At 47.3% G+C, this 144,179-nt stretch overlaps 1 long non-coding RNA gene and 1 pseudogene across 1 annotated transcript; both read left to right on the forward strand.

Moving 5' to 3' along the window:
• The first annotated feature begins 6,064 nt into the window (after nucleotides 1-6,064).
• Nucleotides 6,065-70,468, forward strand: LOC144892805 (uncharacterized). Its single transcript, XR_013623955.1, has 3 exons — nucleotides 6,065-6,141; nucleotides 69,693-69,744; nucleotides 70,270-70,468. It is a non-coding gene; the product is annotated as an uncharacterized LOC144892805 (long non-coding RNA).
• A 6,628-nt stretch (nucleotides 70,469-77,096) lies between these two features.
• LOC137430725 (short transient receptor potential channel 4-associated protein-like) lies at nucleotides 77,097-91,308 on the forward strand (annotated as a pseudogene).
• The last annotated feature ends 52,871 nt before the right edge of the window (nucleotides 91,309-144,179 follow it).

Consider the following 144,179-nt stretch of genomic DNA (forward strand, 5'->3'; position numbering starts at 1 on the left):
TCCAATACCGAGGCCAGGATGTCCCCGCAGAACCACAAGGAGGGATGATCGCCAGCTGCAACGGTTGGTCCGCAATGGCCGTACCAAGTCAGCTAATCGGCTGAGGGCTGAGTGGCAGCAACTGACAAATGTGCCTGTATCCAGAAGGCTAGTCAACCAACGACTGGTGCAAGCAGGCTATCGTGCCAGGCGTCCCCTGGGAAAGCCATGCCTGACCAGACAACACTGCCAGCGCCGATTGCAGTGGGCCAGAGAGCACCGTCAATGGCAGCCAGGACACTGGAATCACGTGACCTTCAGTGACGAGTCTAGATTTCTGGTCTATCGTCAAGATGGCCATGTCCGAGTGCGCAGACAAGTGCAGGAAGCCTACAACAAAGATTGTATAGTGCCAAGAGTCCAAGCTGGAGGTGGTGGGGTGACCGTTTGGGCTGCTTTTCATGCAGGGGGCAAAACTGACCTGGTTGTTCTGAATGGAAACCTGAACCAGTTCAAGTACAGGGCCATTCCGGAAGAAACATTGCCTCCATTTGCTCGTGCAGCCTTTCGAGGAAACTTCATCTTCCAAGATGACAATGCACGGCCTCATCATGCTCGCATGATCCAACACTTTCTTGCTGACCGTGGTGTAGAGCATATGGTGTGGCCTGCCATGTCCCCGGATATGAATCCGATAGAGAACTTGTGGGCAGAATTAACGCGTCAAATCGACAACTTGGACCAGCAGCCGACCTCTGTGCATGAATTGCAGCAGACTATTGTCACTGCATAGCAAACGATTCCTGTCCAAACCTTGGCAAATCTCGTGAACAGCATGCCTCGACGTGTACGTGCTCTCCTGAATGCTCGTGGGGGTTACACGAAGTACTGAACTGTAATTTTACTGTCCGTAATCCCAGTCGTAATTTAACTTTGGTTTTTGTTTAAAAAAACATTTGGCTAATGTGCAAAATAAAGAGATACTTCTGGAAAACGTACAGAAGTTTAACACAGTACTGTCCATGAATTGAGTTCGATATCAGTTTACATCACTTTCAAGGATCAATTTATTTGTTTCGAAATGTCAAATGTGGTTTTTGTTTCTTTTAAAGGTCACATTAACAAAATCTAGAATAGTTTCAACATAATTCCAATGAACTTTTGGTTCTAAGACATCTTGAAAAGTAAGTTCACCCCCACAAAAAAAATATTCCATATTAAATGCCAAGTCTGTATTTTTATATATACTAGGGCATGCCCGTACTATATATATATATCTAAAATTATATCCCCCCCCTCTATTTACATGAAATGGTTTGGTCCAAAGCGAACGGCTTGCGAGTGGTGACAATCCCCCCCCTCTATTTACATGAAATGGTTCGGTCCAAAGCGAACGGCTTCCGGAGTTTGGTAAAGAAATCGCCATCGCGTACACAAACGCGCAGGAAAGCGAATGAATCGCAAATTCGTTTTTATTAGTTTTAAAACATCGTTTAACGCCAACATAGCGCCAACATAGTTTGCAAACGTGAAATAAATGAATACGCTCTCAAATGTGCCATCCGAGGCAGAGTGTGTCCTCCACGTTCGGCACACGCGATCGTTCGCTGCTCTCTGATTGGTTGAATCGTTTTTTGGACATAGCTCGGTAAGTAATTGTCCGATTAATATGAAACCTTGAAAAGGCACATCCTCGGGTCCCCAGCAATATACCTGGCAAGTTTCAAGTATATCGGACCGGTAGTTGTCGAGAAACAGCGGTCACAGACAAACAAACAAACGTACAGACGTACAGACAGACAGACAGAGATTACTGGAATTATAGATAGATATATACACACCCACCCACACTTTGTCCCAGGAAGCAATATTGCATTGCGGTTTCAGAAAATCTCACTTTTGAGCAACTTTTTCGAGAACAACCATCCCTTCCCACAAGTATACAGTCATGCTAATCATGACAGGCGAAGTTCGATGTTTTTGTTGAAAAAAGAATTCTCCTATCCACATAGTAAGGGAAACATATGAAAATCTGTTAACTAAATTGTTACCAAAAAATTTCTTCACCAATATGTTTGTAAAGGTGTGTAATAACATGTGTTAAAATGTTGAAGGTCAACTCCCGTGGGAAACCCAGAAAAAAAGCTGTTGAATTCGGGTACCGAAAAATTATTTTCGAGAATTTTTTTTTTTTTAAATCGGCCCTTAAGTAACTTATGAGGGGTCAAATAAGGGTTTTTCATGATTCTGAGTTGATTGTTAACATTTATATTTCACCACAGACACTCCTTTGTGGAAAAATAATTTCTAAATATATCTCATTTTCTACTTTGCAGGACATGGAGTCTAGCAATATGGATGAAGACGTTACTCCACCCGTGCTCAATTGCTTCATCTGTGCACGCTCGGATGCACCAGCTGAAAGGCTCATACAGGCAATTCCAAAGGGATACTCAACTTTATTGAAACAAGCAGAAACTGTCGAAAATGTTACTGTTGTGGAACGTATGAAGGAGGCTCAAAAGGAAGGAAAACTGAGGTACCACCAGAAGTGTAAAAATGATCTGTACAACAACTTTGTTGCAACCACCAAGAAGTCAGCTCAAGCATCAAAGGCAGAGAAAGAGTCATCAAAGTTGAAGAGAAGACGCACTACTTGTGAGTTCAGTTCATCAACTGGCTGCAGTTCTAGAAGATCACAGTCAGTTGACCTCCTGTATAAGGATGTATGCATTCTTTGCAACCAACCAGCCCAGCTCTACAAAAATAATCCAGCACAAGCTAGAAAGAAATACAGAGTGCCAGATAATTTGACTGCAGATACACTGAAGGCAAGCTTGCTGAAGACAGCACGGAGTCGCGGGGATGACTGGGGCACTGAAGTCACTGGACGCCTGGAAGGGATCAACGACTTGGTAGCAGAAGAAACACTGTACCATTTGCGATGCAAACTTATGTTTGCGAGAGGTGACAGTTTGTCCAAGACTGATGAGGAAGGAAAAAGGAAAAGAGGACAGAGGAGTATTGATGAGGAGCGAGAGGCAGTTTTTATTGAATTCTGCAAATGGTTAGACTCAGAATTAGAGCATGGGGTAATGAACATGGACCAAGTCCATGAAAAGCTGCAGGAGTTTGATCAGTCACCAGAGAAGAGCCTTTCTTATTCAAAGCATTGGCTAAAGATAAAACTTCTAGAGAAATACGAAGACACCTTGTATTTCACAACACAGGAAAGAAGGGCAGATGTACTCTGTCTCAAAGATGGCACCGACAATATTCTGCGAGTGCATCATGCTAATCTTGACCATGGAGATGAGAAGACTCAGATCATAAAGACGGCACTCAAGTTCATATCCAATGATATTGCCTTGATTGATTTAGGTCCAAAGTCATACCCCACCACACACAGTATGACTGACATCGATAGTCAGCTGACACTTGTTCCTGCAAGCCTTCAGATGTTCTTGAGACCGATTGTCAAGACAGACGAAAGAGTTGCCGTTTGGGGGCAGAATTTTATTAAGGCCTGTCGACCTCGGTCTGGAGTATTGCCACACCAAATGGGGCTTGCCATACAACTTGATCATAGATTTGGGTCAAAATGGATGCTCAACAAGTTCCACCGGCTGGGATACACTGAGTCTTACACGGAGACACAAAACTACAAATACTGCTTCCTTAATAGTAGGAGTGGAGATGATGTTCCAGATACTTCTGGCACTCTTGACACCATTGTGGAGGAAACCGATGAACAGATCAATGATGAGGTTGCGGTTGATGCTGCGCTTGAGGATCAATCAGTGATGACAGCCAAAGTGCCAGCCAGTGAAAGTGAATTGTCAAGTAATGATCAGGTGGTCTTTATGGAGGTTGGGGAAACAAACAATGCAGTCACTCAGTTTGTTGGAGACAATATAGATTTAAACATTGTCTCTATTCACGGAAACACTCCCTTTCACTCAATGGGTTGGATCGAAGTCACCTCTCCGGCACCACCTTTGCCAGATCCACAGACAACAGCAGCTTTCCCCCGGGTGAAGTTGAAGGCACTCGACAAAGCTAAGATCCTGAGAGGAACTGAAGTAAAGATTATTCCATTTACGAACAGGAAACAGATAGGAACGAACGCGATCATGTTTCTCCCCCTCGCTGAGCTTTCCTCCTCCCTGGCTCATGATCAGCCACTCCTCACTCCAGGTGACACACTCTGGGCAGCAGGGTGGGTGATCAAAGCCAACGATCCTGAGTTCCCACACTCCAACTGGAATGGCTGGATGAAGAGAATCCATGCTAATGATGCAAAGCAGAGCACACAGATCGAGTTCCTCCCAGTTATTGAAGGAGACCCTAATGACCTCAACACCATCTTCACCACTCTGAAAGAGTGCATACGGCGCGCTGGGGTCGCTATAGTGACCTTTGATCTTCCGATTTGGCTGAAGGCTGTGAATATAATAAAGTAGGCAAATCTACCCGTCATTCCAAGGTTGGGTGGTTTTCACCTGCTGAAGTCTTATCTTGGATCAATGGGTAACATCATGGAAGATTCTGGACTACTAGATGTGATCCAGTTGATCTATCCTAGAAGTACGACAGCCAACCACATCATGGATGGAGGATGTTTTGACAAGGCAATCCGTGTTCACCTCCTCATCGATGCAGCCATCTATCAACACATCATGAAACTTGCCTTCACTGAGGAGGAGCGTGGTGACATGAAGACCTTCATGGAGAAGGTGGCTGATGGGAAGATGGGAGTCAGACACTCAGACCCAGTAGTGCCAGTGTTTGAGCAAAGGTTTGAAGAAACCTTCAAACGACTCGCAAAAGGAGGAAGAACACCTGCACTCTGGGTGGAGTACCACCACATGGTAGATGTGATCAAGGTCTTTATCAGAACCGAGCGACTTGCAGACCACAATGGGTGCTACTTTGTGTGTAAATGTAAAAGTGAAAATATAAATGTTAACAATCAACTCAGAATCATGAAAAACCCTTATTTGACCCCTCATAAGTTACTTAAGGGCCGATTTAAAAAAATACAAATTCTCGAAAATAATTTTTTCGGTACCCGAATTCAACAGCTTTTTTTCTGGGTTTCCCACGGGAGTTGACCTTCAACATTATAACACATGTTATTACACACCTTTACAAACATATTGGTGAAGAAATTTTTTGGTAACAATTTAGTTAACAGATTTGTGAAATATCTCATAAAATGCCCTTACTAACAGCTTAAAATAGAGTAAGTGAAAACGTGAATGGAATGGTAATGCTATTATTCTACGAGCTATCCTCCACACTAACAGCCCCTGATAAAAAAAAACGGTTTGTTTTCATGCAATGCATATACAGTATGCAGTTACGAATACATTAAATCTAATAAGAATAAGATGGGGATGCTAAACCGACCTTTGAATGGCTATTAGGCCGGGTGTTGATTAAATCTAAGGGAAACCATGCAGTTAAGGATGTCGATTAAAATGAGACACTAACTTTTTATGATGTTAAAGGGAACATTGCATGTTCGTTATGCCATTGGCTAGGGCATGTTGAAGTGTGGCCTTGCTGAAGTCATGGGGCGTATGCAGGCAGATATGGAGGTAATCGTCTCGCTAAACTTGTTATGCATAATAAAACATAATTAAGATTTGATCATCAATTTCTAGTTCGTCATTATTATTGCAAAGTGGTGATTGTTAGGAAGAACTTCATGGTGGCTGTGAGTTCTATCAATAGGGATGTGATGATTTCAAAACTCTCGTTGATGAGGTTCAGATGGAGATTGTTCAGAAGCTCTAACTTTTGATCCAAGTTATGGAAGTCTTTGATGGTGTACAGTTCAGTTTATAAAATAAGCAGCCCAGGCTTGCCCGGAGCTGCAAATCTAAATGTAAATTACTGTCCCTTTCTCAAACTGTTTTTTTCCCTCCTCCATCGGAAAGAACCTTTGAGTCACAGCGACAACATGATGTGCCTTGATTCTGACAAGGTGCCACGTTCATTTTCTTTAGCAAATTGCCTTCCATCCAGTTTCCAGATGCCTCTCCAGCCGTGAACCGAACAGCGCTTGCACCATCTGGGAATGTGATCTCAAGGTGCCTGATGCGAATTCGAACAGCTGGGCTGCGGAGGACGACCATGATGGCTGTGTGCTGAAAGGTGACAGCAGGAACATCACCCTTTATTTGTATCTCCAACACACACACACACACACACACACACACACACACACACACACAATATATATATATACATACATATATATATATATTGTTGCGGTTTTGAGTTTGTACAATAAAGGTTAATTTTCCCCCTCATAGCTTAGTCACACTACAACACGTAGCCTCGCGATAGTTCAGTTATTTCTTAGTATGTGTAAGCATAGTCCTTTTCCTGTGTTAGTTTTGCGTTGAGTAGAAAAAATGAGAGTTAGGGCCCTTTCATTGCCTTATGCCGCCTTACGCCGCCTTATGCCGCTTTTGACTTTTGGCGCAAATTAACACGAGGCAGGCCTGACAAGTCGAGGCAAGACCGAAGGAGGGCGGAGGAGAAGCTGACGGTAAGGGCGAGCCGCCAATCAGGGCTCGAAGGGAGTGGCTGCGGCACAGCGTCACAAAGCGTGGTTAGAACATTCGAGAGGGCTAAGGGGGGTTGGCAATATAACCCGTTGCGCGAAGCCCCCACCCCAGTTATGGGAGAGGCGCTTGTGAGAGTCAAAGTGGTTCTGTGAGAGTGCAGTTCTGCGGGGTGATGAGCTTGCAAGTTGTGAGAAGGGCATGCGCTGGGGGTTGAGCTTGAGTAGTTCTGTGGAGGGAGGCGCTTGAACAAGTCTAGGTTCTGTGAGTGTTGAGCAAGTTACGAGTTCTGAGAGAAGACGCGCATGAACCAAGCTATAAGCGCTCTTACCAAATTGGACGCTCGGTTGAGCTTGAGGCAGAGCCTCCATTGGGTTACGCGAGTGATAGCGCGCTGGTAATTAACGCGCTGTGGAAAACCGCCAAGCCTGGCGAGAGACGCATACATTTCCCTCCCACCTGCCTACTGTGCCCTTTGTTCGAGAGACGCGCTGCAAGGATCCCTCCCACCGCCTGCTTGCCTTCATCGTGGGACGTGCTGTGACTGGGGAGAGCCATGCTGGGTGGGGCCATTCCTGGATGACCAAGTTCGGCCTGAACATCATCCTACCTTCATTTCCCCCTGTGAGTGTGATCGGGCCCGTGTCTGGGATTTTCATAAGACTGATTAAGACTGCTCTGTGTCCCTTTGACTTGTACATAATAGTGTGAATAATAATTAAGTCGTGTTCTTCCTTTATTCGACCGTTTCGTCCCTTCCATCATTGACTAAGCGTAGTACGAATAGAACCGCTCTAATCGGGTTCCAATACCAGAAAACTGCACGGACCACATGGTATGCAATCCGCTCGGTGTACTCAAATTACACGTGGCTCGTGCGAGGCTTGATTCCCCGCTTCCGCGGCGGCACAGGTATTTAGGTACGTGCGAGAATTGTCCCGAAACCCTACCTTGCGTTTGCCCGGGAGGGGCGCTTCAAGTCTCTCGGTTGCGCCGGCCCAAAAAGAACAAGGGGCTTAATCTCCCCTTGGTAAGAGTAGGAAGGGCGGCGAGAACCATAACAATATATATATATGTATATATATATAGATATATATAGATATATATATATATATATATATATATATATATATACATACATACATATATATATATATATACATATATATATATATATATATATATATATATATATATCTATATATATCTATATATATATATCTATATATATATATATATATATATATATATATATATATATATATATATATATATATATATATAACTGTGACAAATATCAGAAACTCCACACAATATGAGTAGGGTGCCTCATTTGCATAAAATATAGAATCGGAATAAATTAAACAAGTTATACGGATGTAGCTTCAGGACGATCTTTTATTTTCGACAAGCTTTCGGCCAAATAGGGCTTCTTCTCAGTCTCAGTCTTCCTCAAGTTCAACTGGAATTTTCGTTAAACTTGAGGAAGACTGAGAAGAAGGCCTATTTGGCTGAAAGCTTGTCGAAAATAAAAGATCATCCTGAAGTTATGCGTCCGTAATTTATTTAATTTCTTCCGAATATATATCTATATATATATACAGTGGAACCTTGACTTACGAGTTTAATTCGTTCTGTGACCGAGCTCGTAACTCAAATTGCTCGTATCTCAAATCAAATTTCCCCATTAAAATGCATTGAAATGCTATTAATCCGTTCCAGCCCGCCAAAAACCACACCAATTTTTTTTTAAATATACAGTATATATAAAAATATCTCGCGCTTTATATTTCACCTGTATGCAGCATACAAGTTGGCAGGATGGCCTGGACTGGAGGTACGCACACTTGACTCTAAAGTCTAAACTGTCCAGCCTGGGTTTGAATCCCGACCCAGCTATAACCTGTCATGGGTGAATCACAGGCAGGGTGATTCATCAATGTGTGTACCGCTAAACTGGGCGCCCCGTTTGCGTCCCATTAGTTGTTGGATGTTAAGGATCTCACCGTGTTTTCCACAAAGAGAAGGCGAGCTATCGCCGGCACTCTGAACAAGTTGTGGCCTGGCATGGCATGAACATGAAAACATGAACATGAACATGAAATGTTCGACATGAACATGAAATTTTCCGAAATAACCAAAATACGAAAACTAAAATGCATCGCTATACGACAGAGATACTGTACGTGCACGGCAAGATAACCACGTGACCAGAACCTACCTGGCGGCGTAAACTCGAAATAACCAAAATGCGAAAACTAAAATAGATCGCTATACGACAGAGATACGTACTGTACTTGAACGGCAAGGTAACCACGTGACCAGAACCCACCTGGCGGCGTGAACTCGAAATAACCAAAATGCGAAAAAAAAAATGCAGCGCTATACGACAGAGATACGTACTTGAACGGCAAGATAACCACGTGACCGGGTGGCGAAAGCTCGTAACTCGGATCTCGGCTCGCATCTCAAAGCAATAAACTGCCGGAGCGACGGCTCGTATCTCGAAAAACTCGTAAGTTGGGGCACTCGTAAGTCAAGGTTCCACTGTATATATAATATATTGTTGCGGATATGAGACTGTATATTTTTTTGATTGTGTAAATTATTATTATTGTTTATTCTGCGCCCCCTGCCTCCGGAGCTGTGTAAAGGTGAAAGGGCATCCCATAATTAGTCCACAAGCATACACGTCAGCCAATAATAGAATACCCCTGTTTGATAGTTATATCTTATTCTGTGTTTTAGAGTAAGGCTGTGTCTCCCATTAATTGAAGTACTCCATTGCACCAGTGAAAGAGAATAGATCCCCTTTCATTCCCATCCCCAAAATCTCCATTTCCTTTCACATCCCCTTTCGTCATTGCCGAGCCTCGATTGCCAATTACCTCCCCTCCAAAACCACCATTGAACAAGTGCTCGGGTCAGGGAAGAGGGGCGTGCCCGCCCGTCGTCATCAAGGGCGGAGCCAGAGGGTCGCATGACCAACCAGGGCCGAGGTGAGCACACCGATGGGCGTGTCCTGAAGGCCGGCGGCTTGATCGCTGGAGGCGCTATAAAGGCGCGCGCGCAAGAAGCGTGTGGGGGTCAGCAAGTGGCGTCGGTGGTCAGTTGGTTGCGTTGGTTGCGGTGAGGAGCCGGTGGTGGTGGTCAGTTGGTTGCGTTGGTTGCGGTGAGGAGTCGGTGGTGGTGGTCAGTGGTTGCGTTGGTTGCGGTGAGGAGTCGGTGGTGAGGAGTGAGTGGACCAAGAAAGAGTTGAGGGTTTGGACCAGACGAGCCTGTTGTAAGCCTGGAAGAGCAGCGGCGGCCACAGCAGCAACAACCCCCAACAGCCGCTTGGGGCCTGGACGGCGGTTTTGAGCAAGGCCGTGAAGGAACGGCGGCTGCTAAACGCGCCGATCGTGCTGCAGGACCCCCTTGGACCTTCCTCTCCCTCCAGCCATCCACCTCCTGCCTTTCCACCCTTCTTGTGTACGTGAGTTTGTTTTGTTTGTTCTGTCCCTGGGTTAATTAAGTCTGTATAAGCTAGTATTTGCACTGTGTCACCTGCGTCTTATGTGTTGTAAATAAACTTGATTGCTCCTTTTTGCTTGTGTGTGTACAATAAATCCAATTACTCTTCTGTCCGTCTTCTCGTTTTATTCCTTTTCCTCTTTGCATTTCGTCGTTTTAGTCTTTTCCCAGATTGGGCAGCTGCGGTGCGATACGGCCAAAGTTCTGGGTGAATCGGGTGAGTCGGGGAACAACTGTTCGGTCGTGGAGCCTTCGCTCGGCAAAGTAACATCTAAACCGCGATCAGTAACAATTGGTGTCGGGAAGTGGGATTGGACCCGAAGCGCGCTTCACGCGCTCGAAATTATTAACGGTGAAATTTGCTTTTGTTTTACAAAACCTGAATTTTGAAATCGCGCCATGGCTGGTCAAGGCGACGGGATGCCGGTGGGAGAGATAGACGGGGTAGAATCGACCCAGGACCTCGGGGAAATGTATGTGGATGAAAGAGAGGAGGAGAACATTGGCAATGTGGTTGAGGGGGTATCAGGCGCACAAAATGGCGTCCTTGCGCACGTGGGTGTAGCGGCACCAAATTTTGCCGCGCCCGCGACCGTAGCAGCGCCACTGGTGGATTGGAATCTTTTTATGATCCAAATGAAGGCCCTTATGGATGCTCAGAGTGAGCGATTGGAGGGCCAAATGGGGGTAATGAGGGACGAAGCGAGGGGTACCGGTGAGGGATTAGACAAGAAATTTGGGAAGTTAGACGATAAATTTGAGGGGTTAGACAACGGGATAAAAGAGGTGAAACATGGGTTAACGGGGGTGGAAAATAGAATGGCTGCCCAGGAGAATCAGTTAGAGGGGGTGAAAAATGGGTTTATGGGGTTAGAAAATAGGATGGAGGACAAATTGCGGGAAATAGGGGAACAATCTGCCCGGGAAATCAAACGAATGGGGAACCAGATAGAGGAGGTGCAAATCGGGTTAGAAAGTAAACTGGATGCTCAGAGGGATGAATTGGGACAGATGAGGGTGGCATCTACAAAAGAGATGGAGGAGATGAAAGAGGGGATACGACGAGGTGTAGGTGAGGAGGTTTCGGGGCTACGCGAGGAGGTAAAGCGAGGTGAGAAGCGTATGGAGAAAGAGGTGAGAAATGGGGCGGCAAAGTTACAGGGGGGAATAGAAGATCTGACTGAGGAGGTGGAACAGCTGACAGAGGGACAGACGGAGTTAGTGGAGCAGGTTCAAAGGAACACTGCGGTACTAGGAGGGTTAAAGGCGACACAAAAAGAAATTAAAAATGACTTAATAGCGACACAAAGGGAATGTCAGATGGTACGTGAGGGACTGACAATGAGGGTGGACGAGGTGACAGAGAAAATGGAGACAAAGGACCGGCAGGTGAGGATGCACATAGAGACGGTCACGGTAGCCTTAGAGGACAAACTTGAGGAGACGCACCGGGAAATAAAAGAGGTGAAGCAAAAATTAGAGGAAGTGGAAGAAGAGGTGAGTGAAATTAAGAAGAGACGGACAGAAACTAAGAGAGAAATAAAGGAGGAGGTAATGGAATTGGTACAAGGTCGGTGCTCAACTTATGATGTGCTGCTCACTAACCAAATAAAGAGTTTGCAGGTGGCAGAGGAGGTGCGACGACGAGGTACGGAGGTGAGTGGCAATGTATATGATGTGAGGAAAGCTTCAGTTGGCTTGGGGGTTGCTATGGATCCGGGTGTTCGTGAGAGGCCGTTGGTGAAGTGTGTGACAGGTCAGGTGTGCGAAAAAAGAGGTGTGCGAGAATGTCCGACCATGGGGTGTGTGAGGAAAAAGTGCGCGCCGACGAGTGAGTGTGCTGTCGAGAGTGAGTCGGTAGTAGTGCGTGTGCGAGGGAGCACATGGAAGCGCGGTGTGGTAAGTGTTACGGAGGAAGTAATGAAAGAGTGTGCGCAAGAGGATGCGCGAGAAAGGTGTGTAACGGACAGGTGCATGGGGAAAGAGTGCGCTGTCAAGAGTGAAGGAGAATGCACGCCTGTGGTGAGTGTTACAGAGGATGTAACGGGAGAGTGTGCGCAAGAGTGTGCGCGAGAAAGGTGTGTAACGGACAGGTGCATGAGGAAAGAGTGCGCTGTCGAGAGTAAGGGTGAGTGCGCTGTCAAGAATGGAGGTGAAAGTAGTGAGAGTGACACGGAGCGTGAGTTGGTTGTGACAGGTGAGCGAGGATGTACACCTGGAATGGAAGGATGCACACCTGGAATGGTAGAGCGTGTGTGGGAATGCACACTTGAGTTGGTCGTGAGGCACGTGGTTGGGTGTGCGAGTGAAAGCACACCTGTGATGGTCACAGAGGAGGTGACCGAGGAAGGGGCGCGAAGAGGTGTGTTGGTGAGGTGTGCGAGCGACGAATGTGTGCCAAGGTGTTCGGTGGTCAGGTGTGTGACCAAGTCGGTGAGCGGAATGAGTGTACCGAGGTGTGTAAGGAAAGGTACGAGGAGCATGGGAACAGCTGGTGGTATGAGCAAGAAAGGGGTAGCGTATGCATGTAAGCATGCAGGTGAGGCATCGACGGTAACCGGGTTAGCGGTTAGAGCGACTTTTAGCCGAGTCGGGCCCTCGGTGCGTGCCGGGCTTCGCGTGCCGCGAGAACCAGTGGGGATCCGAGCCACGGCGGGTTCGAAAGGACCGCCGTACGCGATCCACGCTGGGCCTCGCTTGGAACGGCCGTGTCCGTGCTCCACTAGGCGGAGCGGGCAGCTCGATAGGAAGGGTCGTCATGGCGACCACTTTTTGTTGAGACGTGCCGGCAGGTCGAGATCGGGACATTGGATGGCTCCACGCCGAGGTGGTGCGTGGGATCTCGGCCCGGGTAAGCCCCCGTCCCTGCCCCGAATGCGGGACGTATCCAGCCGCTGGCACAAAACAACCCGCATTCATTGCTCGGCTGTACGAAGCCGAGCTTTAGAAGGGAATTGGCGCACCGAGAGGATCTAATAAGTAGACGGGTGATGAGGATAGTGTTTTGGCCCCGAAATTAGAAAAAGGCAAAATTTGATGATTGGTACGGTAGAATTGGCAGTAAATGGAAAATTTTTGAATTGGTTGGAATTTGGACGAGCAAAATTGATAGTGGGACCTCCCCGATGTGGTGGGATGGCAAATCCACCATCCCTCACAGTGGGGGCAAATGCGCTATAGTTTATGGGGTGTATGGCAGTGGAAACTAGCCCGGGTGGGTTAGGATATGGTGTGTAGGGATCTAGCGAAGATGACATTAGGTAACGTTAAGGTTAGTTAGTGACTGATACCTGTAGTGGGGACGCAGGTAGTTTAGTGTGGATGATAATGACGTGGGAGCGCAATAGTTTAAAGGGACGACTGGGAAGCGCAAGTTTCAGAGGGGAGTAGTTAGCTGAGATGATGCCGTGTGTTTGAAGATTGAACAGGTGTGATTGAACAGGTGTGATTGCACAGGTGTGCAACTGAACAGGTGTGTGGAGCAGTGTATGAGTGAGTGATGGTGATGTGTGTTGTGTTGACCAACTGGTCCAGGAAGAGGAGGAGGGTGCAGGTGGCACCAGGTATGATTGCACAGGTGTGCAACGACAGGTGAATGGAGGACAGGTGTATGGAATAAATGGTATGGAGTATTGGAATGGATGGTCGTGGAGTGAGTATGGTGGAAACTATGGAGTGGAGTGGATGGTGCGATGGTGTGAATGGGGGAAGGATGGACCCCCATCACGAATACCCGGGGCGGGTAGTGTAAGCGTTAGGTAGAGGGTATAGGTAAATTGTGGTTGGATATTGGCATCTGTGGTGCGAGTGGAAGAATGATGTTTGGATGGGTGCATTAGTGTTGTGGAAATGGCTGGGCATGTAGCCTGTTAGTGTGTGTAGTTGGTTTGGGCACTCCACCACTGTGAGGATGTCGGCCAGGTGAGGCCGCAGGTGGGCTCTGGGAGCCGGTAGTAGTTGTGGATGGGGCCCGAGGATCCGGAGGACGGACCCGGGTAGCCCAGTGCCAGAGGGCACCGAGTGGGGTGACAGAGCCAGGAGGGGTCTTCCCCAGTTAGTTAGGTTAGGGTGAGGAGCTAGGTAAGCTCGGGTGGCAACTGCAGTGGTGGAGGTGTGCAGGTGGGTAGACCTGCTGGGAGAGCTACACGTCGCAGCCCAGAAATTGTGCGAGGGCACCGGGAGATGAATCGGGGGAGTGAGACCCCAAATTGAGAAGCACCACAGTTTGGTCAATGGGAATTGGTTGTTAGAACCCATAGTGTAAGTGGCCAATGGATTGGCGGGGAAAGACCCCGGGTAGTGTAAAGTGTGTTAATGTCATTTAGAAAGTAGTTAGGATGAAGTCTCCTCGCACCATCTGCATCCACTCACCTGAGGTGACAGGTACTCCACACCATGCCATGTTTAATTATTTTTACTATGCAAATGTTTTGGATTGTGAGACGCATCATGACGTGGGTGTGACATTGTGCTTGGTGTTCCATCTCTTCCTCCTTATGAGGATTGATGATGAATTTGGTGATGGCAAATTTTGAAGTAGAGGGATTGTGGAGACGAATTTGGTATAGGAGAAATATGGGGAAGACGTGACAGTAGTGACGAATTTGTAAATGGGTAGATTTTGTAAATATGGGGTAAGGGCAAGGGTAGTGTAGGTGACAGGGGGGTGACGTACGGTAGGGACGAGCTTTCTCACTTCGCCCTCCGTACGCATTTCGCCTTGCATTGCCTTATTGATGTGTACCCTTGTGACCTTACCCCTCGCTCAATTGTCTCTTTTGTCTCCCACATGACCTGTGCGCCATTGGGTGCCGAGGGGAGCGTGCGTGAGTCCTCCATTGTGCGCCCGGAATTCCCAGAACCAGCTGTCTGCATCGATGCACCACATTATGGACCACAGGTCTGTGGCCAAGCACCACTTATGGACCCCATGGGTTGGGGCATGGCCCCTCTGCTGGAACCGGCCATGAGGGCCCGACATCTTGCTGGCGGACCTTGGCCACAGGGCACCGATGCCCCACAGGTGAACCACACGTAGTCGGCCCTGTGGGCCATAAATAAAATAAATAAAAATGGACACATTGGGTGCAAGTTTTAATACAAATAGGCCGCCAGTAAGCAAAACAAAAGAATGACAACATCTGGAAGACCAAATAATAATAACCAGCAGAGGGAGCCGAAGAGCAAGAGATCACCTGCAGGGTTAGGGGTTGTTGATTTTATTTTTATTGAACATGCATTGAACACTGATGAACTATGGTGACTGCACCGATTGGTGCTTGAGGGTGCTTGTATTGGTGCGTTTTTGGGTGCTTTAATGGTGCGTCGATGCAGAGCAGACTGTCTCCCCCCCAGAAAGAACAATCACAGGTCCTGGGTTAGTTTTGTAAATAAAAATAGCATCATTGTAAATAATGCTTCCCACCGTCAGTGTGTAGTTTGAAGACCATTCCGCAATTCGGTTAACTGTGGGCGTAAGTCTGTTAGGCAGGGTGCAATGGAGCAGCGGGACACATTTATTTATGTTTTAAAACTGTCGCACTCAGGGTCAGGTTAAAAGTAGAGGGAACTACACCTACGTGTCACACTAAATAAAAGTTGTAGGCCCGGGCCGTGCCTAAGAGGAGGAGGGTGCAGTGTTGCGGATATGAGACTGTATATTTTTTTGATTGTGTAAATTACTATTATTGTTTATTCTGCGCCCCCTGCCTCCGGAGCTGTGTAAAGGTGAAAGGGCATCCCATAATTAGTCCACAAGCATACACGTCAGCCAATAATAGAATACCCCTGTTTGATAGTTATATCTTATTCTGTGTTTTAGAGTAAGGCTGTGTCTCCCATTAATTGAAGTACTCCATTGCACCAGTGAAAGAGAATAGATCCCCTTTCATTCCCATCCCCAAAATCTCCATTTCCTTTCACATCCCCTTTCGTCATTGCCGAGCCTCGATTGCCAATTACCTCCCCTCCAAAACCACCATTGAACAAGTGCTCGGGTCAGGGAAGAGGGGCGTGCCCGCCCGTCGTCATCAAGGGCGGAGCCAGAGGGTCGCATGACCAACCAGGGCCGAGGTGAGCACACCGATGGGCGTGTCCTGAAGGCCGGCGGCTTGATCGCTGGAGGCGCTATAAAGGCGCGCGCGCAAGAAGCGTGTGGGGGTCAGCAAGTGGCGTCGGTGGTCAGTTGGTTGCGTTGGTTGCGGTGAGGAGTCGGTGGTGGTGGTCAGTTGGTTGCATTGGTTGCAGTGAGGAGTCGGTGGTGGTGGTCAGTGGTTGCATTGGTTGCGGTGAGGAGTCGGTGGTGAGGAGTGAGTGGACCAAGAAAGAGTTGAGGGTTTGGACCAGACGAGCCTGTTGTAAGCCTGGAAGAGCAGTGGCGGCCACAGCAGCAACAACCCCCAACAGCCGCTTGGGGCCTGGACGGCGGTTTTGAGCAAGGCCGTGAAGGAACGGTGGCTGCTAAACGCGCCGATCGTGCTGCAGGACCCCCTTGGACCTTCCTCTCCCTCCAGCCATCCACCTCCTGCCTTTCCACCCTTCTTGTGTACGTGAGTTTGTTTTGTTTGTTCTGTCCCTGGGTTAATTAAGTCTGTATAAGCTAGTATTTGCACTGTGTCACCTGCGTCTTATGTGTTGTAAATAAACTTGATTGCTCCTTTTTGCTTGTGTGTGTACAATAAATCCAATTACTCTTCTGTCCGTCTTCTCGTTTTATTCCTTTTCCTCTTTGCATTTCGTCGTTTTAGTCTTTTCCCAGATTGGGCAGCTGCGGTGCGATACGGCCAAAGTTCTGGGTGAATCGGGTGAGTCGGGGAACAACTGTTCGGTCGCGGAGCCTTCGCTCGGCAAAGTAACATCTAAACCGCGATCAGTAACAATATATATATATATATATATATATATATATATATATATATATATATATATATATATATATATACACAAAGAATTAAGTTAAGCACCCCTACACAACGAATTAAGGTAAGCACCCCCTAATATATATTCTTTGTGTATATGTATACATTGGCATATATTCTAAGGTATGTGAGATCAAATAATGATTGGTATGACATTAGCAATTATCCATTGATGAAATTGAGTGATCAAAGTGAAAAAAAGTGATTGGTTGAGTCAGTGATCCGATCACGTGGGTCCTACACACGTTATTGACGCAAAGATCGCTAGAGGTCTTCTCAGAACAATGACTGTACGTTAGAAAACATAAACGTCATCCACACTGTCCGTGATGGACCTATAGCTCCATACTTAAATTGAGGTGAAAATATGCCTAAAATTCCCAAAAAATTTCACCTTAAATTATTCTGAATAAAATATTGAAAACGGCATGATTGTTATGTTATTATGTGACCATAATATCACTTCTCCAGAAAATATAGCAATATCATGGGTATATTACACTGTTTTGACGACAACAAACTTGTAATGTGCGAGGTTGTAAAAAAACGGGGGGGGTGCTTAACTTAATTCTTTGTGTATATATATATATATACATATATATATATATATATATAAAGAGCTGTTTCAGCTCTTTCACGAGCCTCGACTCAGTATACAAAAATATATATATATATATATATATATATATATATATATATACACGAGTATATATATATAATTATATATATATATATATATATATATATATATATATATATATATATATATATATATATATATATATATATATACATATATATATATATATATATATATATATATATATATATATATATATATATATATATATATATATATATATATATATATACAGACTTGGCATTTAATATGGAATATTTTTTTTTCCTTGACTTGGGTTTACTTTCTTAACTCAGTATGTCAATCTGGTGAGTTTCTTTTACACTTTGGTGATTTATTTGTTAAAAGAACCATGTCACTGATTGTCTGTCGCAGCAAGAAGTCAACAACAGGATTATATCACAGGTGGCGTGGCAAAATGTACGGACAGGTGCATTTGACGATTGGCTTCACAGTCGGGTATACAAGGGTTGTTGCGTTCTGTATTATTGGAAAACAACTGCTGCACGTCTCCAAAAGTTATTGCCGCTTCCTCTGGAGATGGTCCATCAACTCAACAATGCTATTTGTCATGGAGTGGCGGCTTTACGAAATTACGGCATGAAAGAGTGTGCTTTTGCTCGGCAGTATGGCATCACTCAAGGTCAGGTGTCAAAGATCCTGAAACGAATTGCTCAGAGGGGTGTCCCTACTCCAATACCGAGGCCAGGATGTCCAGGCAGAACCACAAGAAGGGATGATCGCCAGCTGCACCGGTTAGTCCGCAATGGCCATACCAAGTCAGCTAATCGGCTTAGGGCTGAGTGGCAGCAACTGACAAATGTGCCTGTATCCAGAAGGCGAGTCAACCAACGACTGGTTCAAGCAGGCTATCGTGCCAGGTGTCCCCTGAGAAAGCCACGCCTGGCCAGACAACACCGCCAGCGCCGATTGCAGTGGGCCAGAAAGCACCGTCAATGGCAGCCAGGACACTGGAATCACGTGATCTTCAGTGACGAGTCGAGATTTCTGGTTTATCGTCAAGATGGCCGCGTCCGAGTGCGCAGACAAGTGCATGAAGCCTACAACAAAGATTGTATAGTGCCAAGAGTCCAAGCTGGAGGTGGTGGGGTGACTGTTTGGGCTGCTTTTCATACAGGGGGCAAAACTGACCTGGTTGTTCTGAATGGAAACCTGAACCAGTTCAAGTACAGGGCCATTCTGGAAGAAACATTGCTTCCATTTGCTCATGCAGCCTTTCGAGGAAACTTTGTCTTCCAATATGACAATGCACGGCCTCATAGTGCTCGCATGATCCAACACTTTCTTGCTGACCGTGGTGTAGAGCATATGGAGTGGCCTGCCATGTCCCCGGATATGAATCCGATAGAGAACCTGTGGGCAGAATTAACGCGTCAAATCGACCACTTGGACCAGCAGCCGACCTCTGTGCGTGAATTGCTGCAGGCTATTGTCACTGCATGGCAAGCGATTCCTGTCCAAACCTTGGCAAATCTCGTGAACAGCATGCCTCAACATGTACGTGCTGTCCTGAATGCTCGTGGGGGTTACAGGAAGTACTGAACTGTAATTTTACTGTCCGTAATCCCAGTCGTAATTTGGCTTTTGTTTTTGTTCAAAAAAAATTGGGCTAATATGCAAAAGAAAGAGATACTTCTGGAAAACGTACAGAAGTTTAACACAGTACTGTCCATGAATTGAGTTCGATATCAGTTTGCATCACTCTCAAGGATCAATTTATTTGTTTCGAAATGTCAAATGTGGATGTTGTTTCTTTTAAAGGTCACATTGTGGCGGACACAAAAGCCCACTGGCGTGGTGACATCATTCCACGCACCAAGTGGGCGGTGGCCACGCCCGAGGGGTAGGCGTGGCCTCATGATATACACCGGGCGACCAGCCCGGAGGAGTTCAGTGTTACAGTGTAGTCTTACAATAAAGACGTTTATATGTTACCGCTTGTCCGCTTCCTCCTTGCTCACAAGCAGCGCGCGTAACGCCGCGCTTTACTGGTGACCCTCGACGTTGGATCTGCCGTAGCGATCCTTCCGAACACGACGCCATTGCAATGGCCAACGACAAGGCAATGGCGATTAAACTTCCCGAATTTTGGGAGGCCCAGGCCGAAGTCTGGTTCGTTCAAGCCGAAGCCCAATTTCAGCTTCGGCGCCTCACCAACGACGACCTGCGCTACTGCCATGTCGTCGCCTCCCTCGGGCCCGGCACGGCCGCTCGAGTTGTGTCCGTCCTTCGCCACCCACCGGACGGCCACAAGTACGAGGCACTCAAGCGGCTACTCCGAGCCACGTTCGGCCTCACGGACGACGCACGGGCCGATCGCCTCCTGGATCTCCCCGAGCTCGGTGAGACGCGCCCGTCGGTCCGAATGGACCATATGCTGTCACTGTTGGGCGACGAAGCCCCCGGTTCGCTATTCCGGGCGCTTTTCCGTCGCCAACTTCCAGCGCAGGTTCGCCTCGCGTTGGCCGGGACCGGGCTAACGGAACCCCGAGCATTGGCGGCCGAGACGGACAAGTACTTCGCCGCTTCGGACACGCGGGCGAGCGTTGGCGTGGCCGTCACGGCCTTCGACGCTGATGTTCCACAGCATCATCTTCTACAGCACGCTGATGTTCCACAGCATCATCTTCTACAGCACGCTGATGTTCCACAGCATCATCTTCTACAGCACGCTGATGTTCCACAGCATCATCTTCTACAGCACGCTGTGGTTCAGCAGCATGCTGATACGCACCTCGTGAACGCCGCCACGCCCCGCCCACCGCCGCGGCGAAAACCGCCACCGCGGGGAAACCCGTCGACTCCACCGGCCTGGCGGAGCCAGCCGCGCTCCTCCAGCTCCACCACCTGGTGCTGGTTCCACGCCAAGTTCGGCCACGAAGCTCGGCGGTGTCATCCGCCGTGCTCCTTCAACGGGTCGGGAAACGCCCGGGCCGGCGCTCAATTGTGGCGATGAGCGCCGGCCGTTCGAGCAGCCTGCTGTTCATAACGGACACCTTCTCCGGGCGCCGTTACCTGTGCGACACGGGAGCACAGGTGAGTGTCATTCCCGCCGGCACGTCAGACAAGCACGCCGCGGGTGGGGGCCCCGCGCTGCTTGCCGCGAACGGGACGCCCATCCGTACGTATGGAAAACGCTGCCTCTCTCTGCGGTTTGGAGGGCAGGTTTTCCGATGGACGTTCGTCACCGCCGACGTGCCCATGGCACTGCTTGGCGCGGACTTCCTGTGCGCTAATGGGCTCCTGGTCGACGTCAAGCGCAGACGGCTTGTCCAGGCCGAGACGTTCAGCTCGCTCGCATGTGCGTTGCCCAGCTCAACGAGCGGCTTGCCAAGCGGCTTGCCGAACGATTCGGTTCCGGCCACGTTGGTCTGTACGCTTCCGGCAGCGGACGCATTCACCCGCCTCCTCGCCGGCTTCCCGGCCCTCACGCGGCCCACCTTCTCGGCGGGGGCCGTCAAGCACGGGGTGGCCCATCACATCCCCACCGTCGGGCCACCGGTCTACGCCCGGGCACGCCGCCTCGAGCCGACGAAGCTGGCGGTGGCAAAAGTGGTGTTCGCTACCCTGGAGCGACTCGGCATCGTTCGGCGCTCAGAGAGCGCTTGGGCATCGCCGCTGCACATCGTGCCGAAGCCCGGCGGGGGATGGCGACCGTGCGGGGACTATCGCCGTCTCAATGATGCCACGACTCCCGACCGCTACCCCATCCCCCACATTCAGGACTTTTCCGCCCGTTTGGCGGGCAGGTCCTTCTTCTCGAAGGTGGACCTCATACGCGGCTACCATCAGGTCCCCGTCAGGCCGGAGGACGTCCCGAAGACGGCGGTCATCACGCCATTCGGACTCTTCGAGTTCCAGCGCATGCCCTTCGGTCTGAAGAATGCGGCTCAGGCGTTCCAGCGACTGATGGACAGCGTCCTGCGCGACTTGGATTTTGTCTACGTCTACCTGGACGATATCCTCGTCGCCAGCGCGTCCCGCGAAGAGCACCTACGCCACCTCCGCACGCTCTTCGAACGCCTGGGCCAGCATGGCCTGATTGTGAACCCCGCAAAGTGCCGGTTCGGCGCCGCCACAATCGATTTTCTGGGGCACCGTGTCACCAGGCACGGAGCCGTCCCCCTGCCGGCCAAGGTGGAGGCGGTGAAGGGGTTTCCGCGCCCCCGCACGATCAGAGGGCTGCAGGAGTTCCTGGGCATGGTGAACTTTTACCATCGGTTCCTGCCCCGTATCGCCCAGCTCCTGCGCCCCCTGCACGAAGCTCTCCGAGGTAAGCCGGGCAAAGGCGACGTTACCTGGACCGAGCAGATGGACACGGCGTTCACGGGCGCGAAGCTCGCCTTGGCTAATGCCACCATGCTCGCGCACCCGGCGCCCGATGCACCGATCGCCCTCACCACCGATGCCTCGGACTACGCGGTGGGCGCGGTGCACGAGCAATGGGTGCGTGGAGCTTGGCAACCGCTGGCGTTCTTTAGCCGGCAGCTTCGCCCGCCCGAACGCCGTTACAGTACCTTCGACCGCGAGTTGCTCGGACTTCACTTGGCGGTCAGGCACTTCCGCCATCTGCTCGAGGGCCGGGCGTTCACTGCCTTCGTCGACCACAAGCCGCTGATCTTCGCGATGGGCAAGGTCACCGAGCCGTGGTCGGCCCGGCAGCAGCGTCACCTCTCGGCCGTGTCCGAGTACACGACGGACATCCAGCACGTCGCGGGGAAGGACAACCCGGTTGCGGATTGCCTTTCCCGGGCCGTCGCCCACGCAGTCCACCTCGGCATCGACTATGCCCGGATGGCAGCGGACCAGGCCGCTGACCCCGACGTCCAGGCCTTGCGGACCGCCGTCACGGGCCTCCGCGTCACCGAGGTGCCGTTCGACGGCGTGGGCGCGGCCCTCTTGTGCGACGTCTCCCTCGGGCGTCCTCGCCCCATTGTGCCCGCGGGCTGGCAGCGCCAGGTGTTTGACGCCATCCATGGCCTGTCCCACCCGGGCGCGAGGGCCTCCCAAAGGCTGATCGCCGACAAGTTCGTCTGGCATGGCCTCCGGAAGGCCGTCCGCGGCTGGGCCAGGACATGCCTCGCGTGCCAGCGCGCCAAGGTGCACCGGCACACCCAGGCCCCGTTGGCCCCGTTCACGGTGCCGGAACGCCGGTTTGACCACGTCCACGTGGACCTGGTGGGACCTCTGCCCCCCTCGCGGGGTTTCACCCACGTCCTCACCATGGTGGACCGCACCACCCGGTGTCCGGAGGCCGTGCCCTTGGCGTCGACAACGGCGGCCGATGTCGCGCAGGCTTTCATCGCCACCTGGGTCGCCCGGTTCGGCGCCCCCTCAGACATCTCATCCGACCGCGGCCCCCAGTTCACCTCGGAGCTCTGGGGGGCGGTTGCGCAGGGGCTCGGGGTCCGGCTGCACCGAACCACGGCCTACCACCCCCAGGCTAACGGCCTGTGTGAGCGATTTCACCGCTCATTGAAGGCCGCGCTCCGGGCCACCCTCCGCGACGGCGGCTGGGTCGACAGGCTCCCCTGGGTCCTGCTGGGCCTCCGGACGGCGCCCAAGGAGGACCTGCGCGCATCCGCGGCGGAGTTGGTCTTCGGGCAACCGCTGCGGGTGCCGGGCGAGTTCCTCCCCGACTCCACGGCACCATGGTCCGCGGCACAGCAGCGCTCCGCTCTGCAAGAGACCGCCCAGAGGTTCGCCCCGGTGCCAACGGCATGCCACGGGCACCCACCGACGCACGTCGCCCCGGAGCTTCGCACGGCGGAGTACGTCTTCGTCCGCCACGATGCCCATCGGACACCACTGCGGCCCCCGTACGACGGGCCTTTCCGCGTGCTGGAGACCGGGGCGAAGCACTTCACCCTGGACATCGGCGGTACTCCTGACCGCGTTTCGGTAGACCGCCTCAAGCCGGCCCACCTCGATGTGGACCATCCACCGCCAGTGGCCCGACCCCCACGTCGGGGCCGCCCTCCTGCGGGCAGACCCCCGGCACCGCCCAGCCCCGCCGCCACGGCGCCCCCCGGTCCTGCACCCATCCCAGGGGCAGCCAGGGGCATCCCACCTGGTATCCCTGCACCCCGGACGCCGCCGATCGCCAGGGGGCGCTTCGGCCTGGTCATTCGACTGCCCCACAAACTGGCCCTCCAGGTGCGCGGGAATTCTGGGGGGGCGCGTGTGGCGGACACAAAAGCCCACTGGCGTGGTGACATCATTCCACGCACCAAGTGGGCGGTGGCCACGCCCGAGGGGTAGGCGTGGCCTCATGATATACACCGGGCGACCAGCCCGGAGGAGTTCAGTGTTACAGTGTAGTCTTACAATAAAGACGTTTATATGTTACCGCTTGTCCGCTTCCTCCTTGCTCACAAGCAGCGCGCGTAACGCCGCGCTTTAACATTAACAAAATCTAGAATAATTTCAACATAATTCCAATGAACTTTTGGTTCTAAGACATCTTGAAAAGTAAGTTCACCCCCACAAAAAAAATATTCCATATTAAATGCCAAGTCTGTATATATATATATATATATATATATATATATATGTGTGATGATGTTGGTTTAGAAGCTAACAGTATTGCCATCACTTAACAATCCCTACATCACTGCCTCATTTACACTTAATCAGTTATTCCTTCAAGCTTCTACAAACATTTCACTGGTTACAACAGTACTTCATTACTCTTGTAGTGTAGCCACATAATGAGACTGTACAAATTAGCAGTCCGAGTACAATGTTATAATATCAGTACATGATCATCAACTTCTTACAAACTACACGGACATGTCTAATAACAGCATTCTAGAATTAATCTGCATTCGTGATTGTTTACTCTCAGTTAATTTAAAAAAGAAAAGTAGGAAAGACAACTGAAATTGCAAGAAGTCCCTGAAATTATACAGGAGCTCCTTATGCTTATGCAGAAATGAAATTTAGGAGCTTCTAATACTTTTAGCTCGGCCTAGCCCTAGACAATAGTCTGGAGGCAGTGATGTAGGGATTAGTTATGTGATGGCAATACTGTTAGCTACTCTCTAAACCAACATCATCCCTATCTTGTTGGTTCACGAGTTATCAAACAGAGTGACCACTACATTCGTCATGGGTGTGTGTCTGTCTGTGTGTCTGTCTGTGTGTCTGTCTGTCCGCAGCATAACTACCCGATGATATCATCCGATCTTGTTGAAACTTGGGTGGAAGGTTGATATCATGATCTAGTTGTGTCCTGCCTAGAGTGGGCGTATTGCGCCCATTGTGGGTGGAGCCACGCCCGAAAAAGATGTCTTTTTAGGGGGTAATCGAGTTCAAGCTACATCTTCTCTGAGGGAGTTGGTGGAATCTGACAGGGGTTTCGGTATTTGGTTAGGCCAATGTCATGTGTCTAGCCCCACGGAGCTCGATTTTTCATTTTCGTCCCATTGTTAAGGTCACAAGGTCACAAACTTTAGAAAAGTCGATTTTTGACGGTTTTATTACATTGTTCGCTTCCTGATAGGGTGAAATGTCATACATGATCTTATATTATTACATACATCATGAAATACAAGTTTTCCAACAAATTTCAGAATCTTTGACCTTTGGCCTTTGAAGGTCACAAAGGTCAAAGTTTAAAAGTTGTCGGAATCTAACCGAATTTTCGGTATTGTGTAGCTAACTAACCTCATAACTGATTATACATTATTTTATATCTCATTTTAAGGTCAGCAACCTTCGTTTTGACATTTCCGGGCCTGGCCTGCCCGGGCCTGTTTCGGTTATAGTCCGTCCTTTGTCATTGAATACCGCTCGCTCGTGAACCATCGTCGTCTCCTGACTTGTTTAGGACCTTTTTTAGACTGTAGTTTGTCATCCCTACATTGCCTTTTTAATTTAGCATAAATGTTTTTATTCACTTGTTTCTGGATTTTTTTACAATGTGGAATAACACAATGGGATTTGGTACTCAGAGGATACCCAAACCTGGAGCAAAAGTGCCAAGATATCTTAGTTAGCAAAGTCAAACACTGCACATGTGTTCCTATATTGTCTTACGTAACCCTGACTGTATCTTGCAGCTCTGTCTTATTGCTCGTTTCTCAAAGAGTAATGTCTTCATCCAGCCTCAGGCCACACAAGGACCTGCACTTAGAAATGCCCAAAATAACTGGTGTGCTTTTCCCTCTAACCAATAGGGAGAGTGGGGACAGAGGGAAGGGGCGGAGCCTCTCATGAGGAATTTATACATTGCCAGGCACGTGAAAGCCACTCTCGTGGTTTTTACTGTTTTGCTTACTTGAAGTGTCAATAAACCATATGATACACTCAAACTGCAAGTGTCCTCGATAAAGTACCATGAGAGTACGAAAAGATACCCTAACTTTTGTTTTGCATCAGTGGGTGGGGCCGACATTTTTTAAAATCCGCATCATCCCTACGTTAGTACGTAGAGTCGACAGTGCCAGCACACTCTCTGATAATAGTTTTGTAAAATTAACTTCAATGAAGAACTTTTTCAAGACAAGATATGAGTATTTATCTGAAGTATCCAAATCCTGATTCTGAGAAATCAGAAGACCTTGGTAATACTTGAGTAGATTTTCCCCAGACAAAAATACAGTCACTATAAATCATCAGAAAGACGTTAGTCAAGCACACTGCACACGTGACATGCTTTCTTATCTGCACATGCGCATAGCAAGGTTCAGGGTTGATCGAGTAGGTGTGGGGAAGGGCGTGGCTTTGCCAAACTACGATGGCCTCGGTTGAGCACGAGAGAACACGCTCTCAGAGAGTATCTGTAAATATTTAACTGTAGAATGAACAGGAGAAACAAATTATAGCAAAGGATTCTGCACCAAGTAAAATTCTAATCATTGCCTTTGGAGAGGCCCAGCTCAGAAATACACACCGTCTGAATAATTATTATAATATTTGAGTAGATGATGTTCTACTACTGATTTCCAAATGTTGTAGTACAAACGTTCGACACATGCTCACCAGTGGCGACTGAGGGTGTCTGGCATTAAAAAAAAATTTAATAACAATTTTCCCTCTCCCCCTCCCCTTTCCTCTCCCTCCCCCTTCCCCTCCCGCCCCCATCACCTGCTTCCACGTTCCTCTCCCAAATTCCCAACCCCAGTAGCTGTAGGTAATAGGGCATAGACAAAAGGAAACTAGGATCTTTATATTTAAATATTAATTAATTGACCATTGATAATCCCTGGTGTTGGGCTAGTGGCTAGGGTGCCGGCTTTAGGATCCTAGGATCCTGGATTCGTAATCCTGGTCTGATTGCTGAATTAACGCCAGGGGGGTTGACTCAGCCTGTCATCCTTCCGAGGTCGGCTAATTGAGTACCAGTTCACTGGTAATTCCCTGTTTGTCGTTAAAGGCGGCAAAAAGGGTTGGCGTCAGGAAGGGCATCCGGCCGTAAAACATTGCTTCAAAAAGGGGACCGAAAAACAACAACAACCACGGTTCCCGAAAAAGGCCAACCCCCGCTTTGCGGGGAAAAATGGCCTCTAAAGGTGGTTTTTATTATTTTTTTTATTGACCACTCCAGTCGATGCAGTATGCCAAAACAAAGATGAAAGGAACACTAAATATCAGTTCAAATATTTATTTAACTAGGGGGCCCATTGGTCCATTGGACCAAATTTTAATTGGAAACTTTTGGATCTTCAGGGACTTTTGAGTCATCAGGGTCATCTAGGTCTTCTTGGTCCTCAGGGACTTTTGGGTCATCTGGGTTTTTGGGGTACTTGGGGACTTTTGGTTCATCGGGACTTTTTGGTCATCTGGGTCTTTTGGGGTCTTTTGGATCTTCAGGAACTTTTGGGTCTTCGGGAACTTTTGGGTCATCAGGGTATTTTGTGTCATCAAGGAATTTTGGGTCCTTGTGGACTTTTGGGTGATCTGGGTCTTTTGAGTCATCAAGGACTTTTGGGTCATCTGGGTGTTTTGGGTCCTCAAGTGTATTTTGGGTCATGGGGACATTTGTGTCATGTGGGTCTTTTGGGTCATCAAGGACTTTTGGGTCCTCGTGGACTTTTGGGTCATCAAGGACTTTTTGGGTCCTTGGGGACTTTTGGGTCATCAAGGACTTTTTGGGTCCTTGGGGACTTTTGGGTCCTCGTGGACTTTTGGGTGATCTGGGTCTTTTCGGTCATCAAGGACCTTTGGGTCATCTGGGTATTTTGGGTCATCAAGGACTTTTGGGTCGTTTGGGACTTTTGAGTGATTTGGGTCCTTCAGGACTTTTGGGTCATCAAGGACTTTTGGAGACGTTTGTGTCTTTTGGGCCCTCTTGGACTTTTGGGTGATTTGGGTCTTTTGGGTAATCGACTTTTGGGTCATCTGGGTGTTTTGGGTCCTCGGGGGTCTTTTGGGTTCAAGTGTCAAAGGGTCTTCCAAGGTCCAAGGGGTCTCAGCAGTCTAAAGGGTCAAAAGTTACATTTGAATAGTACGTCATGAATTAATAGACGTGGAAAAGTATCACTCACACACACACACACACACACACACACACACACACACACACACACACACACACACACACACACACACACACACCTCATCCATTTATAGTAGTGTGGCGGTTACCTTATGTGCAGGTAACCGCATGTGGCGGTTACCTTATGTAATTACCTTATTTGGGCATAATACACGTGCACGGGCCTGTTGGACTTGTGGTTGTGCGGACGTGACGCACGCGCAGTTGCCGGAGCCACGCCCTCCGAAGAGGGCTTTTGGCTTTATATAAGCATGCTGACTTCCGTTCGAGTTTAGTGTGCTGGATCTTGCTGTTACAATAAACCATCTTCGAACCCTACGAATGGCCTCGTTCTCTCGCCCTAGCCAGGGAAGCCACCTAAGCTGGTGACGCCGGCTTCTCCCACACGGCTTCGGGCGCAGTTTCGAACGCGGTTTTGAAATGCCGGAGTTTCGGTAACGACGACGGCCATGACTATGAGGTTCGCGCATCGCGCTCAACTCCTCCTCTACGACCGGAGGGGCGAACCTATTCCAAGACCCTCCGAAGGCACGGCTGCTTCGTCACCTTCGTGCGCACTGACGTTGGCGGAACGGCTGTTTCGTCACGTTCGCGCGTGCTGACGTTAGCGGCACGGCCGCTTCGTCACCCTCGCGCAACTACAACTACAACCGCAACTACTTCTCCGACCCTGCATCCTCGGGAGGCCGCGAGGAACCTCGGCAGCCTCCCCCGAGGCCTTGACCAGCCCCTCGGTTGGCTCACCCGCTTTTCGTGTGCACCGCTCGAGCCTTCTTGGCACTGCACCCGCGACCTGCAACCTCGGGAGGCCCGCGAGGAACCTCGGCAGCCTCCCCCGAGGACTTGCCCAGCCCCTCGGTCGCCTCGGCCTATGCATAGGCCCGTGGAGTGCATTCTGGGGGGACGTATGTGGCGGTTACCTTATGTGCAGGTAACCGCATGTGGTGGTTACCTTATGTGATTACCTTATTTGGGCATAATACACGTGCACGGGCCTGTTGGACTTGTGGTTGTGCGGACGTGACGCACGCGCGGTTGCCGGAGCCACGCCCTCCGAAGAGGGCTTTTGGCGTTATATAAGCATGCTGACTTCCGTTCGAGTTTAGTGTGCTGGATCTTGCTGTTACAATAAACCATCTTCGAACCCTACGAATGGCCTCGTTCTCTCGCCTTCCGCGACTCCTAAAGTAGATCCCATTTGAGTGGATTCCTTGTTCAGGCTGTCGAAACGATGGCATCAGTGATGCGCCGCCGTAGCGAATTTGCCACCGAGAAACCGTGACTCTAAATGGTTATTGATCACGTGGTTTGTTTTTGCCTTGACCCGTGACTGGAGGGTTCGTGATCACGTGTCCCGTGTGGGATGTGTAGCACTGGTACCTCGCTATTATATTATTTCCACAAATGTAACTGAAAAACAAGGCATTTCCCGAGACATAATATTTCTGCTGATATTATTTGATTCCACATTCACATTATCACGCATAACGCCGACACTGAGGCAAATGTGTCTAGCGGCCCCGCCCCCATCAAGCTGATTGACAGTCATAGCCATGCCTACCCCAGCCCTATTTTTTCACAAAGGAATGTAGTTTTGCGTACTTTTCGTGGAATCCTTTCAAGTTATTACAATTATAATTCCAAAGGATGTTGGAGGAAGTATGGATGGTAACAGAATCATTGCCATTGATAGAGGCAGCTCGGAAATATGCCGTCTGAAGAAGATTATTATTATTATGAACGACAAGCTGAATTCCCAGGTTTGACTGATCTCGTTTTTTCGTTTTATTTTGCTTTTGCCTTGGTCTGGAGAACTGAAAAGTGATCCCTACCTCGACAATCAACTGAACAGACCAGGTAGGCCTAAGACCAACTGAACAGACCAGTTCTCAGATGTAGCCGAAGCGACTTTTCAAAGAAGATAATCCAACTTTAGTTTTGGATGTAGCAGATGGGACCGACATTTTTTTCTACGCCATCCCCACATAGAGAGTACTAGATTACTCCCTGATATACAGACTTGGCATTTAATATGGAATATTTTTTTTTTCTTGACTTGGGTTTCCTTTCTGAACTCAGAATATCAATCTGGTGAGTTTCTTTTACGCTTCGGTGATTTCTTTGTTAAAAGAACCATGTCACTGATTGTCTGTTGCAGCAAGAAGTCAATAACAGGATTATATCACAGGTGGCCTGACAAAATGTACGGACAGGTACATTTGCCGATTGGCTTCACAATCGGGTATATAAGGGTTGTTGCGTTCTGTATTAGTGGAAAACAACTGCTGCACGTCTACAAAAGTTATTGCCGCTTCCTCTGGAGATGGTCCGACAACTCAACAATGCTGTTTGTCATGGAGTGGTGGCTTTACGAAATTCCGGCATGAAACAGTGTGCTATTGCTCGGCAGTATGGCATCACTCAAGGTCAGGTGTCAAAGATCCCGAAACGAAATGCTCAGAGGGGTGTCCCTCCTCCAATATCGAGGCCAGGACGTCCCCGCAGAACCACAAGGAGGGATGATCGCCAGCTGCACCGGTTAGTCCGCAATGGCCATACCAAGTCAGCTAATCGGCTTAGGGCTGAGTGGCAGCAACTGACAAATTTGCCTGTATCCAGAAGGCTAGTCAACAAACGACTGGTTCAAGCAGGCTATCGTGCCAGGCATCCCCTGACAAAGCCACGCCTGACAAGACAACACCGCCAGCGCCGATTGCAGTGGGCCAGAGAGCACCGTCAATGGCAGCCAGGACACTGGAATCACGTGATCTTCAGTGACAAGTCTTGATTTCTGGTCTGTCGTCAAGATGGCCATGTCCGAGTGCGCAGACAAGTGCATGAAGCCTACAACGAAGATTGTATAATGCCAAGAGTCCAAGCTGGAGGTGGTGGGGTGACCGTTTGGGCTGCTTTTCATGCAGGGGGCAAAACTGACCGGGTTGTTCTGAATGGAAACCTGAACCAGTTCAAGTACAGGGCCATTCTGGAAGAAACATTGCTTCCATTTGCTCGTGTAGCCTTTCGAGGAAACTTTGTCTTCCAAGATGACAATGCATGGCCTCATCGTGCTCGCATGATCCAACACTTTCTTGCTGACCGTGGTGTAGAGCATATGGAGTGGCCTGCCATGTCCCCGGATATGAATCCGATAGAGAACTTGTGGGCAGAATGAACGCGTCAAATCAACCACTTGGACCAGCAGCCGACCTCTGCGCATGAATTGCAGCAGGCTATTGTCACTGCATGGCAAGCGATTCCTGTCCAAACCTTGGCAAATCTCGTGAACAGCATGCCTCAACGTGTACGTGCTCTCCTGAATGCTCGTGGGGGTTACACGACGTACTGAACTGTAATTTTACTATCCGTAATTCCAGTTGTAATTTAACTTTTGTTTTTGTTAAAAAAATTTTTTGCTAATGTGCAAAATAAAGAAATACTTCTGGAAAACGTACAGAAGTTTAACACAGTACTGTCCGTGAATTGAGTTCAATATCAGTTTGCATCACTTTCAAGGATCAATTTATTTGCTTTGAAATGTCAAATGTGGTTTTTGTTTCTTTTAAAGGTCACATTAACAAAATCTAGAATAATTTCAACATAATTCCAATGAACTTTTGGTTCTAAGTCAACTTGAAAAGTAAGTTCACCCCCACAAAAAATATATTCCTTTTTAAATGCCAAGTCTGTATGTATATATAGATATACAGTCACGTGAAAAAGTAAGGACACCCCATGTAAAGTTTTGACTTTTCAACATATTTCAACATACAGCTATTTGATCTTCATTTCAACAATATTGATAGATAAAGGTGATATAATATAACAAATATCATGAAACATTTACATTTTGTAGTCCATTGTATAATTTAAATAAACATAAATGCAAATTTCGCATGTGGAAAAAGTAAGTACACCCCTACATTTATCACGACTTCAAATACCTAAAATTAGAATCAGGCGCACCAGCTCAGGTGCAAATGATTAGAACATCATTAGAGAGGATCTTGGAGGAACCTGTCTTATTTAAACCTCAGAAATTTAGTTTGGTTTGCTCTTTGTTGTTGAAGTGTGCAGCGTCACCATGCCTAGATCAAAAGAGCTCTCTGAGGCCTTCAGAAAGAAGGTCATAGATGCCTACGAGTCTGGGAAGGGATTTAAAAAGATCTCCAAACAATTTGAAATCAATCATTCGACTGACCAGAAGATCATCTACAAGTGGAGAACATTCCAAACAACTGCCAACTTGTTCAGGCCAGGTCGCCGCAGCAAGTTCAGCCCGAGAGCAGACCGCAAGATGCTGAAAGAAGTCTCTAAGAACCCCAGAATGTCATCACGGGACCTACAGGTAGCTCTTGCCTCTGTTGATGTCAAAGTGCACGAGTCTACCATTAGAAAGAGGCTTCACAAATTTGATCTGCATGGGAGGTGTGCCAGGAGGAAACCTTTGCTGTCTAGAAAGAACATCACAGCAAGACTAAAGTTTGCCAATGAACACCTCGGCAAAGACCAGCACTTCTGGAACAATGTGCTCTGGACAGATGAGTCAAAGGTAGAGTTATTTGGCCACAGTACCAGAAGACATGTTTGGCAAAAACCAAAGACAGGATTTGACCACAAGAACCTGATACCAACTGTAAAGCAAGGTGGTGGAAATATTATGGTTTGGGGCAGCTTTGCTGCATCAGGGCCTGGGCAGTTCACCATCATATAATCCACTATGAATTCTTCATTGTACCAGAGGGTGCTTGAGGATAATGTGAGTCCATCTCTTGGAAAGTTGAAGCTCAACCAAAGGTGGACCTTGCAACATGACAATGACCCTAAACATGCCAGTAAATCCACCAAGGAATGGCTAAAAAGAAAGAAATGGGAGGTTTCTGGAATGGCCAAGTCAAAGCCCGGATCTAAATCCCATCGAGATGTTGTGGGGGATTTGAAACGAGCTGTGCATGCAAGAAACCCCTCAAACATCGCACAGCTGAAAGAATTCTGCATGGAGGAGTGGGCAAAAAATTCTCCAGTCGATGTCAGAGACTGGTAGACAGTTATAAGAAACGCCTACTTGAGGTTGTTTCTGCCAAAGGGGGCAATACCACCTATTAGAACCAAGGGTGTACTTACTTTTTCCACATGCGAAATTTGCATTTATGTTTATTTAAATTATACAATGGACTACAAAATGTAAATGTTTCATGATATCTGTTATATTATATCACCTTTATCTTTCAATATTGTTGAAATGAAGATCAAATGGCTGTATGTTGAAATATGTTAAAAAAGTCAAAACTTTACATGGGGTGTACTTACTTTTTCACGTGACTGTATATGTATATATATATATATATATATTTATATATATATATATATATATATTAGGGTGGTGCTCAAAATATATTTTTAAAAATATTTACTGGGACATGGCTTTATGTTGTTCCTTTTGTTCCAAAATGAAAAGACACCAAATATGAAAGCAATCTGATTTTATTTAGGGGTGCCACATCAGCCTTCAAACTAAAGGTGTCTACAAAACTTTTCTATATATGGATCGAAAGCAAAACCAGAAGTTTGTTTTATGAAAATCAACCCTCCACTCACTTTCTTTGTATTCTAGCAAACACAAGTTACAATAGCTGCACAAATAGCACTATATTGCTATGAAAACTCAAATTCAATGATAACAATCCAAATGTTCAGTTCATAAAATGAAGAGACACCATATCACATAATATTAAAAAACCCAAATATAATGAGAAATGTAACTCCTATTTCTGGGCCTGTTTCACCACTGTTGCCTTCTTGGCATCGGGGTACATCTTCCTGTGAGCAGCAACAACTTGGAGCAGAGCTTGCTTTTGCTCTTCATCCTTTGTAAGGAGCTTATTGTAGTCTTGTATCAATGCGACACCCCTTTCTGCCCTGTCGTTCACCACGACTAAGCCACTGGCGGCTTTCTTTGCTTCCTGAAAGCTGGTTTCTTGCTCCCATGAACCAGGATCCTTATCCATCCAATCAGTTGGGGTCCCTAGGATGCTGAAGAAATGCTTGGTGTGTTTTGTTATGAGGCCAGCGATTGACAGGGCGGTTCCTCGTTTGATAGCTGGTCTCTTTGGAGAGGGGTTTTCACCGTCATTTTTCAATGCTTCAATCATATTGATCTTGCTTTCTTTGTCAATTCTGGTGTCAAAGAATGCAAATGCCACTAGTACTGGGCTCATGTACCACGTGTGGCGGCCAAGTGCCTTCAAGGCTGCCTGAGCCATCTTCTGATTGATTTGTTCAAACTTTTCCAACTTCTTGAAGAGGTTAATGTCATTCAGGGGAGCCTCAATAGCTTGTGGAGCCCGAAACCAAGCCTGTACATACACAAGGCAGACAAAAATGTTGAAGGCTCGGAGTTCTCTCGCCTCTCGAAGTGTCAAGTGGAACTCTGACCGAAACATGAACACCTGTAGTGAATATAGTGCTTTTGCCATCCATCTGGCTCTGTGCATTGCTCCTGGAGCCATGATCCGGATTCCACGAGGTGGGATTCCTCCCATGTAGATGACAGTCAGTTCTAGGAGTTCACGATAATCATCTCGTGGCTGCTGATCTTTCAAACACACAAGAGCAAATTCCAGAGCTTCATCCATCATGTCATTGTTCTGTGCAAACTCAGCTGCCGTATCAGGATCTGTGAATCCATTTTTTGGTTGGTGATGGGCAATGGACGGCCACTCCGCCTGAAACCGCTTAAAAAGCTGGATGTCAGGGCCTGATGAAGGACCAAAAAGAGTGGTGAAAACATCTCCCAGAATGATTTCGTGCGCATGATGGCGGCAAGCCAAATGAATTAGTTCAGTCTGTAGCTTCTTTTCAATGAGGACAGCAGCCCCTCCACGAACACCTGAATTGCTGGCCGTTGTGTCAAAAGACAAAGCCTTCACCTTGCCCACAAGGTTCCAGCTCTTCAGTGTGTCCACTACAGCGGTTGCCATAGCTTCTCCTCCCCCGTCAGGTAACTTGGGAACATTCAACAGCTGCTCCATTCCATGGTACTGGTTGGACACAAGGATTGGAAGACGATCCACCTTCACATGCACAAAATCTCCAGTGACATCGGGAAGAAGCTTTCCATCCCAATGGACCACTAAAGGACCCTGCACATTATGATGAAATGCTTCTTTTATTTCGTCCATGGTTTTGCATCGATGCATCATGCGATTCCGCCGCACTGTCCATCGGTTCAGTGCCAGCTCTGCAGGATCCCATCCTACTGCTCTACAAATGGATGCCAAGTTGTGGACAGCCATTCGGTCACTTGTTTTCGTACGATCCAAAGAAGCTGCGACTTCAGGAGTGACAATGTTGATAGGCCTTCTTTTCTTGGGACGAGATATCCCACCATCAGATGATGAAGAACCAGCCTGTGCCGTGGTCTCAGAGTCAGAGTCTGAGTCTGTAACTTCCATAGCAGTAGCACCCTTCATGACCATTTCCTGTCTCTTATTTTCCTTCTCTGCCTTAGTCTTCTCCTTTTCTTCCCTTTCTTTCTTTCGCTTCGTTTTTGCTTCCAACACAGTGTCTACAGATCCCATTGAAGCCTTCCTCTCTGAGAATTGATCGTGAAGAAACTTCCTGTCCTCGGGGTTGGTGATTATGGCCTCCGAATCTGCATGCCTAAGATCAAACGTCTTCTCCAAGGAGGCCTTGAAGGATGCTTCCTTTTTCTCTTGGGTCGCACCACCCCGCTTTGCACCTTTTTGGAGGCTCCTCCATTCTTCATATAGCCTCTCCAAACGATGGATGCAGTGCTGCTTCGTCGTTGTAGGTAGGTGAGCTTTTTCCCAGAACTTCACAACCTCTTCAATGGTGAGGGTTGCACTCTCCCGGGCAGTGCGATTCTCCTTCTTCAGGTGATGGAAAAACAGGACAAGAGATTGATGCACATTCGGGAGCTTGGCACCTTTGATGGCATCTCCAGAAGTGGACCCAATGAGATACACATTATCCTGAGCCCGAGTTTTCAATGAAACACTGGTACTAGCACATGCCATATCTGCAAAATACGCAAGAATGTGGGTAAAATCCTGTTAATTCTTACTCCACAGGGTCACTCTCTACAAAAGAGCCACAGTCAATAAGTTAGGCCTACATATTACACACTAAAAAAGCGTACCCCTGACCCCGGGAACCTGTACAAAACATGCATGAAAATTGCCCAGATAGTGATCATAGGAAGTCTCAAAACTGTATGTATAATATATTGTATATAACTATATATATAATGTATAATGTGTATTTATGTATATTTATTATTTAATGTATATTTTATGTATAAATTTAATGTATATTTAATTATAATGTATATATATTGTATAACTATATATTTATTTATTATATTTAAATTTTAATATATTATATTTATTTTTAATATATTATTTAATGTATTATATTTGTCTATATTTGTATAATTGTCTATCGTATAATTGCATATATAATGTACTAGCAGAGGTACCCGGCTTTGCACGGGAGTGGGAGGAGGAGGGGAGGGGGAAGAGGAGGGGAGGGGAACAGGGGGGAGGGGGGGAGGGGGAAGCGGGGGAGGAGGAGGGGAGGGGGAAGAGGAGGGGAGGGGAATGGGGGGGAGGGGGAAGGGGGGGGAGGGGGGAGGGGAAGGGGGGGAGGGAAGGGTGCGGGGGTGCCCAGGGGAAGAAGGGCCCCTCCCCTCCCCCTCCCCCCCCTTTCCCCTCCCCCCCTCCCCTCCCCCTTCCCCCTCCCCCTCCCCCTTCCCCCTCCCCCTCCCCCCTCCCATCCCCTTCCCCCTCGTTCCCCTCCCCTTCTCTTCCCCCTCCCCTCCTCCTCCCCCTTCACACCAGGGGGGTTGACTCAGCCTGTCATCCCACCGAGGTCGGAAGTCGGAACTCATTGTCGTCAAATAAATGTAGCCTGTATGTTTCACTCTTTGTCACATGCCGTTGGTCCCATGTCAATCGGATGAAGTTGAAAAAGTAACGTTACGAAGGTTCTCTGGGACGTACTGATTCCGAATAATGAAGTTGAAAAATTAACGTTCCGAAATACGCTAATTACGCTAACAGAAGCGCTGGAGGGAGCACTGCGCTCCCTCCCTTAGATTCCCTCCCTCTTCTGCTAGCGCTAATTACGCGTAACACACTAATTTTAAAACCCGAAGTTTTTTTAATTTTAAGGTGTGCTGTAGTCAGAAGCGCTAGAAGCGCTGCGCTCCCTCCCTTCGAATCCCTCTCTCTTCTGCTAGTGCTAATAATACGCTAATTTTAAAACCCGAAATTTTTTAAATGTTTATGTCTCCGTGACATTCCTGGGACCATCCCGAGTCGAACAGTACTTTCCGCTCGCAAATCCGTCCACGGGTTCTCGAGATCTTAGAGATCGTAGATAGATCAGGATACAGACACAGAGGCCAACTCTACTTTATATATATAGATAATATAATATATATTATTATTATTTAATGTATATTTACTATATATTTATTTTTAATATTATATTTAATGTATATATATAATTATGTATTTATTTTGTGTATATACATCCCTGGTGTTGGGCTAGTGGCTAGGGTGCCGGCTTAGGATCCTAGGATCCTGGGTTCGAATCTCGGTCGATCGCCGAATTAATGCCAGGGGGGTTGACTCAGCCTGTCATACCTTCTTAGGTCGGCTAATTGAGTACCAGTTCACTGGTAATTCCCTGTTTGTCGTTGAAGGCGGCAAAAAGGGTTGGCGTCAGGAAGGGCATCCGGCCGTAAAACATTGCTTCAAAAAAGGGGACCAAAAAAACAACAACTACCACGGTCCCCGAAAAGGCCAACCCCCGCTTTGCGGGGAAAAATGGCCTCTAAACGGTGGGTTTTTTTTTTATATACAGCCCAAAAAATGGGAATTCCTATTTTTGCATGGGGGAAAATTCATCACTGATCTGGCACCCCTAAATATTATTGGATTCCATTCAAATTTGGTGTGATTTCCTTTGACACCAAAAGGAACAAAAATAGACCATGTCCCGGCGAAAATCTGCATTTTGATTTTTTGAAGCCCACCCTAAATTATATATACTAGGGCATGCCCGTACTATATATATATCTAAAAGTATATCCCCCCCCCCCCCCTCTATTTACATGCAATGGTTTGGTCCAAAGCGAACGGCTTGCGAGTACGGTGACAATCCCCCCCCTCTATTTACATGAAATGGTTTGGTCTAAAGCGAACGGCTTGCGAGTACGGTGACAACCCCCCCCCCCCCCCCCCCTCTATTTACATGAAATGGTTTGGTCCAAAGCGAACGGCTTGCGAGTACGGTGACAATCCCCCCCCCCCCCCCCTCTATTTACATGAAATGGTTTGGTCCAAAGCTAACGGCTTGCGGACGCGGAGTTTGGTAAAGAAATCGCCATCGCGTGCACAAATGCGCAGGAAAGCGAATGAATCGCAAATTAGTTTAAAAACATAGTTTAACGCCCGAGCGAGTTTAACGCAATCGCAAATCGCATCGCAAAGCGAAAGAATCGCAAATTAGTTGTAATTAGTTTTAAAACATAGTTTAATGCCAACATAGCGCCAACATAGTTTGCCGACGGGAAATAAATGAATACGCTCTCAAATGTGCCATCCGAGGCAGAGTGTGTTCGCCACGTTCGGCACACGCGATAGCTCGCTGCTCTCTGATTGGTTGAATCGTTTTTTGGACATAGCTCGGTAAGTAATTGTCCGATTAATATGAAACCTTGAAAAGGCACATCCTCGGGTCCCCAGCAATATACCTGGCAAGTTTCAAGTATATCGGACCGGTAGTTGTCGAGAAACAGCGGTCGCATACACACACACACACACACACACACACACACACACACACACACACACACAGACAGAGATTAGTGGAATTATAGATAGATATATATATATATATATATATATATATATATATTTATATATATATATATATATATATATATTTATATATATATATATATATATATATATATATATATTTATATATATATATATATATATATATATATTTATATATATATATATATATATATATATATGGATTTTTTTTTCTCATCGGTTGTCAGTTATATATAATTTTTAATAAACAGGAATTAATTATGTGAAACCAAGTATACTGTGTAAACAACATTTACGATATATACAGTATAAATATGGTGTAAATGGCATATATACAGCATACTGTAGCGGCTGCCGCTGAGTTTTCACAATCGCCTTGCACCTATCAAGGACGTGGAGCGATCACCATGCCGGGCTCGTCCAGGACGCCCGGGCAGGCTCGCCCTCAACTTGCCAGGCCGCAGCCAGGACGCTGGGCCACGCCCCCTGGCGCCGGGCCTGGGCAAACCCCCTGGCGGAATAGATATATATTGCTGAGAGATAAACGGTTTTTCAGAGTGCCTGAGTGTTCGATTTCAATAAAGCAACTCAGATGAATTCCAGCTTTTTGTCGCGTCCATTCTTCTGATCGACGTGGGAGCCCCAGCTCCTTCATTGGTGACCTATCGACATGGACACGGCAGTCGCCCTTAAACTGCCTACCTTCTGGGAGGCTCACGCGGCGGTTTGGTTCGCACAGGCGGAGTCCCTGTTCGCCCTGCGAAGCATCACGGCCGACGACACCCGCTTCCACCATGTGGTAGCTGCGCTCGGGTCGGTTACCGCGGCCCGCGCCCTGAGCCTCCTCGAAAGCCCGCCAGCCGCTGACAAATACGGCGCGATTAAGAAGCTGCTCCTCGATGCTTTCGCCCTCCCATCGGCGGAACGCGCACGGCGCCTGCTCGATCTGCCTGAGCTCGGCGACACGCGCCCTTCCGAGCGCATGGACTACATGCTTTCACTGCTCGGCGAGCACTCTCCGGCATTCCTGTTCCGGGAGCTGTTCTTCCGTCAGCTGCCTAACCCGGTACGCCTCGCCCTGGCAAGCACGACGATCACCGAACTGCCGACGCCATTGGCGGCCGCTCTACCGAGCCGACCACCTCCGGCACGACGACCGAGGCCTCCACCTGACCAAGCGTGGTGTTACTATCATGCCAGGTTCGGACAGAAGGCCCGGACATGCCGACCCCCGTGCACCTTCGGCAGGCCGGGAAACGGCCGGGCCGGCGTTCATTACCAGCCATGAGCGCCGGCCACACGGGCAACTTACTGTTCATCACGGATACAGCGTCCGGACGGCGCTTCCTGTGCGACACCGGCGCCCAACTGAGCGTCATACCCGCCTCTGACCAGGACAGGCAATCCGCGGTTTGCGGCCCCTCCTTAGTTGCGGCCAACGGATCGACTATCCGCACCTTCGGCCCGCGCAACGTCACCCTCTGCTTCGGCGGCCAACGCTTTGCTTGGACGTTTGTAACCGCCAACGTGCCCGTGGCTCTGCTAGGCGCCGACTTCCTCTGCGCACACGGACTGCTGGTGGACGTCCAACGGCGTCGTTTAATCAACGCTGAAACCTTCAGCTCCCTGGTATGCACATTGAGCAGCTCCGCGCCGACCGAGCTGGCATGCACCGTCCCGGCGGCGAACGAGTTTGCTCGCCTGCTCACGGAGTTCCCGGCCCTCACGCGGCCGACGTTTTCGGCCGTCGCAGTACGGCATGGGATCGAGCACCACATACCAACCACGGGCCCGCCGGTCTACGCCAGGGCCCGCCGCCTCGACCCAGCCAAGCTCGCCGTAGCGAAGGCCGAATTCGACGCGTTGGAGCACCTCGGCATCGTGCGGCGCTCCGATAGCGCGTGGGCCTCGCCACTGCACATCGTGCCAAAGCCGGGGGGTAGATGGCGCCCGTGTGGCGACTACCGCCGTCTGAATGACGCTACCACCCCCAACAGGTACCCGATCCCGCATATCCAAGACTTCTCCGCCCGTCTGGCGGGACGGGTAATTTTTTCAAAAATTGACCTCATACGGGGATATCACCAGGTACCTGTCAGGGCGGCCGACGTCCCTAAAACGGCAGTCATCACGCCGTTCGGCTTATTCGAATTCTTGCGGATGCCGTTTGGTCTCAAGAACGCGGCTCAGGCGTTCCAGCGCTTGATGGACGGCGTGCTGCGTGACCTGCCGTTCCTTTTCGTTTACCTGGACGACATCCTCGTCGCCAGCACGTCCCGGGCCGAGCACCTCCTCCACCTCCGAACACTGTTCGAGCGCCTCAGCGAGCACGGCCTCATCGTCAACCCGGCCAAATGCCACTTCGGCACGACGGCCGTTGATTTTTTGGGCCATCACATCACCAGGAACGGGGCCGTGCCGCTGCCAACCAAGGTCGAGGCCATCACCACGTTCCCGCGTCCCCGCACCATAAAGGCCCTGCAGGAATTCCTGGGAATGGTGAATTTTTATCACCGCTTCGTGCCCCGCGCTGCTCAGCTCATGCGGCCCCTCTACGAAGCCCTCCGGGGCAAGCCGGCCAAGCACGACATCGCCTGGTCCGCAGCAATGGACGCGGCCTTCCAAGGCTCAAAGCGGGCCCTCGCCGTCGCAACACTGCTCGCTCACCCGGTGCTCAACGCTCCCATCGCCCTCACCACGGATGCCTCCGACTACGCGGTGGGCGCCGTACATGAGCAATGGGTGAACGGGGTTTGGCAGCCACTCGCTTTTTTCAGCCGGCAGCTCCGGCCGAACGAGCTCAAATACAGCACGTTTGACCGGGAGCTCCTCGGTCTACACCTGGCCGTCCGCCATTTCCGCCACCTCCTGGAGGGCCGTCCTTTCACGGCATTCGTCGACCACAAGCCGTTGGTTTACGCCATGGCCAAGGTCACGGAGCCATGGTCGGCCCGCCAACAGCGCCACCTCTCCGCCGTGTCGGAGTTTACCACGGACATCCGGCACGTCCCGGCAAAAACAACGCCATGGCCGACTGTCTTTCCCGGGCCAGCGCGAACGCGGTCCACCTGGGCGTGGATTTTGCGCTTATGGCGGCGGACCAAACCACCGACACCACGGTGCAAGCCCTCCGGGCGGCGGACACGGGCCTCCGCCTGGCCGACATCCCCTGCGCGGACACTGTCCTGCTCTGCGACGTCTCCCAAGGCCAGCCTCGCCCCATCGTGCCCGTCGCCTGGCAACGCCGCATCTTCGCCTCCCTCCACGGCCTTTCCCACCCGGGCCGGAAAGCTTCCCAGAAGCTGGTGTCGGCGCGTTTCGTCTGGCACGGCCTTCGTCGGGACGTCCGCGATTGGACCAGCGCCTGCACGGCCTGCCAACGGGCCAAGGTCCACCGACACACCCAGGCCCCGCTGGCACCTTTCACCGTGCCCGAACGACGTTTCGACCACGTCAACGTGGATCTGGTGGGCCCCCTCCCCCCGTCACGGGGGTTCACACACCTGCTCACCATGGTGGACAGGACCACCAGGTGGCCGGAGGCCGTGCCCCTCGTCTCCACCACCACCGCCGACGTGGCGCAGGCTTTCATCGCCACCTGGGTCGCCCGCTTCGGCGCACCGGCGGACATCTCGTCAGACCGCGGTCCACAGTTCACCTCCGAGCTGTGGGGCGCGGTCGCCCGCAACCTGGGGGTCAAGCTCCACCGTACTACGGCCTACCACCCCCAAGCAAACGGGTTGTGCGAGCGATTCCACCGCTCCATGAAGGCCGCGCTCATGGCCGGCCTTCAAGACGTCGGTGGGCCGACCGGCTGCCGTGGGTCCTTTTGGGCCTTCGCACGGCCCCCAAGGAAGACCTCCAGGCATCCACCGCCGAGCTTGTCTATGGCCAGGTGCTACGCGTCCCGGGCGAATTTGTGCCCGACGCTACCAGTCCCTGGTCCGCAGCTCACCAGCGCTCGGACCTCCAGGAGGCCGCCCGACGGTTTGCCCCCGTGCCAACATCCCACCACGGTGACCCCCAGTCCTACGTCCCCCCAGCACTCCGCACAGCGGAGTATGTTTTTGTGCGTCACGACGCACATCGGTGGCCACTCCAGCCGCCGTACGACGGGCCCTTCCGGGTGCTGCGACGGGACGACAAGTCGTTCGTCATCGACATCGGCGGCAGGTCGGACCGGATTGCTGTGGACCGCCTCAAGCCGGCACACGTGGACGTCGACCACCCACCACGGGTGGCCCTTCCGCCGCGGCGAGGGCCGCCCCCCGTCCACGGTGCCCCCCCACTCGACCGCCCACCACCTCACCGGACCCCCTCCCACGACCCGCCAGGGGTCGCTTCGGCCGGGTCGTCAGGACCCCCCTCAAATTGACCCTGCCGGTGCAGGTCGATTCTGGGGGGACGTGTGTAGCGGCTGCCGCTGAGTTTTCACAATCGCCTTGCACCTATCAAGGACGCGGAGCGATCACCATGCCGGGCTCGTCCAGGACGCCCGGGCAGGCTCGCCCTCAACTTGCCAGGCCGCAGCCAGGACGCTGGGCCACGCCCCCTGGCGCCGGGCCTGGGCAAACCCCCTGGCGGAATAGATATATATTGCTGAGAGATAAACGGTTTTTCAGAGTGCCTGAGTGTTCGATTTCAATAAAGCAACTCAGATGAATTCCAGCTTTTTGTCGCGTCCATTCTTCTGATCGACGTGGGAGCCCCAGCTCCTTCAATACACACTTTATAAACATAGATACAGTGGGTACCATACAAGCCTCATATTTACCTCCGCCGCCAAAGGTGGATGGAGTTTATGTTTTCACCCGTGTCTGTCTGTTTGTTACTTGCCGGAAAAAATTCCGGCAAGTATGTTGGTTGGTTGGTCTGTCTGTCTGTTTGTGCGCAGTACTACATCTACATCGTTGCACATAGCATCGCCATACTTGACACACATATTTGCCTTGCCCTGAAATAGACTTTGCCCAATTTTTAACTCTCGGCCCAAGGTCAAGCTCAAGATCACCCAAAACGTGAAAATCGTGACCGCAGCGTAAAGCCAGGGCGAGGCGAAGTGATACAGCGGAAGGATTCGATGGTTTAAATGAAGCCGCGATGAGGCGGATTTTCATTGGGACCTTCATCCTGATTTCGTTACCTCCGCCACCGAAGGTGGATGGAGGTTATGTTTTCACCACTGTCTGTTTGACCGTTTGTTACTTGCCGGAATAGATTCCGGCAAGTATGTTGGTTGCTTGGTTACTTGCCGGCTTAGATTCCGGCAAGTATGTTGGTTGGTTGGTTAATTGCCGGAATAGATTCCAGAAAGTATGTTGATTTTCTTTTTTTTTTCTTTTTTTTTTTCTATACTGAATCGAGGCTCGTGAAAGAGCTAACATTTATTTCACAAACAAATCAACCAGACAAACAAAATATACAAAAAGAGGGAGCGGAAGACAAGATGGGGAGAGAAGGGGAAGCACACAGCCACAACATTTGAGAGCAGGGAGAAGTGTGGGAGGGAGAGGGCTTGGGGGCAGGAGGCGTGGGAAGGGGGGGGGGGGGTGGGAGAAGTATAAAACACAAGGGGACCGAAATTAGCGGGGGTAGAAAATATCAAGGTTTTGGATGGGGGAGGATAAGAGATGGTGGTGAACAGCTGTTTTAAAGACCTGGAGGGTGGAGTGGGATTGAAGAGAGTGAGGGAGTTTGTTCCAGAGGCGGGAGAAAAGAGGCATGAAGGAGTGAAGGTGAGCAGAAAGTCTTGATTTTGGCAGTTTAACCATAAGAGGGTTGCAGGCAGATCTTGTGCGACCTGTAGGAATATTTGGGGGACAGAGCCCAGAGAGGGCTGGGGGGGCAAGGCCAGAGAGGAGTCGGTAGAAGACGGTTGGTTTGTTACTTGCCGGAATAGATTTTGGGTGGTGAAGGGGCTTGAAGCCAGATTTTAATCTTACAGCCACCCTGTTGGTGCTCGCCGTCACTGCGATGCGAAGCGAAAGACGCCTCAGAGCTGTCACATTCACAATCGTTATGTTGTATGAACTCCCGATATGTGTTTCCTTCATTGTAAAAACTACCAAGCCAACAGTTAAAAGGATTTTGAGCCGATAGGTGTTACGGCCTTGGCAAGATCGATGGAGACAGCGATCTGTTAGCATATACACCGCTCAAATAGCTATGTAGAATTCTCTCATGCAGAGATTAAACCCACATCGTTTGAACTTTGGCCGAGGTCATTATTTACTTTTAATGATGTTTATATAAGAATCAAAAAGAAGATAATTGGTTTTGGGTCGTCCTTTCTGCATATCTCGTGGGATTGTGAGTTGGAGAGACGACCGTGATGGCGGGGAGTGGTTGGCAAATCAAAAAAAAAAGGTACATTCCTGCAAGTCCTCGGTCTCTGATTTGTTTGTTTGTCTGACCATTTGTGGACAAAATATCTCAAAGTTGTGGACGGATTCGGACGAAATTTGGCAGAGATGTAGCGTATGTGACAAGGACGAAATTATTAGATTTTGGTGAAGATCCTGATCCGGATTCGGCTATTATAATTTTTAAAGTGATTTTTAACCATTTGGAGATTGGGCCAAAAACGATGCATAGCAGGATATCTCAAAAAGTTATGGATGGATTTGGACGAAACATGTTGGACAGGTTGTGTGTGTGACAAGGAAGAATCGATTCAATTTTGGTGAAGATCCGGATCCAGCTCGTATAATTTTTAAAGTGATTTTTCACCATTGAGTGATATGGCCAACCAGGTGGAGGTATGCTCTCTACTGAGTGCCGTTCTAGTTACAGTACGTTTTCACGATCATAGAAATCTCCTGCGATGAAGCTGAGTCTCTAGGCCTATCACATTGCCATCGCAGAAAGGTCGGTGGTCTACCTTCTTCTGCCTTCTTTCTTCTATATTTCATTAAATTTTGTATTATATCAACGGTGTATATTTAAAATGCTTCTCTCATACATATGGTTTTGTTGTTTTGGGCTATTATTTGCTCTCACAACATTTGTATTACAAGGACCAACATGGTGCTTAAAATAAAATCCCAAGTCGTCAGTTCAAAGTTTTGGAGACATGTCAAATGAAAATAAGACCAGGAGCGAGGCCGCAAGTGCTGAGTGCTGACCATCCATCCGCCCCTCGACTCTTAACAATTGGAAATTACCAAGACTGTCGAAGACAGTGTCCCTCTTGAAATGGTCCTCAATTATTGTGGATGTCAGAACTCATACAGTTGTTGATGGTTTTGACAGATTTGATTTTTAAGGTTCTACGAATGGTGTGGAGACGCATAGGACTGAAGCTGTTGTGGATGCGACGTAGTACACTCTAATCAGTGGTCTCTTGGAAAAAGTTCAAATAAGCAATCTCGAAGCAAATCCCTTTGTTGTTATTTGGTGAATAATGATCCATCACAGTTCTCTAGTCATCCAGATGGGAAACCTGCTCTTGCTGGTTATTTTTCGTGAACATTCCACAGACGCACAGAAGCAACATGTGTTCGATCACACGGGGTAGAGGAAATGTCAGAGATACATCTCGTCTTGGAAGAAGCAGATGCACGCCTGCTGCATCGTCCATATGTGGAGCCTTTGGTTACGCAGGGAAGCCTTGTGACAACATTTCCAGATACAGACACATAGGTGTTGACGGTGTTTGTTCATTATTTGCCAAATCGAAGATTTTTCAAGTATACTGGTTGGTCTTGTATGTTATTCTGTCTGTCTGTTTGTCTGCCAATCGCCTACAGGTAACAATTTTAAACTGATCCTGACCAAACTTCACCAGATGGTAGAGTTGGTCATAAGGAAGACGTCTATTCATTTTGAGATCAAAGGTCATCTTGAGGTCAAACTTCTAGAATTGTCAATTTTCATCCGATTGACTTTAAATTTAAACAGCAATTGCATATTGAGTCACTGAATTGGGAAACCAACTACTTTTAAGGTCAAAAGGTCAAAGGTCAACTCAAGGTCAAACTTCTAATACCATCAATTTTCATGTAAAAATCATCAATTTTAATCTGATCCTGACCAAACTTCACCAGATGGTATAGTTGGCCAAAGGAAGAAGCCTATTCATTTTGAGGTCAAAGGTCATCCTGAGGTCAAACTTCTAAAATTGTCAATTTTCATCCGATTGACTTAAAAATTAAAGAGCAATTGCACATTGTGTCACTGAATTGGGAAACCAACTCTTTTTAAGGTCAAATGGTCAAAGGTCAACTCACGGTCAAACTTCTAATACCATCAATTTTCATGTAAAAATCATCAATTTTAATCCGATTGACCCGAGCTTTGATTAAGATCGTCAATTTTAATCTTAATGAAATGGACAATTTGATGTATCAAGTTTTTATTTTGTGGAGGGGTGGATTTTGAAAGTTTCATGCTCTGTATGACGTCTTCGTTTATTTATTTATTTATACAACAGCTTGGCTCATGGAAGAGCAAGTACAGGGAGTAAAAAAGACAGTGTATACCAACAAATGGGCCATAGTTGGACATGGACACATCAAGCAAAAAATGAATGAACTGGAGAAGAGGAGAGAGAATATGAGGAGGGAGGAAGCATTATTCAAGAAAAATTACCATTTATGGTTAGGTTAATGGGGTAGAAAATATCACAATTAAAGATTGGGGTGACGTGATATGTTGGTGCCTCTGAAGGGAACCCTGCATTGTAACAGGAACAGGAAGTTGGTTCCACAAATGAGAAAATGAGGAACAAAAGAATGGAAGTGGTCAAGGAGCCTGGATTTTGGGAGTTAACCAGGAAGGAGGTTACTGGAATAGTGCATGCATCTTGGAGGATCCCCTCTCTTTCTCCTGTTCTTTTTGTTCTGTTGCGTACTGATGCATTGAGTGTTCAAGCTCCTCCACGAGCCTTGACTTCGTATACAAATTTTTTTTAAACTATGGAGTGAACGAAAGGGTAAGAGGAAGCCGGTTGCACATTTTCCAGGAATGACCTAGAATTACGGACAATTCCCAGCTTGTGGCTGGCTTTGCAGGCAAGCTTTGCGATATAGTCAGCCTGGGAGAGGACGTGCCGAATGACAAGGGAAATAAGTTCAAGAGGTTGAATCTCTCCAAGTGGCTGACAATGTAAATTATTGATTATCTGGGTTTGTTTGATTATCATGCCGGAGAAACTGGGCGAGATTCATTACTTTCCACAGGTGCTCAAATGCTGCAGCTGCCGTGGAAATTAAGAATCCTCATGTGGAATCCTCACGGATTCATACCTGCTCGTGATTATGGTCAGTCTTCCTGACTCTCAATTACTCAACTCTCAATTACTTCCTGTTGCACATTTATTGGTAGGCTTTGACTCCATATCTCCCTTCGTAGGGGAGGAAGTGCATCATAAACGTGACGAAAGACATGCTTTGAATGCTTCGAGGACGTGGTATGACCTGGGATACTGATAGGATGAGGATACCGGACGAAGAACTGCTTGGAAGTTAGCAGCAGTCCTTCGAAGAGAAAAAGAGCTCATGTCAAACTGAATAGAGATTGCAGTCTGAAAGTATTTATGAGAACAAAAAAGTCAACCAGCTTTAAACACCTTGCAGAGAGAGAGGCGGAGGAAAGGAAAGAGAGATGAGGGAGGGAGAGAGGAGGGGAGAGAGGGGAGGTTGAGAGAGGATGACGAGGAGAGAGAGAGGGGGGGGGGGGAGAGAGAGGGAGGTTGAGAGAGGGATAGAGGGTGGGAGAGAGAGAGGAGGGGAGAGAGGAAGAGAGAAACAGATAGAGAAACAGAGGGGGAGAGAGAGGGTGGGGAGGAAGAGTGAAGGAGAGGAGGAGAGAGAGAGTAGGATGAAGAGAGAGGGAGGGGGAGGGAGAGAGAAAGAGAGGGGGGAGTGGGAAGGAGAAAGAGAGGAGGTTGAGAGGGGATGAGGGAGGGAGAGGAGGAGGAGAGAGAAGAAGGTAGAGAGAGGGTGGGAGAGAGAGAGAGGATGGGAGGGAGAGAGAGAGAGGGGGATGGGTGGGAGAGAGAGAGAGAGAGGATGAGAGGAAGAGAGAGCGAGAGAGGGGATGGGCAGGAGAGAGAGAGAGGATGGGAGGGAGAGAGAGAGATGGGGGGGAGGGAGACAGAGAGTGAGGGAGTGAGGGAGGGATAGAGAGAGAGAGAGGATGGGAGAGAGAGAGAGGATGGGAGGGAGAGAGAGGGAGAGGATAGGAGGGAGAGAGAGAGAGAGAGCGAGGGGGGGGGGGGGAGGGTGACAGACAGAGAGACAGAGAGTGATGGAGGGAGAGAGAGAGAGGGAGGGATGAGCGGGAGAGAGAGAGAGAGAGGATAGGAGGGAGATAGAGATAGAGATAGAGATATAGAGAGAGAGAGAGAGAGAGAGAGAGAGAGAGAGAGAGAGGGAGGGAGAGAGAGAGAGAGAGAGAGAGACAAACAGAGAGACAGAGTGAGGGGGGGAGAGAGAGAGGAGGGGAGGAAGAGAGGGAGGAAGAGAGGGGTTGAGAGAGGGTGAGGGAGGGAGAGGGGAGAGGAAGAGAGATAGAGAGATATAGAGGAAGGGAGATAGAGAGTGTCTGCCTAAACTGTATCAAAACTAAGGTCTGATACTAAGGTCTCACATTAGCGGGCCTAATCTTTGATCACTGTTGGATCGTCCGTGGCAAACAGATCAATCTGTACTCTCTCCTGTTAGACTATAGGGCATGTAGTCAAAATCCCTTCAGAAAGTGCTTTTTGTGGTCTCCACATTGGAACTACATATATTATGTCCTAAAATATAGGTATTGCATGTCTTATCAATATCCCCTTTGTTCCCACGCTCAAAAGTGGAGCATTAATTAGTAATTTCCGCCTAAAAATAATGCGTCAAACAAGTAATGCCTTTTAAAAGGGAACAAGTGAGAGCAACAGATATGCTGTTTAAAATGGTTTCTTTACACATTATGATCCTCATTATGGCCCGACATTTACAGGAATTGTTCAAAATTTATTATTTTAATTATTGTCCCCAAAAATAACGTTCACTAGATTTTTTTTTTTTTTAATACCACACGGTTGATGAATACGTGGAAAATAACAAAACTGAACTGATATTTTTTTCCTTCTAACAACCGTGTGTTTTCATGTTTATCATGAGATCTTTTCATTTAAGCACAAAAAAATTCCCAAATCTAATAGCAACCTTTAGATTGAATTAAAATACACCCATTGCTTTGCTGAATTGAGTACCAGTTTGAGTTGAGTACAATTAATTTAATTAATATAATTAATTAATTTAATTAATTTAAATTAATATAAATATTAATTTAAATTAATTTAAATTAATTAATTTAAATAATTAATATAAATACAATTAATTGAGTACCAGTTCACTGGTAATTCCCTGTTTGTCGTTAAAGGCGGCAAAAAGGGTTGGTGTCAGGAAGGGCATCCGGCCGTAAAACATTGCTTCAAAAAGGGGACCAAAAAACAACAACAACCACGGTTCCCGAAAAAGGCCAACCCCCGCTTTGCGGGGAAAAATGGCCTCTAAACGGTGGGTTTTTTTTATTTCATTGCTTTGCTGAATAAACATATTTAAAAGTCAAGTTTACTTAAAAACCATGCCACGTGCTTGTCTTTCATGCAGCCAACTTTTACTTGACATCTAATTGATATACAATGTATGAGTGCACATTCTGAAAACAAGGCAAGGCATAACTCTGGAATACCCTTTTTGCACCATGTACAAATTGCCCTTTATTCTATTATCAGTGAATAGGTGCGAAAGGTATTCCAGAGTTATAATCCCAAGTAGGTTTTCCTTACAATTAAAAAGATTCTTCCTCTTCAAAGTTTTCTTCATCGAAGCAGATATCTCCAACTTCATCCATTTCTTCTTCACTTTCTTCAGCATCGTCATCGCGTACATGCATGTTGTCACAGTTCTTGCACTCGCACAGTTCGGTACAACGTAGCCCCAAAGACACACGACACTGGTCATCTGCATCTGATGCTTTGCACTTGGACTTCTTGCAGGTGCAGCGTGAGAGTTCAAGAATGCTCTGTTGAGCAGGTTGCATTTCCATCCAGTTTGTTGAGAGGCTGCCATCGATCAATTTCCAACCATGTCCAGCTGGTGATGGGATATCTGGGTGATTGTCAAAGCTGCGCTTGCAAACAGCTGCCTGGAAGTTGGCTCGTTGTACGTGTTCGATGAGGGCATCTCGGTTTGGTGGCATGACACTTTCGTTTCTTGTAGCCATCGAAAACATAGAATACCGTGCATCGTTGACATGACTGTACTCCTGCTGGCTGTAAAGCTTGCAAACGCAGTCCTCCAGTAAAGAAACAAGTTGGTCTGTTACGGAGAAAGAGTCGCCAAGCATTTGACACGCATGGGAAAAGGATTTATTTTGGGTGAGAAGTTTGATTGCTTTTGTTTTCCCTTTGCCGTAAAAGGAACTTACAGAATCGCATCCTGTGAAACAGTGGAGACCTAAGGATGGCTTTTGCGATGTCGTCTCCAAGCTCCTGCTGTATGGCCTGTAAGTCAATGGTACGTACATTGTCGTCTTTGCCAGTGTGGAAATACAACTGGGAACCCACAAGGTGCGATACAAGTGCCACACCAATAACAAACACGTCAGTGTCTGGGCTTTTGATGATGATGCTTCTGATGCCTTGGGTGCTGATGTAATGTGCATGTAGGAGCATCCTGGTGTCGGCCTCCTCTTGGGTGGAATGGAGCTGCGGTATTTCATCAATGCTGATGGTACCATTTCTTGGTGTGATGGAATGACACATCTTGCCATGTGCAACATACAGTGTGATGCCCTTAAAGTTGTCCTCTCCACAAGTACTCCAATGGTTGAACAAGAAGTGAACTAACTGTTCCTTATTGAAGCTGTTTGCCAGATATTTCTTCCATTGTTTAGGTACAGGTTGGTCTGCCTTGGATATTTTAATCCTCTGGGAACCACTCGCTGCCCGTCGTTTCCTCTCAGCACCCTTAATACTGATCGATGGATACGTGTCTGTTACAAAGTGTACAGAGTTGGAGCTACTACTTAGTGCCAGGTACACTAACTGTCTCAGAATTTTTTCCGCCAGTTGACCCATGCTTGCGGGCATTCCTTTTGAACTCATTCGCTGAAGCATGGCCATGCCATCAACTACCCATACGCCTCCCTTTGGTGGGTCCACGACAGGGGAACTCTCAGGTACACTTTCTAGGTAGTGTAGCAGCCTCGCCTTGTTAGTTTTAACTAAGCATCCCTCATAAGTCGCAAGGGCTGGTGGATACGGGCACAACGAGTATGTCATCATGCTTTTGAGATTCACTTTTCGTACTTTGCCAATGATGACCAGCCTTGCCAACAACTCACGATCACTTTTCAAAGTAACATCTTTCCCTTTAACCTTGATGGTTTGCTTGCCTGCATCTGAAAATGTTTTCAGTTTCATCTTCTTCAGCGTTTTGTTCAGGTCTACATCATTACCTTGCAAGCGGCTTTTAGAAAAATTGACGAAAGCTTCATCGCCCTTTACTTTTGCGGTCATGAGGTCAGAATACACATCATCTGGTGCAATGACTCCAGATGACAAGTGAACCAGATCATTAGCATCCATTTCCGGGTCATTTTCGAAAGGATTCGTCATGCTCGTGATGGTACTCATTATGTTGTTTACGTCGTCTTCATCCCTAGTCATTCGACTGTTGGTAAGGTCTGCCCTTTTTGAAGATTTCTGCCCTTTGCCAGCCATCTCTTCACATTGTCTGGTTATCGCTGCTCGTTGATGGTGCGCTCGTATCCAACGATTGGTAGCTCCTTGGTTGGTTGAGAACCCTTTGATCCCACCTCTTGTTTTGGAGTCTCTATTCGCCGTTTGCTCGATCGTCATATCACAAGCTACCTGTGCAAACCCGTGAGTATCTTGTCGCTGAACGGCAAAGTGTCCACTGACCAATTCTTTGTAGATGTACTGATGTGAAGTAGGTAGCTGGCTCATCTCAAACCAATAGACTGGGAGGTAACGTGAGTAGTTGGTTCGGTCATAGGCAAATATCCACGGTAGGAGTGCCCTAACTGCAGCAAGATGAAGGTGCCAGTTTCCTTCCCGTGTAGTCCTGATGAAAAGGAGGATGTCCTCTATCATTTCCAGGTAGGAGTTCCAAAAAGCAAAGGTAGCATTCTTGTTCCCCTCTGTGATGAAACTGTCATATTCATTCATCATGGCCTGAAAGGATGCGCCTTCCACATGCTGCACATACTGGCCTGGGAGTGATGATTGTAATGATGAAATCGCATCTCGATACTGCTCTTGCATTTCCAAAGGAACACTCTCCATAAAGCTTTGCCAGCAAAGCCGATGTAATGCCTCTGCCATAAGTTTGTGGCAGCGGATGCTTCTGTTGTAGTTGTGGCCATTCATCACACCGCTCACAGAACCTGGTGCCACTGCACTGGATTCAATAAGGACATCTTGCAATCCCGCATCCTGAAATCTTTTTCCCACACACGCCAAAGCTGTCATGGTTGTATGGAATGCCCCAAGTCTTATCACAATTCTGTCCATGAAAATAGGTGTTTGCCATCTGATTGTCTGGGCCTTGGCATAAATAGCCTGATCCATCACTACTACAACTGACGGGAGCTCCAGTTGGTCTGCTATTTCAATGCTTCGATGGAGGATGGTATTCACAGTATTCAGATCAGTTGGACTAGCATTTACAACAGGAAGGTATGCAATGGTTGCTCTTGGTGGGATGCTGGATGTCAGTAACTGATTGAATCCAGTCCAAGCAGGAAGAAGACGTTTCTGTGGCCATTTTGTAATGTAGAAGGCGGCATCTTTCTTCTTGTGAGGATATAAAGTTGGCTCATAGTGTGTCATTTCCAGCTTCATATTGCCAGCAAATGCCTTCGGGGACGACTTCTTCTCACCACTGAATGTAACCACCTCTGTATGTGGTGCTGGTAGTGAGCGCTTTCTTGTCTTTCTCATTCCTTGTACTGGTGGAAGTGTAGAATGTGCATCTGCATCCTGATGAATCTCTGCATGCTGCACAGCTATGCCGTTGGTATTATGGGTTGTGTCTTTTCCCGAAAGTGTCTGCTCCCCAAAATCATTGTTGTCCCAGATGAGAGTTGTGAAGACAGACTTCTGCAAGCACGATGGAAGAGCTCTAGAACCTCGTTGGACTTCTTGCTGTGCCAAGGCAGTATCATGCTCGAGAACACTGGTGTGCGAAATGCTATAGCCAAAACCATTAAGTAAGCCTATTAGCTGTGCCGATCCACTAAGATGCCGTATCGCCATTGCTAGAGATGACTGCTTCAGTAACATTGTCTTGCCTTTAGTAGCTAGGTAGATGATGTCCTGGGCAATGGTTAATATTCGATGGTCTTGCACATCACCAACCTTTACACGGTTTACACCCTCTGGATCATCAGATGCTCCAACAACCCATGCAAGAAAGTTGTATAGCATGGTTGGAACTATCTGGCGGGCAGCATCCATGGTTAAGTCACCTGAGGTTGGAGGCCAGGGAAGAGTTGTAGAGTTTGTTGTATCCATCACAGCATTCTTCAGATCTAGGGCTGTTGAATAACGCTCTCTTAATGATGATATTTGAGGTACGACCTGTCTTCTGTTGCACTGTTTTGGCCGTTTCACTGGAGGTGGAGACTCCTCAGCATCAGCTGTATCTGCGTCGGTTGTATTTGTGTCTGTTTCTGAGGTGACCGTATCCCTTACAAGCTCTTCAGCTGATAGGGTGTCAATGTATACCAGTTCACTCTGGTATTTTTTTTTGGGCTGCATGAAGCAAAGCTGGGGATATCTCCTTCTGATTCTTTGTTTCAGGCTATGGGTTTTGTAGTTGGACGAGTCCTTCCCTTCAATGTCTTTTACTGCCTTATCAAAGATACGTTTCAATGACGTAAGCCGGTAGATCTCTTTGTTCTTCAGAATTTTCTGGTCAATTGTATAGTTACAAAAACTGTCAAATGCTTGAGAATATATCTGTTCTGTAGCTGCATGAACATGTTGAGGGTTAGATCTTCTCAAATAGTCTGTGTATCCCTTGTAGCAGCTCCGGTGATATCTGACTTCTATAGCTACACAGTCACGATCTCTGATATGAACAAGAATATTTTTGTCATCTTTTTCCTCTGCAGCTAGTCGAAGCTTGCCTCCATCAATCTGTTCACAAAGCGTCAATGGGTCTTTCTGCTTTCTGCCTCTTGAATCCTGAAATGTCTTACCACTCCTGCATACGATACAAACTGTTGGCAAGATGTGAGAAGATTTAGTCGGCTGTTTTGCAATGTTAGAAGTGGAACGCAAGTGTCTTGCATCAGATGTAGCAGATGTATGTTTGTCTATGTCTCCGCTTGAAGAACATGCAGAGGGATCCAGTTCTGTATACAACAAACACAAAATATTAAACTCATAAGTGTATACATCGATCTACTACATGTAAAAGCAAAAGTCCCACATTTTACGATTCATGTAGACTACACAAATCACAACATTTGGGACTGACCTGACCCAATCTCATAGGCCTCCCTACGTGATTGTACATGCAATTTTCTCATTCGTGATGTATTTGTAGGCTACTTTTAAACTTACCGGATGATCGGGTGACATTCCGATGCTTCTGTTTAGCAGTTTGGGCACGTTTTTGCTTGGTAGAATCGGTGAAATACCGGTAACACACTGCGTGGCAACCCCCAGTTTCAGGGACCGGCAATGCACTTCCACATGCGCTGCGGTGTAGACCATGATCGCGGACGAAAGACCTCGCTAAGTCGGCCTGGTTTCCCACCAAATCGCTCCAAATATCTACAGCACTCAAGAATGTTCTCCACCTTTTTTCGGTAAATGGCACAATATCACCACCGGCACCTGGAACATGTGCATAACACCTATTTTTTACACCAAATTTGACACCAACTGATGCCATTTTCACCGATACTTTTCACCAAACAACATCTGTTTACACACGTGACCCGCTATTCGCCTTACCGCAGCACTCTCGTACGATGCTGCTGATTGGCTCCTTTTGCTATATGAGGCCCGTGTTGATATTTTCCGGACCAATCGCATAAATGAAAAATCGCAGCAACGTTGATAAATGAAACGTACAATTTGATTGGATAAATATCGAGATCGTGATAATTATTTTACCGACGAAATATTAGTTATTCTAACCTAAAATTCGACAAAATGCTCCAACCGATGACGCGGGAATATGAACGATAATTCATAAAAAATATTTAACTTAATTATAAAATAAGTTTTATTTAGTCGGGAGATGGAGACCACAAGACAAGCCCTTAGGACCACATGCCCTATCGTCTATTAGGCTTTGGAAGCCTCCACGTTATAAGGACAAGTTGTGCTCCGACATGGCAAGGATAAGTGTGTGATCGATGCCATGGAATAAACTATCCTTAATCATTACTGTGCTACCAGTGAGGGCCAATGGCGATTTGTCAAAGTAAAAGGATTGGAAATTCTCCTACGTGTTTTTAAAATGCCGGATAACCTTTATGTTAAGTGCTGTAATAAGTCAATTACTTGGAGACAGGGCTGTGTGTGTGTGTGTGTGTATTGTTGGTTGTTATCTCCATAATTTGGGTTTTAGAAGGTGGAGTGGAGTCTTCCCAGGACTTGAAGTCCCCCCCCCCCCCCCACCTTCCTTTTCACTCCCCCTCCTTCCACCCCCCCCCCCCCACCCTCGTTTTGGTGAAGGATTGCGATTCATGGGCTAAGTTGTGAAGTTTTATTGTTCTTGAAGTTTTGTTCCAAGGGCTCTTTTCAGGATCGTCACTGAGCCCTGTACTACCTCAAACTGTAGTTCGGTTGTTGCAATGTTCTCAGGGAAGGTTTTTCAGATCTCTGTGGGGTTTTTTTTTTAATCGTTCCTGTTGGTCGAATTATCACTGGTACAATGTTAGCGCTCTTCAGCTTCCAGGATCTTTTCACTTCTTTCTTGAGGTCTTGGTATTTGGACATTTTCTTGATTTCTCCTTTATTTACGCCTAAATCTCTGGGTAATGATATCTCAATCAGCAATGCTGTCTTTTCCTTTTTGTACATAAGCACTACATCCTGTCACAATGCTTTGTTTTCTATGTTCACACTCGATGGGATCATCAGGTCATATGTGAGCATTATTTCCTTGTTTTTAATGATATATGTGTGTTTGTATATGTGAGTGTGTATGTATGTATGTATGTATTGTTACGTGGTCCTCCCGGTAACTACCTGGTCTTGGTGACCCCCGGACCGTGGGAGGGACCCCGCCAGAAAGATATATGGTTTATACGCTTTCGTAACGCAATCAAGATGAATTCCGGTCAAGAAGAAACCCCACACCAAGGATCCGGAATAATCAATAATATATTCTCTGAGCAATCAACAATGCACAATCAATATTACAAAGATGTAAACTCATCTATACAAACTCTAAGATGGCCATCTTATATATTCCTCACGTGAGCCCCACTCCTGACTCCCTCCGTGGTCAATGTCTCCCACAATGTCTCTCGTCTCCGCACACGGGCGGTTGAACGAACCCCGGGCGGACGTGCTCCAAACGTGCCGTCTCGTACCGGGGACAGCTGTTGCAGCGCACCTCCTTGCCAAGCAACGGGGCAAAACCCAGCGCGGCTTCCAACGCGCGCGAGGCCCCGAAGTGCGACCCGTACGCGTCCTTGTGGACGGGGCAAAACCCAAACGCGGTTTTTCACCGCGTGCGAGGTTCGACGTGCGACCCGTACGCGGCCTTGTAGACGGGGCAGAACCCGGCACGGTTTGCAACGCGCGCGCAGCCCAACGTGCGACCGCTTGGTTCCGTGCACGAACTCACGGGGACTTCACGTGTCAACAGGTAGTTACGCGTCCAGGTAACTCCTCTCTCGCCAAACGGGTTTCGGAACGCCGCTGTTTTCCGCGCAGCGCAAGGTCGATTCCACCTTCTGTCGTCGCGGGGCGAGGAAGAAGCATCCCCGTCCTTTTTCTCTCCTCGTGTCTTTTCTTCTTCCGTTTCCGGCCACTTCCGTTTCCGGCCACTGGTTCCGAAGGGCTCCTGACCCTCCCATCACAACAACCCTTAATATAATACACACGGATAAGCAACCTGAATGGTAATTCACATACATTCACATAAATATGTAACACTCCCCCCCTTCAAGAAAGAAAGTTTGAACCCAGCGAAAACTTTCTTTGCCGGCCAATTTGGAGAAACAAACCAGATAACTCAACCCCCCCCACATTATCAGTTCCCCCCGGGCCCAGTTATCACTTAAAAATAAAGCAACCAAATTTTCACCACAACCCCTCCAGATTACTCCCTCTGGACTAAGTACCAACAACGACATTGTCCCTGCCAAATCAAACTCCATCTCATGACCCTCTGACTTTGACCGTCCGTATCTTGGGAATGAAGGTTAAGGGTTGATCAAAGATCCAAAGTTAAGTAACTCGATAGCACTTTTTCCGGGAGGCCAAGCCGAGTATTCACTACATGGATGCCTTTAGGAACGCGGAGTTCACGGTTAGTCCGTGCAGGAAAGTTCTCTACATGGGCGCCTTGAGGAACGTGGAGTTCACGGTTAGTCCGTGCATGAAAGTTCACTACCTGGACGCCTTTAGGAACGGCGTTCACGGTTAATTCGTGTAGGAATCTTGGCTCGGCGGCTCCGCCGCCTTCAGTGCTTCCACTTCTCAGAACTTCCCTAATAATTAGGGTGGGACCACTGGTCCCTGTAGTCCCATGAATAGCGGTCTCCTTCTCGGCCACCACCAAAACTACCGCCCAGTTGTCTTCTCCTGTAGACCTCTCGACGCCTACGAAATGCCTTCCCTACTGTTATGGTCCGACCCTCCAAATCCTTGCCATTCCAATCCTTCTCTGCCTCTCTGGCGTCTTTTGTGCTGGCAAACGTGACAAAGCCGAACCCTCTTGACTGTTGCGTTTCCCAGTCTCTTACCAACCGCACTTCCACCAGCGGCCCATATCTGTTGAAGACAGAGGTCAGAACCTCTTCCTCTGTTTTGAAGTTCAGTCCCCCTACAAATAGCTTGGCACTTTTGTCGCCATCCCGAGCTGGTGTGGCGTTATTTTCCCTGCTGGGCTCTTTACCAACCCTCAGGTTACCATAAACTTGACCCCCGGCCAAATCATTCCCGATAACCACAGATACACCCTCTACAGGAAGCGTGGCTTGTAAACCGACGGTGACCGGTCCTGACACCAAATCGGACTCCAAATGGATGACATGAAGGGGAGCACTAACACCGCCCCCGATCCCCTGTAAACGAACACTATCCCCCGTTGCCGTCTCCTCGGACCATGGCAAAATGCCTTCAAGCATTAAAGATTGATGTGCCCCTGTGTCCCTCAATATCCTAACCGGTTTCTGGTTAGTCGAGGCTCCATCCCGTGACACAAACCCCTCTGAAATAAATGGTTGGTAACCCTTTTGATGGCGATTTCTCACAATGGCCATTGCGTTTGGAGTCGTAGTAGTCGGACTCCGCTCTGGGTCTTCGCTTTTCATGCGGTAACAACTGGACATCAAGTGTCCAGGTTTCTTGCAAAAAGCGCAAGTAGGCCCGGAGGAAAAACTCGTGGTCTGCCTCGGGCCCCCCGAACTATAAGTTTGTCTTGGGCCCTCATCCCTCCGATTTCGAACCGGTGGGGTATCATAGTTGTCCCCATAATCCTCTCGAGGCCGCCGCCATGTATGGTCGTTCTCCGCACCTGCTGTTCCCCACCTCCCCTGCGGAGATCTAGGCGAGGAGTTAGGTTCGTGGACCCCTATTCGGTGGGTTAAGGCATAATCATCTGCCATGGTGGCTGCGTCCCACAACTTTGGTACCTTCTTTTCCTGCAGGTACACTTTGATGTCCTCGTGGACACACTGCTGGAATTCCTCCACCAGGATCAAGTCCCGCAATTTCTTGAAGTCTTTCCCGACTCCTTTTGACTCACACCACCGATCAAACATGTTTTCTTTCACTCTGGCAAACTCCACATGGGTCTCACTCTCCCTCTTCCTGGCATTCCTGAATTTTTGCCTGTAAGCTTCCGGAACCAACTCATAGGCCTTGAGGATGTGCTTCTTCAGTACCTCATAATCTGCACATTGGTCCATTGGTAGTGCCGAATAAATTTCCTGAGCTTTCCCCACCAGCACACTTTGCACGAGTATGGTCCAAGCCTCCTCCGGCCAGTTTAATTGTCGAGCCACTTTCTCAAAGTGTGGAAAAAATTTCGCGACTTCTTTTTCACTGAACGGTGGAACCAGCCTCACATGTCTGCCCACATCCCAGGTTTTCTGGTTAGGTGTCGACCCCGTCAGCAAGGGTGGTGCCTCTCCCCGTTCTCTCATTAACTCCAGCTCCTTGAATTTGATTTCTTGCTGAAGCTCCATGTCACGTTCCTTTAATTCCCTTTCCGCTTTTCTCTCCTCTGCTTTTCTCCCTTCTAACCTTTCCTGGAGTTCTCGTTCCACTCTCCTTTCCTCTGCTTGTTTCTCTTCTCTCCTCGCTTCTGCTTTCCTTTCTTCTTCTGCTAACCTTTCCTGGAGTTCTCGTTCCACTCTCCTTTCCTCTGCTTGTTTCTCTTCTCTCCTCGCTTCTGCTTTCCTTTCTTCTTCTGCTCTTTCCTTTTCTGCTTTCCTTTCTTCTTCTTTTAACCTTTCCTGGAGTTCTCGTTCCACTCTCCTTTCCTCTGCTTGCTTCTCTTCTCTCCTCTCTTCTGCTTTCCTTTCTTCTTCTGCTCTTTCCTTTTCTGCTTTCCTTTCTTCTTCTGCTCTTTCCTTTTCTGCTTTCCTTTCTTCTTCTGCTCTTTCCTTTTCTGCTTTCCTTTCTTCTTCTGCTCTTTCCTTTTCTGCTTTCCTTTCTTCTTCTGCTCTTTCCTTTTCTGCTTTCCTTTCTTCTTCTTTAATCCGTTCCTGGCTCCGTAACTGCAACTCCAGTTTCCGGAGCTCAACGTCTTCTGGTTCTTCGGGTAGCCACTCCCAGGCTAACTCGTCCCATTTTCCTAATCCCACCATAGATTGTATCACCGTGGCCTGCAACTCTGCCTTCCTCAAATTAGTTCGGACCTCCAAGTTAAAATGTTTGGCCAATTTCAAGAGGTCCGACTTTAGCAACGCTCGGAACTGTGCCTCACTCGGTGTTACCCCAAAGTTCTGTGCCACAAACGCCATGGTGCCTATCGTTAACACCTGTTAACCTTCACCCAAGACTTTACCCCAATTTCTCAAAATTTTTTTTTACCAATTAATAATTAATTAATAAATTTTAATTAATAAAAAATATTATTATTTTATTATTTTATACAATTTTAAATCCCGGACGTAGACCCAATTGCGAAACCGCAAATCGTAATTTGGACGAGCCCCCAATTCTGTTACGTGGTCCTCCCGGTAACTACCTGGTCTTGGTGACCCCCGGACCGTGGGAGGGACCCCGCCAGAAAGATATATGGTTTATACGCTTTCGTAACGCAATCAAGATGAATTCCGGTCAAGAAGAAACCCCACACCAAGGATCCGGAATAATCAATAATATATTCTCTGAGCAATCAACAATGCACAATCAATATTACAAAGATGTAAACTCATCTATACAAACTCTAAGATGGCCATCTTATATATTCCTCACGTGAGCCCCACTCCTGACTCCCTCCGTGGTCAATGTCTCCCACAATGTCTCTCGTCTCCGCACACGGGCGGTTGAACGAACCCCGGGCGGACGTGCTCCAAACGTGCCGTCTCGTACCGGGGACAGCTGTTGCAGCGCACCTCCTTGCCAAGCAACGGGGCAAAACCCAGCGCGGCTTCCAACGCGCGCGAGGCCCCGAAGTGCGACCCGTACGCGTCCTTGTGGACGGGGCAAAACCCAAACGCGGTTTTTCACCGCGTGCGAGGTTCGACGTGCGACCCGTACGCGGCCTTGTAGACGGGGCAGAACCCGGCGCGGTTTGCAACGCGCGCGCGGCCCAACGTGCGACCGCTTGGTTCCGTGCACGAACTCACGGGGACTTCACGTGTCAACAGGTAGTTACGCGTCCAGGTAACTCCTCTCTCGCCAAACGGGTTTCGGAACGCCGCTGTTTTCCGCGCAGCGCAAGGTCGATTCCACCTTCTGTCGTCGCGGGGCGAGGAAGAAGCATCCCCGTCCTTTTTCTCTCCTCGTGTCTTTTCTTCTTCCGTTTCCGGCCACTTCCGTTTCCGGCCACTGGTTCCGAAGGGCTCCTGACCCTCCCATCACAACAACCCTTAATATAATACACACGGATAAGCAACCTGAATGGTAATTCACATACATTCACATAAATATGTAACAGTATGTATGAATGTATCTGCGTGAGTGTGTGTATATGTATATGTATATGTATATATATATATATATATATATATATATATATATATATATATATATATACATATATACACAGACGCCATTTAATATGGAATTTTTTTTTGTGGGGGTGAACTTACTTTTCAAGATGTCTTCGAACCAAAAGTTCATTGGAATTATGTTGAAATATTCTAGATTTTGTTAATGTGACCTTTAAAAGAAACAAAAACCACATTTGACATTTCGAAACAAATAAATTGATCCTTGAAAGTGATGTAAACTGATATCGAACTCAATTCATGGACAGTACTGTGTTAAACTTCTCTACGTTTTCCAGAAGTATCTCTTTATTTTGCACATTAGCCAAATTTTTTTTTAACAAAAACAAAAGTTAAATTACGACTGGGATTACGGACAGTAAAATTACACTTCAGTACTTCGTGTAACCCCCATGAGCATTCAGGAGAGCACGTACACGTTGAGGCATGCTGTTCACGAGATTTGCCAAGGTTTGGACAGGAATCGCTTGCCATGCAATGAAAATAGCCTGCTGCAATTCACGCACAGAGGTCGGCTGCTGGTCCAAGTGGTCGATTTGACGCGCTAATTCTGCCCACAAGTTCTCTATCGGATTCATATCCGGGGACATGGCAGGCCACTCCATATGCTCTACACCACGGTCAGCAAGAAAGTGTTGGATCATGCGAGCACGATGAGGCCGTGCATTGTCATCTTGGAAGACAAAGTTTCCTCGAAAGGTTGCACGAGCAAATGGAAGCAATGTTTCTTCGAGAATGGCCCTGTACTTGAACTGGTTCAGGTTTCCATTCAGAACAACCAGGTCAGTTTTGCCCCCTGCATGAAAAGCAGCCCAAACGGTCACCCCACCACCTCCAGCTTGGACTCCTGGCACTATACAATCTTTGTTGTAGGCTTCATGCACTTGTCTGCGCACTCGGACGCAGCCATCTTGACGATAGACCAGAAATCTAGACTCGTCACTGAAGATCACGTGATTCCAGTGTCCTGGCTGCCATTGACGGTGCTCTCTGGCCGACTGCAATCGGCGCTGGCAGTGTTGTCTGGTCAGGCGTGGCTTTCTCAGGGGACGCCTGGCACGATAGCCTGCTTGAACCAGTCGTTGGTTGACTAGCCTTCTGGATACAGGCACATTTGTCAGTTGCTGCCACTCAGCCCTAAGCCGATTAGCTGACTTGGTACGGCCATTGCGGACTAACCGGTGCAGCTGGCGATCATCCCTCCTTGTGGTTCTGCGGGGACGTCCTGGCCTCGGTATTGGAGTAGGGACACCCCTCTGAGCATTTCGTTTCAGGATCTTTGACACCTGACCTTGAGTGATGCCATACTGCCGAGCAATAGCACGCTGTTTCATGCCGTAATTTCGTAAAGCCACCACTCCATGACAAACAGCATTGTCGAGTTGACGGACCATCTCCAGAGGAAGCGGCAATAACTTTTGGAGATGTGCAGCAGTTGTTTTCCACTAATACAGAACGCAACAACCCTTGTATACCTGACTGTGAAGCCAATCATCAAATGCACCTGTCCGTACATTTTGCCACGCCACCTGTGATATAATCCTGTTGTTGACTTCTTGCTGCGACAGACAATCAGTGACATGGTTCTTTTAACAAATAAATCACCAAAGTGTAAAAGAAACTCACCAGATTGATATACTGAGTTAAGAAAGTAAACCCAAGTCAAGAAAAAAAAAATTTCCATATTAAATGCCAAGTCTGTATATATATATATATATATATATATATATATATATATATATATATATATTGTTACAGACGTGGCTTGGATGTTATTTACCGAGCGGTTTTATGGTATGACCACGTCTGCACAAGTTACCCGATTGTGCCCGAACGTTGACTAGTCGCGCTATGCTGGCTCAATAAGAAAAAGAAGACACCCGGCTGGATTACAATAACACAATACGACACCAGGGGTTCAGTTCTCAAGACCTCCGGAGGAGGTTATATTAAGGCGGAAGGTTAGATTACAACTACAAGAGGGACAGCATAGAAAGACAAGCACTTAGACACAATCTTATATTATTCCCAACAGACGACAGATAAACGGGACAAGGCTGACTCACACGGGGTTTGATGGCAAAGACAGGCGGGTAGCGATCGCTCCAGGTGCACCTGGGCTCAGGGCAGGATCACGTACGGTCCAGTTTAAGAGATGCGGTGGAGGTATTGCAGCGCTCGAGGGGTGGCGACTTCTCTCTCCAGGCTGGGGGCGCATCTCACGTCACATCCGGCGCGGGGCCGCGTATATCCGGCGGGGAGTGACACGCCCTCGGCTCGTTAGCTCCGCCTCGTGGAATCGGCACGTTGCTTCTCATTGGGTGCGTGCGGGGGGGGGTTACTGGCTCCGCCCCTGACGAGGAGCTGACAGCCAGCCCCTTCGGGGTAACGCCGTGGAGCGTATGGTCATGGCGGGTAACCGAGCCGGTGTGAGGACGCACACTCCCCGCCCCTCTGTTGTTGTAGTCGTAGTTGTAGTTGTAATTGTTGTTGTAGTTGTTGTTATTGTTGTTGTTTGGGGAAGAAGATGGGAGGAGGTATGGGAAAGGTCCTAAACTCACTACTGATGCCATATAATCACATTCTGGTGCAACGAAGAGTCATAATTAATGGAAACGAGGCCTTAACTGACATAGATTAAGAATAACTAGGAAGATGTCCGAAAGTTGTCTACGTGTGGTGCGGTGGACCTGGGCACGACATTTAATGGGGGAATAAGGGGAAGGTCGGCTCTACTGATTGTTATTTACATGCAATGGGACTAGGGAATGGGGGATCGGGGAAAGTTGGGGAGTATTGGAGAAAATAGGGGAATATTTACAAGCGGATATGGAGGCCAAATTCCATATTCGCAACAATATATATATATATATGTATATATATATATATATATATATATATATATATATATTGTTACGGATCCGGGGGACGGCACTCCCATTAGCATGGGGGGGGGGGGGTTAATCCCCATGTCCTGTTAAGCTGGCCGTCCGACCGGTCCTGGGGGTATGACGTCACTTCCGGTCGATGGTAAGTAGGGTTGTAAGCCCAATTTGTCTTCATACCTGAGTACTACCACCGGCCGTAAGCGAGGAAATACTCCCACCCAGGCCGCAGCGTGATTGGATTGCGCCGAGCGAAGCGAGCTGCGACTCGGGCCGTTACCAAGAGACTAAACCCGATTATAAAGCGTTGGCCAAATCGTGCCACAGGTATTCAATTGAAAGAAAAGACTAAAGCGATCCGACGAGAAAGAAGAAACCAAAGGTAAGAAATAACAGACATTTATTAATTATGTACAACAAACCAAAGGAAGAGAAACGAAAGTAATATACAGGACGAAGAAGAAGAAGATACACAGGGCAAGCCTTAAAACAGTCTTATTTATCAACGCCCAGACAGAACAAACACAGACTTACACGAAAGGGAATCGCAGGCAGGAGTCACTGGACGAAGGAGAAGGGTCTGTGCAGGTGAGAGGGTAAGCCGGTCCGGGCCGGTGCGCAGCGTCGAAGGTGGCTCCAGTCCACGCTACGGGCTCGAGGCGAACAGCCAGCCGCCGCTCCACGTATTCATTTCACACGCACTGCCAGGCCAATGTCAGTTGACGATTGTATTGTGGTCGCCGTCACGGACCCACTCGCCGGATCACCTCTCTCTCTCTCGTGCCTTCTCACCGACTCGTACCTTTTCCGTCCAACTCCTTCGGAACCCTCTCACTCAACTCTCTTCACTCAACTAGCCAACCAGTCCCTTGCAGCCCTTTTATTGCTCGTCTTCGAATCAAGCCGCCGGCTCTGATGACCCACCTACCGGTTGGCTCACCGCGGTGCTGGTTGGCCGGTAAGGGCTTGCTGACTCCACCTCCGATGACGCGTCGACGTGCCACGCCCGTGATCTGGCGGCTCCTCCCCCTTCTTCTCGGCCCGACCGCATGGCCAATGGCGGCTGGTGGGGAGTTGGAACACCACTCGCACCGCTTTTGAAGGGAAGTTTGAAGAGCGGAGATGATTGGGGAAATTGAAAGGGCCTATCTTATTTGATTAATGCAATGCAGATTCAACTACTGGGAACAGGTCCTTAACTGAAACACATAATAATGAGATAACTACGAAGAGGTCCTCTGGTTCGCTACGTGTGGTTCATGGACTAACGAGGGTGCGATCTTTAACCAGCCAATTGATGGGGATATCTACAGGGGGACATTTATAAAGGGATACATTTACTAAAATGTACTAGTGAAGGTTCTAAAAACCGTAACTATATACGTATATATATATATGTATATATATATATACATATATATATACATATATATATATATATATATATACAGTGGAACCTCTAAATCCGAATTTAATTCGTTCCAGCGGCAGTTCGGATTGGGAAAAGTTCGGAATTAGAAACTATTTTCCTCATAAGAAATAATGGAAAGTGAATTAATCCGTTCCTGGACCCCAAAAACCCATTATCAAGACACTGTTAACTGCAAATACACATGATTCAAGGTAAAATAAGATGAGTAAATGCCCTAAATATCAACTAATAATAATAATAAAAACAAGAAGTAAATGTACTAACATGAAAATAACTGCATTTACCTTCGTGGAGAGTTCTGATGGTGCATGTGGAGGCTGGAGAGGAGGAAGGAGGGAGAGGGTTTTATTGCTTGGAAGGTGAGGCACCTTCCAAGCTAACATCAGATGACTTGACTTACGGTGTTTGCTCTCTTTGTCTCTTAACACCACTTGTAGAGGGTTGGGGCTCACTAGGCTTGCTTTCTTTAGAGAACCACCTCTCCAAAGTTGCCTGGTGTTGGCGACTTTTCTTAATTTTTCTGAAGTGGTCAATCACATCGTCACTGAACAAGTTAATGCTCCTGTTAACCACTGCTTTATTAGGGTGCCACTTTTCAACAATGGCCTGTGTTTTAGACCAATGGAAGCACAGTTCTCTAATTTCAGCACTGGAAATATGAACGACGCTCGCGGCGGGAAATATGAACGACGCTAACGCTATGTTGGCGGTTCGGTTATAGAAATACATTCGGAATTAGGGACAAAATTTTCTCGAATTTACGGTTCGGAATTAGAGTAGTTCGAGATGAGGGGCGTTCGGAATTAGGGGTCACTACTGTATATATATATATATATATATATATATATATATATTGTTACGTTTGTAGGGGTAAATAATGAAATACCTTGGCCGAGATAGAATCATATAAATTCGCATGCTCCGAGTGTCGCGAAGAAGAAGAACCCATCTGGATGTAACTAAGTAGGGACTCTGTCTAGAATAAGATCATATATGTGTTTCCATACAAGGGGTGGAGCTATGCTAATTAGGTAGGGCTTAAGGATAACCCCCAGTTTATAATTACGCCCTTGATCTTCCCTCCATCTTTATTAAAATTAAAAATCCCGCCAAACAACAACTATAACAAATGGACTCATTCGCTCACCACGCCGCCAGGTCCGACAAACCGGGCACATTTGCCGGTCGGTACGTAAATCCCACCTCCCGCCCGCCGACGTCATCTAAACAACGATTAGACTCCGCCCCCGATGATTCCTAATGAGGAGGCCACGCCCGGTCTTCATGATTGGTGGAGGCGCAATGGGATGATTGAGTGGAGCTCGGTGATTGGACAGACTGTGACGTCATCATGGAACATTCGAGAGTGAAGGGCGAAAAAAAAGACACGATTGTGCCATCTTGATCTTCTGGTCCTGGCTTTGATAGTGGACAGTCACATTTTATATCGCTCTCCCTGTGCCTTCGGCAGAGGTGGCTGCGCTTTGAGCGGTACACGCTAGTGAGGAGAGTGGTAGGAGCCCGGTGGATCGCGACGATATCGGAGGAGGAGGGATTTTGGCCGCCATTCCGTGGGTCGGTGGCTGCTAGGGGCGCGACTGCGCCTAATCTTGTGTGCTTCCCACGCGGTGACTCCCGTTCGATGACTACCAGGCTTTCAAGGGCCGTTTGGGGACGCCAGGCTGAGTACCAGCCAACGCACCACACAAACATTTTCTTTTATTTGACTTCCCTTGTCGTGTCTGTGTGGACTGTGGAGGGTCCCTCAGTTAGAATTTAGTTTCACCTCACCATTTATTTAGTTTTTATTAATCTTGCATTTATCTTCATTAAACGCATTATCTATTGCATTTCTGTGTCATGCCTGCATATTCGTTTCTGTGTCTGTGGGGATCGGATAACCCCTGTGTGTGTTTCTGACCAGATAAGGTCTCAAATCTTCCTGCACGCACGAAAAGATAATACCGCCAAGTTGGGTATACGCATCGAAGTTAAGCTCGTTTCCGTCATTCATCCATCTGGGGTCACGACAGTGTGTGTGTGTGTGTGTTTGTGTGTGTGTGTGTGTTTGTGTGTGTGTGTGTGTGTGTGTGTTTGTGTGTGTGTGTGTGTGTGTGTGTGTGTGTGTGTGTGTATATATATACACATTTTTTTAATTTTTTTTATTAAGTTGATATATGTGGGAAAATTACTTGCCCAGACCAGCAATCGAACCCACGTCCTCTGGAAAACCGTACCAGTGCTCTGCCATGAGCTATCTGGGCGACCCTGACTGAGCATGCAATTTTCCCACACATATGATTGCCACTCTCTTTCCATCAATGCTTCCGGGGCACTTGCTGCCAACCACAGGAGTACCAACGACTTGATCACGACAGGGTCTTCTTCCAATGGGGGGGGGGGGGGGGGGGGGACAAATCCTGATTCCTTGTCTGGGCATGTAATTTTCGGAAATATATCAATGTAATTATTTAATCCTATTCATTAATTTAAATGTGTGTATATATATATATATATATATAAGTTCAAAACACACCTGGTCACAAGTGTGCCGCAATGATCGGGTCCTCAGTCGAGGTCCTCAGCATCGTCCCGTTTCGGCCCTTCAACCTCGATACGGTCAGCTAGGGTGGTCAGCTAAGCTATGTATATTATATATATATATATATATATATATATATATATATATATACATATATTTAAATTAAGTTGATATATGTGGGAAAATTCGATGGGATGATATATTGTATACGGTATATATATATGTTTTGTTTTTTTTGTAAATTATTTTTCCCTGAACAATAAACGATGTTTGATGTTAAGAAAAAGTAAATATTTCATATTTTATACTCCCTTCATGAGCAGTAATTAGTGCTTTAACTCGATTATCCACCCTGGAGTTAAGACATTTTGCATTTGTACATCGAGTACTAATTTGTGAAATTTTGCTCCTTTTCACAGTCGTTTCTTGTCTCGGATGAGTCCGAGTATCAACGGTGGATGCAGCAAACAGGTACGGGGCAATCACGGTGAATCACTTTGATCCGATTGCTTTCAGAGAGAATGTTAAACAAGCTGTGTATCGTGTGTATAGTGTGTATAGTGCTGTGTATATTGTGTCGTCATCGAAGCGTGCGTTAAATTCACAAGGTTATACATATATGTTGTTGAGAGCAATCTCCTACGTCGTTTTATATAACCACTTACTAAACCTTGAAAATAGCAATTGGCTGCAAGTAATAAAATGACGATCACCCTTTTCCACGGGGGACCCAGAGCCTGGAAATGAACACATGCGAGCACAATACAGAAACGCCCGATCATAAAATGTGATTAACACAACAACCTCCCAGGAATGTGCATGAACGCTTATCTCAGAAAGCCACCTCAAAGCTTCCAAAGCAATATTCGTCTTTGTATTGTTTGAATAATAATATGTTATTGTGTGTGAGGACACTGCTTGCTATTTGTATAATGATAATAATAATTATTATCTTACTATAATTCACCAAATGTCTGTCTGTCTGTCTGTTCCCAGGTACCGCAAAAACGGCTGAACTGATCGCAACGAAATTTTGGGTGGATAATCCTGCGACCACCTGGAGCTGGTTGCTGGTTATTGCTGGTTATTAATATTACCGTTGCTGGTTATTATAATTCGGGTATTGTAAAATGTGTAATGCAATTCCACCCATCCCAACTATCTATCCTCCTTTCCCCCTTTCTTCCCATTCTGCAATCCAAGAGTTCATTCTCACGTCATCGATAACTCGTCCAACTGATGTGTCCCCCGGATATTACTTGTCTCCATCACCGCCGGGTGTGAACAGATAGTCTAAACAACGTCAAATTCACAAATAGGCTATATTGTTTTTCCTAATTTTTCCCAATTTTTCCAATTCACAATTTTTCAAATTTTCAAATTTTCCAGTTTTTCCAAACACAATGGAATAATATTTACCGATATGAACAGTGATGTGGCTTTTATTGAAATTCAACAAATACTGTTTAGATTTTGATGATTTGCATGTGACATGATTTAATGGATGTTTATATAAATCGTTTAAAATAAAAATAAAAAAAGCCTTCAATTTCTGATATTTTGCCTTTTCATTTGGGCCTCCCAATTTAAGCCCCGCCCGTAGGGCGGGTACCGTTGCTGGTTATTATAATTCAGGTATTGTAAAATGTGTAATGCAATTCCACCCATCCCAACTATCTATCCTCCTTTCCCCCTTTCTTCCCATTCTGCAATCCAAGAGTTCATTCTCACGTCATCGATAACTCGTCCAACTGATGATTGTCCCTCGGATATTAATTGTCTCCATCATCGCCGGGTGTGAACAGATAGTCTAAACAACGTAAAATTCACAATCTCGTGAGATATCTTACTGGATATAGATACGTAAAGTGATGCTTCTTTGCCCCCTGTGGAATATGCGGAAATTCGCAGAAATTCTATAGAATTTCCACTCTCAACTGATTGTGAGTGGCCTAAATGTGCTAATAAACAATCCTATATTAATCATCTTTTTGATGAATATATTGTCGCGTGGACGGATCTATTAAAACGGAGCACACCAGGAATGACCAATTGAGCGTTACTTCAAGGCGTTATTCAATAGCAGATTTCACTATATATATATACACGGGGGAAGAGAGAAGGAGAAGAAGCTGGACGCTTTTACCTGACACAATCTCCGAGCAGTCTTCAATCCTGTGGAAATTAAACTCACACGAACCAGATTTTATGTACAAAAATAAACAAGGCTTTATTGCCACGGATGCCGATAATACAAAATAAAACGCGACGCTCAAATAAATAGTCTAAATTGGGAAGCCCCACACCAGAGTTACACACGGACGAAGGGATAATTAAATGAAAACAACCGTTGTGTCTAGTGTGTGTGGGCTTAGCTCAAATGGCTGAAGTATCCTGTCAGGAACTGTCGGCCCCAAACTCGCCGTCCGCACGCGGCTCTGCGCTTGGCGGGAAGAAGGCCGCCCGGTCGTTGGCGCGAACCTCTCGTTCCACGCTGCTCGGCCTCACCGGACATCTCGCTCGCCCCTGCGTCTTCACGCTGCAGCGGCAAGCCGCGTTGGTACGCCTGTCGCTCGCACGGAGAACCCAACTCTTCATGCTCGCTCAACCGTATCTCCACCAAAGTCTGAAGGCAAGAGAATATAGAGGAAGGCAAGGGAATTCCAGGGCAAGCAGAAGGTCCAGCACAAGAGAGGGTCCAACGCAAGAGGGAAAATGACGGTCTCTCTCCACTTTTTATCAACCCCTCGTGACATCTCTCTCTCTCTCTCTCTCTCTCTCTCTCGCTCTCTCTCTCTCTCTGCCAATCTCTGCCGGCCAACATCACAGGTTCAATTCTCCACCAATGGCCACGTCACTTCTCTCTCATGCCATCGGTCGGTGGCCAATCAGTTCATCGCTTCTTCCTACCAAACATTTGGTCGCTCTTTGCCCTGCCCCTGGCCAATCACAAGTCCTTCCTTACTCTGCCCTCGCGTTGGTCGACACCTGGCCAAATGGTGTGATCCCCATATCAAACCCCCTCGAGCAAGCCGTCCCGAGGTGGGCATGGCCTCATCCTGTCTGAGCAATGTTTTATCGCCATGCTGGCGCAATGCGTGGGCGCTTCCTGCCTGCACTTCTGGTGAGTTTTATTGTGGGGGGGAATTTAATTAGTGTATGTGTGCTATTGGGCCTTTCCTGCCCTACGTGTCTAGTGCGTTGCCATACGGGACGAAGGATGAATCACAGGTCTCACAAACAGGGGAATTAGCATAATCTCTACTCTAGTTATCACAAGGCCATCCTCGTATGACCACAAATATACAAACTTAATCCGACTTCCGGGCTAGACAGGTCCTCTACTTTTGTATATTGAGATGGTTCTTCTTCTTCAGGACAGTCGGAGCATGATACCTACATAGAGCTACCTAATCTATATATCACTCTATCGCAAAATTAATAATACAGACCCCCACCCCTGGAACCATAGTCCCTGCAAGGTTCACTGCAGGCGCTACCATTCCAGTCTCAACACTTACTGTCTCACACTTAATTAACCTGTGAAATAAATCAGGAGGGCTGTGAGGGTGGGGAGTGAGCCGAAGCTATCTACCTATTCTCCTTAACATGCTGCCTGCCCCCTTAAACAACCATGAATTTTGAAATATTTACAATCATTAGAAGTTCATGCTCCTGGGGAGGAAGGAAACAAACAACACTCAAAAACCTATCTTAACCACAAAACCTTACCATCAAAAACTCAAAAATTCCAATAAACATTTATACAACCCCAGTCTACATACCACGTCCCCCGGTGGATGCCACAAGACTCAACATTACCTGCGGGGCCATCCCAATGCACCCCAAATTTCCGTGGGCCCTGTCCTGGTTTTACAGGTGAGTGACATGGCTCGGTGGATTTCGCCCACATTCATTCAACACAAACCCATAACCACTCATACACATTTCAAAAATCATCACAACACAAAAATCACAACAAAGCAGTTATTTCACCCCTCTGCAGGACCATGGCATAGGTGTCATACACATGTTTGTGTTTTCCTACTATGCAGCGGGGAGGTACCGTCCAAGCAAGATGGTGGGGCGCTTCAGGCTATGGTGCCTGCAGTCCCAAAAACAAGTCAGCGACTTACAACTTCGTCGCCCCCCACCTCCCTTTACCTCTTGGCCCTGTGACAGCCAAACACCTCCGTACGCTGTCACCCCGTCGGTGGGGGTCTCCACACACCAGGCTCCGTTGCCTCCAGCTTCCTTGCAGCCTCACGGGTCACCGGGAGTCTCTCACCCCAGGGCGCCCAAAGAGACCCACCACCGACAGGCTCCAATTTCCAGACACCACAGGCTGCCAGGGGTAATCATTGCAGAGGGGAGCCGCAGTCATCGCTCCTCCAGAGCTTGATCCATACCTGTGGACACACACACCTTCCCCAACCACAGAATCCACAAAAACATTTCCTTCCCCACTGCCATTCAATTCTCCAACACATTTCCAATCAAAATATGTCACCAAAAAGGGTTTTTGCCATGGCCTGCTTCCACGTGAAATCTCCAATGTCATTTAAATCACATTTCACAAACACCTTTCACAATAATCACCACTCATATTCAATTTCCATTCGCCACAACCACATGAAAACACAGCACCTCTACACAAAAACAAACGCCACCCACAAGACACTGTGTGGCACACATTCCATCCCCTCACCGACCATGCCATCACTCTCACCCGCCCCCTACTCCAAATCACATGTCCTAATTTAAATAAGCAAGTCCTGAACCCTGGGACAGTACACATCAAAGTCTTACCTCTACCTTGATGTGCAGGTATTTTCCAGTTGGTCAGGTCCAAAGTGCCATCCACCCTACTGAATCCCAAAATTTCTCCCATTGGACCTGTCAAAGTTCACCAAATTTCCTTTTGTCCCTACTGTACTGGCAGATATGTGGATCCGCCTCCAACGGTGATCTGTACTAAACTACTACATTTGGCTACGACAGCTCCGCACCTCTACCGTGCAAGGGCCATCGGGACAAGCTGAGCAGCCGAAACGTCAACATGGCCCATGAGTGTCCATAGGGTGCGACCCACCATCCATCCTTCGGCCCCCCTGCGAGGAACATGGCCGCACTAGCCCCAGCTGGACAATGCAGTGAGCACCTGCTGCCAACACTACCACACCCGCAAACATCAGCCCTGGGGGCAGCGGTCACAGTGCGTGGCATGCACATCACGTCACCTGCACCACCCACATCCCCCAGTCCACACAACTGCAGCCCCCAGTGCCCACCCACACTTGACCATGCCAAGGTCCAGTCGACAGCCATGCTCCACCAGGAGATTCCTCAAGAAGACATGGTCCACACACCTCGGACACTCCTACCACCACGTTGACCCCCAGACTACCCAACTACATCACCACAATCCCGCGTCCCAAATATTGGTGCAGTCACCCGCGTAACCAGTTGAAGGCTGTGTCCTGCTAACCTATCAATTTTTATCCCAGCCTCTAAAACTGTGGTCTAACACACCTGGATCAATAATGGTGCCACTGTGCAGTGTCCACCATGGTCTCACAAAATTCACCCTTAAATTTGCATCTAACCCACAGATTACCAGTGCCAAATATTTTTCACATTTAACTAATCTCACCAAAGAAGGGTGCTTTTCCATACACATGCCAGCCGAGGATGGCCCATATGCTCGGCTCGTTACACATTCCCATTCAACAATCCCATGGCTCTTTTCCCAAGCCGAGAGTCCACAAATCACAACAGATCATCTGTGGAAGATCATTCTCACACCATCACGTTCCACAGATGCTCTAATGGTTGTCCAGTGGGCTACAATCCATCCCTGTCCATGCGGTTCGACCCGCGTCCATAGACTAGCACAGCATGGCAGGTCACCACATGCTGGCTGTCTCAGAGTCTCAGGGAGAGGCTGTCAGGCCGCATGCCTGGGCGGTCACAACATCAGGCCCATGTTGGCTGTCCGTGATGCCGCCACCAATGCGCGACCTACAACACTTCCCCCTTGTGGTCCTCATAATACGCCATCCCAGGCCTGTGAGAAACCACCTCGGACCCCTCCTCCCCACTCCCTCCCCTCCCCGGAGGTCTTAACCCCCACCAGGGTCCGGTGACCCTTCTGGCCCGAGACACTCGCTCGGGCAGCGCCCCGATGGACAAGGGACGCCACACTCCACCAGGCCCCATGTGGGGCCCAGGTCGTACCATGACACACATGGTCAGACCCCACATCCAAATCTCGCCAGCACAGCCCCCCAGCTGGCTGGCATAACCCAATTTCGAAAGGGGCAAGTTTTCCCCGAGGCCATCCTCAATGACCTCTCCTGGTCCGCATTCTGCAGTCCGGGGACCAACTCCCTCCATGGCTGCTCCAAATCAATTCCCCATTTAAACATAAATTTATTTTTCCTTTAAAAAATTTTCATCTCCTGTGCCAAACCGCAGCTGCAGGTAACAACCCCTCCCTCGGGTTCTTCTGCCCCTCCCCGCAGCTGTTCCAAATTCCCTACGGGGACCAGTTCCTCCAAGGCTCTATTTCCCGACTCTTCCATATCCAAGTCCAGCTCGGAGCCAAAACACTCCCCCGGCTGGGTTTCCAATTTCGGAGCCTCTTGAACCCAATTTTTGTTCATGGTGAGGGTCCCCTTGGTCACCTTAACCTCCTCAACCGACTGACTCACCTCAACCTCCAGGTTCCCTTGAGCCTGATCAACCTCCCCCTCAATGGTACTGTCACAGGTATTCAGCCACTCCTGTCCAAATTCATTCACATAATCATCACCCCCAATCAGTTCTGGCCCCCACAGGTCTTTATCAATAAATACCCAGTCCGGCTCCATCACACAGACTTCCAAGCTTGTTAGCCCCTGTTGGTGTGTTGCGGCATCCACACCAACTCCCGCGCATGGGTTGTTGCGGCATCCACACCAACCCGATAACCTTCCAGGCCTTCATGAAACAAACATTCCCCATTTAAATTTGCACACTCCCCATTTACCTCTAGACACTCCCCATTCACCGACAAATTTCCTTCCCAAACTTCCCCATTTACTTCCAGACATGCAGTCTCCTCCCGTTTTAATTCATATTTTGTTGCAATTCCATGCTCCTGTGCCCCACGCACATCAGCTTTGGCTGCACCCTCTTCCATTCAATTCCCACTTCTCGACAACATTTGTTGAGGTATCAAACAGTTTGTATCCCACTTCTGACTACCATTTGTTGCGTGGATGGCTCTATTAAAATGGAGCACACCACGAATGACCAATTGAGCGTTACTTTGAGGCGTTATTCAATTGCGGATTTCACTATACATGCGCCGGAGGAAGCGAGAAGGAGAAGAAGCTGGACGTTTTTACCTGACGCGATCTCTGAGCAGTCTTCAATCCTGTGGAAATTAACCTCACATGAACCGGATTTTATGTACAAAAATATACAAGGCTTTATTGCCACGGATGTCGATAATATAAAATAAAACCCGACGCTCAAATAAATGTTCTAAATTGGGACGTCCCCACACCAGAGTTCCATACGGATGAAGGAATAATTAAATGAAAAGAACCGTTGTGTGTGGTGTGTGTGGGCTTAGCTCAAATGGCTGAAGTATCCTATCAGGAACTGTCAGCCCCAAACTCGCCATCCGGACGCGGCTCCATGCTTGGCGGGAAGAAGGCCGCCCGGTCATTGGCGCGAACCTCTCGTTCCGCGCTGCTTGGCCTCACCGGACGTCTTGCTCGCCCCTGCCTCTCCACGCTGCAGCGGAAAGCCGCGCTGGTACGCCCGTCACTCGCATGGAGAACCCAACTCTTCGTGCTCGCTCAACCGTCTCTCCACCAAAGTCTGAAGGCAAGATAATATAGAGGAACGCAAGGGAAGTCCAGGGCAAGCAGAAGGTCCACCGCAAGAGAGGGTCTAATGCAAGAGAGCAGGTCCAACACAAGTGGGAAAATGTCTGTTTCTCTCCACTTTTATCAACCCCTCATGACGTCATCTCTCTCTCTCTCTCTCTCTCTCTCTCTCTCTCTCTCTATCTCTATCTCTCTCTCTCTCTCTCTCTCTCTCTCTCTCTATCTCTCTCTATCTCTCTGCCAATCCCTGCTGGCCAACATCACAGGCTCAATTCTCCACCAATGGCCGCGTCACTTCTCTCATGCCATCGGTCGGTGGCCAATCAGTTCATCGCTTCTTCCTACCAATCAGCGGGTCACTCTTTGCTCTGCCCCATGCCAATCACAAGTCCTTCCTTACTCTGCCTTCTCGTTGGTAGACACCTGGCCCAATGGTGTGATCTCCCCATCAAACCCCTTTGACCAATCTGTCCCGAGGTGGGCATGGCATCAGCCTGTCTGAGCAATGTTTTATCGCCATGCTGGTGCAATGCGTGGGCGCTTCCTGCCTGCACTTCCAGTGAGTTTTATTGTGGGAGGGAATTTAATTAGTGTGTGTGTGCTATTGGACCTTTCCTGCCCTACGTGTCTAGTGCATTGCCATGAATCACAGGACGAAGGATGAATCACAGTTCTCACGAACAGGGGAATTAGCATAATCCCTACTCTAGTTATCACAAGGCCATCCTCATATGACCACAAATATACAAACTTAATCCGACATCCGAGCTAGACAGGTCCTCTACTTATGTACAACGATGATGGTTCTTCTTCTTCACGACAGTCGGAGGATGATACCTACACAGATCTACCTGATCGATATATCACTCTACCCCAAAATGCATAACAATATAATATACAACGTTAAAATAAAATGACAAAACAAAGTTTATTTCGCAATTTTACAGGATTCCATCATCTCGTGATAAGTGTGTTATTAAATATAAGATTATTATTGGGGTACCAAGCCTTACCAGGCTTGTAACCATTTGCTTTTCTTCTGTTATTAGCCCGTGCCCTGTACAGCAGGAGACGGGGATTTGTAATCACTTCTGTGTGTCTATCTGTCTGTCTGTCTGTCTGTGTGTGTGGTGTGTCTGTTCGGGCCGTAACTTTTTTTTTTTTACCATTGGACCTTTTGTCATCAAATCTTCACCAAAGCTTTATGATGATAATACAGAGAAGGCAAATTAATAATTTTGTCAAAAGGTCAAAGGTCAGCATCACATAAAATCATAAATTTTCATCCAATTAACCTGAATTTAAATTACAATTTGAGTTTTGTCATGAAATTTTCACCAAAGCTTTATCATAAAAATATGGAGAAGGCAAATTAATAAATTTGGCAAAACGTCAAAACGTCAAAGGTCAAGCATCACATAAAATTGTCACTTTTCATCCGATTGACCTCAAATTTTAAGAATTTGCATATTGGGTCACTGATTTGGTTCACCAATCAAAAGCTAGAAGATGATTGTTTTTAGATCAAAAGGTCAAAGGTCAAGGTGGCATAACACCATCAATTTTCACCTGATTGATGTGAAATTTATAGAATTTGCATATCGGGTTACTGAATTGGTTCACTAATCAAAAGGTAGGAGTCCATTGTTTTTTTATATCAAAAGGTCAATGTTCCATAAAATCATCAATTTTCATCCAATTTACATGAAATTTTAAGAATTTGCATATTGGGTCACATAATTGGTTTACCAATCAAAAGCTAGAAGCTGATTTTTTTTTTGATGTAAAGCTCAAAGGTCAATGCTGCATAAAATAATCAATTTTAATTTTGTACTTTTTCTTGAACTGTTTTTATTTTTAGCATATGGAAGAAGAAGAAGATGTCTGAATACAGACAGACGCGGACGGGCTTTGTATTTTCAGATGTTTTCTAATTTTTATTTTTATTTTTTATATTATTATTCATAGGTGTAGCAGACATAGTCCAGTTTCTGTCCCATTAGACTGTTCATTACCGTCGCCAAAGGTGAGGGTATTGCATTTGAGTCCGTTTGTCCGCACATCATTTGCCAACGTAGACTACAATTTTTGCACGTTCTCTTTTTTTCAACCGAGTACCTCTATAAAGTATGTACAATTAGAATGTGAGTACGTCTATAAAATACGTACTATAGAACCACACAGAACCAGTCCGGGTGAGGGTACGCAAGCGTTGATTGCTCGTTCTAGGTTTATATTGTGCATGAACGACACCATGATATCAGGTGCATCTCAAGTGAGAGCGGTGAATTTTTAATGCAAGCACAAAACCATCGCCAAATATCATCTCCCATTTCTTCGACACCATCATGCGTCTTTAGATGAGGAATTTTGAAAGCACAGTTACTGCGCCAAACAGATTATCCGTTATATCACCGGGACTGCCAAGTTGTCTTTTTGATTCGCGCACCTGCCACAGGCTCTTTGTTTGATTATCTCTACACTCTCAGATTATCATTTTGATTACGACAATTGCCTGCTTATCTACTTGATTGCTACAACTGCCATCCAAAAGTCCTATCTGGCGCCTCATGGTGCTGTGGAGCGCAAGGATGTCTTAGCCATCTCTCACCAGGACTTTAAAAGGCACAGGCCCTGAGGCCTGCCTGCCTGAGACAATATGGTGGCAAATAGGTAGGTATCTTTGCAACTTTCCACCTGCCTCTTTATACTCTGTTATGTCAGATTGTGGTACTGGATCAAGTTCTATTTTTACTTTGGCCGGTTTGGCATTCCCATCTGAGTAGTTCACATCATAATGAGCATCATAATGCTTTTCGATCCCAGGTTCAATTCCCATTTACTATTTTGATTTGTTAATTGCCTCCTAACGTCTATATAATTCAAGCAAATAGTGCACTAATGATAATGTCCTTGTCCTGTATGCACAGTCGTGGCCAAAAATATTGGCACCTTTGCACTTTTTTCAAATAACACAACTTTCTCTAAAAATAAGTTGAAATTGACAAAAGTATTTTGTCTCCACAATTCTTTATTTCACCGATAATATTTCAGAACCTTTGTTTTTGATTCAGAACTTAACATATCCTTTTAAATCAGAAAATATAAAGAAATGGCATTGACAAAATTATTGACACCCTAGACTTAATATTTGGTAGCACAGCCTTTGGACAAAATAACTGCAGTCCAACACTTCCTATAGCCATGAATGAGCTTCCTACACCTCTCTACTGGCAGTTTGGCCCACTCTTCTTGTGCAAACTGCTCCAGTTCTCCCAGATTTGAAGAGTTCCTTCTCCCAACTGCTTGCTGCTTTCAGATCTCCCCACAGGTTTTCAATGGGATTTAGATCTGGACTCATTTCTGGCCACTTCAGAACAGTCCAGCATTTTGTCTTGAACCATTCTTGGGTGCTTTTTGAAGTGTGTTTGGGGCCATTGTCCTGCTGCAAGATCCATGACCCTCGACAGAGACCCAGCTTTCTGACACTGGGTTCAACATTGCGCTCCAAAATTCCTTGGTAATCACCTGAGTTCATGATGCCATGCACACATTCAAGTCACCCAGTGCCAGAGGCAGCACAGCAAACCCAAAACAACACTGAACCTCCTCCATGTTTGACTGTAGGGAAGGTGTTCTTTTCTTTGAAGGATTCATTTTGTTTTCTGTAAACATAGAGATGATGTGCTTTACCGAAAAGCTCTAATTTGGTCTCATCTGTCTCGAGGACATTCTCCCAGAAGGATTTTGGCTTGTTCAGGTGTGTTTTGGCAAACTCCAGTTGGTCTTTCTCAGCAGTGGGGTCCTCCTGGGTCTCCTACCATAGAACCCCCTTTCATTGAGTTGGCGACAGATGGTGCGAGTTGAAACTGTCGTACCCTGTGTCTGAAGATCAGCTAGAGTCTGTTTGGGAGTTGATTGAGGTGCTTTCTCCACCATTCAAACAATACTTTGCTGCAATCTTCGATCAAGTTTTCTCTTGCGGCCACATCCAAGGAGGTTGGCTACAGTGCCGTGGGCCTTAAACTTCCTGATAACATTGCGTACGGTGGAAACAGGAACATCAAGGTCTCTGGAGATGTACTTGCAGCCTTGAGATTGTCCATGCTTGGCTGCAATCTTGTGTTTGACTCCCTCAGGCAATTCTCTGGTTTTCTTTCTTTTCTCCATGCTCATTGCAGTACACACAATGACAAAACAGCAGAATGACTCCTTTTCTCCATTCAAACTGGATGAATGAGTGATTTTTATATTGCAGGCACCTGCAACTCGCCATAGGTGAGTTCAATTCCAAAGTAAAGGAGTATCACCTGCTTGAAATCTAATTATTTCTCACAACTTCTAAAAGGTGCCAATAATATTGGCCGGGCCATTTTCGGATTTCCGTGTGGAATAAGCTAAGATTTAGTAATTTTTTAGTAAGTAATTTTTAGTACTAAGATTTAGTAAGTAATTTTTGGCCACGACTGTATATATATGTTGGAACCCATCTGTGGATCGGTCCCATCGGCCGATGGGTCTGACCCGTTTGCGGATCCGCAGATGGGCGACCCATCTGTGGATCCGCAAACGGGTCAGACCCATCGCTGAGGGCCTCATAGAATCACATAGGGCCTCATAGAATCACACTGAGGGCCTCATATAATCACATAATGCGTTATTGTGTTTATATAATTGACAATGCCCCGATTACGAAGCCACACCTTCATCTTTAGCTTTGGGGTGATTAAGGCATGCCAGGAATTGCTATATAAACAATGGAGAGCTGAGTCTGCCAGTGCCACCAGCGAAGTAGACCAGCGTTTTTAAATGGAGCGACATTATCTTATTTTTATCTTATCGACAAACGGTTATCACAAACCACATGTCACGGACTGCTTTATAAACATTTATGACATCAATTGCTTATTTTTAGGTTCAAATAAACATACTCATCCACCATTGATGCATACACATTCCTTCAAGGTGAACAACACATCCGCAGATGGCGCAGACCCATCGGCCGATGGGTCTGCATTGTCATTTCCCGTGCATCCACAGATGGGTCGCCCATCTGCGGATCCACAAACGGGTCAGACCCATCGGCCGATGGGACCGATCCACAGATGGGTTCCAACATATATACAGACTTGGCATTTAATATGGAATTTTTTTTTTTCTTGACTTGGGTTTACTTTCTGAACTCAGTATATCAATCTGGTGAGTTTCTTTTACCCTTCGGTGATGTCTTTGTTGAAAGAACCATGTCACTGATTGTCTTTCACAGCAAGAAGTCAATAATAGGATTATATCACAGGTGGCGTAACAAAATGTAAGGACAGGTACATTTGACGATTGGCTTCACAATCGGGTATATTAGGGTTGTTGCGTTCTGTATTAGTGGAAAACAACTGCTGCACGTCTACAAAAGTTATTGCCGCTTCCTCTGGAGGTGGTCCGTAAACTTGACAATGCTGTTTGTCATGGAGTGGTGGCTTTCCGAAATTCTGGCATGAAACAGCGTGCTATTGCTCGGCAGTATGGCATCACTCAAGGTCAGGTGTCAAAGATCCTGAAACGGATTGCTCAGAGGGGTGTCCCTACTCCAATACCGAGGCCAGGACGTCCACGAAGAACCACAAGGAGAGATGATCGCCAGCTGCACCGGTTAGTCTGCAATGGCCGTACCAAGTCAGCTAATCGGCTTAGGGCTGAGTGGCAGCAACTGACAAATGTGCCTGTATCCAGAAGGCTAGTCAACCAACGACTGGTTCAAGCAGGCTATCGTGCCAGGCGTCCCCTGAGAAAGCCACGCCTGACCAGACAACACAGCCATCGCCGATTGCAATGGGCTAGAGAGCACCGTCAATGGCAGCCAGGACACTGGAATCACGTGACCTTCAGTGACGAGTCTGGATTTCTGGTCTATCGTCAAGATGGCTGCGTCCGAGTGCGCAGACAAGTGCATGAAGCCCACAATGAAGATTGTATAGTGCCAAGAGTCCAAGCTGGAGGTGGTGGGGTGACCGTTTGGGCTGCTTTTCATGCAGGGGGCAAAACTTACCTGGTTGTTCTGAATGGAAACCTGAACCAGTTCAAGTACAGGGTCATTCTGGAAGAAACATTGCTTCCATTTGCTCGTGCAGCCTTTCGATGAGACTTTGTCTTCCAAGATGACAATGCACGGCCTCATCGTGCTCGCATGATCCAACACTTTCTTGCTGACTGTGGTGTAGAGCATATGGAGTGGCCTGCCATGTCCCCGGATATGAATCTGATAGAGAACTTGTGGGCAGAATTAACGCGTCAAATCGACAACTTGGACCAGCAGCCTACCTATGTGCGTGAATGGCAGCAGACTATTGTCACTGCATGGCAAGCGATTCCTGTCCAAACCTTGGCAAATCTCGTGAGCAGCATGCCTCGACATGTACGTGCTCTCCTGAATGCTCTTGGGGATTACACGAAGTACTGAACTGCAATTTTACTGTCCATAATCCCAGTCATAATTTAGCTTTTGTTTTTGTTGAAAATATTTTTGGCTAATGTGCAAAATAAAGAGATACTTCTGGAAAACGTACAGAAGTTTAACAGTACTGTCCATGAATTGAGTTCGATGTCAGTTTACATCACTTTCAAGGATCAATTTATTTGCTTCGAAATGTCAAATGTGGTTTTTGTTTCTTTTAAAGGTCACATTAACAAAATCTAGAATAATTTCAACATAATTCCAATGACCTTTTGGTTCTAAGTCATTTTGAAAAGTAAGTTCACCCCCACAAAAAAATATTCCAAATTAAATGCCAAGTCTGTATATATATATATATATATATATATATATATATATATATATATATATATATATATATATATATATATATATATATATATATATATATATATATATATATACCTATATACATATATATATATATATATATACATATATATATATATATATATATACATATATATATACATATATATATATATATATATATATATATATATATATATATATATATATATATATATATATATATATTGTATATATATATACACAGCACAATATTAAAAAAAGTTGTGCACGGATTATAACAAAACTTGGTGGTTGAGTTGGGTTAGGTGACAAGAAGAAGCCGATTTGATTTTGGTTGTGGTCCGAATTGAGATTTTGCATATCAGGGTGAAACAAAACCTAAACTGTTCAGTCTGGCAGAGATAGAGGTATGCGCTCCACCAAGTGCACTTCTAGTTAATGATGATAACACCACATTCTAACCATCCTATTCCTTAATTTGTATTATTTGTATAACAATTTAGACTGAATAATTTGTTCAAGATCTCTCACGATGTTGTTGCTCTTCATTGTTTCGCAAACAGATGTTGTACCGCAGGCTTTCACTTTATTGCACTTTATTATTTTCACTTTATTGGAATCTCCCGCGATGAAGCATCAGTCGTGCGAAGTCCTTCCTTGGCACACCTGAGCTCCTCACCACATACAAGGCTTTCATCCGCAGCTCAATGGAATACTGTTCCCCCCTCTGGGCTGGTGCTCCTGCCTCACACGTAGCTCGGCTTCATGCTGTTGAAACCAAAGCTATCAGAATCATTGGAATCTCCCGCGATGAAGCTAACTCCGAGGTCCTTTCATTCACTCACCGCAGGCAGGTTGGTGGTCTTTCTGTCTTCTACCGACTACTCTCTGGCCTTGCTCCCCCAGCTCTCTCTGGGCTCTGTCCCCCAAATATTCCTGCAGGTCGCACAAGAGCTGCCTGCAACCCTCTTATGGTTAAACTTCCAAAATGAAGACTCTCTGCTCACCTGCACTCTTTCATTCCTCTTTTCTCCTACCTCTGGAACAAACTCCCTCACTCTCTTCAATCCCACTCCTCCCTCCAGGTCTTTAAAACAGCTGTTCATCACCATCTCTTATCTTCCCCCATCCAAAATCTTGATCTTTTCTACCCCTGTTAATTTCACCCCAGATCCACTTTTTTGAAATACCAACTTCTTTTCTTGAAGTCCTGGCAGTGTCCATGTGTTTTTTTTACCTCAACCCTTCCCATGCCCCCTCTCCCCAAGCCCTCTCCCTCCCACAGATCTGCCGATGTCCCTGTTCTCTGCTGTTGTACTTGTGTGCTTCCCTCTCTCCCCCCATCTTGTCTCCCACTCCCTTTATTATGTTTTTTATGTCCTTTTTTTGTGATTAATGTTAGCTCTCACACGAGCATCGATCTTGTATACAAAAATAATAATAATAATAATTTCCTGTTATCTCCCAGGACTCACTAAAATAGCAGTACGATTTTACTGTCCTCAAGTCTTGTACCAATTTATACTGTTAGTAGCTATTCACATAAAAGCTGCAGTAATCTGTTCTTGTGAAAGGACATGATGTTGATTCCACGTCTTCTGAATGGTAATAATCCTACTTGCCCAGAATTCAGTTTCTTGTGTATAAAACCCCGATCTGATCGTTCCTTTGGATCGACCTTAACTCTGGCATCTTGTTTGATGTCAGTTGGTGGACGTCTGGCCAGCCAGATTATGGAAGACTTGGTCCAAAAACGTTCCTCAACTGGGCTGGCAGTGTGGCTTAGCCATCTAGCCTGGGATTGATAATATTGGCCCAGCTATGGACTGTCGTCCTGGTGTCTCACAGACAGGCAAAGCAACAACGTGCGTGCCATCCCAGGGATGGATGTTAAACTGGGTGTCGCGCTTGCCAGAATTAGTTGGTGAATGTAGTGACTCGGTAATTTTTCTTTACATTCACTAATAGCAGAAATCGAGTCGTGATAATGGCGAGGAGGATTTTTTGGACAATCGCCACGTCGTATGGAAAGGTCCTGGAGTATGTTGGGGACAACTTTTAACTTTTTGAGGAGCAGCTGAGCTGCTTTTATTTCATCGCTAACGACATCGTCGAGGCGGGGAAGCAGAAAGCGATTCTTCTATCGTCCCTCTCGGCGGAGGTTTTCCGTTTGCTGTGTGACTTGATTTCACCGGCGAGGACGTCGGATGTTGCTGTTACCTACAAGTCCATAGTGAAGACGTTGCACGACCACATTAAACCAGGCAAGTCACCACAGTTATCGCGGTACGAGTTCGACAACCTGGTTTGGTTTCCCGATGAGAGGCTAGCTGATTCCCGAACCCGAACATCCCTGAATCCAAGGCTCTCCAAGACATTGACGTGCTTATTGTTTGTCGGGGGGAGAAAGGACTCCTTAAAAAACTGATTGAGGTGATGAAGAACGAGTCGCCGAGTTATACTTTCAGGTTTTGGTTGGCTAGAGTTGTGGAGAGTTTCCTCAGGGGGGCAACCTCCTTTGTGGACCAGAAGTTTTTGCTGAATTTGGGATTGCTGGAGCACATCGTCTGGTGTATCATCGACAACGAATCCCACACAAGGGACATCCTGCAGAGCAGCTTCGACCTGCTAGGTGAGATCATGAGGTTCAACGTGAAAGCCTTCCGGAGGTTCTACAAGTGCGTAGCTACGGAAGAGAGGGTTGGCGTGTTCATGCAACAGGTGAACAGTTCCTTGGAGGATTCCAACAAGTTCATCCGCTGCGTAGCACTCTCTCTCTCTCTCTCACGCTTCCTGGGCAAGTTGGACAATTTTGAAGTGTTCGACGTTATGTCGACTGCTATGTCGTTATGTCGACGTTATAAGACGACCTCCTGTCGACTGCTCACGTTCATGACAACCAACTGTCCTTCCACGTCAGGCTCATTGGAATTGTCCGAGTGGAGACCCTCACACAGGAGAACGCGAGTTGTCTCACCACCAACCTCGTATTCTTCATGCTGGCATTGCATAAATGTGAGCTTCCGGTATACCTGAAGGCCCTGCGAGAGGAGGAATATGCGCAGAACAACCCTGGATACATACTTGGGAACGTCCACAGCTCTGGCGGATCCAGGGGGGGGGGGGGGCGCGGCCGGGGGGGCGCACCACCCCCCATCCCCCTTCGGATTATCGATCATAAATTATAAGGTATGAATATCCTGGAACGGCCCTCTAGTCCAGATTATTTTGAACAAGAAACGTTCCCGTCAGCTTACCAACGCTCAGAGGTTTTAAATCACGTTTGCTTTATTATAAAACACTCCACGTGCAACGGTAAAAAACCATCCAAAGGGCAATCATCGGAAGTAGCCGCTCCGGCGGATATGACGTGGAGGTGACGCAACACATGAGCGGAGCATGAAATGCCTGAGGTAAATACGGGTGAAGCATAAATATACAGCATTACATTAAAACCCGTTTACAGCTGAGGACAATGATAATGGTTGCAGTACAGTGGTAGATAAAGAAGTTTGCGCAGAATTCAAATTTATCTTCATGTTGTGTCAATTATTCATGTGTGTACAGGATACTCGTGTGTATATGTAGACGAGTTCATTAACACGCTCGACGTGGGATACTTTCACTATAGTGCAATACAATTGTCAACACCCCTCGTCGAGCGCGTTAATGGACTCGTCCATCCAATAATGCTGAGCGCCGAGGAAATTGGTCAATGCGGTCTACAGAGGTATCATATCGACAAACATCGCATCACTTACGCTGCCTTAAGACAAAACGAGTGACTGTCATGGAAGATCCAAAAAAGAGGAGGATTACGGACTTCTTTTCATCCATCACTGTGACAGACCATACAATAACAACAGATGAGACAAAATACCCACAGGGTAGGCCTGCAGCAGCACCAGCAACTCAGGCCCAAACAAAGGTAAGAGTACGACGTAATGAAGCAACCACGTCTTCCGATCCCCTGGAGAATACAAACACTCCTAAAGTAAGTGCTTTTTTTAATTGATTTATTTTGTATACAAGATCGAGGCTCGTGAAAGAGCCAACATTAATCACACAAAAAGTCAAACCGACACATAAAACACAAAATAAGGGGAGCGGTAGACAAGATGGGGAGAGAGGGGAAGGACACAAACACAACATTTGAGAGCAGGGACATCGAGAGAACTGTGGGAGGGAGAGGGCCTGGGAGGAGGTGGGGGAGGTATAAAACATGGACACTGCAAGGACTTCCAGGAAAGAAGTTGGAATTTCAAAAAAGTGGATCTGGGGTGAATTAGCGTATGTAGAAAAGATCAAGGTTTTGGATGGGGGAACATAAGAGATGGTGGTGAACAGCTGTTTTAAAGACCTGGAGGGCGGAGTGGGATTGAAGGGAGTGGGGGAGTTTGTTCCAGAGGCGGGAGAAAAGGGGAATGAAAGAGTGAAGGTGAACAGAGAGTCTTGGTTTTGGCAGTTTAACCATAAGAGGGTTGCTGGCAGATCTTGTGTGACCTGTAGGAATATTTGGGGGACAGAGCACAGAGAGAGCTGGGGGAGCAAGGCCGGAGAAGAGTCGGTAGACGATAGAAAGACCACCAACCTGCCTGCGGTGAGTGAGTGAGAGGCCCTCGGAGTTAGCTTCATCGCAGGAGATTCCAATGATTCTGAATGTGATGCAACAAACGACAAATCAGTGCCTGTGTTGGAAGGCATACAGCCCACGCCAGCTTATGATGTCGGTGATATTGTGGCCGACAATGTTCGTATCGAGTTGCTTCCGGGTGAAGACAAAATCAAGTACTTAAATGAGCATCACTGCCCACAAAATTTTGATCCCTGTGTGTTCAATGGATCAACCGTAAGGGACAAAATCGTTCATATGTGCTGAATTTTGGCAAAGAGTGGCTCGATCATTTCAAATGGTTGGCTTACAGTTCTGTACTTGGAGTTGGGATGTGTAAGTTCTGTGCTATGTTCCCTCCAAAAAATGATCAAATTAAGTCAGGGGTGCTAGTCCGATCGCCCTTAACCAACATACGGAAAGCAACTGGTACAGATGGTGCATTAGCGACACACGATTCACTGAACTACTATAAACAAGCCATGCTTGCTGCTAATGATTTGATGGAAAGTGTCCGAAATCCGACCCACAGAATACCATATCTGATTTCCGAGCAGAACAAATGTAATTATGAAAAAAAAATAAACACATCCTATGACAAATTGTCAATGTGGTGCTGCTCGCTCCAAGCGCCAAAAATCCAAGCGTACCAGAGTCCACGATCGTCGAAACCCAAAGCCAGGGATATAAAATGCCGACTCCAATGTCCCTCGCGCAAGAGGAGTAAATGTCCACGTCTGCTCGTCAAAGCCAGGACCCAAGAGAGGTAATGAACCCGACTGTTCTTTTTCAATGTCCCTTGCGCAAGAGCGAATGAATGCCAATGAATGCCATTGAATGCCACTGCTCGTGATGAAATCCCCACACAAGAGGACAAAATGTCGGGACTCAAGTCTTTTATTCTCAGTGCTCTTACGCCATCCGACGATACCCGTGTGTGCTCCACTCACTGAGTGTCATCTCACTCGTTCTATGGTACCGGACCAATCGCCCTTCGGAGCGTGGTCACTTGCCGGCCTTTGTGATGGATCGGCTGGCAGAACCCGCGGTAGTTTTCAATGTCCTGCTTCCAGTTGTTTTATTCCGTTTTTATTTTAGGGGTGGAGTGCATGGGGGGTGTGGTGTGTGTCATGAGGAACAAAGGAAAAATTACAGAGGTGATTTACATACAGGGGATTAATTACCCTTAATCCCTAACTAATTAACATAACCCAACCCCTCTCATGGGGACAAAGATACACTCTTACACGACATCCCGTCTAAACGGATTCCCTACTTATGGTACGTGGGGGTTCTTCTTCATTGCGACATACAGAGCATGGTAATGTATACACTTCTACCGGACTAAGGTATTTAATTGCCTACACCCCACACATGTAACAATATACTGTACATATATTCCATCACGAGTGCTTTGCTGCCTTTGTTAAAAAAAAATACAGTGCAATTGATTCTTCAATGTTGATTGAGCCAGATTTTTGGTTCACGAGTTATCAAGTAACCACTATATTTATCATGGGTGTGTGTGTCTGTCTGTCTGTCGTCTGTCTGTCCGCAGCATAACTACCCGATGATATCATCCGATCTTGATGAAACTTGGGTGGGAGGTTGATATCATGATCTAGTTGTATCCTGCCTAGAGAGGGCGTAATGCGCCCATTGTGGGCGGAGCCACGCCCGAAAAAGATGTCTTTTAAGGGGGTAATCGAGTTCAAGCTACATCTTCTCCGAGGGGTTTGGTGGAATCTGACAGGAGTTTCGATATTTGGTTAGGCCAATGTCATGTGTCTAGCGTCACGGAGCTCGATTTTTCATTTTCGCCCCAAGGTCAAGGTCACAAGGTCACGAAATTTAGAAAAGTCAATTTTTGATGGTTTTATTACATTGTTCGCTTCCTGATCGGGTGAAATATCGTACATGATCTTATATCATCACATACATCATGAAATACAAGTTTTACAACAAATTTCAGAATCTTTGACCTTTGACCTTTGAAGGTCACAAAGTTCAAATTTTCAAAGTTGTCGGAATCGAACCGCATTGTCGGTATTGTGTAGCTAACTAACCTCATAACTGATTATACATTATTTTCTATGTCATTTCAAGGTCAGTAACCTTCGTTTTGACATTTCCGGGCCTGGCCTGTCCAGGCCTGTTTCGGTTAAAGTCCGTACTTTGTCATTGAATACTGCTCGCTCGTGAACCATTGTCGTCTCCTGACTTGTACATCTTGCAGTTGACTGCCTTATTTTTCATGTTGTATGAAGGAATGTATTTTAAATATTAATAATAATAATAATAATAAACAAAATGGAGGTCTGCGTTTGCACACACATTGGCAGGTGGCAGGAGCTGCCAGCAGCCAGTTATAATCGAGTAGATTAATAGTGCCCATTAAAATGCCAGCCTGTCTCTCCGGCCCCCACATTAAATCCTCAAATTGTTCCTTCGAGACGTGCAGTTATCACCTTCAGACCCGGAGACTCGTAAACGACACCACCCATATTGGAGACTTATTGGAGAGGGAATTCACTTGCTGTTGTACCTGTGTAAAAGGTGACTGCAGCTGCAAGGTTTTTGGGTACACGATTCCGATTGCTTTTCTGTTATCATTCGAGAAGGCTTCCACTGCCTCAGGAAAGCACTCACTCTTTGTGGTGATTGTTCTCATGTGGCAATGCCATGATCCGGAGGCCTTACTCAACAAATCTATCCTTCTGCAGCATCACATGGATATAACGTAGCATTGCCCCCTCTGGCTGTTCGGTACATCCGGAACCTGCCTGACATCTGCCCGTTAAGTGTGTGAAGAGCTTTGGCATTGATAGATTCCACAATTCTTACCTTAATATCTTTTGTAATGATTTTTGGCAACCATTGGGGCTTGAGGTTTAAATCAAGGCCTACATTTTAACCAATAGGCATGAAGGCCCATTGCAATTAGATTCAGCAATCGGTATGTAGTCCAGTCAGAGATCGGTATGTAGTCCAGTCAGAGATCGGTATGTAGTCCAGTCAGAGATCGGTATGTAGTCCAGTCAGAGATCAGTATGTAGTCCAGTCAGAGATCAGTATGTAGTCCAGTCAGAGATCGATATGTAGTCCAGTCAGAGATCAGTATGTAGTCCAGTCAGTGATGATAGGTTTGTAGTCCAGCCAGCCATCGGCATGTAGTCCAGCCAGCAATTGGTATGTAGTCCAACCAGCGATCGGTATGTAGTCCAACCAGCAATCGGTATGTCATCCAGCCAGCAATTGGTATGTCGTCCAGCTAGTGATTGGTATGTCGTCCAGCCAGCGATTGGTATGTAGTCCAGCCAGCGATTGGTATGTAGTCCAGCCAGTGATCGATATGTTGTCCAGCCAACAAGCGGTATGTAATCCAGCCAGCGATCGGTATGTAGTCCAGCCAGCGATCGGTATGTAGTCCAGCCCAGGATTGGTATGTCATCCAGCCAGCGATCGATGTTGTCCAGCCAACAATCAGTATGTAATCCAGCCAGCGATCGGTATGTAGTTGTAACGAACTCAAGCAGACTCCATCGTGCCGGAAGCGGAAAAACGCGTTTATTGACGTTTGACGCGGTGATGATTCACTCGTGTCTGACGAATAAGCGCGTCCGATAAACCACAACAACAATGCAAATACAAGTCAGAATAATACGTTACATCCTCCTTTCTTTCAAGGAAGCCACTTTAAAGGAAACCAGCAAAGCAAATAACTCTATAAAGTAAAACTTACACTGAATTAATTAACAAACAGCATCACATTCAGATCACGTGAATCAATTGATTTAAATTTAAAGATCCAGACGTCTGGGAGGGTTAACCGCTCTGCCGCTCCTTGTGATGAACTTGGTATTTCTGGGAGATGCAGTGGCTCGAGGCGATGACACTGTTGGGAGACTTTGGGATTCAGATGCTTGCTCACTTGGACTTGGGGACTTGCAGCAGTTCCCCACTGGGGTGTCCTGTTGAGTGGTGGGATCAGGGAAGTCCCTCATGTCCTGGGAAGAGTAAAAGCGAGAGAGTGGCTGACTTCCCACCGGGCCAACATTGGCTGAATGAGGCACTCTGCGGAGATGGAGCCTGTTACGCCGGTACACATTGTTTGGGGTCCTCAGCAAATATGACCGGGGGCTGTTGTGGCGCGCCTCAACTACAGCCGGAATCCAATGCCTGGCCTCCGGGTTTGGCAACATCCTAACACTGTCTCCCGGCTGGAGCGGTGGCAAATCTGACATAGATGGCTTGTCATGATAGTATTTTTGTTTCTCCTTCTGTGTGTCAAGGCGTGATCTCACAAGGTGATGGTCATACCGCGCAGGCATGAGAAGAGTGCGGTTGCAAGGCAGTGTGTTTCTGGGGCGTCTTCCCATTAGGAGCTGAGCTGGGGACAAGTTTATTCCTTCAAGTGGAGTGGTGCGGTAGTCTAGCAGGGCTAAGTACTTATCTGCTGACTTCTTCCAGAGCCTTTTCACTGTCTGGATCGCTCTTTCTGCCTCTCCATTGGCACGTTGGTGCTTGGGGGACACAATGTCGTGAGTTATGCCATATTCTTTACAAAACTGAGAAAATTCCTCTGACATGTACTGACTTCCGGAATCGCTTCGCAGCTTCTCTGGAATACCATGTCGACAAAACTGCTGCTTGAGAGCTTCGATTACAGAGCGAGCTGTAATGTCCTTGAGGCAATCCACCTCCACAAACTTGGAGTAATAATCGACCGTGAGCAAATACTGCTTTGATTCGAAGTCAAAAACGTCGCTTCCAACTTCGATGAATGGAAGATCAGGCGTGTAAGTCGGCAAGAGAGGCTCCCGTTGCTGAGCGCTTTGATACTCTGCACACTTGCAACAATTCCGTACAGTTTCTTCGATGTCAGAGTTCATTGAGGGCCAATACATGACCTCGCGAGCACGCTGCTTACACTTGTTCACTCCGAGGTGCGATTCATGAATCAAGCTCAGCATTCTGGGTCTGAGGCTTGGCGGGATGACAAGGCGCATGCCTTTGTAGACAACACTGTCCGAGACTGCCAATTGCGTTCTGGAGTCAAAGTACGGACGGACCTGTGCTGGGACTTCCTTTCGGGAGTCAGGCCATCCACTTGCAATGACACCGCAGAGAAGGCTCATTTGACTCAGAGTAGCTTCCTGGATTTCGAGGTATTTCCCACTCGTGATCGCAAGGAACTGGTACATGTTCACAGGCTCAAGGTCTTTCCCAGCTTCTGAGTCGGTGTCCGGTAGAGGTGCACGGGACAATGTGTCGGGGAGCACCATCTCAGAACCACGGCAGTAGTTAACCTCCAAGTCATACCGTTGAAGCTTGAGCAACATACGCTGTAAACGCATGGGAGAAGATAGGAGAGGCTTCTTGAAGATTTCCTCAAGGGGTTTATGGTCATTATATACCACTACTGATTTTCCAAAGATATAGTAGTGAAATGCTTCTGTTGCATGGACGATTGAGAGCATTTCCTTCTCAATCATAGCGTAGCGACACTCAGTATCGGTCATACTGCGTGATGTGAACGCTATAGGGTTGCCATTCTGGAGCAAACAGGCTCCTACAGCGTTTTGGCTGGCATCGGCTTGTATTTCAACTGGCTGACTTACATCATAGTACTGAAGGACCGGGGCCGAAATACATGCTTGCTTCAGCTTCTTGAAGGACAGCTCCTGAGCTGACTGCCAGGAGAACTCCACGTCCGCCTTGCAGAGATCACGGAGAGGCTTGCTTGTGTCACTTAGGTTGGGGATAAACTTCCCTAAATACTGAACGAATCCAAGGAAACGCTTGACGCCTTGTTTGTCTGTTGGACGTGGCATTTTCTCAACTGCCTTCGTCTTGAATGGATCTGGTAGCACTCCTTCTGCAGTAAGCAGGTGGCCTACATAAGGGACTGAGGTTCGCCGGATGAGGCATTTTCGGAAGTTTAGTTGCAGGTTATAACTTGTAGCTCGTTGCATAACTCGCTTCAGTACACAGTCGTGGTGGGTGATGTCACGACCAGCAACTAAAATGTCATCCATTACCGCTGTTGCCCATTCTATCCCTTCTAGCATCTGGTCCATGATTCGCTGGAATATCTCCGGCGAGCACCTCAATCCATAAGGGAGACGCAGCCAGCGGTATCTCCCTACAGGTGTATTGAACGTGGTCAAGAATGAAGAAGGCTCGTCAAGGCGAATTTGCATGAACCCACTGCGGGCGTCAAGCACAGAAAATACTTTGGCTCCAGGGATTTGAGCTAAAACTTCCTGAACAGTTCTCATTGGGTAGTGCTCACGTTTTGTGCACTTGTTTAAGTCTTTGGGGTCCATACAGATGCGGACTTTGCCGTTGCGAAGAGCTACTACCATGGAACTCACCCACTCAGTCGGTCGTTCTACCTTCGCGATGTGACCTTCGGTGACCATCTCTTGTAGCTTGTCAACTATTTGCTCTCTCAATGCTGCAGGCTGTCTGCGAGGAGCGTGAACTACTCCCTGTGACCCTTCTACAAGCTTGATCCGATAAGTTCCGGGAAGAGTTCCAGTTGTCTTGGCAACTTCTGGAAACTCAGAGATTACTGCTTCCTGAGACACATTGACTAGAGGCTGAACAAGAGACAACTTATCGAGCTTGACAATGAGGCCTAGGGCTTCCGAGGTAGCGCCTGACATTACATTCTCCTGATCGAGGTCAATGACCTCAAAACTGGCTCTAACGGTCTTGTTTTTGTGAGAGAGAGGGAGTGTCACGGTACCGACAGGATGGATAGTATGGTTCGAGTATGTTTTAAGAACTTTATGCGACGATTGTAGATCGCCTGCGAGGTGCTGGACTAACTGGTAGTCGTTGAGTGTTAGTGTGTTGCACCTTGCACCCGTGTCAATCCGGAACCGAGTCGGCTGACCCAGCAACGTGACGGTCTGTGCCCACTTGTCATGAGTAGCCGTATTGATGCTTGGTTGTAGAGCGGAGATCCTTAAAATTTCAGATTCCTTGACGAGTTCTTGAGGAAGATCTACATGATCTAGACTGGTCTCCTCATCAAGGGACTTTAGGTCGCGCAGTCTCTTCCGACACGCCGCAAACCAGTGACCAGGCTTCTTGCAGTAGGAGCAGCTAGAATTAATTGCTGGACACTTGGCTTGCCTGTGCACTGACTGGCCACATTTGCTGCAGGGACCGTCATTCCGAAACCGATTCTCAGCTTTGAACAGCTCGGTGGCTTGTGTATGCCTATCAGGCTTGCTCTTACAACGTTGAGTCTGGTGCTGAGTTCGTTCGTTTTCAGATCTGAGGGCTGAGATGAGAGCATCTTCATCTCGGACTATTCTCATATGTTTCTGCGAGAGCTCTAGCTGTTGGCCAATTTCTATAGCTTTAGCTAGTGAGAGCTCCTCACCCCTATCGAGTAATTTCTCTTGGACCCTCTTATCATGGCTGCCATCAATGATGCAATCGACGATTATGTCGTCTGGGTCTTGGTAATCGCAATCCATGAGAATTATCCTCAGATCTTTTATGAAATGATCAAAAGACTCACCACTCCGCTGGCGCCTTTGTTTCAGTCGGTGTCTGGCAACTCTTTTGTTCTTTCTGGGCTGCACATAGTTCTGGAATTTGTTCAGCACTTCCTGCGGGTCGTCTTTCTCTCCTTCCTCCCAAGATAGAGTTTGGTAGATTTGACGACCTTGTTCGCCGATCCACGTTCCGAGCCATCCTGCTTGACGAGGCTTCGTTATGTCTGCGAGCGGCCCTGACAAGACAAAACTGACGTGATTTCTGAACCGGCAAAACTCCTGGTAGAGATCCAGACTCTCCCAGTCGATCGAGGGATGATCAAAGTTCGGAGATGCCATATTTATGGAGACGAATGGCGGCTTATGGCGTGAATATCAACGAACTTCTGACACCATGTAACGAACTCAAGCAGACTCCATCGTGCCGGAAGCGGAAAAACGCGTTTATTGACGTTTGACGCGGTGATGATTCACTCGTGTCTGACGAATAAGCGCGTCCGATAAACCACAACAACAATGCAAATACAAGTCAGAATAATACGTTACAGTAGTCCAGCCAGCGATCGGTATGTAGTCCAGCCCAGGATTGGTATGTAGTCCAGCCAGCGATTGGTATGTAGTCCAGCCAGCGATTGGTATGTAATCCAGCCAGTGATCGATATGTAGTCCAGCCAGGGATTGGTATGTAGTCCAGCCAGCGATTGGTATGTAGTCCAGCCAGCGATTGGTATGTAATCCAGCCAGTGATCGATATGTAGTCCAGCCAGGGATTGGTATGTAGTCCAGTCAGCGATCGGTAGGGGAGAGTGGGGTAAGATGAGCCATTTTTCAGTAATGCCCTTCTGGGCATCAAATATAAAGTACTGTGCATCAGAGCCATAGTGATTATGATGGTGTAAATACTTGCTTCTCCCCTCATACACATGTTACCATTTCATTTTCATGTAATTAATTAGCAGAGGCCTTCAAAAAAAAGTTGTCTAATGGCTCATTTTGCCCCAATGATGGGGCAAGTTGATCATGGGTTCGGGGTAACTTGAGCCAGTGGGTAAGTTGAGCCACAAGAAAAAAACCATGAAACATTTTGTGTCCCATCAAATTCACCGCCTCAATACAGGACAGAACAGCAATAAAACAAGTTTGAGACAAAAAGTTTAAGTCCAGATCCACTGGAAAAGCTTATTATTGATAAAACACTGAGAAAACCCATTGAAACTGGGAATGCATGAAGTATTAATGAATACACATTTTTTAAACAATCACGCAAAAGCTGTTGCTTATAGCTTTAACAATGCAAAACAAGACAAAGTAGTTTCCTGTAAATGTTCACGTTTTTCAGATCAGATTTTTCAGTTCAATAATTGAAACTTGATAAATGCTCCTTTCCCTTGTGTGAAATTTACGCACATGTAAGAAGCACCTCGTGTCTATTACAAAGTAACATGATGTAATTGATGTAATGAAATTTAACAGTTTGAACTGAAATAATTATACATGTATTGTGTTCTGATTATTAGTAAGACACATGAATTATCAGTAAACTTTGGCTGAATGTTCATACATATGTAATCGTCAAGATTTATCAGTCAGATATGCTGATGAACTGGTTTGTATTTCAAATAATTATGAAGAACAACCACGCGCTGTCTTCCTTTTATAGTCCCAAGGCATTTTTCCATTTACCTGTGATTAATGCAAAAATATTTACATAAATCATTCATAGGAATAGGATTTAGATCTATACACAAGTATCAGTGTTACAAGAACTACAGTTTTCAACTCCAACTTGCGTATAAAGCAGTAACTTTATCTTGCACACATGTTCATGGGGTAAGATGAGCCATGGCTCAACTTGACCCGACCCAATTGATCATCTTACCCCACGGGCGCCACTTTGAATATAAACATGCTCATTTCACGTATTGATTCAATTTACAATTCATACTCTCAGGTAAATAATCTACACCATTCATGTTCACATTACTACATAAACAATTCATTAAGCTTCCATTAATTCTATTGTTATCACCCTCAAAACACCATAACTCAAAGTTTGGGAAATTCTGAAAAAAATACAAATTTCATTAGATCTTACTTACCCCTGCTTCATATTCCTCTGCATGTGTACTCAGGAAGAAAGACTGTTGCTATGAAAGTATAGATGGCGCTCTCACACCTTCAAATATTTCACTTTCTAAGAAACATGGGGTGGCTCAACTTACCCTTAGGCTCAACTTACCCCACTCTCCCCTATGTAGTCCAGCCAGCAACCGGTATGTAGTCCAGCCAGCGATTGGTAGCCCAGTCAGCGACCGGTATGTAGTCCAGCCAGCGATCGGTATCCCAGTCAGCGATCGATATGTAGTCCAGCCAACAATCGGTATGTAGTCCAGCCAGCGATCGGTATGTAGTCCAGCCCAGGATTGGTATGTAGTCCAGCCAGCGATTGCTATGTAGTCCAGCCAGCGATTGGTATGTAATCCAGCCAGTGATCGATATGTAGTCCAGCCAGGGATTGGTATGTAGTCCAGTCAGCGATCGGTATGTAGTCCAGCCAGCGACCGGTATGTAGTCCAGCCAGCGATTGGTAGCCCAGTCAGCGACCGGTATGTAGTCCAGCCAGCGATCGGTATCCCAGTCAGCGATCGGTATGTAGTCCAGCCAGCAATTGGTATGTAGTCCAGCCAGCAATTGGTAAGTAGTCCAGCCAGCGATTGGTATGTAGTCCATCCAGCGATTGGTATGTAGTCCATCCAGCGATTGGTATGTAGTCCAGCCAGTGATCCATATGTTGCCCAGCCAACAATCGGTATGTAATCCAGCCAGCGATCGGTATGTAGTCCAGCCAGTGACCGGTATGTAGTCCAGCCAGTGATCGGTATGTAGTCCAGCCAGCGAGTGGTATGTAATCCAGCCAGTGATCCGTATCTAGTCCAGCCAGTGACCGGTATGTAGTCCAGTCAGCGATCGGTATGTAGTCCAGCCAGAGACCGGTATGTAGTCCAGCCAGCGATTGGTAGCCCAGTCAGCGACCGGTATGTAGTCCAGCCAGCGATCGGTATCCCAGTCAGCGATTGGTATGTCGTCCAGCCAGCAATCGGTATGTCATCCAGCCAGTGATTGGTATGTAGTCCAGCCAGTGATTGGTATGTAATCCAGCCAGCGATTGGTATGTAGTCCAGCCATCAGCGATACTATACGTACTGAAAGCAATCACATGATATTTAGGCAATAATTTCCCGCAAGGACTTTCACATGTGTTGTCAAGTTCAAACGGGTTTTCCTCGAGGGTCATCATTGTTGATGCATTTTGACAATAGATAGATTTCTATGGATATATTTTCCATTGTTTACTTAGTTTACAGAGCTCGTTAGCCTGAGGTCGATGGTAACTTGGATGCCAGTACACAATAAGGTGCCAAGGAAGGACTTCGCACGACGGAGGATGCCCAGTCGGCGACTGGCTTTGGAGGCCAGCTTGGAAATGTGGTTTTCCCAGGAAAGATCATGGCAGATAGTGAGACCCAAAAGCTTGAGTGACAGAACTTCTTTGAGAGGATTGTTGAGAAAGTAGATGGGAGGGTTTTCCAGATGGTCTTTTCGGAGAGACAAAGTGAGAGTGTGAGATTTGTCAGGATTGAAAGACATGTTTGACTAGTTTGTAATTTTCTTCAGATCTGCAGAGATTGAGGAGGCTGCTGCTTGCCGATCTGAGGGATGAGATTTTGAGCGCCAGAGGATGGAGTCATCAGCAATAATATAGAGAGGATTTTCCAGAGAGTCGGAGAGATCATTAATGAAGACCAGAAAAAAGCACAGGGACCAGAAAAAGCACAGGGCCCAGAACACTACCTTGAGGAACTCCAGTCTGGACAGGAAATGTAGATGAGAGAATTCCATTTAGAGGCACACGTTGACGACAGGAGAGGAAGTCCGCGAGCCATGTGTGGCGATTTCCATGGATACCATAAGAGGAGAGTTTGGTGAGCAGGGCGGGATGCCAGGTTTGCTTTTGCTCACCTTTGCTGCAGCACCTTTTTTTGTTGTTCCTGTATACCACCAAAGGTGGCACTATTCAAACAAATTGTAACATGGAAGAAGTACACCCCATTATTTTTCTCAAGGGTTTGCATTTTAAGGCGGAAGGAGCCATTAAAACCTGGCCGGTACAACCTTCCACCTCTGTGACAAATTGGCTCCAAATCCGTCCACAGGTGTAGGAGTGTAGTATAGGTAAAAGGGAGACAGACAGATCTGACATTTACAGTATGGACGTACATACGTTGGAACGTTTCTTTGCTTTTCCTAAATAATACCCTGCGACTTAATAGCTTTTGAAGGTTCACAGCTGTTTGTTTTACCAAAATGACGGTTTTATTATCCAAATGTTTCCTCTCTGCATTTCAATCTGCATATTCGGTTCGATTTATCAAGAGCAAGTGCAGATGGAATCTTAAAAAAAGACCGAGACGACCCTTCTTGATCCTGGACTGTCACGTCTATCCGCGACGCTCACACCTTCGGATATCTTTGGACAGGTGTGATTGCACCAATGCTAGCTTCAGATCTCATGCACATAATGAAGTGTTGCTTTTTCACCTCGAGTTTTCAGCCCCTTTGTAATGAGCTTTCAAAGCGGGTTCCATGCATGTGTTTCCCGAAAGGAAAAAACAATCAGTGCACTGCAATCCAAACAACAGAAAGGTGAAAATACCAAAAAAAAGAAGAAAAAAAAAAAAAACACAAGGAGAAAACCTAGGCATCATTTCTAAACTAGGCATAATTAATTTTATATGTACAAATTTACATTCGCATTTGCAAACATGAGGAGAGACAGAAGAAAGAAAGAGTAGGTCAAGACAAGGGGGAGAAAAAGGCCGGCAAGGAGAAGCATGGAACAGTGTATGAGAACAACCAAAATATATTATAAAGAAATTATTAATTTGTTATCTTGGACTTTACAAATCCCTTCAACACACCAGGTCGCAATAAAATTTGCAAGGTCGTTTGCAGTTTGGGCATAGTTGAATTCAAGTTTGAGCCTTGCTGACACCAAAGAACGAAAAAAAAACATAATACTACATTCTTGCATGGGTCTACCGCCCAGTTTCGCCTTCCGTGACAGGTATACGGCAACTTTAGCGGTAGCGGTTAGGAAACCGAATACAATAGATTTAGTTTCCTTTTTGGGAGGAAACCCAAAGATGTAAGCCTTCAAAGAAAAGGTAATCCGCAATCTATGGGAAATAAAATTTAACCAATTAACCAAAATTTAACCAAAAATTTAACCAATAAAATTTAACCAATTTAACCAAAGGAGAAAGTCTTTCACAATTAATGAAGGCATGAAACAAGTCTTCCCTCTCCGGACAAAAGGGGAAACAGCCGGAAATGGGGGGGAAAAAAACGAATGACAGCATTGGAAGGGACAATCCAGTGGGCCAAACGCCACTAAAGGTCACCTGTTCTTTTAGATATAAGTCCAGTATACATTGTATCCCATAAAGGCTCAGAGGGGGGACCAGGAGGCAAGAGTCCTTTCCACCGGGTAACCCCAGCTAGAGGTGGGTCCCCAAGAAGTAGTTTCACACAAGACCTATAAATGGTCTTGCTGCTCATTGCCTGGAAGGGCTGTGACCCTGTACTCATGGGGGGCAGATCATTTGGGGTAAAAGACACAATTAATTTTGGAACTGTGGGCTCAACCTCTGCGTCCTGGGTCCAATGTAGGCCTAGCTGATGGCCTCTTCGGATCACCGCTCTTGGTATGTTCCCGATTAACCTCCTGGACCGAACACCTATTCGGTGTTCGCCAGCTCGTTCGCAGGTTTCATCCATGTCCAGAGTCATGCCGGAGATGACACACTTTTAAAATGTTGGCCACGATAAAATGTTAGCAGAAATCGCGACTCTCGGGATATCGGGGAAAAGTGGATTGAAAAATAAAGGCTCGTGCGCAAACATGTTAATGCCATACGAGTCTGTTTGACGACTTATCGAAATGCCCTGCCAGGCATTCAAGAGGCTCTGATAAAAGACTGGAAGCAGAGATGCATCAACGTGTTGAAGGTTGGTCAAAAACAGTTCCTGACCGTAACCGAGCCTCCCAGCTCGTTGAAGAATAGAGCAGGCCAAGGGCTTGACTGGAGAGTGTTCTGCATAAAGCAAGCGTTGGATGGAGCGGAGCCGGAAGGCCAACAGGCGGCATTTCACGTCAACAAGACCATGACCACCCTCGGCCGAGGGACAACATATGGCGCTGGGTCGAAGCCAGTGGTAGCCTCCTCCAAAAAAATCCACCAGTTTTCTCTGAATAGCTTGAAGCAAAACCTCCGGTGGTTGCAGGCAGATGAAACGGTGCCACAAAAGGCTATTGACTATGTTGTTGACAACCAGCACACGACCTTTATAGGAAAGGTGGGGTAGAGCTCTTTTCCATCGGCTCAAACGCTTATTATGTAGGTAGTTGTATGGTAATAAGTTGACCTAACGCTTTTTAGTCATTTTCTCGTAGAAAACCCATTTGGAAATATATGACCTCCTAAACATGGCCATTCTGAACATTTTAAGCACCTCAGAAAATCTGTAGCTCCAACGGTATAGAAGATAGAGCTATGTCGGAAATAGCACTTCCTATGAAAAAGGGCGTGGTCATTTTTAAAAGGGCGTGGTCATTTTCGGGCTTTTCGCCCCGGATAGAGATTTTGGCACACATCCCAGGTTGTTCCTGGGGGTGATATTAGCCTATAACAGGTGAGTTATCCTCTCCTAAATTATTTGCATACATATGTTAGTCAGGTCCTGGACTACTGGGGCCTGTAGTGCCATAAACCTATGCCACAGCATCGATGCCGCAAGGTTATTGATGACCAGAGTACGACCCCGATAGGAAAGCTGTCTCAATAGTCCCCTCCATTTTTTCAGCCGCTGTTCAGTCTTGGTAATCAGCGATTCCCAGTTTTTAGAAATGAAATCCTGAGTGCCGAGAAAGACCCCGAGGTAGCGTATCCCATCATGCACCCACTCAAGCTGCATTGGCAGGGTTGGAGGGGGAAACCATTCTGTGGACCTAAGTAAAGAGCTTTGGTCTTCTGCCAGTTGACCTTTACGGAGCTAGCCAAGGTAAACTCATTGGTGGACTCGACCAGGGCACAGATATCTTCATCGGAATTAACAAACGCACATAGGTCATCCGCATAAGCGATGGTCTTTACCGGGTTGGCCGAGGGCAGAGGACAAAAACCACGAAGCCGTGTGCGCAACCGATTCAGAAGAGGCTCAACAGAGAGGGAATAAAGAAGGCCGGACAAAGGGCACCCTTGGCGAATACCCCGAGTCACAGAAAAAGGCTGACTTAAAATATTATTCACCTTAAGCAGGCTAAAAAATATTATTATACAATAATTTGACGTGACCGATGAAAGTTTCCCCAAAACAAAACCCCCGTAAAACAGCAAAGAGGTAAAAATGATCGATGGCATTGAAAGCCTTTTCTTGATCTAAAAACACTAGAACAACATTTCTTTGTTCCGCGGTACAAATGTCGATCGCGTCATGCACAATAAAAATACAATCATGTATTGTTCTTTTCGGGATACAATGTGATTGATCGGGGTGTACACTATCCCCAATGACTGGCTTGAGGCGGTTTGCGAGAGTTTTTGAAATAATTTTATAGTCCGTGCAAAGGAGAGAAATTGGACGCCAATTCCGAAGTTGTTGTAGGTCTCCCTTCTTGGGTATAGGGGCAAGTACAGCCCTACGGCAACTGAGTGATAATAAGCCTAAATGCAGGCCCTCAATTAAGAGGCCGAGCAGTTCGGGTCCCAGAAGGCCTTATAGACCTCCGCAGGGATTCCATCCAGCCCCGAAGCCTTGCCCGTGGGCAAAGTTTGCAAAGCGACAAAGAGTTCCCCTAGGGCAACTTCTTCGTCCAGTTGCTGCCGTGCAGACTCAGACAGGGTTGGCAGAGAAGCAGTCATTGAAAGAATCACATTCTTCTTTGTGTTCCAAGCACAATACAAATCTGAAAAATATTCTTTGGCCAAAGTTCTGATCTCGTTTTGGTCCTGAGTCGTTCGACCTCCTTGCGTGCACAGCGAAGTTATTTGCTGGTTTATCTTCGCTCGTAGTTCCAAACCGAAGAAGAATTTCGAAGAGGTATCAATGAAACGCAGGTTCTCCATTCGTAATCGTATTAGAGCCCCTCGAGCCCGCTTTGCGCAGAGCTCAGCAAGGAGGGCTTTCTTCTTCACAATTAAAGAACAAGTCCTTTCAGCGCTCTGGGCCGGAAGGTTTGATTGCAGACACAAGATCTCTTTGGCGATGAGAGTTTGCATCGCTGTTTCATTCTTCATACAAAAGGAGTTATATTGTTGGCAAAATGACCTAATCTGGGCCTTTGCGTTATCCCACCATTGCCCGAGGCAAGAGAAGGAAGGCTTTCGCAACTTTATAACTTCCCAAAAGGCGACTGGGCGTTGTTCTTTAGCATGATGTAGCAATGCCGTCGGAATGACATTATGTGACAAACCTTAGAATCGGATCGCAAACGAAGAGGAATCATGGAGACTCGTGACACCACGGTCCCAAACTGTTTTAAAGTGGAGACAGTATCTCCGCTTTTCACATACGGCGGAATATTTGACAAAATCACTTTCACAGCCGGCGTGTCCATCGGACTCACATTAACAAAAATGTCCGGCGGTACCGACAAACCGGTTTCGACCGACTGGGCTACGTAGCGCTCCTCTGAAAGAAAAACCACAACTCGTTGGTTCATCTTCGAAGCTGCTAAAACGTTCTCGATCCCAATGAGCTCTCCCAAGCCCAACACAATGTCCTCGACCCGAACTCCGTCGGGCGGACTCACGATGACTCCATTGCTTCGAGTCAGCGACTCGTAAATACTATTCTGCAAACGACCGCTTGCCATAGCGATAAATGAACCAAAACTAAGGAAATATTTGAAAAAACAAAACAAAATAGAACCTATTGGAAGCAAGGCCTGCAGGCGAAGGTAAAATGAAAAGAAATAGAAAAATGGAGCCGATAAACGACGATGATGAAGAACACGGCAAGCAGAGCACAGGCCCGAATAACACAAGGTTCTTTAGGCCTCGCACACAAACTCACCGTGCGCGCTCTCTTTCTCTCTCTCGTCTCAACAAAGAAAGGAAACACGGAGAAAACTTCACAAACACGTACAAGGACACAGAGGGAGTGAAATGGGGGATGGGAAAGGCAACAACACAACACAGTACTCACAGCTCCTCACACACAGCAGCCATGATTGCCACACCCACGCACGACTCACCAACGACCAGCAGGGGGCGAGAGAGAGAGAGAGAAAGAGAGAGACTGACTGTTTCTTCCTTTTATTACAAAACTGAAAAGAATCAGTTATGTACAGTCACAGAGAAAAAACACAATAACTAAAAACGGTCTCAAGGAGAAATTATTAACAAATCATCATCAAGTTTACATATGACATCATTAAAAACCCATTTTTCTTTAAACAATGTTAGATTCTTGTTCATTTTAAAAAACCGGTACTCTAGTTTTAACCTTGCACTTACAAGAGCCATAAAGGTGAGCAATACATCATGTGAAGAACCAGAAACGTTTCCCATTTTTTTCTTCCTGGACTTGTAAATTGCAAACTTGGCCTGACCAATTAAAAAGTTAATCAAAACCACATTCCTAAGGGAAGACGGTCCTAAAACACCATAAATAAAAACATTGTAATTGAAGAGAGAACTGAGTTTCACAAAGCGTTCCTGGAGAAAGGTAAAAAGAGGTTGCAATCGTTCACATTCAAGGTATATATGCGGTAAAGTTTGAACGGATGCACAGAAAGGGCACAGATTAGAATTAGCAGTAGAAAACCGGTTCAGTAAAATATTATAAGGTAAAATCCAATGTACAAGCTTCCATTGAATATCTCCAACGTACTTTGGAGTAGACATGAGATAAAAACTTCGCCAATTGGGACAGTTGGGGGATATTGGGGGTAAAAAATCCCGCCATCGTAGCCTCGGGTGCTCAGAAAATGTTTTTGCATATAAAATTTAAACGTACACATTGTACAAAGTTTTCTTTGGAAAGGAAGGAAGGGATAATGCAGTATCATCAGGGCTGTTCGGGCCAGGGGACAGATTAAGTGGCGGGCTGAAGACAAGGAGTTTAGGGAAGTCACCTTTTGTTTCCTCGAGGGAAGGACCAAGTTCCTCGCAGGTACTACGATATGTTGTGGATATCCCTTGAAGGAACCGAGAGATGATCCTGACAGATTTTAATCCAGTTTTTTGTGCCACAGCATCAGCACTCAACCAGCGGCTCCCAGACTCTGTCATGAGGTACAGTCACGTGAAAAAATAAGTACACCCCATGTAAAGTTTTGACTTTTTCAACATATTTCAACATACAGCTATTTGATCTTTATTTCAACAATATTGATAGATAAAGGTGATATAATATAACAAATATCATGAAGCATTTACATTTTGTAGTCCATTGTATAATTTAAATAAACATAAATGCAAATTTCGCATATGGAAAAAGTAAGTACACCCCTACATTTATCACTACTTCAAATACCTAAAATTAGAATCAGGTGCACCAGCTCAGGTGCAAATGATTAGAACATCGTTAGAGAGGATCTTGGAGGAACCTGTCTTATTTAAACATCAGACAGGCTAATGGCATAACTAAACCACGAGTGCTTCATCCGAAGATGTATGTTTTAGAAATTTAATTCAATAAGGCATTAATAAAAAACTAAATAATTAATTGATTAATCAATAAATAATGAATAAATTAAGTGATTAATCAATAAATCAAAAATATCCTTGATAGCCACATCCTAGCTCAAAAGGTGCCTGTGATATTGCCCAGATGAGAAAGAAAATAAATAATGAATTTATAATGAAAATAAATAAATAATAATCATAAAAAAATGAAATAATTAATCATTTCACTAATATAACACATAAACCACCACCATTTCATCAGAATATGTAACTTTAAAAAAAAATTTTTAGTCATTAATGGGATAATTAAATAATTAATCGATTAATTGATTAATTGATTAATCAATAAATAAAAAATGGCCTTTGCAGCCAAATCACTTGGTCATTGGCATGTCCAAATATCAGCTTCGATGGAAAAGGGGTTCGAATTTTCTTCACAAACATAACGCATTCCCCTCTCCACTGATATGAGGGGAGAGGCAATTCAGCTAGACAATATAGTACAGAGATAACTATGCTGGCGCTCCCTTATGTGTTGGTATGTGCCTCCCCGGGGTCTCCAAAAACCATCACAATATAATATATATGTGGCATAGCCAACCAACAAATAAATCGAATCTCAACTCAACCAAACTGCATCAACTAAGAAAGAGCAGACTTGGCATTGGATGCTGTTTCATTCGTGGCCCTCAAACTTTGTCTTAAAAAACTAAACTAAACTTAAAATTTAAAAATTGAGGCCTTAGTTGCACTCATTCGTCATGGCTCAAGGCCCAAAAAGCAGACAATCCAAACAAACCTTTAAACTCACAGTGGGCGTCCCAGACGATAAAAAAGGTGTTCATTCATGACGATTGGATACAAACTGCACGGTACTGCTCCGGTTGTCCTCAAAATGCAATCTGCAGATGACGAATGTCGAAAACATTCTGATGTGCTGTAGAAGGTAGCATTTCTTACCTTTTAGTAGCTGTGTAAAGCAGCATTTGTCACCTTTTTATACACACGTGTATGGAAGCTCATGGCACATCAGAATAAATGAGTCGACAGACACCAAATGGTGCGAACATATGGATGTGCCACAGCGTAAGTGGAGAAATTTCAGGAGACAGGTGGGAACAGGGACTCAGCAGGCACAGGAAAGCTCAAGAGGTAGAAATTGGAGAGATACAGTAAATATATTATGCATAATAATATATTATAATATATTATGGGTGCATATTATGTGCATCCATCTGAGCTATTAATTTAGCAATAAGTTGGAAACTCAGGATTGTTTCTTGATTATTATTTTTTTGTATTAGTGACTGTCCCTGTTCACCCGTAAAACGGGGTGAATAGGGACAGCCATAAAAATCCTACTTATTCCTATTTAACCCATATATGGGGTTAATAGGGACTATAAGTTGCTTTTTTTAAAAACAAAAGAACACTTTCAACCCAAATATCAACAAATCAGTATGGTTATCAATTGTCAGCGAAGAAAGTTTCCGAACTTTTTTTCAGTTTGTGTCCCTATTCACCTTGCTGTCCCTAATCACCCCATTTCACGGTATATGAGGTGGTGACCGGCACTTACATTGGAAAATATGAAGATTAGTGCCACAATCACTTGACCCCACTCATGAAGTTCTCACTGATCACTGTGCTGTTTTAATTGTATGAGAAATATTCTCTGCACGGATTAGAACTTTTTATTCCAGCAAAATGACGAATGGTGTAGGGAAAGCGGAAACACATTGTTCCTGATTATACCGCCTTTCCCATTTGATAAACAATGGATTTTCCAAAAGGCCAGTTCAATTACTGTGTACTACATCGACTGTCTCGGATTGCTGAATTTAAAATGTCCCTTTCTTGGCCTTTGCATTAACTGGATGTCAATGCGATTGAGGGTTCCAGCAATGAACCGGAGTATTGCAGCTGCTGCCCTAATCATCCAGAAACATCTTTAAACCAATTGGAAGCCATGCTCGTCAAATAATAAACAGCAATCAATCTGGATGTCCTTTGGCATACTGCGGAGAACTTGCCAATGTGTTCATGCAACGGAAGGACGCGCAACTTGATGTTACTCGGGGTTGCTTACAAAGCGATAAGTCAGCGTGTAACACAAATTGACAGTAACATACAAAATGAGAACCAAATTTCTTTGCGTCCAAGGATTTTGGGGACTGCATTTTCGGAGCAAATGCACCAACTGACAAGAAGCTAATGTGATTTGGAAGGGGAAGTGGTTTCCAGTTGTGGAAAAGGATTCTGGGAAGTAAACTGACATATACTACCACGTTGTAATTGTGTACCTATGATATACAGGATTCCGTGGGTACCTGCTGGTCGTTATTATTACAATAAGCTCATGCGCAATAAGCTCATATGTATAGTTTACTCTCGTATCTCCTTCTGACCTCATCTTGATTTTCCTCCCCATATCCTGTCCTCTTTCCTTCCTTTTCTCAATATCCTCCCCCCCCCCCCCCCTCCTATCCCCACCTCCCTCACCTTCTCCCCGCCCTACGTCCCCTTCCCTGGCGTCCCACTATGCATTCCAATATACTGCAGAAATGTTCCTTTGTCCTTACGTCTGTTTCTATTTCAAACCGCTGTTATGACTTTTGAGCAGGAAAATGGCCTTAAAATGCCTGTTGTGTGTGTGTGTGTTGTGTTATGACTTTTGCAGCCACGATGCAGGTCATTTGAACACCAAACCGGATAGAAAAGGAAACGGTTTCTCAGAGGCAGATAAAATCTCATGGAGGAGACATTTCGTAATTCTGTTTTGCTGCATAACTCACATTACAGTCACTACTTCCATGTCTGCATCTCACCAGATGGTTAATCTCTCCAGACGAGGCGAGGAAGCTGTCGGGATTCAAACCACAGTCTGCAATACTTCAGAATCCCATTAAAATCGTTGCCAAGGCTTCAGTTGAATATATAAATTTGGACATTCTTGGGCAATCTTGTCCCACCCGGACAAATAACCTGGCAGGGCCGGAAAATTTTGCGCCGAAGAACTTGGAGAAGGCTGCCTTGGGTGGCCCTTTCCAATCGACCAACAGGAGTTGCGGGCACGAGGGCCTAGGCGCATGTACTTGGCCACTTTATCAAGCGTGTGCAGACTGGAAAGCACATTTCATGCTTTAATAATAATTGTTTCCAATCACCAGATGCCAAGGCAATGAGCGCTGCTGCCCACGAAATGATTGGCGCAAGTATCTTGCTCTAGGATTTAGTAATCTCTCTCTCTCTCTCTCTCTCTCTCTCTCTCTCTCTCTCTCTCTCTCTCTCTCTCCCTCTCCCTCTCCCTCTCCCTCTTCCTCCCTCTTCTTCCTCCCTCTTCTTCCCTCTTCCTCCCTCTATATATATATATATATATATATATATATATATATATATATATATATATATATATATATATATATATATATATATATATATATATATATATATATTGTTATGAATTTGGTAGAGCAATATCTAGAGCTAGGTAGATCTGAATAGGTAGGTATTCGGCTGTCGTGACAGGGACTCTACATGTAATAAGTTCTTGATGTTTAGGCGTTTGTCGGGGTAAGATGTATGATTGTGGATCTACCTGGAGGTCCGAGTGTTAAATAGTGAGGGATTAAAGGTAACGCCCCTGTGAGTCTCACCTGGTAATCAAACCTTTGTCCATTATGGCACTGCAAACCACATAAACATTAGTTAGGTCCTTAGCGCAACATTAAATAATTCCCTTTCCCTGACATTGACTTCGTAATAAGTAGACAGGAAACCAGGCCAAAAACACCGCCACGGTTGGCCGCCGCCGTTCGCACCTCAAAGGCCTACCAACCTCGCTGGCACGTGTTACAAAACGACCGCGGGGGGGTCGCGGACGGGAGATGTCAGGAGTCGCATGCCGCAGAGGGCGTGACCTGGGCGAGTTGGGAGGCTGTGATTGGCTGAGGAGTGCGCCAATGTGACGTGATCGGCCACCAATATATGCGACGGTCGGACGCCATTTCGTGGCAGACGCGCTGACGCAGGCAGACGCGGGCAGACGCGCTGACGCGGGCAGACGCGGGCAGACGCAGGAGACACCAGAGAGTTCGTAGGAGTTGGTTGGAGCACACAGTCGACGCAGAGACACAGTTGGTGGAAAAGCTCCCCGAAGGCAGTTGGTGGAAAAGCTCCCCGAAGGCAGTTGGTGGAGAGTTCGTTCACACACCGAGCACACCAAGCCCACAGAGCACGCGGCAGTTCGCAGCAGTTCGTTGCAAGTCGAGCCCTCCGTTGAACCATTGGTGCACGGGCCTTGTGGAGATCGTCCTCGTGTGAAGCTGCTGGCCACGCGTCGGACGCGTGGTGCTTGGAGCGGGGCCTCGTAGAGCTTGGAGCGAAGGACCTGGTGGTGTGCGGTCGGGCCAAAAGGAGCGGTGTTGGACGGCCGCCACCAAGACGACGAAAGACAGATAAGCCGCATCCGCGTACATTTGAACGACGTGACGTGTTATTTTTGTATTCATAATCTCCCTCGTATCGTGTTTGCTGTCAGTCGTGTGGGGACGTCCCGATTTAGAGTTATTAGATTTACCGGCGCGGCTTTTTCACTGTATTACTATTCGATAATAAATCCTTATATTATTTTCTATATATATATCTGAACGCAGTTTTCCTGGGTGTTTGATTTTAATAGATAAGGTTGCGGAGCCTTCGCTGTGTCCCCGCCATTCCGCGCGTTTGTGTTGAACTTGAATCCGCCATTGAGTTTCGCCTCGGGAGTTAAAGTCTCGCAAATCGGCCATCCGTAACTGTGGTGTTAATCACAGTTGCGTAACAAGTGGTGTCAGGAGTGTAGGATTTGAACCCGTCGGACAAATTTTTTTTGTCCGCGGCGAGACATCGACACGGTCGGACAAATTTTTTTGTCCGCGGGGCGACATCGACACGGTCGGGCGTACATTGCGCTCGACGTTCGAACGCAAAATTTTTATAGTTGAGGCGGAGAAATTTGATAATCAATTGGGCAAACGGAGCGCGATATCGCGACTTCGTCAAATTTAAATTGTTTCAGGAATTATTAAAATAAATACGCGCGCGGGGAACGACCTTCCGAAAAGCGGATGTCGGAGGTCGACGAAATGGAAGTACGCAGCGAGGCCTCCGTCAGCGTTGGGAGTGAGCCGGAAATAGGGGAATTAAATGTCGAGGTGAGCCTTGGAACCTCCCCCGTCCCGAGCACCAACTTATCCCCCTCCCCTACCGGGGAGCCGGGAGTAGTAGGAACGGCCCCGACAACCGACCAGATGTTGGGTCAACTGCTTCAAAAAATGGAGGGAATGAGTAATGGGATGGGAGAAATGAAAAATAAAATGGAGTCCCAGGGGAAGGAATGTAGGGAAGGAATGAAGGGAATGAGTGATCGATTGAAGGAACAAATTGATGGGCTGGAAAATAAAATGGAGTCCCAGGGAATGAATGGAGGGAAGGACTGAAGGACATGAGTGACCAAATTAAAGGATTAAAAAGGGAAATGGCAATTGTGGTAAGTGTACAGGTGAGCGGAGAATGTCCACAGTTCGATGGGGAATGTGTACAGGTAGATGGGGAATGCCTGCAGGTAAACGTGGAGTGTCCACAGGTGAGCGGGGAAGGAAATTTGGAATGTGAGAGTTGTAATGGGGAATGTTTCCCACATTCTGGCCTGGTTGTTTATCGGGACCGTGTGGATGTCACAACACCCCAACCAGGGGATGAATTTGGAATTGTGCAGCACCAGGGCGGTGGTGCGGAGCAAGAGGGGGTAGAGTTTTTGGGGGTCCGTGCAATGGAGCCGGACCAGGTATTTATTGGGGATATTGATCAAAGCCTGGCGGGGCCAGGAATGATTTGTGATGAGGATGATTTGATCCAGCGGCTGGAGACCTGTGACAGTCCCATGGAGGTAGAGCTTGTTCAGGCCCAAAGGAGCCTGGGTGATGAGGTGAGTTGGTCCGAGGAGGTGGTTGGAATGACCGAGGGGACGCTCACTGTACACTGCTATTTGGAAACAGAGGCTCCAAAATTGGACAACCAGTTGGGGGAGTGTGTTGGCTCCGGGCTGGATTTGGATCTTGGAGGATCGGGAGATAGAGCTTCTGGAGATTTGGTCCCTGTAGGGAATTTGGATCAACTGCAGGGAGGGGCAGAACAACCGGTGGTAGAGGTTGTTCCCTGCAGCTGCGGTTTGGCAGTGGGAATGAAAATTTGTAAAAGAAAATTTAAAATAAAATTACAATGGGAAATTGATTTGGAGCAGCCATGGTGGGGATTGGTCCCCGGGCTGCGGGATCTGGATATGGAGAGGTCATGGGTGATGGCCTCGGGCAAAAGTTGCCCCTTTCAAAATTTGGGTATGCCAGCCAGCTGGGGGGCTGTGATGGCGAGATTTGGACGTGGGGTCCAGCCTTGGGTGTCGAGGTACGACCTGGGTCCCACGGGGGGTCTGGTGGAGTGTGGCGTCCCTTGTCCGTCGGGGCGCCGTCCGAGCTGGTGGCTCGGGCCGGCAGGGTCACCGGACCCTGGTGGGGGTTAAGACCTCCAGAGGGGTCCGAGGTGGTTTCTCAAGCCTGGGTTGGCATTTATTGAGGACCACTAGGGGGAGGTGTTGTGGGTCGCGCTTTGGTGGTGGCACTGCGGACGGCCAACTTGGGACTGATGTGGTGACCACCCGGCATGCGGCCTGGCACCCTCCTCCAGGGACTCTGGGACAACCAGCATGTGGTGACCTGGCATGGTGGTTGGTCTATGGACGCGGGTCAAACCGAATGGACGGGGATGGAGATAGCCTGCCGGACAACCATTGGGGCATCTGTGGAACGTGATGGTGTGAGTGACCTTCCACAGATGCTCCGTTATGATTTATGGACTCTCGGGTTGGGAAGAGAGCCATGGGGATGTGAATCGGGAGATGTGTAACGAGCCGAGCATATGGGCCATGCTCGGCTGGCATGTGTATGGCAAAGCATCCTTCTTTGGTGAGGTTAGTGAAAGGTGACAAATGTTTGGCATGGGTAATCTGTGGGTTAGATGGAAATTTAAGGGTGGATTTTGAAATGCCATGGTGGACACTGTACAGTGACGCCATTATTGATCCAGGTGTGTAGACCAAAGTGTTGGAGGCTGTGATGAAATTAATAGGGTAGCAAGACACAGCTTTCAACTGGTGGCGGGGGCAACTGTGCTGATATTTGGGACGCGGGATGATGGGGATGTAGTTGTGTAGCCTGAGGGTCAACGTGGTGCTGTGCGTGTCCGAGGTGTGTGGACCATGTCTTCTGGGTGAGTCTCCTGGTGGAGCATGGCTGTTGACTGGACCTTGGTGTGGTCAAGTGTGGGTGAGCACTGGGGGGCTGCAGTTCTGTAGTCGGACTGGGGGATGATGGGGAGGTGCAGGGGACGTGGCTGTAGGGATGCCACGCACTGCGACCGTGCCCCCCAGGGCCGAGGTTGTGTGTGCGGTAGTGTGTGTTGTGGCAGCAAGTGCTCACCACATTGAACAGCTGGGGCTGCTGCAGCTGTGTTCCTCGCAGGGGGGCCGAAGGAAGGATGGTGGGTCGCACCCTTATGGACACTCATGGGCCATGTTGGCGTTTTGACTGCTCACCTTGTCCCGGTGACCCTTGCACGGTAGAGGTGCAGAGCTGACGTGGCTGTAGGTAGTTGTGTAGCGATGATCACCGTTGGATGCGGATCCACATACCTGCCAGTGTAGTGGGGACAAAAGAGAAATTTGGAAGTATTTGGTAGGCCCAATGTGAAATTTTGGGAATTGTATGGGTGGATTGCACTTTGGACCTGACCAACCTGCAACTACCTGCACTTGAGGTGAGTGTTTTGAGGAGTACTGTCCCAGGCTTCAGGACTTGCTTTGGAAATTGGGGACATGTAAATTGGAGTTGGGAGGCGGGTGAGAGTGATGACATGGCCGGTGAGGGGATGGAATGGGAGCCACAGTGTCTTGTGGGTGGCGTATGTTTTTGTATTGTGGTTAGGTGTTTTGATGTGGTCGTGAGAGTGGAACCTGGAGAGTGAGTGATGATTATTGGAGATAATGAGGGGCGATAATTGTGCTTTTTGGAAATGTGCTCATGGAAATGTGTAAGGATTCAATGATTCGAACTGTGCATGGGATTTCACATTGGCAGGCCATGGCAAGCCTTGTAACACCTTTTACACCATCTATGAATTGTACTGAATTGTGCTGAGTTGTGTGGAGAATTGAATGGCAGCGGGGGAGGAAGTGTGTTTTGGGGTCTTGTGGGTGGGGAAGGTGTGTGTGTCCGCAGGTACAGAGCAAGCTCTGAGGAGCGATGCCTGCGGGCCCCCCTCTGCGGCAATTACCCCTGGCAGCCGGTGGTAACTGGAAATTGGAGCTCGTCGGTGGAGGGTCTGGTTGGGCGCCGCGGGGTGAGGAAGTCCCCCGGTGACCCGTGTTGCTGCGCGAAAGCAGGAGGCAAAGGAGCCTGGTGTGTGTGGAGACCCTCACCGGCGAGGTAACGGCGGAAAGGGGCTGTTGGGCTGTCACGGGGCCAAGAGGTAAAGGGGGGGGGGCAATGAACTTGTAAGTCGGTTGACTTGTTTTTGGGACTGCGGGCACCACAGCCTGATGCGCCCCCACCATCTTTTTGTGCGGTACCTCCCCGCTGCCTAGTTGAGGAATGCACACACACGTGAATGACATCAATGCCATGGTCCTGCAGGGGGTGTATTGAAATAAGTGCTTTGTTGATTTTTGAAATGCCTTGATGACCTATGGAATGAGAATGAGTGGTTAAGGGGTCTGTGTTGCATGAATGTGGGCGAAATGCACCGAGCCGTGTCACTCACCTGTAACATCTGGACAGGGCCGTGGAAATTTAGGGGGATGCATTGGGGATGGCCCCGCAGGTAAGGTTGTGTCTTGTGGCATCCACCGGGGGACGCGGTCTGTAGACCGGGGTATGTACAAAGGTTAGAGTTTTGAGTTTGGAAAGATGGTTAAGTTTTGTGGTTAAGTTAGTGTTGTGTGTTGTTGTTTCCTCCCTCCACAGGAACAACGAAGAAAATGTACATACTTGCATGATGGTTAAGGGGTTCAGCATGTTAAGGAAGTGTAGGTAGGTAGTCCGACTCACTTCCCACAGCCCTTCCTGATTTATTTCATAGGTTAATTAAGTGTGTGACAGTAAGTGTTAAGGCTGGAATGGTAGCGCCTGCGGTGAACCTTGCAGGAGCTACGGTTCCAGGGGGGGGGCTGTGTTATGAATTTGGTAGAGCAATATCTAGAGCTAGGTAGATCTGAATAGGTAGGTATTCGGCTGTCGTGACAGGGACTCTACATGTAATAAGTTCTTGATGTTTAGGCGTTTGTCGGGGTAAGATGTATGATTGTGGATCTACCTGGAGGTCCGAGTGTTAAATAGTGAGGGATTAAAGGTAACGCCCCTGTGAGTCTCACCTGGTAATCAAACCTTTGTCCATTATGGCACTGCAAACCACATAAACATTAGTTAGGTCCTTAGCGCAACATTAAATAATTCCCTTTCCCTGACATTGACTTCGTAATAAATAGACAGGAAACCAGGCCAAAAACACCGCCACGGTTGGCCGCCGCCGTTCGCACCTCAAAGGCCTACCAACCTCGCTGGCACGTGTTACAAAACGACCGCGGGGGGGTCGCGGACGGGAGATGTCAGGAGTCGCATGCCGCAGAGGGCGTGACCTGGGCGAGTTGGGAGGCTGTGATTGGCTGAGGAGTGCGCCAATGTGACGTGATCGGCCACCAATATATGCGACGGTCGGACGCCATTTCGTGGCAGACGCGCTGACGCGGGCAGACGCGGGCAGACGCGGGCAGACGCGCTGACGCGGGCAGACGCAGGAGACACCAGAGAGTTCGTAGGAGTTGGTTGGAGCACACAGTCGACGCAGAGACACAGTTGGTGGAAAAGCTCCCCGAAGGCAGTTGGTGGAAAAGCTCCCCGAAGGCAGTTGGTGGAGAGTTCGTTCACACACCGAGCACACCAAGCCCACAGAGCACGCGGCAGTTCGCAGCAGTTCGTTGCAAGTCGAGCCCTCCGTTGAACCATTGGTGCACGGGCCTTGTGGAGATCGTCCTCGTGTGAAGCTGCTGGCCACGCGTCGGACGCGTGGTGCTTGGAGCGGGGCCTCGTAGAGCTTGGAGCGAAGGACCTGGTGGTGTGCGATCGGGCCAAAAGGAGCGGTGTTGGACGGCCGCCACCAAGACGACGAAAGACAGATAAGCTGCATCCGCGTACATTTGAACGACGTGACGTGTTATTTTTGTATTCATAATCTCCCTCGTATCGTGTTTGCTGTCAGTCGTGTGGGGACGTCCCGATTTAGAGTTATTAGATTTACCGGCGCGGCTTTTTCACTGTATTACTATTCGATAATAAATCCTTATATTATTTTCTATATATATATCTGAACGCAGTTTTCCTGGGTGTTTGATTTTAATAGATAAGGTTGCGGAGCCTTCGCTGTGTCCCGCCATTCCGCGCGTTTGTGTTGAACTTGAATCCGCCATTGAGTTTCGCCTCGGGAGTTAAAGTCTCGCAAATCGGCCATCCGTAACTGTGGTGTTAATCACAGTTGCGTAACAATATATATATATATATATATATATATATATACATATATATATATACATACATACATACATACATACATACATACATACGTATATATTGTTACTTTTATGGGAATGTCAATCATTTCGTCAATCTCCCCTTCCCCTGCCTCCTCCCCCTAAGCCCTCTCCGTCCACAGATCTCCCGATGTCCCTGTTCTCTACTGTTGTGCTTGTGTGCTTCCCCCTCTCTCCCCATCTTGTCTCCCACTCCCTTTATCATATATTTTATGTGTCAGTTTGTTTTTATGTGATTAATGTTAGCTCTTACACGAGCCTCGATGTTGTATACAAAAAAAAAAGAAACAAAAAAGAAAAAGATCAGGAATGGCAGGATGATGCCATTAAGCACAAGGACAAGACAGATTTAATTTTCTGCTGTATTTTGCATGCTGCCCCGACCGCAACAGCAGATAATTTTCAACACTCTGGTTACATCGACTGAAAAGTAAATGGAGAAATGTTGCTTGGAAGATTTAAGATTGAAGAACTACAAAAGGAAATAGATGTGGTACTGCATCAGGTAAAACAAATGGAGAAATGTTGCATGGAAGACAAAAAGGAGATTGAAGAATTACAAAAGGAAAGAGACAAGGCACTGCATCAGGTAAAACAAATGGAGCAGAATTGTAAAAAGGTGCAAAAACAGATCCTAGCAACTACAGACCAATCAGCCTTCTCCCAATTATCAGCAAAGTCATGGAATCCATCATTGCTTCAGATATGAAATCTTTCCTCTTCTCCAATGGCTTGATCTCTGACCATCAATTTGGTTTCAGACCTGGTCACTCTACTCTGGACATGCTGCTTCTGCTTTCTCAACAATGGATGGAGGTCCTCAATGCCAAACAGGAAATTAGAGCTGTCTCCCTTGACATATCACGTGCCTTCGATATGGTCTGGCACACCGCTCTGCTCACCAAACTCTCCTCCTTTGGTATCCATGGAAATCTCCACGCATGGCTGGCGGCCTTCCTCTCTAGTCGTAGTCAACGTGTGGCCCTGAATGGGTTTCTCTCATCTCCTCTTCCCGTTCAGGCTGGAGTTCCCCAAGGCAGTGTCCTGGGCCCTGTGCTTTTTCTGGTCTTCATCAATGATCTCTCCGACTCTCTTGAAAATCCTCTCTATCTCTTTGCTAATGACTCTACTCTCTGTCGCTCCATTCCTCATCCCTCAGATCGGCAGTCTGCAGCCTCCTCACTCTCTGCAGACCTGGACAAAATCACAGACTGGGCAAACAAGTGGAACATGTCTTTCAATCCTGACAAATCTCACACTCTTACGATGTCTCTCCGAAAAGACCGACTGGACAACCCTCCCATCCACTTTCTGAATAATCCTCTCCAAGAAGTTCTGTCACTCAAGCTTTTGGGTCTCACTATCTGCCATGATCTTTCCTGGGAAAACCACATTTCAAATCTGGCCTCCAAAACCAGTCGCCGACTGGGCATCCTCCGTCGTGCGAAGTCCTTTCTTGGCACACCTGAGCTCCTCACCACATACAAGGCTTTCATCCGCAGCTCAATGGAATACTTCTCTCCCCTCTGGGCTGGTGCTCCTGCCTCACACCTAGCTCGTCTTCACGCTGTTGAAACCAAAGCGTTCAGAATCATTGGAATCTCCCGCGATGAAGCTAACTCCATGGGCCTTTCACTCACTCACCGCAGGCAGGTTGGTGGTCTTTCCGTCTTCTACCGACTCCTCTCTGGCCTTGCCCCCCCAGCTCTCTCTGGGCTCTGTCCCCCAAATATTCCTACAGGTCGCACAAGATCTGCCTGCAACCCTCTTATGGTTAAATTGCTAAAATCAAGACTTTCTGCTCACCTTCACTCCTTCATTCCTCTTTTCTCCCGCCTCTGGAACAAACTCCCCCATTCTCTTCAATCCCACTCTACCCTCCAGGTCTTTAAAACAGCTGTTCACCACATCTCTTATCTTCCCCCATCCAAAACCTTGATCTTTTCTACCCCTGCTAATTTCACCCCAAATCCTACACTTTTTTGAAATACCAACTTCTGTCCTGGAAGTCCTTGGGCTCCTTGTGTTTTATACCTCTCCCCCCCCCCCCTTCCCACACCTCCTCCCCCCAGGCCCTCTCCCTCCCACGCTTCTCCCTGCTCTCAGGTGTTGTGTTTGTGTGCTTCCCCTCCTCTCCCCATCTTGTCTTCTGCTCCCTCTTTTTGTATGTTTTGTTTGTCTGGTTGATTTGTTTGTGGAATAAATGTTAGCTCTTTCACGAGCCTCGATTCAGTATCCAAAAAAAGAAAAAAAAAGAAGGAGACAAAATAACAAAAGGAAAGTCTTTGGAGGGTCGAGGAAGAAAGAAAAGAGATCATGCGAGCCTTTGAAGAGATTCAGAGATGGAAAGAAACAGCTGAGACGGAGTGGAATGACAAGGAAGTGAGAATTAAACAACTAGAGGAGGGAAAAAAATGAAGATTGAGGAGATATGCAAGGTGATAAGGAGAGATGTAGAAAAGGAGAATAAGAAAAGGGACAAAGAAGAACAAGAAAGGGAGCAGTGTGGGAAAAGGTTCAGATTGTGACACAAAAGTGGAAGGGTACCAATATATATATATATGTGTGTGTGTGTGTGTGTGTGTGTGTGTGTATGTATGTATGTATGTATGTATGTATGTATGTATGTATGTATGGTAAGTACACTTGTACAGTCGTGGCCAAAAATATTGGCACCTGCCAACTTTTTTCAAATAATGCACCATATCTTCCAGAAAATTGTTGAAATTAAATAATCTTTTGGTATCCACATATGTATTTCTTTGGTTTGAAGCGGAACAAATCAAAAAAAGCTGAAAAAATTACTAAATCCTAGCTTATTCCACACAAAAATCCTAAAATAGCCTGGACAATATTATTGGCACCTTTTAGAAGTTGGCACCTTTAGTGATTCTCCTTTACTTTGGAATTGAACTCACCTATGGTGAGTTGCAAGTGATACGGAGAGATGTAGAAAAGGAGAATAAGAAAAGGGACAAAGAAGAACAAGAAAGGGAGCAGTGTGGGAAAAGGTTCAGATTGTGACACAAAAGTGGAAGGGTACCAATGGGGACAATTAACATGGAAAAGAGGGGACAAATAACACGGACAGAAGGGACAAACAACACGGAAAAGAGGGGACAAATAACATGGAAAAGAGGGGGAAAATAACGTGAAAAGAGGGGACAAATAACACGAAAAGAGTAGACAAAGTTGCGCATGCGCATCACGGATTGATGCGCATGCGCAAGATTGGAGGTCTCGTCTGTTCAAAGCTGTCCATGCACGCTCGCTTTCGAAGTTAAGTAACTTTTCTCAATTGTGTTTTTGTCGAAACTGGTCTTGTATGTACCTATTGGGGTGTCTTGAATAGTATTCTTGGCGTTGGTTTTTCATACCTGTGTACAGAATCGTCGGTCTCTCTTATCGCGTATTCTGAGGCCTAAGTGTAGTACTAGGCTACTGTGTCCAACCTTGGCTTGAGGCTTCGTTTTTGTCTCAGCGGTTCTCTGATCGCGCTGCAATTATTTTCTGGTCTCTGTTTTTCACGGTCTTTTCATCCCATACTTCCTTGTTTTAAAATCTCAAAAAAAAAAAAAAAAAAAACCCAAAAACATTTCCTTCTGTTCTTATTCGTTTATTCGTTCTTATTTGTTCGTTCGTTCGTTTTTCGACCACGTTGTTTCATTTGTGATCACGTTGTTAAAAAATGTCTCATCTGACCCCTGAAGACCTGTATTCTGTCATATTCTATAACACCTTTTTCTTCTTCTTCTATAAAAGGATGCTTTCGACTTGCTCACCAAATCCATTCATTCCAAAAAAAAATTCCATCTCTTATCGTGCATCTTTCATTCATTCCCTAAACTCTCCAGCACTCCATCCTCCCTCCAGCGTCCTCAAACGTATTTTTGACTCGAATGTCTCAAGAAACTCATTTTGCAATAAATGTTCGTTTCCCATTAATCGTACATTTTTTAAAATCCCATCACCCCAAAATCCCATTTCCCATCACCCCTCCCCTCTAAATCTACCCCCTTGCCCATCCCCTCCAAATCATCCCCATCACCCATCTCTTTCAAATCTTCCCCCTTGCCCCTCCCCAACAAATCTTCCCAATCACCCATTCCTTTCAAATCTCCCCCCACACCCCTCCGCTCCGAGACTCTCCCTCGCTCCTCCCCTCCTAGACTCCCCTCTCACCCCTCCCCCTCAAAGCGTCCTCCCCGCTTCTTCCCCCTTCCAACTTTCACCTTCATCTCCCTCAACCTTCTGCCTCGCTCTTCCCCCTCGTCAAATAACACCTCACTGCGCCTCTCCCAATCATCAAACCTTTTGTCTGCCCCATTCTTCCCTTTCTCCAAGCTATTCTGTAATCTCCGACACACCTTCAACAGCTCTCCCTACCTCTTCCTCCTCTTCCACATCTTACCCTACCGCTCCCCCCCCCCCCCTGTTCTGTATCCGATGCTCCCCCTTCCTCTTCCTTAACAGTATGGACCTCAAACATCCGGGGCCTTCGCTCAAACTTGTCTGATCTCTCCATACAGGTTGCTTCTGACAAACCAGACGTGATCTGCTTAACAGAAACTTTCCTCCTTCATGATGTCTCTGATTCCTTGGTATCTCTCCCAGGTTACTCCCTCCTCCGGTATGATAGACCTGAGCCTCGTCCTGGAGGTGGGGTTGCTATCTTTATAAAAAACTCTCTTCCTCACTCGCCCTGCACTGCCCTCTCTCCACCTCACCCCCAGGAATACCTTTGGCTACGGCTTCCCCTTCGCTCCCACCTTTTGTTCATATGTGTGTTGTACCGTCCACCAAACAGTGATGACTCCATCTACATCTCGCTGTCTGAGAATATGGACCAACTTCTATCTACCCATCCCAACTCTCTCTTCCTCATATGTGGTGATTTCAACTGTCACCATGCCAGTTGGCTGGGTGTGGGTACCGCTCTCTCCAGCCATGGCTCTTCAGCAAAGGACTTCTGTGACTTACTGGGACTGACACAATCTGTCAATTTCCCGACCCGGATTTCAGTCAACGGAGCATCTTCTCTTCTGGACTTGGTTATGACTAACTTCCCTGAAAATGTCTGCTGCTCTTCTTCTGCTCCAATCGGCTCTTCTGATCATGTGCTTGTTAAAGTGGACATCTCTCTGACCATTCTCAGAGAGCCTCCTCAGCGTCGACGAGTCTGGCATTTCACTCAGGCCAACTGGCACGGTCTTCAAGCAGCCATCAATCATCTGGAATGGTCTCCCATCTCGACTGCCTCTGACATAAATTCTTCCTGGGAATTCTTCCAAAGCAAACTGCTCTCTCTCATGCACAGATTTATCCCATCTCGTCTTCTGTTGTCTTACCCTTCCTCCCGTCCATGGTACACGGAATCTTGTGGTGAGGCTATTGCCCAGAAACAACTTGCTTTCGTCTCCTGGAAAGCAAATCCAACGGAAGGAAATCTCATTTCCTTTCATAAAGCCCGAAACAAGTGTGTGTCCACCCTCAGGAGAGCCAGGAAACAATATCTCTCCGTTCTCAGGACCGAACTCTCTTATCTGTCTCCCTCTTCCAAATCCTGGTGGCGTCTGGTCAAATCTGTTTCTGGTGTTTGTTCCCCTTCCATCCCCTCCCTCACCTCAAATGGCCACACGGCTGACTCCGCGCGTGAAAAAGCCGAATGCCTCAACTCTGTGTTTGCCTCTAAATCTTCTGTCCCAAAACCATCCCTCTCTGTACCCACCGTACCCAGTCGTACCCAGCTGCTCCTGGACTCTGTGTCCTTTCCTCCTGACAAGGTGGAAAAGTTTCTGTCAACCCTCGACTCGGATTCTGCAACTGGACCTGACGGCATCAGCCCATGGGTCCTAAAATCCTGTTCTTCCGCTCTTTCACTCCCTCTCTCTGTTCTCTTCACCCTCTCTTTTGCTCAAGGTCATCTTCCATCTGCTTGGAAATCTGCCAACATCACCGCTTTGCACAAAAAAGGTGCAAAAACAGATCCCAGCAACTACAGACCAATCAGCCTTCTCCCAATTATCAGCAAAGTCATGGAATCCATCATTGCTTCAGATATGAAATCTTTCCTCTTCTCCAATGGCTTGATCTCTGATCATCAATTTGGTTTCAGACCTGGACACTCTACTCTGGACATGCTGCTTCTGCTTTCTCAACAATGGATGGAGGTCCTCAATGCCAAACAGGAAATTAGAGCAGTCTCCCTTGACATATCACGTGCCTTCGATACGGTCTGGCACCCCGCTCTGCTCACCAAACTCTCCTCTTTTGGTATCAATGGAAATCTCCACGCAGCATGGCTGGCGGACGTCCTCTCTAGTCGTAGTCAACGTGTGGCCCTGAATGGGTTTCTTTCATCTCCTCTTCCTGTTCAGGCTGGAGTTCCACAAGGCAGTGTTCTGGGCCCTGTGCTTTTTCTGGTCTTCATCAATGATCTCTCTGACTCTCTTGAAAATCCTCTGTATCTCTTTGCTGATGACTCTACTCTCTGTCGCTCCATTCTTCATCCCTCAGATCGGCAGTCTGCTGCCTCCTCACTCTCTGCAGACCTGGACAAAATCACAGACTGGGCAAACAAGTGGAACATGTCTTTCAATCCTGACAAATCTCACACTCTTACGATGTCTCTCCGAAAAGACCGATTGGACAACCCTCCCATCCACTTTCTGAATAATCCTCTCCAAGAAGTTCTGTCACTCAAGCTTTTGGGTCTCACTATCTGCCATGATCTTTCCTGGGAAAACCACATTTCAAATCTGGCCTCCAAAGCCAGTCGCCGACTGGGCATCCTCCGTCGTGCAAAGTCCTTCCTTGGCACACCTGAGCTCCTCACCACATACAAGGCTTTCATCCGCAGCTCAATGGAATACTGCTCTCCCCTCTGGGCTGGTGCTCCTGCCTCACACCTAGCTCGTCTTCACGCTGTTGAAACCAAAGCATTCAGAATCATTGGAATCTCCCGCGATGAAGCTAACTCCAAGGGCCTCTCACTCACTCACCGCAGGCAGGTTGGTGGTCTTTCCATCTTCTACCGACTCCTCTCTGGCCTTGCCCCCCCCAGCTCTCTCTGGGCTCTGTCCCACAAATATTCCTACAGGTCGCACAAGATCTGCCTGCAACCCTCTTATGGTCAAACTGCCAAAATCAAGACTCTCTGCTCACCTTCACTCCTTCATTCCTCTCTTCTCCCGCCTCTGGAACAAACTCCCTCACTCTCTTCAATCCCACTCCACCCTCCAGGTCTTTAAAACTACTGTTCACCACCATCTCTTATCTTCCCCCATCCAAAAGCTTGATCTTTTCTACCCCCGCTAATTTCACCCCAATTCCACTTTTTTGAAATACCAACTTCTGTCCTGGAAGTCCTTGGTGTCCTTGTGTTTTATACTTCTCCCTCCACCCCCCCCACCCCCTCCCCACGCCTCCTCCCCCCAAGCCCTCTCCCTTCCACACATCTCCCTGCTCTCAAATGTTGTGTTTGTGTGCTTCCCCTTCTCTCCCCATCTTGTTTTCCGCTCCCTCTTTTTGTGTGTTTTGTTTGTCTGGTTGATATGTTTGTGAAGTAAATGTTAGCTCTTTCACGAGCCTCGATTCAGTATACAAAAAAAAAAAAAAAAAAAAAAAAGTGCCTACAATATAAAAATCACTCATTCAACCAGTTTGAATAGAGAAAAGGAGCCATTCTGCTGTTTTGTGTTACTGTGTGTGCACCCTTCAAGGCACCCTTCAAGGCACCCTTACACTGAAGGCACCCTTACACTGAAGGCACCCTTCAAATCTGGGAGAACTGGAGCAGTTTGCACAAGAAAATTGGGCCAAACTGCCAGTAGAGAGGTGTTGGAAGCTCAATCATGGCTATAGGAAGTGCTTGACTGCAGTTATTTTGTCCAAAGGCTGTGCTACCAAATGTTAAGTCTCGGGTGTCAATAATTTTGTCAATGCCATTTCTTTTTATTTTCTGATTTAAAAGGATATATTAAGTTCTGAATCAAAAACAAAGGTTCTGTAATATTAATAGTGAAATAAATAATTGTGGAGACCAAATGCTTTTGTCAATTTCAACTTGTTTTTTGAGAAAATTGTGAGTTATTGGAAAAAAAGTGCAAGGGTGCCAATATTTTTAGCCACGACTGTATATATATATATATATATATATATATCTATATATATATATATATATATATATATATATATATATATATATATATATATATATATATACATATATACATATATACATATATATATATATACACTGTCCCCTCAATATTTCTGCAGGCCGCTCAAGGTCTGCCAGCAACCCCCTTCTGGTGAAACTGCCAAAATCAAGACTTACTGCTCACCTTCACTCTTTCATTCCTCTTTTTTCCTGCATCTAGAGTAACCTCCTACTCTCTTCAATTCCACTCTTCCCTCCAGCTGTTCACCACCATATCACCATCTCATGTCTTCACCCATCCCAAACCTCAATCTTCTCTTCCCCCGCTAATCTATGCTAAACCCACCTCCTTTATATTCCCTGTTTTATTTCCTGAAAGCCCCTGTAGTGTCCATCTTGTTTATCCTATGCACCCCATCCCAGCCCTCTCTCTTCCACAGATCTCCTGATGTCCCTGTACACTACTTCCCTTGTGCTACCCTCACTCACCCCCTCTTGTCTCCTGCTCCCTTTGTTATATGCTATGTGTTTTAGCTTTTTTTTATGCGCCTTGACAACGTATACAAATAAAGAAATCAATTTCTTTTGTTGGACGCCGTGCCGAGGACAAGGCCCTGTTGAGGTCAAATTTGTGGTCTGAATAGAGGAAATGGCACGCTATGGCCGAATGTGTCAACTTTCCAAGCCTAATTGCTCTGTCATGTTCATCTAGCCTTTGTTTCAATTTTTCCAGTTTCACCAATTAATGGAGAATTTGTCATAGTCTCTGCATGATGAAAGGTGAACTACTGCAGATTTGTCGACAGTTAAGATCCAGCTTGAAGTGTGCCAGTCAGCTTGAAGATGACATTACGGATGGAGCGTAGAGGTTTATATACATGTGTTGCGTCCAATCATGACACTCCTTTCAGAAGTCCGGGGTAGTACGGCTGCACAGTGCTCACTGCTCAAGGGTGGCTGGCTCCTTCCATTCTGCTATTTTCAATTATTTTAGGCTGGGGAATATCCCTTTAATACACTAATCATTAAACAGGACTCTAACTAATCTTGTTTCTTTAATTGCATCGACTTTTTAAGATGACACAGTCCATGCCCGGGCTGTCAAGGTCTGCGCTACATTGTGTTTGTGGCGAATGGGTTGTTGGGGTTAAAATCCAGCAATCTGTCGGTGTGGCTTGGCTTTCTGTATACGTACTGATGTCTTTAGGTCATCAGGTTTCAGGTAAAATCTCCACATCTAAAAAGGCCAATTCACTTCTTTTTTTCAATCTCTTTTGTGAAATGAATACAATACTGGGAAAGAGTCAACCAAGTTACCCAAGAAGGTGGTCAACCATATTCCTATGTACAATGGTGAAAGTGTCATCCACACCTTGTACCTTGGGAGTCAATTCTCATTAGACTCAAAGATCTTTCACTCGAGTTGTTCCATTATCAGATTAGCTGCAAACACAGAGACCAATGCACCCATAGCTGTGGCAAATATTTGTTGATAGTGGTATGTCATAAATGAAGGTCGTGCTATTTAGACACGTCTCCAGCCGATTTATCAATATCCTCAGGTGGTCATTGGCTGTTCTGACAAGCCATTTTGCAGTCATTAGAATGATGCAACCAATCAAGCATGACACTCGCTGCAAGTTTGAATGGGACATTGGTGAAGAGACCACTTCAAAAGTTACCATTGACCTACCTTCCTGGATTCTTGCCTTTCTTGGCATCCTCACAAATTCAGCACGATTCTTAAAACCGTTTTGAGTCTTTTCTACGAGCCTGCTGATGACGCATGCTAAGAAGTCTGATACACGGTATGATGCCCAGTCGATATGATGGGGTTTCAAGCGGACCATTGCTGTTTTGGTGTGGCATTGTTAGGCAGTTTTTGGGACATTTTACTGTCATCCAGCAGTGATATGATGTTATCATGGTAGTTCTCTTTGCCCTGCGCTTATCAAATACTTCCTACATTTCATTGCATTCAGCTCTAGCCTGAGGAAGTTATATATATATATATATATATATATATATATATATATATATATATAGTTGCGGATCTCTCGAGCCCGTCGACGTACAGAGGGGGATTAAACCCTTTTCCCCCTTCGAGCTTCGAGTCCACGAGGCCGAATCGCCACTCCCGTAGCGAGCGTGCGGAAGGGTATCTGGTCGAGTCCCTACGTACCTTCGATACACACGCCGCCACGTGAACGGGGACTGGACCTCGCACAAGCCACGCTAATCGGATACGCCGAGCGGTTTGTGTGTCACGTGACTTGTGCCGTTAATTATTATTGAACCCGATTGAGCGGTCTTATTCGTGCAATGCAAAGCCAATGGATGGAAATGACGGGAACGATCAAATGGAAGGAAGAACACAGGTTTATTATTATTTACAATTGATCAGGGTAAAGAGAAGAGACACAGAGCAGATACTTAGTCAATCTTACTTATTCCCCGGACAAGGGCCCACTCACTCACGCGGAGAAAAGGAGGAAGGAAAAGTACACGCTCCAAACGCGTCCTGGCGCCGTTCGCTCCGGACAGCTCGCCGGGCGTGGCCCTCAAGTGTTCGTGGCACGTGTGCAGGGAGCCCAGGTAGGAAGGTCGTCGGCGTAGGTGGCCCCGGGAGAGATCGTCCTCGCACAGCGTTATTCACAGGCAGCAGGGCGCAGGGCAGGGAGAGTTCGTGCACACACAGCCTTGATCTCCTCGCAGCGACTCTCTCTCTCAACGAACCACCCTCTCACAACGCTCTCTCTCACAACGCTCTCTCACAATGCTCTGGGGACACTCTCTGACTCTTTGCTCAGACCTGGTCACTGCTGCACTCACTGGGGCACTCTCTCTCTCTTGGTCACTGGGACTCTGACTCGTTCTGGGGCGGGGGGCCTGGGGCAGGGTTTTATATCCCCGCCCCAGAGTCTTACCCGAATGTTTCAAGCCCCTCCTCTGGCTGCTGTTGTGAGCCACTCCCCTTGAGCTCCGATTGGCTGCTCGGCGCTTACCGGCCACTCCCCTGCAGCTCCTCCTTCGGGCCTGCCAGACTTGTTCGAGGCCGAGCACGTGACATTCAAGTCCAATTGAGGCCTACACTCACTGGCCTGCCCAACGCATACTAACACCGGAAAGGAGACTAAGCTTACATTTAATAAGAAATAACTGAACTAAAGCGAGGCTACATGTTGTGGTGCAACTATCTACGAGGGGGGTTATCCTTTATTCTGAAAACCGCAACAATATACAGACTTGGCATTTACAGACTTGGCATTTAATATGGAATTTTTTTTTTTTCTTGACTTGGGTTTACTTTCTTAACTCAGTATATCAATCTGGTGAGTTTCTTTTACACTTTGGTGATTTATTTGTTAAAAGAACCATGTCACTGATTGTCTGTCGCAGCAAGAAGTCAACAACAGGATTATATCACAGGTGGCGTGGCAAAATGTACGGACAGGTGCATTTGATGATTGGCTTCACAGTCGGGTATACAAGGGTTGTTGCGTTCTGTATTAGTGGAAAACAACTGCTGCACGTCTCCAAAAGTTATTGGCGCTTCCTCTGGAGATGGTCCGTCAACTCGACAATGCTGTTTGTCATGGAGTGGTGGCTTTACGAAATTACGGCATGAAACAGCGTGCTATTGCTCGGCAGTATGGCATCACTCAAGGTCAGGTGTCAAAGATCCTGAAACGAAATGCTCAGAGGGGTGTCACTACTCCAATACCGAGGCCAGGACGTCTCCGCAGAACCACAAGGAGGGATGATCGCCAGCTGCACCGGTTAGTCCGCAATGGCCGTACCAAGTCAGCTAATCGGCTTAGGGCTGAGTGGCAGCAACTGACAAATGTGCCTGTATCCAGAAGGCTAGTCAACCAACGACTGGTTCAAGCAGGCTATCGTGCCAGGCGTCCCCTGAGAAAGCCACGCCTGACCAGACAACACCGCCAGTGCCGATTGCAGTGGGCCAGAGAGCACTGTCAATGGCAGCCAGGACACTGGAATCACGTGATCTTCAGTGACGAGTCTAGATTTCTGGTCTATCGTCAAGGTGGCCGCGTCCGAGTGCACAGACAAGTGCATGAAGCCTACAACAAAGATTGTATAGTGCCAAGAGTCCAAGCTGGAGGTGGTGGGGTGACCGTTTGGGCTGCTTTTCATGCAGGGGGCAAAACTGACCTGGTTGTTCTGAATGGAAACCTGAACCAGTTCAAGTACAGGGCCATTCTGGAAGAAACATTGCTTCCATTTGCTCGTGCAGCCTTTCGAGGAAACTTTGTCTTCCAAGATGACAATGCACGGCCTCATCGTGCTCGCATGATCCAACACTTTCTTGCTGACCGTGGTGTAGAGCATATGGAGTGGCCTGCCATGTCCCCGGATATGAATCCGACAGAGAACTTGTGGGCAGAATTAACGCGTCAAATCGACCACTTGGACCAGCAGCCGACCTCTGTGCGTGAATTGCAGCAGGCTATTGTCACTGCATGGCAAGCGATTCCTGTCCAAACCTTGGCAAATCTCGTGAACAGCATGCCTCAACATGTACGTGCTCTCCTGAATGCTCGTGGGGGTTACACGAAGTACTGAACTGTAATTTTACTGTCCGTAATCCCAGACGTAATTTAGCTTTTGTTTTTGTTAGAATTTTTTTTGGCTAATGTGCAAAATAAAGAGATACTTCTGGAAAACGTACAGAAGTTTAACACAGTACTGTCCATGAATTGAGTTCAATATCAGTTTACATCACTTTCAAGGATCAATTTATCTGTTTCGAAATGTCAAATGTGGTTTTTGTTTCTTTTAAAGGTCACATTAACAAAATCTAGAATAATTTCAACATAATTCCAATGAACTTTTGGTTCTAAGACATCTTGAAAAGTAAGTTCACCCCCACAAAAAAAATATTCCATATTAAATGCCAAGTCTGTATATATATTGTTACGGATCCGGGGGACGGCACTCCCGTTAGCAAGGGGGGGTTAATCCCCTTGTCCTGTTAAGCTGGCCGTCTCCGCCAGTCCTGAAGCTATTATGTCCCTTCCGGTCAGCGCTGAATAGGGTAGTAGGCCAATTATTCCTATGACCTAACTACCAGCGCCTTCCGGTAAGCGAGGAAATGAGCCCCGCCCGAACCGCAGATAAGATGGAAGATTGACGAGCGGTTTAGCAATCGCTTAGTGGCAAAACAAACCTAACCCAAATGCGAACTGCGGTTAGTGGCAAAATTGGCCCTCTCACCCGGGTTGCATGGACGACGAGGATAGGGGCAGAATCGCCCAATTGCTCCCTCTCCTCATGTCTCGCACAAAATTTACAGTTTCCTCCCAGACAAGGACGCTGAGAGAGTGCGTCAGCATTCCCACGGGCCTTCCCGGCCCTATGGGTCACATTAAAATCGTACTGCTGCAACTTTTCCAACCACCTTGCAATTTGTCCCTCCGGTTCCTTGAACCGAAGGAGCCATTGCAAGGAGGAATGGTCAGTTTGAACCAAAAATTTCCGCCCGTGCAGGTACGGGTGGAAATGGTTCATGGCAGCCAGCATAGCCAATAGTTCCTTGCGGGTGACGCAATAATTTCGTTCGGGCCTAATCAAGGCCCGACTATAATAAACAATCACTCTCTCCACGCCCTCCTGTGTCTGCGACAAAACTGCGCCCAATCCTTCCTGGCTTGCATCCGTGTCCAGGGTAAATGTCCCGTCACTAGTTGGGTAGGCTAGAATGGGTGCGGATGTCAAACACCCCTTCAATTTTAGGAAGGCCTCTTGGCACTCCCTTGTCCAATTAAATCGCGCCCCCTTCTCCGTAAGCCGGTGAAGGGGCCGGGCCAACTCTGCAAATTTCGCCACAAAGCGCCGGTAGTAGGAGCAGAGTCCCAAAAATCCCCGCACCTCTTTGATGGTACATGGTGCGGGCCACTCCTCTACCGCTGTAATTTTGCCTGGGTCTGTTTTTACCCCTCGCGACCGATAACCTGACCTAGATAGGCCACCTCTCTTGCAAACAAAGTGTACTTATTCGGACTCAGCTTCAACCCTGCCTGTCTGCAGCACCCAAACACCTGGTCCAAATTAGCTATAGCCTGGGGGAATGTCTTGGCATGTACTAGGACGTCATCCAGGTATACCAGGCAGGACTGCCATGGCATGCCGCCTAGTACATGTTCCATTAATCTCTCAAAGGTGGCGGGGGCGTTACACAAACCAAACGGCATCACAGTGAACTGATACAGCCCCTTACCTGTGGAAAATGTCGTTTTCTCCTTCCCTGCCCTATCCATCTCCACGTGCCAATACCCACTCTTGAGGTCTAAGGTTGAAAACCAATTTGAGCCCGCAACGGTATCGAGGGTATCGTCAATTGCTCCTGCCTCACACCTGCTCTCAAATGTTGTGTTTGTGTCCTTCCCCCTCTCTCCCCATCTTGTCTACCGCTCCCGATGTTATTTGTTTTATGTGTCTGTTTGTCTTTCTGTGTGATTAATGTTCGCTCTTTCACGAGCCTCGATCTTGTATACAACAAAAAAAAAAAAAATAATTCTTGGCAGGGGATATGAGTCCTTGAGTGTCACGTTGTTTAGCTGGCGATATTCCACGCAGAAACGCGTGGTCCCATCCTTCTTTTTGACCAGCACAACGGGTGACATCCAGGGACTTCCCGAAGGCTCGTTGACACCTGCATCGAGCATTTTTTATACCTGCTCGTCAGCTTCCTCCCTCTTGTCCAAGGGAGCCGTCGGGCGGGCTGACGAATAGGGCGGGCCTCACCGGTGTGGATCTGATGTTTCACTAGGCCCGTACGTCCAATATCCTTGGGGGACAAGGAGAAGATATCCAAATGGGATCCAATTAATTTGTGTAAGGCCTCCCTCTGCGTACTTCCCAACTCTACGCTACTTCGATTTACCATCTCGCAAATGGGATCGGGCCAATTCCTACTAGTTATTGAAGGCTCCCCCTGGGGCCGGCTCGGCTGGACGTTCTCGCCCCTCACTGACGCGACTTCCTTAACTGGGGTGCAGCCAGCTACCTTCATGCCCCTCACTATATAATAATAATAATAATAATTCATTTATTTTGTATAGCGCTTTTCCAGAAGCCCAAAGGCGCTTTGACAGAGTGGAAAACATAATGCATAACAATACATGAAAACAACAATTGCAAAAAGACAAGAATCAAGAAAACAAACAGCAGCGATATACGGCATATATATAAGACAAGAATCAAAAAGACAAGACAAGAATCAATAGGGAAATATTTAAAGCAAAAGGAGGGAGAAGGAGAAGAGATAGTCAGGGGTTAAATGCTGTGGGTTGAATGTTGAATGCAGCGTTGAACAGGTGGGTCTTTAGTGATGTTTTGAATGTGGTGAGTGAGGAGGAGTCTCTGATGGTGTGAGGTAGTGAGTTCCAGAGGGTGGGAGCAGCGATGGAGAAGGCCCTGTCCCCCCAGGATCTGAATTTGGTCCGGATGGAGGGGGTCAGGAGGTTGGTACCAGCAGAGCGGAGGTTGCGGGTGGGAGTGTGTCTGGAGAGGAGGTCAGCCAGGTAGGATGGGGCCAGGTTATGGAGGGCTTTGTATGTCAAGAGGAGGATTTTGTACTGGATTCTCTGGGGGATGGGGAGCCAGTGAAGCTTGTAAAGGACGGGGGTGATGTGGTCACGGGTCCGGAATGAGTGAGTAGACGGGCAGCGGAGTTCTGAATGTATTGGAGTTTATTGGTGATTTTTGAGGGTGAACCATAGAGGAGGCTATTGCAGTAGTCCAGACGGGAGGTGATGAAGGCGTGGATGAGGGTTTCTGCAGCCGTGGAGGAGAGGGATGAGCGGAGACGGGCAATGTTTTTCAGGTGAAAGAAGGCTGACTTTGTGATCTGTTTAGTGTATTTGTCGAAGGAAAGGGTTTGGTCAAAGATGACGCCAAGATTCCGGATGTGAGGGGAGGTGGATACTGGGATACCGTCGATGTTGAGGGGCAAAGTTGTGGGTGGACTTGGTGAGCGTTTTTGGGCCAATGTGATTATTTCAGATTTATCACAGTTAAGCTTGAGGAAGTGATTTGAAGCCAGGATTTTATTTCAGTGATGCAGTTTGTCAGGATAGAGTGGGTGTCGGTGGAGACGGATTGGTGGAGATGAAAAGCTGGATGTCATCGGCGAAGCAGTGGAATTGGAGACCATGACGGCGGATTAAGTGACCGAGCGGGGACAGGTAAAGGATGAAGAGGAGGGGGCCAAGAACTGAACCTTGGGGGACACCTTGGGGGAGGGGAGCAGTGGGGGATTTGCAGTTATTGATGGAGATGAACTGGCATCTGTCAGAGAGGTATGATTTAATCCAAGAGAGGGCAGTGCCGGTGACGTTAAAGGTGGATTCAAGTCGGGTGAGGAGGATAGTGTGATCGATGGTGTCAAAGGCAGCGCTGAGGTCGAGGAGGACGAGAATGTTGAGGTTGCCAGCGTCAGAGGAGAGGAGAAGGTCGTTGGTGATTTTGAGGAGAGCAGTTTCAGTACTGTGGTTGGAGCGGAATCCGGATTGGAATGTTTCATACAAGTTATTGGCAGAGAGATGATGTTTGAGTTGAGTGGCTACAGCGCGTTCCAAAACTTTTGACAGAAAGGGTAGGTTGGAGATGGGTCTGAAGTTGTTTAGGGTGTCAGGGTTTAGACCAGGTTTTTTTAGAATGGGGGTAACAGCAGCAATTTTGAGGGAAGGTGGGACGATGCCTGTAGACAGGGAGGAGTTTATTGTTGCAATGATAAGTGGAGAGAGAGCAGGGAGGGAGGCTTTGACAAAGCTGGAGGGGATGGGGTCAAGAGTGCAGGTGGCAGTTTTCATTCCTATGAGGAGTTCAGAGAGGTCAGTAGGAGAGATTGGGGAGAACCGAGACAGGGGATGGCAGGACAAGGGGGGGCAGGTGGTTGGAGGGGGAGCGGGTGCGGCGGTGGTCAAGCTGTTGTAGATGTTGTCAATTTTGCGTTGGAAGAAAGAGAGGAAGGAGATGCAGTTGTCTACTGTGAATGACTGGGTGGTGGTGTTCAGGGGGCGGAGGAGTTTGTTTATTGTCGAGAAGAGTGCTTTTGGGTTTCCGGAGCCAGAGTGGATAATTTGAGAGTAGTAGGCAGAGCGGGCGCGGGAGAGGGCATCTTTGTAGTGTTGTATGTGGTCCTTGTAGGCTTGGGAGTGAACTGTGAGACCCGTTTTATTGCGGAGTCTTTCAAGTTGGCGAGCACGAGTTTTCATCAGGTGGAGTTCAGGGGTAAACCAGGGAGCAGAATGGGTGAAAGAAACTGTTTTGGTTTTTACAGGCGCAAGCTGGTCAAGGCAGGAGGAGAGAGTGTGGTTGTAGTAGTCAGTGAGGTCGGAAGGGGTGTGGAGGTCAATGAAGGGAGAAGTGGACATTTTTTCAGAGAGGGTGGATGAGAATGAGGTAGGTGAAAGAGCGTTTAGCTTACGGAAGTTGATTGTGCGATAATGCCTTGGTGTTGGGGCGGGGATGTTGATGGTCAGAGTGATGGCTAAGTGGTCAGAGAGGGTGAGGTCGGAGCCATAGAGATGGTGCAAATTTAATCCAGTGGAGCAGACAAGGTCCAAAATGTGACCACGGATATGGGTAGGAAAGTCGACATGTTGAGTGAGGTTAAAGCAGGTGAGTAAATCAGTGAAGTCAGTGGTTATTGTGGAGTCAGTGGAGTCCATGTGGATATTGAAATCACCAAGGAGGAGGATTGAGGGGGAGAGGGAACATAGCTGGGTCAGAAAGTAGGAGAAGTCAGACAGGAATGATGGGTGTGGTTTGGGAGGGCGGTAGACGACAGCCATGACTGACTGCGTGTGACCAGAGAGTTTTAAAGCCAGGTGTTCAAATGATGGAGCAGATGAGATGGAGATGAGGTTGGTCTTGATGTCTTGACGGTGGATAACGGCAATTCCACCACCTCGGCCCTCCGAGCGTGGTTTATTGACGTAGGAATATCCATTGGGTGTGGTGAGGTTGAGTGTGTAGTAGTCCAGAGGTTGTTGCCAGGTTTCGGTGAGACAGAGAAAGTCCAGTTTGTTATCCAGGATGTATTCGTTCAGGATGAGGCATTTATTGTTGAGGGACCGGGTGTTGAACAGGGTGAGCTTGATGTTGTTTTGAACAGCAGGGATGAATTCAGGTGATTTAGCCAGGGTTCGTAGGCAAGAGGTGCGATCGTGTGGGTTGCTGTGACCAGGTGCGCTGGGACGAAGAGTGAGAGTGCGCTGAGCCGACCAGAGGACGGGGATGGAGTGACCTGATTGCAAATAAACAAACTTGCGACCGGAGCCACGGTGAATGTACCTGGGTCGTCGGAGGAGTCCATTTGATTTGATGGCAGAGATGCATGATGGGGTGGAGCGGGTATTGAGCAGAAGAAGCCTTGCGGCGGAGTACCTCAGAGCCATGCCAGGCAGGAGCGAAGGGACGAGTACGAGGCCAAGGTCGAGGAGGCAAAGCGGCAAACGCAGCGGCAAACGACTGCAGCCGCTAATCAAGACCACAGCGGCAAACAAGGCCACAAGGCCACCGGCAAACAAGGCCACGGCCACAATCAACGGGAGCGGGCCTTTCGAATTCCGTATTCCGTACCATCAAAAGCAGATTCCGTTATCCAGCCGGAGAACACGCGGCACGTGCGGGTGTGAAAAGGCAGGACAGGTGTGAGATGTCAGGTCAGAAAGGTAGAAGCAGACCCTGTACATCCATCCAGTCGGAGAAGCGGCGAATATGCAACGCCAGCGTCCTCTCGCAACCGAACCCGGAAGTCAATGACTGCATCACTGAAATAAAATCCTGGCTTCAAATCAACTTCCTCAAGCTTAACTGTGATAAATCTGAAATAATCATCATTGGCCCAAAAACGCTCACCAAGTCCACCCACAACTTTGCCCTCAACATCGACGGTATCCCAGTATCCACCTCCCCTCACATCCGGAATCTTGGCATCATCTTTGACCAAACCCTTTCCTTCGACAAATACACTAAACAGATCACAAAGTCAGCCTTCTTTCACCTGAAAAACATTGCCCGTCTCCGCTCATCCGTACATCCATCCAGTCAACTATAGTGCATGGTTCTGTGCTAATGTTAATTACCCGGACTGCCACCACCGGCCCGTCCGTTTTTACGAGGGTGCGGCCCACGATTAAGCCAGGTATGGATCGCGCTGCCACCGGTTCGACCAGGCCGCAGGACTCCTGCCATGTTGGGCGAGTTGACCACCGGGCCGGCACTATGGCCTCGGCCCTCGGAGGGATGGTCACGGCCTCAGAAGCCTCCAGCTCCGTCCTCTCGGCCGTGCTCACCCCCTCCAATGGTAGTTCCTCTACTCCCACTTGCAGGGTCCCCCGGCACAAATCGATTTTACAACCGCTGGCAGTCAACAAATCCAACCCTATTAAGCACGGGTCGCACACCTCCACCACCCAAACCTCTATCTCCCTCTTTACCGATCCCAATTTGAGGGTCACAAAACCACGCCCTATGAACGGGGCCGTTACCCCGGTAGCCAGCTGCCAACTATGCTTTTCCAGATGCTGGATTTTATCCCAGCTGTCTGCACTCGAATTAAGGATCACAGGGCTGATGATCGTGGCACTGGCTCCTGTGTCCACTACGGCGTCTACCCCCACGCCGGCAATTTCGCACCGAATTGTGAGGCTACCTGTACCAATTTGGCCACAATGAATGACCTGTCGCGTCAATGAGGGCTCTTCTCCATCCCCTATTGCCGAACACCGCCCTGCATGATCGGCACCTTCTAGTTTCCCGGGCTCTGGCGGGGGGGGGGGGGGGGGGGGGGGGGGGTGTCTGAGGTCGGCTAGGCCGATCTATACGGGGCGGAGTTGAGGGCATCGGCTGCCGGGGAGCGTCCCGGCGCGGAGCTCGGCACTCCCACGCATGGTGACCCAGCCGAGCACAATTATAGCACCTCACCTGGTAAGGTGCTTGCCTCCGGTATTCCAAATTTCCCCCCCTAAATGTCCGAATTGGTGTACTTTGTCGTGGCCCACCGGGTGCCACCGCCGGGGCTGCCTGCCATGGTCCAGGTCCCGCCAGACGCCAGTCCACCAGCCTCCAGACCATGCTCTCCAGGTCAGGGCCCCCTTCGGGGGTGGGCCCCCGAAGGGGGGCTGCCACCCGTCACGGGCCCCACCTGACGCACCGCCACTGCGTGGCGCTCGCCTCCCCGGGCTTGGGGCCTCGCTGCTTCCCAACGGGCTGCAGCGTCGGCCGCCTGGCTCAAGGTCTGCGGGCGCCACATGGCGAGCTGTTGTCGGAGCTCCGGATCCGGAAAAGCCTGGATAAAGTGATCCAGCGCCAGGCTTTCCTGGGAACTCGCTGCCATGTCCGCATGTGCGATCCCTACTGCGCGGCGAATGTCATGGGCAAGTTCCCCGATGGTCTCCTGGGGCTTGCGTTTTCGCTGAGCAAGCTGAGCTTTAACAAGCTCGCTTTGCTGTTCAATGCCGAAACGATTAATTAAGGCTGCGTGGAGGGCTGGCAGGGTGAGAGCACCCGGTGGTAAAGCTGTCAGCACCTCCGCCGCCGTGCCGCGCAGTGCCCCCACAAGGTGTACTCCACCATCGTCCGGATTCCAACCATTGCCTCCACATACATATTCAAACTGCGCCAGGTACGCCCTCAGATCACTCTTGCTGTCATATGGCGCGAGTGGGACCTTGTGGGTGCCCGAAGGCCGGACCCCGTGCGTCGCTCCTTGCGGGATTAGCCCGGGGCCGAACCGTTCGGGCCCCCACAGTACACTATTCCCGGGGGGCTCTCGTGCATCCCCCATCCCTCTGAACACTACCCCTGTCCGTGTCGATGCCTGGGTCGCCCTTCCGCAACCTGCTACCCACTCCATACCCGCACACCCTTGCTCACCAATACCTCTCACACTCCCCATGGTCGGACATCCTTGCACGCATCCTCTTTCCATGCACTCTGCACCAGTCGCACACCTCACAAGCGGCCTCTCACGAACGCCCGGGTCTAGACCAACACCCAAGCTCGCTGAATCTCCCCTCACACGATATACATTTCCGAGCATATCGCCACTCACCTCGGCGCCTCTTCTCCTTCGCTCCTCCTCCGCCACCTGCAAACTCTTTATTTGGTCAGTTAGCACATCATCACGCTGTGAGCACAGACTTTGCACCAATTCCATCACCTCCTCCTTTATCTCCTTCTTAGTCTCCCTCTGTCTCTTCTTAATTTCACTTACCCCCTCTTCCCTTCCTCTAATTTTTGTCTCACCTCCTTTATTTCCAGGTGCGCCCCTTCAATTTCTTCCTCTAAGGCCACCTTGGTCGTTTCTATGTGCGTCCTGACTTCCCGTTCTTTCATCTCCATTGCCTCCACCACCTCCTCTAACCTCTTCGTCAGTCCCTCATGCACCGTCTGACATTCCTTCTTCATCTCTATTAATTCCTTCTTTATCTCTTTTTGCGTTGCTTTCAACCCCCCTATTACCGCCGTGTTCTTTTCTACCTGCTCCCCTAACTCCTTTTGTCCCACTGTCAGCTGCTCTACTCCTCGCGTCGGGTCTTCTATGCCCCCCTGTAACCTAGCCGTGCTGTTCCTCACCTCTTTCTCCATGCGCTCCTCACCCCGCTTTACCTCGTCGCGCACCGCCGCGACATCTTCGCTCACTTCGCGCCTTATATCCTCCCCCATCTCTCCTATTTCCTTGGTGGATGCCGCCCTCATCTGTTCCAGCTCCCCCTTGTGGGTGTCCAATTTGGTTTCTAGCCCGATTTTTACCTCCTCTATCTGCTCTCCCATTTGTTTGATTTCCCGGGCGGATTGCTCCCCCATCACCCTCAATTTGCCTCCCATCTTGTCTTCTAGCCCCGTTAACCCATTCTTCACCCCTTCCATCTGGTTCTCCTGGGCGGCCATTCTATTTTCCAACCCCGTTAACCCTTCGTTCATTTGGCTACTCACGTCCTCCAATTGGGCCCCTAATCCTCCCAATTTGCCTTCTAGCCACCAAATTTACTGTCTAACCCCTCAAATTTATTGTCTAACCCCTCAAATTTATTGTCTAACCCCTCAAATTTATTGTCTAATTGCTCCAATTTGCTGTCTAACTTCCCAATTTGGTCACTGGTACCCCTTGCTTCCTCCCTCATTGCTCCAATTTGGCCTCCCAATTGCTCAATTTGGTTTCCCAGCCCCCTGTTCTTTTCCATTTCTTCACCCGACTTGACCATAAAGACCCTCATTTGCACCATGAATAGGCCCCAGTCCATCGGTGCCATGGGCTCGGCCGCCGCGGCCATGTGCGAGGCGCCATTTTGTGCTCCTGCAACCTCGTGCGAGGCGTCGCCATCTTGTGCGCCTGCAACCCCCGCTACCGCACCTTCTTCAACCTCCTCCTCTATCTCCCCCATCTCCTCCCTGGGGTCCTGGGTCGACTCTACCTCCTCATTCTCCCCTACCGGCACCCGATCGCCTTGATCATCCATGGCACGATTTTAATTTGGGATATTAAATAAAAATTTCGGCCGCTCCAAATTTTTGACCAAATTTTTCAGATGTTTTAAAAATTTGGTTCGGGTCCAAATCCCAACTCCTCGACACCAATTGTTACGGATCCAGGGGACGGCACTCCCGTTAGCAAGGGGGGGTTAATCCCCTTGTCCTGTTAAGCTGGACGTCTCTGCCGGTCCTGGAGCTATTACGTCCCTTCCGGTCAGCGCTGAATAGGGTAGTAGGCCAATTATTCCTATGACCTAATTACCAGCGCCTTCCGGTAAGCGAGGAAATGAGCCCCACCCGAACCGCGGATAAGATGGAAGATTGCCGAGCGGTTTAGCAATCCGCAGCTCGAGCCATTAACAAAGGACTAACCCGACTCCGAACGTTGGCCGAATCGTGCCACAGGTACTCAATGGGAAGAAGGGACTAAAGCGACCGGATGAGAGGAAAACCCAAAGAATAAGAAGGAACAGGTGTAATTTATTAATTATATACAACACCAAAACCAAAGAAGAACGAAAAGGGAATGTACAGCAAAGAAGAAGAAGATACACAGGGCAAGCCTTAAAACAGTCTTATATTATACCCCAGGACAAAACAAACAGACTCACACGACAGGGAATGGTAGGAAGGAATGGCTGGAAGGAGGAGAAGGGTCCAGGCAGATGGTAGGCGTCGAAGGTCCGGGCCGGTGTGCAGCGTCGAAGTTGGCTCCAGTCCACGCTCCGGGCTCGAGGCGAAACCCGGCGACAGCTGCACGTATTCGTTTCACGCGGGCTGACAACGTGAATGGATCGCGTAATGTCAGCGGACCCACTCTTCTGCCTCCCGATCCTTCGCACTCAGCTCTCCTCTCTTTGATCGCTTGACGCACTCATCCCTCTCACTCATCTGTACATTCTCACTTGATTCTCTCACTCGTCTCTTCTAAGCAGTCCCTCGCAGCCACTTTTATTGTCTGTGTGGAAATCAAGCCGCCGGCTCCGATGACACGCCTACCGGTTGGCTCACCTCGGCGCTGGTTGGCCGGCAAGAGCTCGCTGGCTCCACCTCCGATGACGAGTCGACGTGCCACACCTTGTTCTTGTGGCCCCGCCCCCTTCTTCCTCGGCTTAATCGCATGGCTTATGGCGGCGTGGTTCCAGCAAAACAGCCCAATGCAAACGGCGGCGAACGCTGCTGGCAAGCGAAGTACCACAATTTGCAGAGGGAGAGAGCAAAATGGACGGAATGGGGCCTATCTTATTTGATGAATGCAATGCAGATTCAACTATTGGGAACAGATCCTTAACTGAAACACATAATAATGAAATAACTACAGAGAGGTCCTATGGTTCGCTACGTGTTGTACATGGACTAACTAGGGTGCGATCTTTAACAAAGCCAATTGATGGGGATATTTACAGGGGATCATTTATAAGGGAAACATTTACTAAAATTTACTAGTGAAGGTTCTAAAAACCATAACAATATATATACAGTCACGTGAAAAAGTAAGTACACCCCATGTAAAGTTTTGACTTTTTCAACATATTTCAACATACATCTATTTGATCTTCATTTCAACAATATTGATAGATAAAGGTGATATAACATAACAAATATCATGAAACATTTACATTTTGTAGTCCATTGTATAATTTAAATAAACGTAAATGCAAATTTCGCATGTGGAAAAAGTAAGCACACCCCTACATTTATCACTACTTCAAATATTGAAAATTAGAATCAGGTGCACCAGCTCAGGTGCAAATGATTAGAACATCGTTAGAGAGGATCTTGGAGGAACCTGTCTTATTTAAACCTCAGACATTTCGTTTGGTTTGCTCTTTGTTGTTAAAGTGTGTAGCGTCACCATGCCTCGATCAAAAGAGCTCTCTGAAGCCTTCAGAAAGAAGGTAATGGATGCCCACGAGTCTGCGAAGGGATTTAAAAAGATCTCCAAACATTTGAAATCAATCATTCGATTGTCCGGAAGATCGTCTACAAGTGAAGAAGATTCCAAACAACTGCCAACTTGTTCAGGCCAGGCCGCCCCAGCAAGTTCAGCCCGAGAGCAGACCGCAAGATGCTGAAAGAAGTCTCGAAGAACCCCAGAATGTCATCACGGGACCTACAGGTAGCTCTTGCCACTGTTGATGTCAAAGTGCACGAGTCTACCTTTAGAAAGAGGCTGCACAAATTTGATCTACATGGGAGGAGTGCCAGGAGGAAACCTTTGCTGTCCAGAAAGAACATCAGGGCAAGACTAAAGTTTGCCAATGAACACGGAGGCAAAGACCAGCACTTCTGGAGCAATGTGCTCTGCACAGATGAGTCAAAGGTCGAGCTATTTGGCCACAGTACCAGAAGACATGTTTGGCGAAAACCAAAGACAGCATTTGACCACAAGAACCTGATACCAACTGTAAAGCATGGTGGTGGAAATATTATGGTTTGGGGCAGCTTTGCTGCATCAGGGCCTGGGCAGATCACCATCATATAATCCACTATGAATTCTTCATTGTACCAGAGGGTGCTTGAGGATAATGTGAGGCCATCTGTCGGAAAGTTGAAGCTCAACCGAAGGTGGACCTTGCAACATGACAATGACCCTAAACATACCAGTAAATCCACCAAGGAATAGCTGAAAAGAAAGAAATTGAGGGTTCTGGAATGGCCAAGTCAAAGCCCGGATCTAAATCCCATCGAGATGTTGTGGGGGGATTTGAAACGAGCTGTGCATGCAAGAAACCCCTCAATCATTGCACAGCTGAAAGAATTCTGCATGGAGGAGTGGGCAAAAATTTCTCCCAGTCGATGTCAGAGACTGGTAGACAGTTATAAGAAACGCCTACTTGAAGTTGTTTCTGCCAAAGGGGGCAATACCACCTATGAGAGCCAAGGGTGTACTTACTTTTTCCACATGTAAAATTTGCATTTATGTTTATTTGAATTGTACAATGGACTACAAAATGTAAATGTTTCATGATATTTGTTATATTTTATCACCTTTATCTATCAATATTGTTGAAATGAAGATCAAATAGCTGTATGTTGAAATATGTTGAAAAAGTCAAAACTTTACATGGGGTGTACTTACTTTTTCACGTGACTGTATATATTTATAGGGATGCTAAAGGACGCTGACTGCGAGCCGAAGGGATGCTCCAATGGAGCCTAAGGGATGCCGAAGGGATGCTCCAAGGGATGCCAGCCGCCGAAGGGATGCTAAAGCCATTACTGTTGATGTTAAACTGGATACGAAGAATAGCGAATCAATGAAGGGAAAAACATTCACGGACAGAGAGTTTTGCAAAATCATAGTTCACGAGAGCAATGTAATATTTGTTTTGATTGGCTGTCCGGCTTTGCCCACCCCCACCTTTGAGTATATAAGGGGATTTTTAGATAATATTATCACTCTTGAGGAAGGTTAGCGGATGCATGTGGTTTTTGACATGTTGTTAACCGAAACGTTGAGTCATTGGTGGTTCAATTAAAAGTTGGAGATGTTACGATGGAGTCGTTTGAATTTACTCCCAATCGCAAATCTTTGCTTGTATCCATGACACTCCATGACCAAAAGTATGTGGACACCCAAACATCGAACATCTCATTCCAAAGTCATCGGCATTAATATGGAGTTTGTCCCCCCCCCCCCCCCCCCTTTGCTGCTACGAACAGCCTCCACTCTTCTGGGAAGGCTTTCCACTAGATGTTGGAAAATTGCTGTGGTGATTTGCTTCCATTCAGCCACAAGAGCATTCATGAGGTCGGGCACTGATGTTGGGCGATTAGGCCTGGCTCGCAGTCGGCGTTTCAATTCATCCCAAAGGTGTTTGATGGGGTTTAGGTTAGGGCTCTGTGCAGGCCAGTCAAGTTCTTCCACACCAATCTCGACAAACTATTTCTGTATGGACCTCGCTTTGTGCATGGGGCCATTGTCATGCTGAAACAGGAAAGGGCCTTCCCCAAACTGTTGCCACAAAGTTGGAAGCACACAATCGTCTAGAATATCATT

This window comes from Myxine glutinosa, chromosome 7, assembly GCF_964187855.1.
Source record: "Myxine glutinosa chromosome 7, kmMyxGlut1.1, whole genome shotgun sequence".
Lineage (NCBI taxonomy): Eukaryota > Metazoa > Chordata > Myxini > Myxiniformes > Myxinidae > Myxine > Myxine glutinosa.